The sequence below is a fragment of the Mugil cephalus genome, chromosome 3, assembly GCF_022458985.1.
Source record: "Mugil cephalus isolate CIBA_MC_2020 chromosome 3, CIBA_Mcephalus_1.1, whole genome shotgun sequence".
In the NCBI taxonomy this organism is placed as follows: domain Eukaryota; kingdom Metazoa; phylum Chordata; class Actinopteri; order Mugiliformes; family Mugilidae; genus Mugil; species Mugil cephalus.
Window position 1 is genome coordinate 8634932 of NC_061772.1, and position 143858 is coordinate 8778789.

Consider the following 143858-nt stretch of genomic DNA (forward strand, 5'->3'; position numbering starts at 1 on the left):
AACAAGAGTCCACCAGGACTCGTCACTGGGCCATTATGTTTCTGACATTTTACAGCTGTCCAGACAAACAGACATGAAGCTGCCCACGTTTAATATTTTGCGGTCTTATGTGCACATAGATGCTTTGAGCTCAGTCTTTCTGTGACAAACAGTGAACAAAGGCAGAGTTGACCCTCAATTCACTTCCTCACATGCTCACTGCTCCTGTACACGTTTTGCTCAGATTTTATTTTGAAATCTAGATGATTATCTAGCAGGAGAGACTCCAGTTTAAGGACTCATCACATGTCAGGTAGGTGTACTCCAGCATCTGAATGACAGAGAGAACATTCCAGATGGTATCTGTTTTCCTTCTGCAACATATTGACTATCACAACTCATTATACAACAGTGTGCGCTGAGATCTTCCTGCTTGATAATATTAGATGAAGTTGTATTATTTTTACGCTCCTGCTAAAATTTAGTTGTACAGAACTACAGATACAACCAACCTGCACTAACGTACAGCACAGTGCAGATAGACTTTATTTAGTGTCCAGCTTATCAGTGTCCAGTAGCTTATAATAATAAATAATAATAATAATAATAAGAAGAAGAAGAAATGTTACATTTATTATTTATAATAAATAATTATTCATAAATTGAAATAAAAATTATTAGTTATATTTTCCTTGAAAATGTAATAAAGCACTTTTCCTTGACAAGACTGACAAGAGAAACATGACTAAAATATTGAATAAGTATTATTGTTTAGAGCGTTGTCACCACTAAGGTAGTCCAAATCGTCATTACAAATGAATGCTGCAATAATCATGGATGAACAGCACCCCCCCCCCTGTCAGACTTGACCCCTCCACTGACTCTTTTAAATCAAGGCTCAAAACTTACTTTTTTACCATATTTTTTAAGCCTTCTTGATTCTTGTTTTATTGCTGGATTTGTTGTTGATTGCTGTTTTTGTTTTTTCGCTTAATTGTTGTACAGCACTTTGGTCAATCTCGGTTGTTTTTAAATGTGCTTTATAATTATATTGATTGACTGATTGATTTATTGAGTGGTTGATTGATTATGTAATGCATAGTGTTTATTGTTCACCTCAGTTGATGCAGAAATGATACAATGTTCTTAAATATTTCAACATTTGGGTGGTTGAACAACAGGCAGCCATAGAGGATGGAGGTTCCAGATATTATCTGCTGACGGTATTCAAAAAATGTCCCTGTCACATGTCGTGTTGCGCCTTTTCTTGGCTGCCTCGAGATCTGAGACGATCCTGCTGCAGATATTAAGGGCTCCTGTCAATCTGCAGGTGAGACGCAGATCAAATCACTGCAGCTATTCAAACAAACAAGGCTTTTTAGTTTTCTTCCTTTTCTCTGTTCAGGCATTGTCTTAGTGCTGTAAGTGAGACGCTCCTAGCTGGTCACATATAGACTGACTGGTAAAAAGCAAATGACTCACGTTCATTCAGTCATGATCATGAACAAAACTGACATCACCATCTTTATATTTTGTTTCATTATCTGCACAGTTTGATAACTTTTGTCTCAATTTCACAAAAACAGGATTTTTTTTTTTGTATCATTTTTCAAAATTTCAAAACACGAAAGTGCTGATTCAGGTGCCTGGCTCCACACACATTATCACATTGGACAACATTAGGCCACTTCTTTGTGGTACCAAATAAATCAGTTACGTTCAGCGATCATACAGAGTTGGATCTTGCAGACCATATTTGACCTGAGAATGTTTCCTTGATCTTTACTGGTTGGCTGGGTGAAAGCCACATGCCTCAGTGAAAGGGATGCAATTTAATATGTGTGCTGAAGTCACTATATATAGTTTCTCGCCATACAAAGGGTTAAATGACTGAAAGGAAGTTTTTATTGGAACCATTATGCACTTCATCATCCCACTCAATGACAACCCAATTTTCTCATGTGTAATCCTTGACAGTTGCATGAAAGACATGGCTATTAAATGAAGTAGATCTTCAAAGCACAGCTTATGCAAGTATTGTTTTTCCTGGATACCTTGTCTTGGGTAAAGAAAAGAAAGCATCAATCATGCTGGTTGCAGTTTGATTCGATCCACCTGAAGCAGCCAGGGGGAGTGTTACTAACCGTTGAGGAATTTTCTCTGGAATTCAGCAGGTACATAAAGTAACACAACCAGATGCCACGGAGATATGAGCCCGTGAGGCAGTCAGATGCTTCTTGGTGACAGAGGGCTACAGTAGACTTGTGAATGTGATGTGACACTCTGATAAGTCTCGGCAGCAGTGCAGAGGAGACACATCTTTGCCTCTCACATGGTCCATCATGTGACTTCAGGTTCATGCAGAGTGTTTGGAGGTGTAACACAAAGTCATGTGACCAAATCACGAACGCAGGTGACTCCGATGTACATGTCTGAGGACGCACATGGCAGCACTATCCTTACATCTCATCTCGTCCTCTACTACAGCTTATCCTCACTAGGGTCAGAGGGTTTGCTGGGGCCTATCCCAGCTGTCGTTGTGCGAGCGCCGAGGTACACCCTGGACAGGTCGCACATAGACAGAGACAGAAACAACCATTCACACTCACACTCACACCTAGGGTCAATTTAAAATCACCAGTTAACCTAAGGAGCATGCCTTGGAGTACCCCGGAGAAAACCCACACAGACACAGGGAGAAATGTAAAGTCGTCATGGCCTCCTCCAGTTATCCACTACTACCTAGATGAACAATTCACCAACCTGCCCAATATTCCTGTTATACTCACATAATATAATAATAATGAATTAAGGATACAACTCACGGTGGTGTGGTCCACAAACTTCACAACCATGTTTGTGGGGTGGATGGCAGAGCAATCATGAGTGAAAAGGGTGAGGAGGGCAAGCAGACCATCATCACCTATGTGTTATATTACTAGACCCTACATGGTTCCATCAGCTTGATGTATGTATCTATGACAGAGGTTTGTTTATTTTGTTTCTCCTGCTCTTCTTTTCTCTCTATCTTCTCTGTTTCTACCCAGCTGGCCTTCAGCAGATGGGTCACTCCATATGAGCTGGGTTCTGCTCAAGGTTTCTTCCTGTTAAAAGCGAGTTTTTCCTTGCCACCGTCGCCCTCAGGCTGCTCTGGAGGTTGCAGGCTGGTTTTTGTGAACCGTCTTGTGAACCCAGGAAGGCAAAAGGCCCGAGTGCACCAGACTTTCTCTCTGGGGGCATCAGTGCTAACCATATACACATACATGTGTGTGTGTGTGTGTGTGTGTGTGTGTGTGTGTGTGTGTATATATATATATATATATATATATATATATATACACACCTTGTGCTGTTTATCAGGTTTTTTTTTTTTTTTTTTTAGTTGTTCCTTAACTGTTTTTGCGTGTCTGTATCAGGCTGCACCCTGCTGGGGGTGGCTGCTGCCATCAAGGAGTGTCACTGCTATGAGGTGGAGGTGTCTGGTCTAGTTCTAGGTGGGTGTGACTAACATCAACATAAATGCCAGGTCCAAAAGTGTCCCAGCAAAACATTGTATTGTTGCAAGATGGTCAGTGATACTTCTTCTATCAGTGGTTATACTGTTGTGGCTGATGGCTGACAGTGTAGATATTTGTTTTGTTTTTTTTTTGGTAAATGTCTATTTAACTCTAAAACTAAAAAGTATGACAATACAAGTAACATTTTGCAAACATCACATAGATTAATGTGGTGGTCACAGCTTTGACCAAATATTTCCTGACGAAGCTACATGTTTTCACAATGTGGAGAAAATCACAAAGAACCTCACGATGTCCTTAAAACGCTCCTGTCCTGTCCTTCATACAGTGTGTTTCTCTCTGGGAACTCTGGCGTTTCCTTTGGAATATGAGAGACAGTTCTGTGGGTTGGAACATGTAACGTCTGCAGAGTCTGTGTTTTTTTTGCGTTTCCATCGTTGAGGCTGAATTAATCCCGTCTGAGGTCACTGACATCAGGCAGGTCTTTGTTTGTTTGATCAGGATTTTTTAGATCACACACATGGTTTTACACGTTTGCCAAGTATTATATTTGGAGTCTGTTTCATTGGACAGAAGTGAGTGATTTAACCCCAGCACTAATGCCACCACAATCCATTTCCCCCCCTATTGTGTGACTCAGAGGTGTGCCACTAGGAAATTTAAGAAGCGACAGCTCAGAGAACAGCGATTGTGGCTCTGGTACATGTTTTTGAAAGCAGCCGAACAGCATTGTAATGCATGTAACAGGAAGAGAGTCTCCTGCTGATGGTCTTTGTGGGTATAGAAAAAGTGAACAAAGCAGAAATAAAATGTTGCACTGTTAATGTATTCTTATCTTTTAAATATGTGAAATATACAAAATAATAAATCGTACAAACAGTGTGACATGTTTTAATGTAATAGAGGACAGTGTCGGATTTCACTGACATTCAGGCGGATTTGGGATACAGGCGGACAATCAGACTGTCACGCTGTGGAGATGTTTTGTTTTCATTCTTTATCGTCATAGTAGGATGCAATTGTAGATCTTATTTTAAAACAGGTTACACTGACTGACAAGCACGAGCCTATTTTGGGGAAGTGTTCCTTATGTAACTCCGCGTGGAGCATTTTTCTTGCTAAAATGACACACCTACTCGAGCATAAAAAGGCTTCATTGTATTATTTTACTGGTTTTATCTTTTGATACGCTATACACTAGAAAAACAAAGTGTTCTGTTATATTCTTTTTTATTTTTATTCAATTGCAGAATATTCATTCAGATAATTCACTCTGCTTCAAGGAGATGTTATTAAGTTCTTGACCGGGTTAACGCTCAGGGAGGAGTGGATGTCTGTGTATGCATTCAGCTGATTTGCTCACTTTGTGCATATTTTTATGGTTATTTTCTTGTTAACTCTTCAGCCTTTGTTTATATAAACCGATCAGGCGCAACCTTTAAAACCACTGACAGAACACATAAATGCCATTGAGCGTCTTGTGGCAATAAAATGTTCTGCTGGGAAATCCTTGGACCTGGTATTCATGTGGATCTTACTTAGACATGTACCACCCACCTAGACCAGATCAGACACCCCCACTCCACAGCAATGACACTCCTTGATGGCAGCAGACATCCCCAGCAGGATGCAGTCTGACACAGACACACACACACCAGAACAGTTTAGGAACAACTAACAAAAACATGACAAAACAGCCCAAGGTGTTCACGGGATCCCAGACTGATCAAGTATGTGAGGGACGATCCACAGAGGCTCCTCCCCTCAACCCGTAAGACCTCCACTAACAACATCCTGTTACCAGACACTACAGGACACCCTCAGGCGGCCCAAGTCCATTCTCTGATGAGTCACAACTGTTTGGGAGGCACAAGAGTGACCTATACAATACTAGGTCATAATGTTATACCTGATCATGTCGCGTTATACTTTGCTGCTGTACTAAAAATCACTTTGCTGTACAACCTGCAATGTCATTAAAGTTGTTGTTCAGAGCACACTGCAATGTACAAATGTGACGAGGACATTCATGGTAAACAGAGGTAAAGTGATTATATCTCATTCACTTAAAGACAGGAATAGATTTGAACTACATCTAACCCGATACTCCTGATTTAATCATTCATACGTTGATATTTTGACTTTACTCAGTCTGCTGCATGTACTATATATGTTTTGGCCTGAATATGTATTAACTCACTTATTGTTATTGAGATGATAAAACATAAAATCTATGAGCGTGTTTGCGATTTATTTTAGTTTATTCTGCACCAGTTGTCTGTTTTAAAATCTGCACATTGTAATTGTAGCAGCATATCAGGAGACAGCGCTTGGGTTTTTGTCAATATGTATTTAGCAGAGCGTGCACAAACATGGTTTCTCCTCAGCCTACTTTTTGACTCGACACTTGACAGGAAAACATTGCGTCTCAGTAAGTAAACATACCGCCTCATATATTGGCACTGCATTTGTTGGATAACTCCAAACAGATATTTACTAACCATACATGAAGATACAGTCACCAATGAGAAACCTCCGTTCCTAAAGTATTAAATTAAGATGAATTGTTTGTCGGATTGGTTAATAACAGAACTAGGCGAAAGAAAGAAGAAGGGTTCAACTTTTTTTTTTTTTTTTTTTTTAAGGTGGAGAACCGCCGGCTCTTTATGTATGAATGTTATGTAACCTCGTGACAGTGAATGGATCACAAGATCACAAGACACTCAGGTGACAACTAAAAGTTACAGAACGTGTTCAACCAGTGCGGTTTTAATTACAAAACTACTTCAGTGAAATGAGTGACAGGTTCCACGCCTTCCCCTCTGCCCAAATTTGTCAACCTAGAAAATAAGATGAGTCCACACTAGGTCTCACTGACTGTGAGTAACAGTTTATTTCACACTAGAGGATTACAGTTTTTTCTTTTTGCCACTTCTGCTGGGCTCTAGCCCTGAAGAGACACTTCAAACTGCCAGCAGCATTTGTACTGATGTTATGTGCCTGCTCGTATATTTAGAGAAACTATCAATAAGTGAGCTCTGACTTATGATACACAAGCTGTGCAACTTTTTTATTTATTTTTATTTTTTTTGAAAGTTCAGCAACTCCACTCTGAGAATTTCATGTTTTCATTCTTTGGGGGATTAATGGTAAATTGGATTGGAGGCATGTAATCTTGCAGCAGGTGAAAATACTTTATCATAGAAACATGAAAAGGATTATCCATGCTAATGTCCCTAATCCGTATAAAATATGGCTTAAGGACAGAAAATGTAAATAAATCCAGAACAATTACAATAATCCACCGGTGCAACTCTGACACTGAGCCAAGCGTATTCAGACAGCCGTGTTCTCTTGGAGCGTTGAGTTCTATGTCACCTCTTCATGACATTATACACCCACACTGCCATCATTGCGGAGACATAACAGTGTCACTCAACAATGTTGCTTGCCTGGTCTCAAAGAGAACTCGGCACTTGAACCTCTGATTTCATTGGTTTTTGTTCTCAGTTTAAGGTCATGAAGGTAACATTTTTTTGTTTTTTGTTTGTTTTTGTTTTTTTTTTGTTTTGCATAATAAAACAGGACAACTGATCTTTGTACTTGTTAAAAATTCTCCAGTACTGCTGTGGATGCACTGTCAGGGAAATGGTTAAACTAGGATGCAAGTGTGACAACTTTAAAGTTGTTCATCTTCTGTCTGAGGTTCACAGAGGCCTCACATTACATTATTATTTTATCTATTGCTGAGATCAAACAAAACACTTTATAATACAGCCTGTGGATTTATTTTGCTGTAGGAATGTACTAAAGTTAACAGCTGGCACATGTACGGAGACCAGGCCATCTCTGTTATTATAACGCATCCAGACACCATATTTGGAAGATTGTGTCCAGTGAAGAGGCCCCCTGGTATTTCTAGAGCCGAAACAGTCTCAAAATTTGCTGCATTTCATTTCTGTTGCATCAGATGTAGCAGAGTCACCACAAGAAGCTCAAGAACACTAGTCTCTATTGTCAAAGCGCTGTCGTTTACTCTTTAATTTATAGCTTTGATTAGGAGGAAGTGCGAGCTTTGCTGGAGTTCTCCAAATCTCGCTCATGCCTGGTGATGAGGAAAAGCAGACTAGCTCAGACACAGCTCAGAAATTTCCCCTCGAGTGTCTGGTTGTTCCTTTTTGAACTTACAAGCGTTAGGCTTTGTTGGACTAATTTAGGAAGGCTCAGGTGAGGATTTAAAAACATCGCCTCAGGTTTAAGGCCTTAATAGAGTAGAAGAAAAAAAAAGATCATGGCAACCACAACAAAATAAGTGAGTTTGCATAGCTTTTAATAGGCTGTGAATGAAACTCTGAGAACACTCGGCAGGAGTACAGCACTGGAGAAAAAAACTCAAGTGTGGAAAATGAAGTGTTGACAACATAAGTGTTGTAAGGAGCACAGAAGTACTGCCATTAACTGGCTTATTCATCCCCACAACTAAAGAAGTCTAAAAATTAATATTTACTGTTCATATATTAAATGCTATTTTTTTTATTTGCCTTTTCAATATGATTTCAGATGGAACAAACAGCTTATCAACAACTCCAAGCCCACCTTCTCCTCAACATATGTGCATGCACAGCTCCTTGCATTATGTAATTCTGCTGTATATAGTACTGAGCTCAGACCGAAGTTTCCTAAAAGACGGCCTGTTTCTGGGCTCGTACTGCCAGCAGCTGTTCATAATTTTGGAGATTTCCACAGGGCAGCCATGTGGGGCAGGCATGCGGTATCCTGAAACAGAAAATTCAGCACACGTTTAGCTCCAAATGCAAACAGCATCACGCACGTGGATGGTGGTGGAACACAAACACTGTGAAGCGTTTACCTTTCTCCACCTCGTCTCGTGTCTGCTGGTTGGTCATGCTCGTGTAGGGCGTCATTCCCAAGGAGAAAGTCTCCCACAGCAAGACACCAAAGCTCCAGACGTCACTCTCTGTAGTATACCGACCTGGAAACAACAGCAGAGGGCAGCATTGGCAAAGTCAGGGATTCAGTTCTTTGTCTGTTTTTAATTGAATACTGGCTGAGCAAAACAGGAGAGGTGTTTTTCCTGCAGGGCAAAGGCAGCGGAGTTCTACCATAGTTCAGAGCTTCGGGAGCCGTCCATTTGACAGGAATCTGTCTGAGGCCACCTTCTGCAGAGTAGACACCATCGTCCTGCTGACGGGACATCCCAAAGTCACTGATCTTCACCACATTGTGTGCCGCAACCAGACAGTTTCTGGCTGCAAGGTCCCTTAGAAACGACAAGAAAGATGAAAGAAAGGTTTTAAGCGACATGATAAGAGGCTGATGAAAAAATGGATGTAAATGCGACATAAAAGCATGCCCTGCATGAGAAAAAATAACAGTGAGAGTACAGAAGGCACCAAAGGGAGTGAAGGAACACGCGTTCTTGTCATGTCTCTGGTGTTGCGTGTGAGAGCAATTTGACATGCAGCGTTACAGGCTGAGCAGCTAGCAGCAGTCTGCTCTGATCTGTCCCCGCTGGGCAAATCATACAGTTCCCCTGCAATGAGCCGGATGTCACAACCTCACCCCTCTCCTCTAGAGCTTCCAACAGCCATCACTCATGCTCCTTACAAAGCTCCCCATTTGCAGAGCCCCACAAAACACTCCACACATCCTCCATGCGGTTTGATTCGGGTTGCATTTTCATCTTCTTAGCGCTATATTTTTTGCAGCCTGCTCTCTACAAAATCCCACATTTGATCTTTATAACAAGCTCCTGCTCATAGATCCGTGATCCTTTGAGGTTGTGTTTGTGTGAGTTGGAATTTTAGTCAAAAAGATCTCAACACGCCAATTTCACCATTCTAGCTTTGGTCCCCGTTTTCAGCTGATTTAAAAATCCTATTACATGGCATAAAAGAGTTTATGAAGCTCTGAACGCTTCAGCTCCATCTCAAATATGATTATTTCTCGCAAACTGACAGCTGCCGGAGGTCATCAAGTCCTACAGCGTTCAGTCTACCGACAGTATGTACAAAAAATATACATAAAGATATGGACTAATACTGTGGAATTACTAGTCGATTAATATTTGAAAAGGAACTTTTTTTCATTCTCATTTCAGTTCAGCAGTCTGTTTAAACATTTACAACTTTGGTTATTTTATTGATTTTACTGTCTACTCCGATTTGTTGTATTTTACTTTTATAAATGTGCTACATGATATATGCCACTATTGATTCGATCGCTGCAGAAGTTGAGGAAAATGTGTTGTGCAGGAAGAGTGTGTTTCAAGCATTTAAAGAGAAAACGTTTCATCCTTATTTTTGAGTTTATTGCATTACCATATGGGAGAGTGCTGCTTTCTGGGGGCGCCTAGTGAAGTGAATGACTTCTACTTTGCATAATATACTGTAGAGGGTGGTAAATTCATTGGGGAAATAATAGTGTATGCAATATGAGCACGGAGGTAATTCAGTTTCACTCGAATCATGACTTGTCTAACACACTGTTCTGCTGTTTAAATTCCAAATTGTCTCGAGAATAGTTACACACAATATACAAACTGATCGACTGACCAACCTGTGGATACACTTCTTGCTCTCCAGGTACTCCATGCCAGATGCAACATTTTCTGTCATTTTGATCAATGTCTTAGGTTTCAGACTGTGACCCTCATGGCGCAAGAAGGAGAGAAAATCACCACCTTGAAATGTGTAGACACACACACACACACACACACACACACACACACACACACACACACATGCATATGTATATGGAGAGAAAGTGATGATGGCGGAACAAGTGTTATTGCCACAATAAATCTCCGGTGCTGTTGAGTACGCCAGCATAAAACAGGGTCATATTTACCTTGAACGAGCTCCATGACGATGTAGATGGGCTGTTTCTGTGTGCACACTCCGATCAGCTTCACAATGTTGGGATGGTCGTACTGCTTCAGGATCCTGGACAGCAGAGGAGAGGCGGATATACTGTATGTATACATATGTGTGTGTGTGTGTGTGTGTGTGTGTGTGTGTGTACTTGTACAGCTATCTATCCGAGGACCAGTGCAACATTTTGGCCTGTCCTCACTTTTTTGGCTGTTTTGAAGGTTATAACTCAGTTTTAGGGTAAAGGTTACAATTAGGTCAGGGTTAGGGTTAGGCATTTAGTTGAGATGGTTAGGGTTAGGGTAAGGGGCTAGGGAATGCATTATGCCAATGAGTGTCCTCACAAAGATGGCCATACAAAAATGTATGTGTGTGTGTGTGTGTGTGTGTGTGTACTTGTACTTGTAATTGTGTGTACTAACCTGGCTTCCATCAGGAACTTACTCTTGTGCTCCGGGGCCAGATTCTCTTTACATGATTTCACAGCTACAGGGGTGTTATCGGAGCGTAAACGGCCGTTGTACACCTCTCCAAAGTTACCCTGTGTGGTACCACCAACGTAATGTCAATATGAGAATATGATGACAATTTTTCAAAGTCTTGCTTACAACTAAACAGACTACATACACGAACCAGACATGACATCATAAACACCTCTCTAATATTGTATAGGTCTCCCTTATGCATCCAGAACAGTTGTGACTCATCAGAGAATGGACATGGGCCTCCTAAGGGAGTGGTGGTGTCAGGTAACAGTGTGTTGTTAGTGGGGGCCTTTGGGTCCTATGTGTTGAGTGGACGGGCCTCTGTGGATCATCCCTCAGACACTTGATCAGTTTGGGATCTATTAAATTTAGAGGCCAGGTCAACACAGTGTGCTGTTGTTTTTGAGTTGTTCCTAAACGGTTTTTGTGTGTCTGTGTCAGGCTGCATCCTGCTGGGGATGCCTGCTGCCATCAAGGAGTGTCTTTAGTATGAGGTGATGGTGCCTCGTTTGGTCTAGGTGGGTGCTACATGTCTAAGTAACATCAACATGAATGCCAGGTCCAAAAGTTTCCCAGCAGAACATTGAACTGTCACTAGATGGTCAGTATGACTTACTTCTCCTCTCAGTGGTCATAATGTTACACCTGACATATGATGCAAAATATAGCATTTTCACACCTGATTAGTTATTTCCTCAATTAGCAGAAACATACAGGGACAAGTGTGATAAACAAATAATAATGAAGTAATGATAATTATCAGTTAAACTCAAGGGTTCACATCATTTCAGTCCAATTTTTTTCAAAAAAATATTCACAAGGACATTTAAAAGATAACTGGCTGCTGTAGATGTCGCCTTTAAAGAAATGTACACCAAGTTACGGACAGTAACTCCAGAAACAATTTCCTGAGTTAAATTTATGTTAGTATGAAATTTCTGCAGCCTGCTTTCCATTTTCCTCCTCCTCCGCATCATCATCTCATCATCATCAACATCATTACACCATGTTGTGATGCTCCATAGTGGAAGATTTTAGCTAAAATGATTGATATCCACTTTGCTAAGCACTTAGCGTCAGCTTAGAGGCCAGAATAAACTTTTCTGAATAACTGAAACTTTTATACCTCATCATTTTCCTTTTATCTTTCTCTTGAAGATGTGACAGATGTAAATCTATTTAAACTGACAAGAAGGTCTCCAGAGTGTTGCTCGTGTTTCTAAGTAGAACAGTCTTTCCCCTTGAGAAAAACACCCAAATAAATTTTATGCAAACATGAGGCAGACAAATAAAATGGACACGCTTGCTAACTCTGTTAATGGTTGTCACAGAAAGCAGTGAAATAAAAACATTTAAGTTCTTTTACATACACTTTTTCTGTTCTGCTATCAAGTTTACCCACCCGTCCAATGAGATGTCCCAAGATAATATCGTCGTGTTCCAGGACCCATTTGTCCTAATGAGGATAAAAAGGAAGCATGAGATACGGACAGGGTAGGTTGAAATTGCAACACTATGCGCAGTCTTGTCTTTATTAAGCTGTTAGGGCCAGTTTTTCATGGAATATTAATGTTGTGGAGACATCTCAATTTTGTGTGCTCTTTTTGCAGGGTAACACAATCTTTTCAACGTTCAAGGTTTCTTTATTTGTCTTGGACGAGAGGGCAGTGCTGCAGTGCAATACAAAAAAAGAACAATACAATAAAAAGATATAAATACTAAAAGACTCATGGGCTGAAACCTGTTAAACCTTGGTTTAAGAGTAAAAGTTAAGGCTTAGATTCGTAGTTGAGGTGGTTAAGGTTAGGGTATGGGGCTAGAGAATGCACTATAGTGGTGTGGAAAAAGTGTTGCCTCCTTCCTGATTTCTTCCTCTTTTTTTTGCATGTCCGTCACACCTAAATGTTTCAGATTATCAAACAAATTTTATTTAAATACAAGACAAAGATAAGTTTTTAAATAAAGGTTGTTATTATCAAGGGAAAACAAAATCCAAACCTACATGGCCCAGTGTGAAAAAGGGTTACGCTCCTGTTAAACATAACTTATCACACTTGAGTTCAGTTTCTCCAGCCACACCCGGGCCTGATAACTGACACAGTTGTTCTCAATCAAGAAACCACCTAAACAGGACCTACCTGACAAAGTGACTTAGACCAAAATATCCTCAAAATCTAGAGATTGGGCTGAGATCTAAGGAACTTCAGGAACAAATGAAAAAGAAAGTATTTGAGATTTATCAGTCTGGAAAAGGTTATAAAGCCGTTACTAAAGCTTTGGGACTCCAGTGAACCACATTGTTGAAAACATGAAACAGTGGTGAACCTTCCCAGGAGTGGATGGCTGACCAAAATTACCCCAAGAGTGCAGTGACGACTCATCCAAAAGGTCACAAAAGACCCCACAACAATATCCAAAGAACTGCAGGCCTCACGTGCCTCAGTTACGGCCAGAGTTCATGACTCCACCATCAGAAAGAGACTGGGCTAAAATGGCTGCATGACAGAGTTCAAGACCGAAACCACTGATGAGCAAAAAGAACATAAAGGCTGGTCTCAGTTTAGCCAGAAAATATCTTGATGATGCCAAAGACTTTTGGGAAAATACTCTGTGGACTGATGAGACAAAACTTGAACTTTTTGGAAGGTGTGTGTCCTATTATATCTGGCATAAAGGTAACACCGCATTTCAAAAACAACATCATACCAAAATCTGGTGGTGGTAGTGTGATGGTCTGGGGCCTGTTTTGCTGCTTCAGGACCTGGAAGACTTGCTGTGACTTGCATAAATTGACGATGTATACCGCTGTCTACCAAAAAATCCTAAAGGAGAATGTCCGTCCATCTGTTTGTGACCTCAAGCTGAAGAGAACTTGGGTTCTGCAGCAGGACAATGATGATACAGAGGTGGACTAGCTGGTGTGTTTTGGACACACCAGCTAGTCCACCTCTGAATGGATGAAGAAAACAAAATGAATACTTTGGAGTGGCCTAGTCACTCCAAAGTCTAGTCATGCTGGGAAAACCGTGCAATGTGGCTGAATTACAACAATTCTGTATAGATGAGTGGGCCTAAATTCCTTCACAGTGCTGGAAAAGAGTCAGTGCAAGTTATCACGAATGCTTGATTGCAGTTGATGCTGTTAAGGGTGGCCCAACCAGTTATTAGGCTTAGGGAGCAAACATTTTTTCACACAAGACCATGTAGGTTTGGATTCTGTTTTCGCTTCAATAAAACTTTTCATTTAAAAACTGCGTTTTGTGTTAACTTGTGTTATCTTTGACTAATATTTAAATTTGGATGATCTGAAACACTTAGGTGTGACAAACATGCAAATCAGGCAGCAACACTTTGTCACACGGCTGTATGTTAATGAATGTCGTGTGTGTGTGCATGCTTGTGTGTGTGTTTGTGTGTGTCTCAGTTTTACCTTCAGTATTGGTTTCTTCAGCACAATGTCAGCCCTCTTGGTGACATGTTGTCGCGAGGACATCAGATGATGGATCAGCTGTGGGATACTGGGGAAGGCTTCTCCATCCAGACGGTACAGATTCTACTGACACACATGGAAAAGCATTGACAGAGGTGAAATGATATGCAAACACAGAGGAAGAAGGAAAACTTCATGTCATGGAGGGGGTTCTACTACTCAATGTACAGAAATAACGTGAGAGAAGAATAGAGCCACATATTATTTTACTGTTTATGGAAACTGAGAAGTTGACTTGCATATGCATTCTAAAAAAACACACGTTCATAAGGAAGTGAATGATGTAAGAATGTGAAACATCTTTCATATTGCTCTGATCTGTGAAGTAGATTTACTTACATCAGTGTTCTGAATGAGGAAATGCTTGCACGATCTATCCCACTGCACGGACAGCACATAGCCCTGTTTCTCTTGACTCTTCCTAACCAAGAAGTCTCCGTCATTCTTCAGCAGCTGCTGGACCTCCAGTCTGGGAATGGCTCCATGGTACCATTCTTGCTGGCCCAGAGGACGATCCACCTCCTGCACCGGCGTGAGGGCTGAAGGCACCTGGAGGCAGGAAGACAGAAAAGCAGCCTCTTTAAAGCTGACATGAATAATGAAAAAATACGAAGCAATAGAGGACGGATTTGCAGGTGAATCTGCCAAGATTATGTGGATACACTTCAAAGAACTTTAAAGTCCAACCACACCTCTTTTCATGCCTCCAGAGAAGCACGGGGGTGGGAGTTAGAGAAGGAGAAGTAGCTCACACGAAAATAGCAAATGATTCTCACTTCAAGTTGTGCTTGGGATTATATTTTTGAGCATGTGCACAGTATGTCTCTGACTGAATAAACACTGAAAGAATGACTGTCTTTTCCTGTTGAGGTTTAATGTGAAGCTAGATCATGGTTCCCACCCTGTGTTCTACTCTATGTCGGCAATGATTAAGCAATTTAATGCAATCTGGCCGCCTGAGAAGTAAACTCAGTTTTAGGTCAGGCAGAATTTTGAAAGTAGCAACTTGACCGACAAAGGCTGACCTCAATAAGTCCCAAGGTGCCATCAGGAGAATGAGACTACAAAGAAAGATCATGTGCCCGAGTGAGCTCAGCCGTGCAGAGCATATACTTTGAAAGTTCTCCAAAACATGATTTATTGTTTGTTGTGTGGTTTGAGGTTTGAGTATCCCAAAACAGGCGCTGCAGTTCAAGTTAAGAACATGAAGGCACAAGAGCGAGGTAGGAAGGAGAAAGCGCCCTTCGTTTTAAAATAGAAAATGGGGTATAATACATTTTAGTATATCCACTGGCTCTCAGTCATTGTTTGGCATGTAATGTTGCTTGTAACCTACCTCAGGTTTGGATTTAAACAAGATGCTTATGATCCCATCCACGAGGTGTTTGCCTGGAGTTTGACCTTGGTCCTGAAGGAAAATGATCCACAGCTCATCATATTGGTCAGTACAAGCAGGAAGCAAAATACAACAGAATCAGTGAAAATGACAAGATATGAACTATCATACAGTACAGAAAGAAGTAAGTATAAACATTTTAAGCAAGCAAGTTGCGCAAAATGATAACTGCTAAGTCCAGAAAAGTAATGAAATGATGAAACGAGTGATTGATCACTGGGACATTGCCAATTAAGAGGTAAACCATTAATATCCCATCAGCCTGGGTTTGAGTTCAAATCTTATTAAATACAGGTAAATATTCGACACATGTTCAAAAGCAGCATTTACAAATACTATTATAGCTATATTTGGCTTATATATTGGCTTATTTATGGTTTGATATTTATCATAAATGTCTCAAGTTCCCACAGGAATAGTTTCAATGCTGAGCAAAGGAGTAAACATGTCTAAATCACAAAATAAAAAAGACTGAGAGTCTGCTCAAGTGCTACCAGCTCCATTCAGATCCATGCTGCTAGCATGTTACAGCCAGTAATGCTGTATGAGCATGAGTTTAATTACAAGATTAATCAGATTTGGATATAAAGATCCAAATCTATTTTATCTATCCATTTCTCTGTGAATTTATACCAAATATAATGACTTGTTTTCAGAGTTTTACATGTGAGACATACCCTATTTTTTACTGCCTGCTGACTGAGAGAATGAATAAATTAGACCTGGAAAGGAAGAAAGGAAGGAAAGCCCGGGGCAGGGAGAACGCACAGTGTTGGATGAAATTGAAACCGTGTCTGTGTCCAGTTTCAGTGCTGAGGGAGGTTCTCTGGAGCCCAGCTTGTCCAGTTTCTCCTTCAACAGAAGCCTCTGAACCTCCAGCTTTGCTCTCAAGCCCTGTGACAGAGCGACCTGCTGCCGACACTCCTCCATCGCATGTCTCTTGCTGAACTGGTAGACCCTGGACAAAGCAGAGAGCAGCAGGGACAATAAATTAGGTGTCTTTTAGTGTAATGCAAAAGGTGCACAAGCCAATAAAACAACACGAGTGACACAAACAAACAGCACAAAAGCACACAAGCATCAATAAAATGCCTGTTTGGGCAGGTGCTTACCATTGATTAATGCGGTCAATGATATGGCTACTCTAGTGACAGCTTAGTCAGCTTTTGTCAGGAACAGTGCGCAAGAAAGACCCATAAACCCCAAATAACCCCAAAGGGCCCTGCAGGAGAGGCTAAACAGAACTTCAAAAAAATTAGCTGAGCATATTGATCGTTGAGGTCTGTGTGTACAGTGAACAAGGTTCAGAAGAAAGAGCATGGCTGGAGTAACCTGTTAGGTGTCATCGACCACTCCAACCTCCCTGTGTGCATGGCGTACACTGTGCCTCTCTGAGTCAGTTACTCTGTGGGAATTTGATTACAGCTGTTACAAATAATCAATTGACCAGAAACTGTGGTATTGATTTCATGATGCGCTGAGCATTGATCCTCTTCACTAATCTTTCTCACTATCCAGGCGTTCATAGCTTTCATTAACCCTGCTCCCCCTCCTCTCTATGAGTGACTGTGGTCTATCTAGATGGGCCCCCTCATAAGACCTCTGCTAAAGTTTTTTTTCTGTTAAAAGTGTACTTGTTCTTGATGTTGTTGCTCTGTGTGTGTGCTTGGTCCGGGAGCTTCAGGTTCTGCTTCCGCGAAACGTCTTGGGACAATAAAATAGTGTTTTATTTTATTTCACAAGCGAGAACGTCAAACCACTTTCTAATTTCAGTTTCTTATTTCAGAGTATTTGCTGAGATCGGGTCCGTTGAGATTACTCAAAACAAAATGATCCATGTAAGAATTCTTCATTTTGAAAATACCTTAAAGTATTGAAGGGGAGCAACCACACAAGGACTCAGGTACACAGACCTCAGGTGAGGTGAGGTCAAGTTCCTGCAGCTTTTCATGGTTCATTTACAAAATGTTTCTTCAAAGTACAGACTAAAGGGCAACGTAACCTCTACTCACTCCACTGACACCACCATATGTGCTCCCCCAGCTGCTCTAAAAAAACAAAAAAACTACTTCTTGCAAATAAACTCATCGTTTCCACTCGTCCTTCAGCAGCTTTTTAATGACTCACTCATTCCCACGGGGCTGTGAACCTCTAACACCTTCAGACAGCCTCATCAACCAAGACAGATGACAGGATTGAACACCATAACTCTGACCATATTGCTTTATTGTAATTTATAAGGAACCTACTCTCCCTCGAGACCACACTGATTATTAGTTGTTGCACAGCCAACAGCACGCTGAACTTAGCCGAAGGGAAGGACTACCTGCAAAGGCAACCTTCAACAATTTGCATTCACAGCTACCACAGGCTTTTACTTTGACTCCCCCTCACTATAACAGAATCACTGGTGTTTACGATTGACTCACCTCTGGCCCTTTTTAACACCTTCCTGCTCTTCCTCCAGCTCCAGCTCCAGCTGTTCAACTGAAGCCTGCTGAGAGCCCAGAGTTCGAGCCAGGTTCAGCAGCTCCTCCTCTATTGCAGTGAGTCTGCGGAGACAAGACTGAGAAATAATGTGCGTAGAGGAAGCAATTGATACAAGACATGGGGAAATGGGGCAAATATGAAGTAAACAGGGCAGTTTGACATGGAGGAAGTAGTTGAGATAGGGAAAATGAGCATTTGTCAGCTGAACGAGGTTGTGCTGTTTGTTCTCACTTGTGCTGAATTGTCTCAAGTGTGAGGTCGTTCAGTTCAATCTCCCTGGGAGTTAGCTGCTCATAGTCCTCCAGCAGGCTACAGTCAAAGTCTGCACAAGCGGGAATCTCCCCAACTGACCTATAATCACAAACACACAGGCCACAGTATCACTGATCTGCGGGCGGAGGTTTCGTGATTGCCACGTTGCTGAGGGGAAACATATACTTCTGTGTACCTGTTCTGCTGGATGAAGCTCTCATACTCTGTGTCAGGATTAATGGATGCCACGGCAGACGACATCTCTCTGTGTAACCGCACCACTTCATTTTGGAGGAGAGTAGAGATGTCAAAATACTCCTGCAGGATCTCCTTTCTGGGTCAGACACATAACAACAGTTGACTTCAAACTGCATATACACTGCATTACTAATTATCTCCAAAGTCTAATATGCAGACATCCCCACACTGGTTAGTTGTAGGTTTCCTTGCGGTCTATCACTGATGTAATTAACTTTCTGTCAGATTTCTGTTTCTTTCTTTTTTGTTTAGGTCGTAATGAAGGATGTATTTTACAAACTCTGTCTTCAAACAAGCCCTAAAATCTAAAGTTCACTACTTTGATTCTTGTGCTTTTTTTTTTTTTTATTAGAGTTCTAGTATTCGGGGATGAATAAAGTAATCTATCTATCTATCTATCTATCTATCTATCTATCTATCTATCTATCTATCTATCTATCTATCTATCTATCTATCTATCTATCTATCTATCTATCTATCTATCTATCTATCTATCTATCTATCTATCTATCTATCTATCTATTGTTGTCTGGCACTGACACCGTATCTGTTGGCTTATAGGTGATGATTAAAAACTAAAGGTAAAATTGCCAAAGGCGGATGGATTAACATTGATATTTGTGTGAGAACAAATACAAATCAGGTGTCAGCACGTACACATATTTCCTTCCCCTTATATAAGCTTCCTCATACACACTGTGTAGTATGTGTTTGCTCAGTCTTACAGTATGAGCACCATCTCCTGCTGCAGAGTCTGCAGTGCGCTGAGCAGGGCAGGCTGGATCTGACTGTAGTGGTGCTGATGGTAAGCTTGAGCAGCTCGCACAGAGAGGACGTATTCATTATGGATCTCGTGGAGTTTCAGTGCAGCCTTTATGTAACGCTCCTTGGCCTTGTCTCGCTCTTTGTCTGCATACACGCATGCGTGTGGGAAAGAATCAGCTCATTAGGTAATGTTGAAAAATACACATTACGAAGGACGAAACAACAACGTTACTGCTATCAGTGTGAAAGTGATTCTGTTCCGAGAAGCAATACCAGGAATCCCCACCTTTGTTGGTCTCCTGGTACTTCCTCTTGGCCTGGGCTGCATCTTTAACTGCCTGCTTGTAGCTGGTTTTCAACTTCTCCAGCTCTGTTTGGGTCACCTGAGGCAATACGAATAACAATAACATTATTATATTAATAAATGTTTAATGGCCGTCACGTGTACTAAAACTAAACTGTGGCGTGTGTAAGCAATTCGAATTGAAAGCCAGGCTAAAAATGTAGCTTTCAAGTTTGCATTAAAGCTATCGGCAGTTTCAGCTGTTCTCAGATCTTCATTCCTTTTATGGTCTTCCAACGGAGCATAAAAAACTAAAAGGTTCCTCACTAAAAGCTTTTGTTCTGCACTTTGCAACGGCTAAAAGAAGCAAGCAACATAAAGGTCCTGACTCATAGATTGTCTGGCAAGAGCTAGAACAAGGCCTTTAAGTAAGTACTTTAAGGACAATTAAAGAAAGCAGTGTAAGGGCTTCAAAGTATGCATAATGTTTTCTCTTCTTTTGGTTGTATTTAGCGAAAAAGGCAGCAGAGTTCTGAATTAATTTTAACACAAACCTTTGTGGAAATTACGCGACTATCGCAGTGGTTTGAACATGGACTCCGTTACTCAGAGAAGGACATACAGCTTTAACAATAAAAATACTAATAATACCAATTATGACAACAATAGTATTAAAGATTATATTATAATTATAAACGATACCAAAAAGGATCTTGCTAGCTGACTTGCTAGCTGACTCTTTACCGCCAGCTCCTTCCTCTGCCTCAGGTTGAGCTGAGAACTTTTGTAACATCCTTGTACTTGTCAAGAGCATGTCCTGTGTCACACAATCTCATGGAGTTGAATGTCATCAGGGTAGCCACGAAAAGTCGTGCCATGGATAGAATAAAAAGTAGTGGCCCCAAACTTGATACTTGGAGAACACCATAGGTTTGGTTGTTACAAAAACGATTAGAGGACAGCAAAAGTAATATAACGTAATACCTGAGTTAACTTTAGTATTAACATTTGGTAATCAGCTATATAGAAGCCTCATTCAGATCTGCGAGTTTGGAAAAACAACATTGAAGGATTTTAATGACAACTAGATTTATCCTAGAAGCTACTACTCCGTTACTTTTATCACGGATCAAAAATTGAAAAGAGACAACCTCTTGCTTGTGTTAAATACAAAACAGCACACACACACCAATGGAGAGAAGATCACGTAAAGAAAGGTGCGATCAAAGGAGGTTCTCGTGCGGTTCAAAGTTGCTACAGTGAGTGTGAATGCGATACAGCACAGGAAGTGGACAACAATCCTGTCACTGCAGAGGAACATGAAACATGAGAGAAGGCCAAGAGGAAATGATCTGACCTTTATTATGCTGCTGGTGGCTTCATTCCACACGGTACGATACGATCTCTAACACTGTAGTTGTTAGAACCATTTCATGAGGTCTGTCTATAACCACATAGTCACGCATACAAACTATCTGGTCTCCAGCTGCACAGCAAAGTCAATTCAGAAAAAAACTAACTTCTTGACAGACGCTCTAACTGCAAATCAATATGAATAGGTGAAAAGCACATAATTTTCCTGATTTAATTGGGGAATAAAAGCTGAGCGGAGCAGGCGCCAGTTTCGAGAGGGCATCAAAATGCATTTGCATGCACTGTTTCCAGTCTACCAAACCTCATTTCATTTGACTGCCATCTATTTATGAAGCCGCCTCCACAGTAAGATGACATGCTTAAGAACAATCGAGAAATACCTCTTCAAGAGACTATTTTTGTCTGTATAAATAAATATCTACAGCTATGATCACGTTTATGTTCTCCTTTAAGAGTCATTTAAGTTGTTTGCATCCACTTGCAGCCCAAAGAATATAACGGTAGCAGGTTTTGCTATAAACAAGGACTATAGTGCAACCCAAGTCTTTGCTTCTTAATGTTTTGAACGTCAGAGAAAGGCTGCAGAACTAATCTGTTACAATTTTTTTCAACAAATTCATGCTACATACACACAAAATGAAATAAAATCTCTTCTCATGAGTCAATACACAACACGATACATATTTAGTCAGGTCTCTGTGTCCTTTTCCTTTAGATGACCTTTTCATTCACGTATATTGTGTGTTGCACTGACTTATGGAACAGGGATGTGTGTAAACATTTTTAGAAGTAGATGGTGATGCCACAGTCAGAAGTGTGACTGTACAAAGGGAGTAAGACAGACAAACTGAACCGTTAGTATCAAAGCAAGTCTCCAGGAAATGAATGTAAGTCAGTGTGGTGTGGGCTTGCGTTAGATACACACCTTGTTGAGCTCCTGCCTCAGCAGGTTCCACTGCTCTGAATAGGTTTTGCGGAGCTGCTGTTTGTCTCTGATGAGCAGCGTCAGTTTACTGATGGGACCGTCCAGCAGATCCTCCGAGTGCTTTTTCATCACCTGACTGAGAGACTCTGTTTGTGAGACCAGCACTCCCCATGACTGACAGACAGAGGCAGAGGTCAGGAAGACGGGTCATGCAAACAACAGAAAATGAATGAATGGAGATCACAAGAGAGCACACACACACGGCCGAGCCTGGAAAACCTAGATTTTCTGTTTCTTAGCTTGAAGCATCTCTAAAGTAACTTATCATCCCCCAGTTTAGCTCATTATTGTCATTACCCCTTTTCAAACGTAGAGTAACTATGAAAAAAAAAAAAAAGAAGAGAGATTTAGGTCAGTTACTCATATGATGAAAAGCCTTTTGTGGTGTGTGGTGTTAAGAGCTGTAAATGTTTCATGATATCCCAGCAGAGCTAGATTCAGAAGATAAATTCTGATTTAGGAAGTATTTGCATCCAGTCTGCATCCATTTGTCAAATATCACGTTTCACAGTTTCCCTATTTTTAGGGGAAATGATGACAACGGCATTAAATAAGTCCTTTGTGTGGAAAATACTGATGTTCATAATTCACTTGTCTTGCTTTGAAGCTAACATTTAAATGAACTCAAAGAAATAAATGCACTGTGCAGTGGCTCTCCTCCACCGTGGGTGTCTGTTTGATGATTCAGCTGCAGTGTTCTGTCCTCACCTTGTTGAGCTGACTGATGTAGTCCAGCCCTGCGCTGGGCTGAGGTCTCTCCAGCTTCTCCACCATTGCAGTCATGTGGTGCAGCTGCACTGAAAACTCGCGATCACTCTTAGCTCGCTGACCCATCCACTTCTTCATTACCTCCATGAGGTGAAGCTCTGAGTCCAGCAGACGCATGACTGCTGCATGCGCCTGTGGACACCTCAGGTCCTCCTCGAAACCCATCTCTGGATAATTACTCCCTTGCTGCCAGTGATCTTCTGCCAGCAGTATGTCCCGTAGCAGGCGTGTGTCCTCATAAGTGGGAGAGAGACGGAGTGTCGAGTGCAGAGCAGCTGCTAATGACCAAGAGTATTTATTTCACTGTGGCCATAGAGAGGTTTCACTTCCCTGTGAGCAAAAAACTGTACAGAGGCTTGTGCGAGGCTACACTTCCTCATGCCTGTTTGAGTGTGGTTGCGATTTTGCTTTCAATTTACAAGCACCTTCTGTGAAATAATCACTCTATATAACCTATATCCAAGTCTCAGAGCCAAAATACGCCACGGTTGCATATGCATAAACAAAATGCCATGAGTGGCCTGAGAGGACGACTGAGCTCAAGACGTGTCTTATCTGCACGTTTATCTGTCTGCGCTTTATGAGCACTGTGCTTTTTTAGATACTCATAGTTTATTTTTGTATTTCCTTTTCATACTTAACAGATCACGTCATTAGCAAGTATCTACTTCGAAGCATTTATTTAACCTCTGTTGAAACTAAAACCAACGTTGTTTTATACAGAAAACATGTGAATTTAAAATAGCTTTGAATCACATAATTTTGATCTATTACATTGTAAAACTGTACTTTGTAAATTTTTAACCCACAAAAAGAAAAGGATCTTAAGAAGAGCAGAGCTGTAGGGATCTGTATCTGATCTGATGATGTTTTCGGAAACAGAGTCAAACTACGGTAAGATCATCGTTAAAGACAGATGAGTGGAAACACGTGTAAAGAACGTGATACTGGAGCATGTCCACAAGCCACCAAGTCATATAAACTCCTCTCCACAATAAAGACCCTGAAAAGTTGAAGAAAGAAAAAGTTTAAACTGGTCGCACAATATTTTTTGATGATCAGTGGAGACAGGGACACAACTAACAACAAAAAAAAGGTTCTCTATACTTTTCCCTTTGTCATCCATGCTCCCCTTGAAGAGGTTCTATACCTGCAAGTGTGAAAAACACTTAACGTGTGCACACATACACACATGCACACACAACTTAAACACAGAATTCACACATAAAGGAGAAAGGAAACACACACACAGAAGGTGAAAACAGCACAGGAAGGACGCACACAAGAAGGACAGAGAGAAAAACAAGCGATTGAGACACAAAATGTAGAGCCAAAACTACAGGAATGAGGCTCTGATAGCCAGTGGGGAAAGACAGATCTCCCAGGATGGTCCAGCAAAGAGAAAGGGAAAACAGAGGACAGAGAGGATAAAATGTGAAAGCCCACAGCTTGAATGTGCCTGTGCTTGAGAAACAGCAAACAAAATGGGTTGGGGAGGCTGGCACTGGCAGGATGCTATAGGCTTTACAATAAGTACTAGGTTTAATAGATTAACCGAGACAGAGGACGACAAGTTCAAGACCCGAAGTAATCAAAGAATAAGTGACCCGCTGAAAGTTAAAGGAAACAGGACTATTATGTTTGGATTCAAAGGTAACATCTTGTTAACTCTGGGAACATCGGTGTGTCCTGACACAGATCTCTGCACATAGACAACAATACGGCCGATTAGTCTAGTCTGACCTCAAAGGACCTAACTGTGCATGAAACAGCATGTAAGTGAGTGCGTCATGTTGAGAGAGTACAGGGTTTACATCAGCTGCCAGCGACGACGCTTTAGATGTTGAATTCACACTTGTAAATAGCACAATTACGTTGTGCATTACACTCGTGTGCTCGACACAGGTTAACAGCTCATGTGTGTATTGTCACTGTGTGGCAACAAAATGATCTGATGATCAGTGATCTGATAAAACTTTGTGCAGGGCCTAGTGGGGGTGAAAACCTTTTTTTCTCTAGCTGACTGCATCACACCCACAGTGCAACTACAGTTGCATAAAATACAGAGGTCTGAGGTCCTTCTCTCCTTCCTGTAAACATGCTGTGAGGGTCTACCGAGAGCGGCTGACCAGAAAGCAGAGGAAATGTCAGCTTTTGCATTTAGGTAAAACCACACACAATGGTTGATAGTTATGAATCAAATATTCACTGAAAGGGAATATTGGCAGTTAAACCTTATTGGACTTGATGATAATGTGCGATGATAATCATCGGATTTCATTTTCTAGTATTTTAAAATCTTTTTTTTTTTTCAGTCTGATCTGGTCAATCACACAGTACGGACATTTCCATCACAGCAGCTGTGGACAATGAACATGCAACATATGTGGAAATGCACAATTTGATGCTGATGATATGTGTGAAGCCACAATATAGACCTCTGTAGACTCGAAGAGTCTAGAAGAAGAAGAAAAAGAAGAAAATGTCTTCTTTAGTGGTATTAACTAATATATTTTGTACGTTGTTTCCTTTTTATTATCATCCATTGACTTTAAAAGTTCAGAATTATGTTTAAAGCTTAAACCAAGAAGAAAAATAACACTGCCACTGAAAAATAAAACATTAAATATTATTTATTCATTGGTTATCTATGATAGCTAATCCACACTGACACTCGGCAAGAGCACAACCCCCGAAGTCTCTCACAGGGCCAACACAGGAAGTTAAACAGCTATACACACGCAGCCACATTAAGGCCACAGAAGTGCTAACCACTTCAGCGTGGTGCTGGCCCTTAATTTTTGCTTTTTCAGTATAAATTAAAAACAACATTTGCAATATGCATACAGAGCTGGCAGCATTTATGTCGTTTTAGATTTCATTAGCTAACTGTGTAATGTGACTATTTTATAAAAACTGGCGCTTTTAAATGTACAATTAAGTCTGACTTAATAATTTCTGCTCTAAATGCGGAAATGAATGAGAAGTTAATGGAGTGAAAGTAAACCCCTCTATTGTGTAGAGGAAATAAACAGGAAATTAGACACTCAAGTTTAAACTACTTTCCACAAGTTGACCACCCAGGTTATTTCATGATTTCAAATGAAGACCATGTTGATTTTGTCAGTGTGGACTAAAAGGGACACGGACAGACACAGACCTCTAACATGACTGAAATAAACCCGCTTCTAGTTGGAGTCACGTTTCTACAATATGAGACATTTCCTCTCTAAACTTCCCAAATGGTTTTAGTATTAAAAATCGCTCGAGGGTATAATCAAATTACCATGTTTTAAAAAAGAAAACCAAAAATAAAAATGTATTTGTCAGACTTAAGGTTTTTCTTCTTTTCTCTTCCAATTACCGATGTAATAATATTCTGCTTCGACAGAACCAGGACTTTTACATTTGCTGAGGACAGTAATGCTTTCACTTGAATCATATCATTAATGCAGAACCTTTACTTACTTTACATCAACCACCACCAGTATCAAGTCTTATTTGTCACAATGCACAGAAGGAATGAAAACACATTCAAATTTGCATAGATCTTTATTTTTAGTAGAATCTATAATTGACATCAATTAAATAAAAAGGAGAAAATAAGAGCAAAAAAAAAAAAATCTTTAAATTACAAGAAAATTACACTGCACCATTCATATAGTACAAAAATAGGCCTTATTTTAGAGTTATGTCCCATGTAAGATAATCATTCTTGTACATTAATCATAGGTCACAAATCTGTAAGGTACTGTGTGCAGCCACAGGTCAGGAACCCCATGAAGAGGCGGGAGGAGGTCAACAGAGTCGGCTGAGGCTGCTTCACAAACCGCCCCTCCGTCACAAAGTGTTTCATTTCTACTTCAACAAGCATGTGTGCACACACGGACGCACGCAGATCGGATTCAGCCCTTAAGTTAATGGCGATGGGATACATTCTACCTCCTCCCTCCGCAGCTGCTAAACATACAGGGTGTCGCTGCAGATCTTCTAAAAGGCAGAGATGTCAGAAAAAACACTTTGAACACAAGTGAAGGGGTCGATGGACTGTGACAACCTGAAAGCAACACGTCTTAACCCTACACAGACAGCATTGACATGATTGTCTTTGGTTATGCCAAAGATATTGCTCCTAGTCACTCCATTCAACTTCATATTGACCAATTCCGACTACGTCCTAAAGCAGGAGTGGAGCGACATCGAGCTCCACGTGAAATAAATCAGCGATATAAAAGACAAGCCTCCACTGTGCCCATGAGCGAGTCTTTATTTTATAATCAGGAGACAGTTCTCAACATTTGTTTCCTACATGAAAAAGCTTCGCACTTCCACTGCCACTAAAAGTGGTCGCCTTATAATTATGAGTTGCTTTCTGGCACAATTAGAGAACCTCTTCTTTCTTAGTGTGTAGCTTTGATTACATTCTTGCAGTGAAAGGAATGAGCTGGCTGCTAATGGTCTTCAGCGGCTCCTGTGCTTCGGAAACACGAGGTGCTTAATGCTGCCTGCATTCGTGATTTTCTTAAAAGTTGCACGCTTGAATGCACATCAGTTCTGAGTTCATCAGTTCAAAATGTTCCGAGATTTCAAGCTGTAGTGGATACGACATCAAGCTAAGACAATGAGAGCATTCTGTGTGTGTGTGTGTGTGTGTGTGTGTGTGTGTGTGTGTGTGTGTGTGTAGCGGCGGGGCAACAGAAATCTTTCCGAACACGACAAAACGCTGCATTTTAAGACAAACTTCTGGAAGCAATATGAATGTTTTCTAAAGGAAAATGCACAGTGCACAATGGTGACAAGACCGAGAATCAATTAGTCAACAGTAATTGCAAGAAATTGGTCAAAGTCCCACATTGTAGCTCTTCAAACAAAGCAAACTCTAGAGTTTAGGAAAGTAGTTTATGGAAGCAGTTCTGTTGCTGAATTAGCTCATTATCTGCTGTTTACACAGCAAGCCGGGAACTCAATAAGATTTTGTGGCTCAAGTGTGAGGCTGGAGATATTACATTTTTGAATTAACGCCCTTCTTAGTTGGGGACTAATCAAAGCCTAAATGGCTTCAAGCGCTAATGTACACCACACAAAGCCCTGCAGCACACACTCATCACATTAGCTTTGTTCCTTTTGAGGGGCATTTTATCCCAATCCTCGTTCTCGGGTTGGTTTCCAATCCAGAAAGTGCCGCAGTATGCCAAATGTGCTACACCTGCACCAACCATCTGAGATGAATTAGGCTTCCTGGCTCTGTGTGGTGCGTGTGAGAGCATACACACAAATCTCCCCGCATCCATTCGACAAGGATTTTTGGTAGGTACTGGTGTGAAATTACTTATTCTTTCAGTTTTACTTTTTTATAATATGCTTATCTGGACGAGCAGTTTGTTTCTCTTCTGCAAAGGCAATGGTCAAATTAATAATTTAAATCCATTTGTTGGTGTGCTCCTGCACCATCCTGCATTCGAAACAAGGAAACTGTTTGATTGTCAGCAACAGAACAAAAGAAAAAAAGGTCCTAATTCAGGAGGAGACGCCTGGGAGGAGACGAAGAAAACAAACAGCCATAACAATTGTAGGTGGATTCAACACGTAAATGCCGGCCAAGAGGATCTGTGAACAAATCTTTCTATTTCAGTCACAGGTTTTAAAGCCCGAGTGTGACAGCACATGATTTCTGGTTCTAAAGACAAATAAATTTAAGTAGAGATCCAGGGAAGAGAATTTACGCAGCAGCTTTACAGTTTCAGAATTGAAATTTCTTGTTTCTCTTATAAAACATAAATTTGACAAACATGCCTATTCTCCTAAATCTTTCCCCAAGAAGAGTTTTCATATCCAACCTACATATAATTCGACCTCTATAATCATTTAACAGCTCCTCTAACGGTGTATGAAACCTCGCTGAATGATGTGAGAGGTAGATAAAAAGATGCAGCTGCAGTTTTCTAAGCATGTCATCACCATGACAACCTCTCTCAGCAAGCTCCACTGTTTTTGTACTGGAAATGAAAAAAAAATAATAAAAAAAATGATTTGGACGTAGTAGGAAAAGAGATCAGTGGAATCAAAATGGCTACGCTGGATTAAATAATGAGACGCATATTTCAGATGATAACCAGCCTGGGAGCAAAATCACTTTAAAACAATCTGCCCGAAAGGTACTATTAAAAACTCTCAGAATAAATAGTTTGCTGCGGTATCATTCAGAATATAATTAATTGGCAAGTACGCTGAAGAGACAATTTGAAATTCTGATTAGATGAAGACTGAGAGGGTAAGAGCAGAGACGCTGATGAGATGTGGAGTCACAGAGCAGGACTTTTAAACAATATTCAAGATTTGAAGATTTGAGGGAGCAGAGATGAAGGAAGGAAAGGAAACCTTCACATCAGAGGGCACGGAGACAGTTCTCAACCTGCGCACACATACACACACACACACGGACATGGTCTTACTCTCTGTTATTAAGATATGAGGCGTGTGTCTGTAGTGCTGACGTGCTCTGACAAAAGGAAAGCCTCGAGTCATTGTTACTGCGAATCAATCAGGTGCCTCGGCTGCTTTGAGAATCTCTTGTGCTCAACATTCACACATTGTTCTGGGTCCCATCAGCACCTCGGCTGCTTCTCTCTCAGCCCCAGGATGTGGGCACTTTGGGTGCAGAAATTAAACATCCCTGGAAGGACTGCGCCTACGGGTTGATCAGGAGCATGTGATTTTGGATCTGTTTTTGATGCCCTTCCATTTGATGGCTGGCAGATCGTGAGCACAGCAGAATTTATACTAATCAAAACCAGACTAGGTTCAGTTGAGCCTGAATCCCAAAAGACTGGTGGGAGCTTTGCTAGTTGAGTGAAACAGTTTGTTTATCCAGAACGTGGAGAGATCTTTCCACACTGTGAGAACAAAAGAATGACTAAACCGCATCAAAGAAGGGTTTTGTTTCAAGCAAATACTACCAATACTCGGGGCAAAAAGAAAGACAGCAGAGATGTTTCTCTGACTGGTGACGTGTATTTATAGACCATTAACGTCTACCGTTATTATAGTTATTACGCTTCTGAGTTGTGCATTTCTCAAATATGAGAGTTGTTAAGAGATCAGATTTTAGACTTTGATGTCACTAAACAAATGTTTCCAAATCAGATTTCATGTCTCATAATGTAATTTGTTTTGTTGTAACTTGTTAGTGGATGTGATGTTTGAAAGGACCCACTTTTGATTCTCTATAAAGGGCACTACAATGTTCAATGCTCATCAGATTTGCATGCTCACATTCACACAGACACATTCATTCAGACATGAGCACACACACAAACACACACACACACACTTCAACAATCTCGTCTGGCTACTGCACTGAGACTAATGGAAAGAAAAAAAAAGAGGAGGAAAGCAAATAATAATCATTTGTTTACTGTAACAAAAAGGAGCCGGAGGGGAAAATGGACTCTGCACAGACAGACACTGTTAGTGATTGAGGCCAAAAGGAGGGAGAGAGCCAGTTTAATAGAAATGCACCCAAGTGTGAACAGAGCAAAGCTCGGGCCATCCCGTGCTTTGAGACACAGCAGCTTCTCATCAAGTCTCCCACAGCAGAGTGGAAGATCAGACCCCACAACAGGACTCGGGCGAGAATCCGAGAAGATAGGAAAAGGAGGAAAATGAATGAGAAGTTAAGGTCTGTGAGGGGACAGTATCCACAGCCCTGAATGGTGAGACAAACATGGGGGAGAGGATTTTAAAAGCAGGGGACGAGGAAGGATGTTGGGGAGGCATTAAAGAGCACTTTGTGTTTTGATAAAGACAGTCCTCTCATTCTGGACGTCAAAATCTTCGTTTTCGGAGTCTGTATTTACCCCTTCATCCCCCCACACTGTCGGGATGCCACGGTACGACACCACCCTGCTTCCCCCAAGGCTGAAGCTGCCCGCAAAGCCACCACCAGCCTCCAGAGAGGGCAGCTTGATGAGCGCGCCTGAGCGCAGCTGCAGCATCAGGAAGATGCCAGCGAACGTGGCGATGATGCCGATGCAGCTGAGCACGGCGATGGTAATGGGCAGCCTGGAGCTGAGCTGTTGCTGCGGAGATTTCAGGTTCCCATGGTCCACCATGAAGCCGCTGGGGGACTCACGCATGTACTGGTTGAGGTGCAAGCATGTGCCGGAGATGGGGTCGAGGGAGCTGTGAGGTGGGCAGGACAGGCAGGACTGAGAGCTGAGGCTGCTGCAGGTCAGGCAGGGCGGTGGGCAGGGCAGGCAGGCCGGGACGGAAGCTGGTGGGATAGAGTTTCCCACTGTGTAATTGAGAGGCTGGGAGCCTACTGAGAAGCCTGCAGGACATTCTTTCACACAGCTCTCCTGAAAGAGGTAGTAGCCGGAATTGCACTCTGGAACACAAAGAAACAGAAATAAGCAGCTTTTACCTCCTCATATGAGTCAGACAGCCCCAAAAACAGAGAACTGGGATTCCTGCCCAGACATACAAGGCTCAGAGAGCACATTTAACATACTGTGGCTGACATGTCGGCATTGTGGAAAATGGTTTAAGGGAAATTTTGCATCATATTTTCACTTTTGTTTTTTAGCTTCCTCTGCCCACTGAAGAAAATGATGACGAAAAGCTTTGCAATTTATATGCTGAGTGCAGCATCTTTAAACCAACAGACACATTTCCATATGCAGCAGGTCCAGATGCAGACCATTGCCTGCAATGACAATTAACACACTGTGGATGCTGGAGGTAACGGAGCTGAAAACAGGAGAGCCACCAGAAGGAGAAAAATCTAATTTACTGCTGCATCTCCTCAACTTTTTCAAAAACAGACAAAACTACAGCCCCAAGTCAGAGAGCCTTGTGTATTATATTATATATTATACTGTGTATATTATATTACATCTGATATGATAATCAAACTACGTTCAGTTCATCCCAGTCTGTCAGTGCGTGAGTACTTCTGACAGCCTGTAGGGGTCAGACTGTCACTGTTTCAGATAGGTAGGTGGACTTCACACTGGCTGGTGCTTAGTGGTATCTTAAGACCTTGCTTATAGCACTATCTGGATTAGGCAGAAGGCAGCAGTAAGAACACCATTACATTTAAATGGGAGGATAAAAAAAAAGAGACCTGGGGTAAAGTTTAGCTTTATTGTCAGAACTTAGATCTTAATTTGAAGTTGATAGTGACACCAAAGTCACATAATGACATGAGGTTTGAAAGACAATTACATGACGTCTGTGAGGGCTCTCAGTCACCCAGGCCATGGTAATCCACAAGGTGTTGAATAAAGGCAACTGGACTAGTGGAATTGATTTTGCCTATTTAAACCTCAACTTCAGACTAGTCCCTCAGAAGTGAAGAAGCTACTTGGATGAGTGATGAAACATCTTCAAGAAATTCTACTAGTCTTGTTGCCTTAATTCAACACCTTTTGGATAACTACATGACGTCAAAAATAATCTACACAAAACTCCATGCAGCTGTGCACATGGTATTTTATGTCATTGTGTTCACACAAACCATTACTTCACGTGTCACATCTTATCATGACACTGCACCAGCCCCACCCCTTCACGGCCGAGACCGTAACGTCCTGTGGAGACAAGAAATACTAGTCTTACCGATGCATATCTGCCTCAGGTCTAAGGTCTTGCAGCTGCCGTTGCCAGGCTGAGGCTTGTCAGAGGAGCTGGAAGTTGCTGAGCTGGTGCCATACAGCACGAGGACAAACTGTGTCAGAGTGCCTGGGTGGAAAGATGGAGATAAAAACCTTAAATTAACTGTGATAAAAGTAGGTCTGTCAAAAGCAGCAGGGCTCCGGCGCTCCCTAGGGTAGGCTTTATAAATGGATCTTCTTCTCATTGTAGACTCTTGGATTTCCTGCACAAACTGATGGAAAATGACTCCTTGATATAGGTTGCAAATTTAAAGGCATGGTCTCACACTGCGTCTAACAAGAGTTATAAAAGTGTGGGGCATAGAGGGAGGTCTCCCTTTAGTAAATCACTCCTTAGGAGGGAGGTACGAGACATTGATCTAGATCCGTGTTCGGGAGGTTTGGTGGCTGAATATCATTTTGTGGGCGACCTGCTATGTCCAGATAAAAATGTTTATTGGTGGATGATCCGTGGGAGAACATAAAAGGGTGAAGTAATAAGAAACCCGTGTGCTGCAGAGCTATACAGACCGGACTCTTATAAAGGGAGCAAAGACACTTTGGATACAGCAGACACTTGATCTCTAATCTCCTGGCATGGTTAAGATGAACTGTAGCCTCAACGGATTAAAACATGTGTTAAATAACATCTAAGTCTGGTCATTTAATTCCTTCCTGGTAACCTGGTGGGACAAAACAGGGCCATATTTGTTTGTTGTTGTGGAGTGACATATTAAATTGTTAAGGTTAAAGTCTGCTGGCCAGATGCAAATGAACATGTTCCTGTGACTCCTAGAAACTGTGATAGACATTCTTCCAAATCAGAAAAATAAGGACAGATAAACTCATATTGAATAAGACAAACATGAACAGCACTGATGTCTCGATATAAGCACACAAACTCCTCATCAAATATGTGAGTACTTTGTTCCACACGTTCCACATCTATCTGAGATTAAAGCTTCTTTACCATAGTCACTGGCACCAGCCACGTTCTCGATCTCCAGTGTCCATATCCCAGTGGGGTTCTCATCCCAGGAGTGTGTGGTCATAAAAGCCCAGTCATTAAAACCCTCTGATGAGTAATCATGAGGCCTGCAGTGAAACAAACAGCAGACGTGTGAGACTGTTTGTGTTTGCAAATTGAAATTGTCTTTGTGTTTGTGTAGTGGTCACTCTTGTACCTGGGGTGGAGCAGTGTGGAGCGTGTGCCGGCAGGACTAATGAGGTGGATGGCCAGGTTGCCCCTCCGGTTGTAGGACAGGGACAGGCGAGCCTGGACGTGCTCTAATGAGGACACGTGACTGTCGGTCCCGATGCAGGCATCCACACTCTTGTTAATCAATAAGTGGCTTCCAATGTTCCTGTGAAAAATGAAGCAAGATGCTGAATGAAGCATAAAGAAGACACACTAAATCACAGATGGACATTAGCTGTTGGTTGCGTTGAAGCTGGGATTATCTACTTCCGAGAGCTGGATAGGCTATATTGCAGAGAAGCGACTTTTTGCCTCAGGGCACTTTGTTCTTGAACAGGATTAGTGTCTCACAACCTGTAGCACCGCTGTCCTTGGTGGAAGTAAAGCACCTCTTTTTACTCCAGCGCAAATCTTCTTAGGAGATTACGCGCCTCCACAACCATTCTAAGGAGGTGGAAGGAACTGGGGTTTTTACATTATGAACATTACGATGTGCTGCGAACATTAAAGTGTTGGACAGCTTCAGCCTACACAGAGCCTCCGGGATCAGTCGGCTTCACATTCTTCATGAAGCATTAAATGATTGTATGACCTTTGAAGCAGCCTCCCACGGGATAACTCATCAAAAAGGTTAAGTTCACCTGTCAGAGGCCCGTGAGTCACACAGTGACTAGCCACCTGATTATTATGATGCAAATTTTCAGGCAAATGGCATGTCACAACATGTGCTTGTTTGCAATATGCGTGTTATGCCGTTTCTAGGTGGAGTCACGCGAAAGAAAAGAAAGAAAAGAAATTTATAGAGATCGCGGCTGAAGTTGATTTATCCTGTTGACTACTGTGGGACAGGCGTCTTTGATTTAAGGTCTGGAAGACGTAGCATTTATAGAAGTATCGCAAATATCACAAAATATGGGAATTTGTCTTTAAAGTCACGCAGAAAGACATAGGGAGGGAGGTGATGCATACCTATGAGCAGCCATCTGTTATTAAATCGCTGTGGAAAATGTGCAAGGGCATCACATAACGACACCACAGCTCACCGTTTTCATGAAGAGCTGACATCAAGCAAAGTAAACATTCATACACAATCATGTACCTGCCACATTAATGCCACTGCTGCATTTCTTCAGGCTCCCCTAATCTGAATTACTGTCAAATCACATCCTCCTTCTCTCATTATAAACCTTTAAATTCATTTTTAAATGTATACGTGATCTGTTAACCTGAAGCCTACATAACTTGGTAAACAGGAGTATTTGATTTTGGGAAATGGGCAGGTGCTTTCATAAAATTGTACCTGGCAGGCGATTGGATAAACCTATTATCAATTCAACCAATCAATACACAAGGTGTGGTCTGAAAGGTAGACTGACATATGCAGTCATGCCTCTGAATCTTAAAATAGGTTGATCCTCAATTTCATGTGGTAAAATCAATAAAAATCAATCAGTCGAGACTAATCAATAAATAAACAAAGATGGCGCGGTTCATTAATATTATTTTTGTTATTATTTTTCATTAACTTGATTGGGACATTTTGCCCACATATGATGAAATCTGGGCGGATGACAAGTTTTTTTGTAACTAAAAATTTCTCCTTTTCATCATTTTTCATTATATTCCTGTAACACCTGGGGATTATGGTAGCATCTGTGGTGCAATACCCTGTGGTGTCTTGTGGGTTATTGCCCAACAACTGCCCTTTGTTGCCTCAAACATAAACTCTAATTCTAAGATGTGCACACATTTGTGAGAAATATCACTACGCTGCCGTATGCGATTTAATTTGTCGATCACATGATATGGCAGAAGTTCTGCCTTTTACTGAATCAATACTCCGTCTCCAATAACTTTTAAATAAAAAAAAGTCTCTCACACGTATTCCTAATGTATATCCAGTGTTATGTGAAGCACAATCTGTACAGCACCTTTTCTATTTCAAGCAGTTCCATCTTTAGTAAAATCCAGATTTTATTCACATTTTAAATTGCTCTTACTTCTCGGCAAGACTTACGTTTATCTTTACTGTATCTTTACAAAGTACTTGTATGTGTGAGCATATGTGGCAATGTAAATACGACTATTACGACCACTAAACCTCCCAGGTGTACTTGATTAATCTGATCATATTGGCAACATTTCTTGCCCAAATGCGTGAATTTGTAAGTAGGAATCTATGCTATGCTGCTTTTATAGCTCAATAGAGCATTCTCATAGACAGACATAGCATTTCTCATATCACCCAGTCAATTAACATGTATTTTTATTTTTCAGATATTGTGTTAAGAGTGAAGATGTATATTGCTCTTAATGCAACTTGTTGTAGATGAAAAATCAAAAGAATCTACTTTCACTCTGCCAGCTGTCAGTGTAGATAGGAAGCTAGTCATCTTTGTGGTGAAAATGTGCCCATGACAAGATCACATACTTGTCTTTGTGTAAAGTCACTTGATGATGATGTTATTCTTAGAAGTGTTGTTTTCACACCTAATACACATCAGAGTTTTTCTGATAGGTTGAATCTCTGGCTATAAATATATATATATACATCATCTATGTGTAAATATAAAAATACCAGATCACAGTATACAGTAGCAAATACCATACACATATCATTACATCATTACATGCTGGAGACTATTTATTCGACAACCACGTATGTGTAAAGCTTGTTAAAACAAACAAAAACTACACTGGTAACCAGCCAAACCTTAAGAGAAGCCTTTTGGCAGTACCTATGAACACTGAGAGGGTCTTTACACTATGTGGAAGCTTCCAGCTCTTTCCATCCTGTTCATTGATACACCATTTGGCAGCCCTTGTGGTACTAATCGAGACGTTTGCTTTATCCTATTTGAGAACAATGATGAGCGCACACAGATACATACATGCCTGTCGCATTCAGAATTCATACAAATGACAAGAAACCTTGCTGAGACCAATCTGAAACAAAGCGTGTACGCGGGAGCTTTCCTGCTCCATTTAACAAATGTAAACACAATTTTAGTCCCATTAATAACATTTAAAACACAGGACTGCAAACGGCTGTTGCCTGCAAATGCATCATGCTTTTCATACCAATGAAACAGTAATTTGTCATTTCACTGCTACGCCAGTAAATGCCCACATGTAAGTGTGGTTATAATAATTCACTGTGATTGCGTGTGAAGCACTTTCTAATTATTATTCTATCATTGGCCGTGCAGTACTGGTAGGCATGTATGTACCAGGAATGTACTGGGTAATATAATAGCTGAAATTCTTAATAGAAAATGTCCTTTTTAAGGTAATGACAGTGCACCTCATGATGAGAAAGACCCTGAACCGCTACCAGCTCACTAATTGCAAGTCACTTTTAATAAGTAAGCCAGCTAAACACCTAAAATGGAAATTGAATAACCTGCCTTGACGGCTGTTCACAGACGCACAAACCATCTGCTCTGAGCATCTCATAACTGCGGTAAAAGAGAGAGAAATCTCAAATCCTGCGAGAGAAGTGACAGGGAGTGCATAATGAAGAGGAGCCGTCAGGCTGGGTTTAGACTGTGACACCAAGAAGAGAAGGAATAAAACAGCTGAGGAGAAGGATCTTGGTACTGTGAAAGAAACGCCTGAACTGGCAAATTATTATTACTTTTTAAATTATTCTTTTTTGCCGAAAGAACACAACCTGTCTTCAGTCACCAATACAGGTCAAGCTCCCAAAATACTGGAACTTACATGTCCTTGTAGGTGAACAGTTTCCTCAAGAGACGACTTTGCCGCTTCCAAATGGTGTTTACCGTGTTAACAACAAGAGCCTATGTGAAAGACGCCCCCTTGTGGTTTTCACGAGCTCACAACTGAAAATTTTTTGATAAGGTCCATGTTCACGAGTGGCGACTTGTTTGTTGTGACGGAAGTGGTCAGCAAGTAAATATGTTGCTATTTAGTTCCAGTGATGTTGTTTTTTTAAAGATCTTTTTAGTTGTAGTTTTCTAATGCTTCTGAGTAAGATATTGATATTACTGCCGGCCTCACCATTTTTTTTATACCTTAATATTGCTTACATTGAGTGAACTGGCCCTTAGCTTGCTAATATTTAAACTGCCAACAGCAGCTTCTCACGACTTACTGTCAATGTTACCGTTTGAATGTAAACTGTTTAGTGCTTGAATCCCTTTGTTGTAACCACAAGTTCACAGGTAATTCATAAAAGAATATTTGTTCCAATTAGTTTGAACTATTTAGTTTGTTCAAAACTAATTAATGTCTGTAATATGTACACATGTGATCACTGTGTTGAAATGAATTCAGGGAGCTGCTGTACGTGTGCATTACTAACCTGGGCTCGGTGACCATGGTGATCACACACATTTGCTGTGGCCCCACACTGGTCCACGTCTTTGCCAGCGATACAATCGCACTGGCGTCAAGAAGACCGTATCCATATGAATGGCTTACTGCAGAAACCAAGAGAGAAAAGAAGAAACGCACACATAAATGTTACCCTGCTCAGAGCTTCGTCCTCACTCTCCTAGCTCACACACACACACACACGCACACACACACAAGTTACACAGTGTGTATCTTATCCAACCTCTGTGTCCACCTCTTGTGCCTTGCATTTCTAATGAGTTTGGTTTATTACATGCATAATTTATTAATGAGCCTCAAAGGCATCTGTAAACTGCAGAGGGAGGAAGAGGACTAGAAAGGAGCTGCCGTACCTTTGCGGCCAACCCCGTTGGTCCTCCAGTCATTGGTGAGCAGGTGGGCAGGGTGAGAAGTTCGCACAACCAGATGTTGCATGTCCCTCCAGGTCAGGTTTTTACTGGAAGATGTGCAAATGCAGGCGCACACAGAAACACACACAAGCACATGAAGTGAGAGGGAGCAACAGACAGACACACGCAAACAAACAAACAGGGGGGCACACAGGGTAAGACAGTGGTCAAAAAGTGAAGCTGAGGCACTGAAACAGTTCAAACAGGCACCTTTGAAAATACATTTTGCAGTCTTAACCTGCAGGTGGACAGCTGATTAAACACAACACACAATGAGGTGGCAGTCACAATCGTTTCTCCTTTTTTTTCTCTGGCAAAATGTCATGTCAAGAAACAAAAGTGTTTCTTTGAATAGAACAGACGCAAAAGGGTTTATGTGAGGTCGGAGCTCGGTCTGCTTCTCTATCGAGATTAACTACACACAGGCAATAAATTCATAGGCAGTTTATTTAGACTTAATTCAATCATTTGCTCATCAATTCCAGTCTTGACTACAGTCTTTTCTGCTCACCTCACTCAGTTGTCTCACAAGACTAATTACTCATTTTCAGGACTGTTCCTACGTTCATGTTTGTCCCTCCATTAGTGCTGCGTGACTAGGTAAGAATGATTAGCGCTCACATTCAAATTGAGCTGTTTGTAAATGCACAGCTGAAATCTGTGGCAGAGGAGTAATTCATAAAATGGGATTGTCAGGCAGAATTAATGAGTAAACACGCAGCACCAGCAGTTAGAGCTCGATTTAGTGTAAGATTGTTAAATTTTTAAAAACCTGGCTTTGAAAAGTGTGTGCAAACATTTTAAAATATTTATAACGTAGAATGTGATACTGAAGCTTCCAACAACATGCAAGAAGCAGCAGGATAATAATTCAAACTACTTTAGGATAAATACTGCACAAGTCATGTTTTTAAAATGTTTCATTTCCATAGGATTAAATTATGTTGAGCAAAACAAAATAAGGGAAATAAGTATATGGGGGAAGCTTGGAAAGGAGGCTGTACAGCTGCCGAAAGCCGAAAGACTGAAAAAAAAGAAAAACAAAATGGTGATAAGAGCTTACTTGGCCTCAAGGGCAAGAGCGATGATCCCAGCAGCCAGCGGAGCGGAGGCAGAGGTGCCTGTGTGAGAGTCTGTGCATTTTGATTTAAGGTCTGTAGTCACCTAGAAGAGAAAGATGAACAAAGAAGACTTAACCCCAACCATATTATTCCATTGTTATATCATGCTTACATCATTAGAAAAATCAGACGCTTTCACAGGGCGATTTGTCCTTGGTGAAATTTCTACTTTTAAATTTCTACCATAACTGTACCTGCATGTTGACAACAAAAAAATAAATTCAAAACATATTTTACAATATTGTATCCTGTCAACCTAGAATTTGCCTCCATTCCTTAAATGAGCAAAAACTTTTTATCCTCCGTCGTCATATATATGCGTTTGCCAGAGGCGACAACCGCCTAATGGGCAAAAAGTCATCAGCTGGAAAATCGTTCAGTTTATGAACTTTTTTCTTTTGTGCAAGATTCTTAGCAGATCCCTCCAGCAAATACCTCCTCAGCGACCCACAGCACAGCTCTGTGCTTGTGCTGGGCAGCTCCCAGGTGTGTGTATGTACAGCTGCATGAATACAGAGCAAAATGTGTCAGAACCAGAGTATCTGCGCTCAGCAAAATCCAGTTCTTGTGGGATAAAGGTTACAAAGCACCGCCTTGCTCCAAGTCACCCAATCCTAAAGGGCAGATCAACCTGTGTCACTGGATAAGACTGATGCAAAGGCAGTCAACAACGTGCTCAATGTGCTGACCAATGCAGAGCATGTAGACGGACAGAATGAGAAATCCACGAGAGAATGACCTCAGTGGTCATTACGCATTCAGGTGTTTGACATTTTTCTACTTGAAAATTAAAGAGAAGGACAATATAAAGTTTGATTAAAAAAACAAACACCCAAAACAGACATTAAGATATTCACTCTGGCATAACCACAGAGGGTCCCCACTCCCCTCTGTCTCTTTCTCTACTACATCTCTTCATTCCAGAGTCCATGAATGACAGCACCATTAAATGGGTACATCACTGAACCATTAAGGGACCAGCCAACATTTCATGGATATGTCAGAGGCTGTCTGTCCAATTGGTTTGGCTGAGGCTGCATTCAATGGGCAGAAAGTGTGTCAGATGTTGTGTTTGTGGCAAGTGTTTAAGCATTATGATTTTAGTGGCCAGAGACTAGATGAATGGAGAAAAAAAGTGAAGAAAAGGAGCAATGAATGAATAAGTCACGCTGTGATTCTTAAAACAGATATATAAAAAAACTCAAGATCACAAAGCTCACAAAGATTTTTGGAGTTTTAGACATTGAAGGTATCTTATTGGTTGGTTATTAAACACTGCGGTGCTATAGAAAAAAGCCTGATCTTTTGGTCGCACATTTACACTGCTACAAGTATACAGACAGTGGGTCATCCTAACTGTACTTTAGAAAGAAGAAACAAACTTCAGTGTGGTCAGTGTGACAGTCAGCAGCTATGAGAGAGACAGAAGAAGCAGCAATAACTCACGATCTGTTTCTCATTGAGATTTCCCGAGCTGTAGGTGCTGGCCAGGGTGGAGGAGCAGGCCTCGCTGTACCAGGGGACATTTCCGTTCTGTGTGGAGCTGCTGATGGACAGGGTGTAGATACTGTTGGTGTAGCCATCGCAGTTACAGCTGTCCTTCTCTCTTCCTCCATTCCCAGAAGCCCACACAAAGATTGAGCCCAAACCGCCACGGCCCTGGAGAACGCACAGTACATTAAAAAACAACAAAAACAACAACGACGACAACAACAACACACATCCCATCATGCATTTATGCCTCAGTCCACCAGTACCCAGAAAAGAACAGACTCTCATTCAATATTTAATAGGAATCCCAATTATAAGAGACCAAATTCATTTCAGGGCTCATTTCAAAATGGGTCCATTAAAACCCAGCATACATCACACAGGCCGGGGTGGTCACTCAGTAAATTACAAAGAGCTAAATATCGCATGACAGCGGCGCAATTCAGAAAGGAACTATATGACAACAGCACATTGTAATAAATTATCCAACCTCTCAGCCTTAGAAGTGCAATCATTTTCATCTAAAGGCTGCTTTATTGTACTGAGTGGCACTGTCTCTCCATGTATTGATCAATTCCAGCTATGAACCACCCACGTCACCATCTGACAGCGCTGTCACTGTGGCAATTATCTTCGTAGTCAGCGTCAGAGGTTCCAATCAACTTTATGGCACATGCCTTGAATCCCACCGCTCTGTAACAAGAGTCGGGGTTAGCGAGATGGATGCGTTTATTCATGGAGAACAGATGTGAGAGTCTGGGGTGTGATCTCTATCCTTATTAATCCGTTGACTTGTTCATTTAACACATCTGACACAGTCCCATGGAGACACGTGCATGAAAACAAGAGCTGCTATTTACAACGGGACTGATGATACAACAGTGTGCTCCCCTTTTCATTAATATTCATTGCCTTTTTGTAAGATGCTGACAGACTTGTTTTGAAAACTCCAAAAATTACGCTCTATCTGCATATGCATACAGATAAGCATGTGTTTGGAAAATTTAGATTAGAAATGCTTGTCAAGTAATTTAAAGCTCCAGCAACTGTTTAATTGGAACTCTTACAAACAAACTTGATTTTCCTTCTTAAAGAAACCGCCCGCTGGCTAAGGAGGAGCTGGCAGTAAAATTAGTTCTCTTCAAATAATATTTAATATCGAAGAATACTAAAAACTTTCCATCGGTGCTATTTCTATGCATGTCCCAAACTGTCCCTCCCTGGTGGCTTTTAGAGGACATTCCTTTCCATTCATAATTGTCAGTGTCAAAAAACGCTTTGTTCTTCTCGCTTGTGTCCTCTCATGCTTGAACAGTTCAATTACTGACTGCTGAAAGGAAGCAACAAATAGGCAGTAAATAATTTCAGGCTCACACAGACCCCCCCCTCCTCACACACAAACACACACACACACACACACACACACACACACACACACACACACACACACACACACACACACACACACACACACACACACCTCTGTAACTCCACGCAGAAAGGCTTCTTTGGCGAGTTTGGCAGGTCCATCGACGGTCTTGCCGTCATCTTCCGGACCCCAGCTGGCGCTGTAGACGTCGATGTGTTGGGGGTTCAGACTGAGGGACTGGGCCTCCACCATGTCAGTCACCTCACCGTCCAGCATACGCACACCTGCAGCCATGATACCAAATGTAAATGAACACATGCACACATACAGACACACAGGACAAATGACAAAAAAGAAATATTTTCTTAGTACTTACGCACTGAAGGTAATTTGTGAGTTAACCTTTATAGGTGGTAAAAGGAATTTATTTTATTGTTTTATTATCTTTGATAAGGAGTGACTCCGTCTGCAGAGTCATGTGGTGGTTAAGTTTGTGGTTCATGGACAATGTTGATGTATATTAGCACATTTTACACTGAATATATGACCACGTACTTTAGATATTGACCTTTCAGTGAGTAGTGCCTCCCTAATGCTTGACTTTTCAAACACTGCAGTGTGACGGTACCTTTTCCCCACCGTTCAGTGGTAAATGCCAGAATCACAGCAGCCACTTTTGAATTATTGAAGAAGAACACCACTAGTACACTTTTAACATTTAAAAAAAACCCAAAACATTTCTATATCTCAGCCTATGGTTACATTAGCTGTTGTTTGTTTAACACATCTGAATGTCCAACAAAACTGTGAGCATTTGACTTGCACTGTGGTAAGGGATTTATTTATTTATTTTTTTTAAAAAAGGACTGGATCTGCAGCAACATTATTGATCCATTTTTTAAATGTATGAGTCCTATACTGTGAGAGTACATCGCTAAACTTGAATATTTGCCCTCAAAAAAGTACACTGAAGGATGAAGTGCTGCAGGTGACGACAACCTTGCGGAACGTTGTCTGCAGCTCAGTGTCATGGTGCTGTAGCTCCGGATATTCACCTGACAATATGTGGAACAAAGAAGTGCTACTGTGGCATCTTTTTTTGCATACTTACACATTTGTCTGCAATGCTGTACAACGCTAGTGTGTATTTGTGAAGCTCCTGCAGTGGTGCAGGGCATGATATTTGCTTTCTGTGCATCCACCGTGCATGTTATTAAGTCTCCCTCTATGTACATAAAATAGTATCTCTATTGAATATATGCAGTGTTTCAACTGGTTTCGAAAAAAAAGAAAAGAAGAAATGGAATGAGTTCAATTGCATTGTGGGCGAACTAACTCCTCAAGTGTGAAACAGACTTCTGAAACTGGGCATCATTAGTCTTCCTCTATGTTACTAGTGTAGTGGCCACAGGTTAAATTGGTGTAAACTGGATCAGATTTGCTGTCGTTTTAGGAGACGTGACCAACTCAGCCAGGCTTCAACTAAAGCTCATCTATGAGGTAAATTAAAAGTGATAGCTGATCGGCACCGTTCCAGAGGTAAACCATAAACATAGACATAATAATGAATGCTAGGTATACACAGAGTGAGATGCTTGTCACAACCAATTATTGCTGCCTCGAGTTCAGAAGCTTTTCTTGCAACAGAACTCTTTCTCTCTTGCAGCAACGCTCCTCCACAGAGAGGTCGTGGAAAAATCAAAGCCCCTTTAAAAAACAAACTAATTTCCCTCTTTGATGCATTGCAGGTCAGGTTCCTCCATGCTTCTCTATATAGGCTAGAGTAACTTTGCACTCACTCTTTGAAGTTCTCCAAAAGCATCGCACAGGCTCTGAGCTGTGCATGTTTCCATGGCAGCCTCCAGGTCTGTTAGAGGAGACTCAACTATCTCCAGCGCCAACATTATTATCCCAAAAACCAGACCGATACTACGAACTTGAATCTAGTTGTTTGTTTGAATGTTATCGGTTTCCACAATCAACTGCCTATGTGCGAGCCAATAACATTTTAGGTATTGTTCTTTGTTTCCTTCAAACCGTGCCAGATTTCTGACAAGATTTTTGGTAGTTGGAGCTGCTGACTTTCAAGTTTCAAAGCTGTGAAGCAAAAACTGCAAAATGTTCTTTTAATGGTACTTTAGCTGGAACTGAGTCCAACACGAGGATTAGTTTTATCCCGGACAAATGTATGAACACTTCAAGATCAAAGCCAGGAAATCTGTATTCTGAACTACTATTAGGATACTTCACAGGACAGTCGACTGGCTGAGTAATGAGCTACAGTTCTGCAGGTGGCATGGGGGCAGGTGATCCTGTGCAGGAAGTCACAACAGCTCCTACACCACTCTGTCTGCACTTTGCCTTTGTAGTCCATACTAACTGGCAGGCAGATTTCTGTAAGATCTGCCTGGTTTCTTTAAAATGCCTGTTTGGGCTCCTGCCTTGTGTTTCAGATGTTTTATAAAACACCATTTGTCAGGCTTCAAGCGGTTTAGAAGTACTGCAGGACTCGCACAGTCTGGTTTCTTTCATGTTTCTGTGCAGTGTACGCATCACTTCTCTGCGCCTCGCACCAGGAAAGCTTAATTTTCCAACCTGATACCTACAATAAAAACCTTATGCTTTTAAGGTTATAATTAAAAGATTAGTGGCACTAGAATTTTAGACCAAAGAAAGGAGAAGAAACATCCTTAAGAGCAGATATTTCTCACAGCCGCAACATGCCTCCTGCTCTAACTGCACCACATTTAGACAACTTGTTATGTTCGAGAAGCTGGATGCGCTGTAGTATATTCACACTTGCCAGCCAGAATAATTGACTTCAGGTTTTTTGACACTGTCTGATATAGTTCAAACTTTATCACACCTGAGAGTAGGCAGGAGGCTGTTAAAAGTAGCAGAGGTAATGAGATAGAGCATGCTCAGGAATAAATGAGCAGTTAAAAAGGCCTACACATCATTATGCTACATCCTGCTACACATCCTCCACAGTCGAACGAGGAATAAGCAATTACCATTACAAATCCTGTGCACTTTTACTGGCAATGTCGCCATTAACGACCAGTAACTTTCTTATGAACAGCCCATTTAATGTGGGAGAGAATTCAATAAAACAAAATGAAATAATCAAATTGTTTACAAAGGAAATGCTATATAAATCAACTTTGTTGAGATTTTAACATTAGAGAGCTACTTAAGAATCTATTGCAAAATTCGGCATAGAAACTATAAAAACTGTTCCCTTCATGTAAGTAGGAGCTCAACAACCCATCGGGGTGCAAATGCCTTTTCAGAACAAACAAATTAATATTTCATGGTATTTTAGCACACTCACGGCTTTTGTATCGTCTCATAAATGAGCAGATTCTGCAGTGTGATTACGTCTCTGACATAAAGCAAATGTTTTTAATCTTAACAGTTTATTCTTTAAATTATAATTCTTATAACTGTGCTGTTTATTTTGGTTCCTGACACCCACTGTTGGTGGTTTAATCTGATGATGCCAAAGTAACAAGGAAGCAGAAGGTAAATGCAGATACTCAGAAATTACGCAAGCTCTAACTTGAATAAATCTATCAGTACGTACCTGACTACTTGAGTAATTGTTTTATAGCTACCCACCACTTACTCATATATGTATAAATCATATGTTTATCTGATTTCCAAAATAAAAATGTGGCGGGAAAATGCAACCAGGGAAGGTGAGAAGTAGGAAATCCAGAAAACCTAGAAGTAAACCGAACGGGACAATAACTTGTTCTTCATTGACTGGAGTCACTTTCCAAATAAAAATGGGGGAAGATGTAACATGGCAACACTCTCCATGCACATAACAGTAGAGACAGGCATTGGGTGATGAAATTTCATTGGCTGCAGTGACACAATTTAAGTACGAGCACAAGTACAAGCGTGCTTCAAACACAGAGGACGTGTTCAAGTCCTGGTTGCGTCAATGGAAAAGTGCGAGGGCAGACATCACAGCAGGGTGTTGACTAGACCCTATCAAATATATAATATGACTATTCGACTTCAGACTGTCTGTTTGTAGCAGCAGCAGTTAAACTTTAGGGAGCATTTCATTTCTTCTGACTTAAAACACATAACCAGAGTCTGCAAACATAATGAGTTTTGGGTAGTAGGTACTTCTACGAACTGAATTTAAGAAATCATTTACTGATGTTGAGCTGCTGCTGACACAGTGAAAGAGGTGTCAAGTACACCACATTTTTGTGGGTGCTTTGGGCTGGAGAGACGCTGATAACTGTCAGTCAACAGGTAGAATGTTTGAACTTACAGCAGCCAACATATACATGAGCTGAGAACGTCAAACTTTACAGTATGTTAATGCAGAGTCAATAAAAGCACTGTGCCATTTCAGAAACTAAATGTCAGTACTGCTACTCCTTACAAAACCAATACACTTATAGCGCACCGGCAACCCACATAACTGCTGCAGTGATGTTCAAAAAGATTCAGTGGCATGCTGTGCCTGGGAAATGGACTGAAAATAACACAGGCCCTGAAGAATAAGTATTTCACATATTCTACCTGTGAAAAACGAAAATACCTGAGATGAAACTAAGGTTTGCCACTGTGAGATGAAATCAATCATCTGCACCGTACCTCCAATCTTTGCATCGTAGGCCACACCGACTCCACAGATCCCATTGTTGGCTACCGCTGCCACTTCTCCTGCACATCGTGTTCCATGCCTGAAGAGGAAGGAGAGTCAGAACGTCAGAGGAAGACTATGTATCCTTCTAAGTATCGTTCACCTAATAACATTTTACCGTATGTAGAGCCTGGGGTAGTGTATATATCGAACAAAGGTTGCGCTCGTAATAATGTCCTCAATCCTGCAGTGTGGTTGAGCTGAGGACTGGGAGAAAATAAACTTGTGCAGACAGGTTCTTGGCTCTGATGACTTAGAATGAATCTGAATTCCCATTATAAAAAAAAAATGAATGACTGGAGACCACAATGGATTATCTATGGCCTTCTAGATAACGTACTCTCTGCACACATGGGAGGAAATTGTGAATTAGTTTTGCCATTTTCACAATACATCTTCCATTAAGCCCGAGCCTCTGTAGTAAGATATAGCTCGAGGCACTGTACTGTAGAGGTCCAAAAGTCACCACTGAGGGTTGATGATCACATTGTGGTCAGGTGGATTCTCCAAGCCTGCCAGATGGATAAGTACACCTCATGACCTCCAAACTGTGGTGCAATCCCTGCTGAGTTGCAGCCATTTCTAGATAGGGACTCTGGATCCTGCGCAACACTGTGCTACATCATTAAACAACAGAGAGAGTGGAGCTTCACTACAGAGGCTTTCAACAAGGCACTCTGTTAACCAGCAAAACCACAAACCAAATAATTGAAACGTCACATCAGCAGTGAAAATCGTCCACTGACAAAATGGACCAAATTGAGGTCAGGTTTGAGGCAATTTAGACTGATTTATGGCCGGCTAAAAATGTCATTCTACGTATTATTAAAGGAAATTAAATGAATTCTTCATCCCGTGGATCGTGTTACTTGAAGAGCATTTTAAACTCTTCATGAAAAGAGAAGTCAGAGGTCACAGGAAGCACAGTCATTCCAATCTATTGCTACCAATTCAAATCATTCTTAAGACCTGTGAATTCATTAAAGGCGTGCGGATAATGACAGTGGGTGATAGTATTTTAATTCATTTGAGTCCCCAGAGTTCCCTTTAGAGACCGAGATGAGCTGAGAGGGTGAAGGTTAATGTGAGGACCGACACCACGCTCATAATGTGTCGCTGGACATCGGTGAGATGGAGACAGATGCTAGGCTATATAACATGCTGAGAAGAGACCGACTGCAGGATAATAAAACCATCTTTATAAGCACAAAAGTAAACACGAAGAAATGTCATCTGGATGATTTTCCACAGAACGTTATCTCTAAATTCCTGGAAGAGCTAGCCTGTTGACTTTGGAGCCTTGGGTTCTACAGCATCCGTGTTTGTGATGTAAGTGGTGATAAGGAGCAGCTCAGGTGTCTACGATCGGATGCCAGGCATGCACAGGCCCATCCATGTTCAGCTATACCTTTGTTTTTTTTTTCCCAAACCTCTTGCGACACATTCACTCGAGTTACTTACAGAGTCAACGGATTCATGGGATACAAATGCTGTGACAGAAGTGCCGCACTTGGCTTCAGAACATGATTACACAAGACCCAGTTCTATTGAATTACTTGCATAATCAGGTATTTGGGAGTCATTTTCCTGTAAGTGATACAACGGACACGGGAAAACAACATTTGACTGCTCCCACTCACAGCTGAGGTCGGTAAGAATGTCAGGGAGAATGCATCTGTGGGTCAAATACTTGGCCTGTGAAAGCGGTTTGCTCTCTTGTATTTATTCAACATGACTTACGGGGTCTCTAATAATGCTCCAAGCACAACAGCTCTGTGTGAATCCAATCAACCATGTTTGGTCCATAACATTATTTTCAAGGTCTTTCAAAAACACTGCATTGGTTTAAATAATTCAAATAAAACATAGTCTAGCACATTAAATAAATGTTAAAGGTTTTAATATTTTGTAGCCCAAATCCCATTAGAAACAATGACTCTGTGCGTCCATCTGTCAAAAGGATGACCAGTCATAAGGACGGGCCTCAAGCAGATACAAGTCCTCCGACTGCAAGAGCAAGATGCAGCAGTATGAATGAATACTGGTTCGCTGATTGTCTTCATCATTGTCATTTTAAGGTCCTGACACCACTGAAATCACATGGCACCACACTTGGATTGAACCTTAGGCTCAGGGTTTAGAAAGGAGGCTAGTGTGCAAGAGATCATCACATGAAGTGCTCCAGTGAAACTACGAGACAAACTCACTATGAGACATTGTCTGCAGGAACAAAGAGGTGTCTGTCACGATAAGTGCAGCAGTACTCAGTTGTTAACACGTCAGATTATTTATCTCTGTCCCAGATTCCCTGACACACTGACAAACTCACTCAACTACTAATTAAAAACTGTTTTAATTATCAAGTGCACAAAATATAAATATCTATTTTCATGCTATAAAACTAAAAATGCTTGCGCTCTAAAATATTTTAACTTGTTATTGTGTTTCTAATGCTACAGTAAATGCTTACACTGAAATAAAACAGTGACATTGTTTGTAACTGTCGGTAATTATTTAAAACTGTTTTACTTAGAGACTCATGTCTAGACATGCAGAGCTTCAGTACAAACAAAGACCCACCAGTCAAATTTAGATGCAGACAGACAAAAACAGTCTCAGTGACGCAACAGTCCACTGATCGAGACCACTTTACCAACATTACGCAAACCTTCTGACTGATGGGACACACCTACATTGCTCACAGCTTCAGCTTTCATCTGAAATAATGACAGCAGTTACTGTATTCCACATGTGCTTTTAATGTAAAGCACTTTCAAACCTTCACGTATTATTCAGCAAAATCTTAACTGAAGACTGACTTAATTCTTGGAAATATATATATATATATTAAAAAAAAACATCAAAACACTTTTGTTATCTGACACAATAACTCGGCCTCTTGCATCATACATAATGATGATAATAGAAGATTATGATGAACGAAGTGCAATTTCAATAAAGACTTGTTTCCATTACAGCGAGTACAACCCCATGGCAGGCTGCAGGCACGGAAACTAACTCAGGTTACAGCAACTACTTTTGGCAGCCGGCCAGAACCCAACAACATGATCGGTATTCATTCCTCCAGCTGAAAGGACCAACATCAGTGTAGAAGACATAAACAGGCTCTCTCGCTGAAGACTTGCTAAAGAGATGTGCTATTGTTGTAAGGATGTGTCCAAACTGTGTCTGTGAAATAAGAGCAAAGTCGTAAGGAAAGCTATTCACTGCAGAACTTTAAGGAAATGAATGTGACCAGTAATACTTAATTCGGTTCCTATGGTGTACGGTACGTACAAATTAGTCACTTATAACTTTAAATAAGACTAAAGGGAAAAGAAATATGAAATACAAAATTCTTGCACAATTATTAAATTATAAGCATCAGAACTCCATTAACACATTCAGACTGAAATAAGTACTTGTCCAACATTGCATTGATTCCTTCTTATTTTTAGGTTTCAGTCATTAGAACCAGAATTCTTCATTGATTTGTTTATTTATTTTATTATCCTGCATTAGCTTAATTACATTGTGCGGAAAAAGACACCTTGAAGTTGTTGAGGCTGTGGATAGTGACATTTGCTGTTCATTAGTCTCTGGGCTGTGCTGAACCTGAAGGTAAATCTGAACAATTGTTTTGCTCGACTCGTTCTCAAGTCTGTTAATGGTTCTGCCAGTTTACTAATGAGCTGGCTTACAGGACAAAGGGTCTGTGATGTGTATAGTGCACAGAGAAAAGGTGAATGTGGAGTAAATACCCAGAGAGAGATTAATGCATGGTTGGGTAGTATTAATCAGCTTGCTGCTATAAGTACTGTTAAATATGTCCTTTCATTCATTGCTTTGTGCTGAGTATTTCTGAATTCCCATATGTAATCATTTGGCACTGTTCTGCATGTTTATTGCACGTGATGAATACAGTGATTGGGGCTGTCGTGGTTCAGATTACAAGAGGGGAACTTACACTAAATTAGGAAGAAATGAACAGTATTTCAGCAATAGACTCTGTGCTCGTTTAGTTGGGTTTAATCCAGAAAATGCCCATTTGGAAACCACCCTGATCAGAGTCAGAGAAAACCCTGGCAGGAGTAACATCTAGCTCACATGCTCTTTTAGATAAACATAGCGAATGTGAATGGGCGAATGGTCTTCACTGCTGCCCCGTATGCTGGAGAAGAAAGACAGCTTTATGGAGGTGAACAGAGTTGGGCTTTCTGCAGGGAACAGACACTTACAGTCTCACTCAAACCTTACGCAGTTTCGTGCCCGCCCACAGGTTATTTACACATGAATCTGCACAAACTACACTGTAAAGCAATGGAAACAGACAAACATTCCCACACTCTCAAGCGCACAGACGTACAGATATGCCGCCTCCAATCGGTCCAGTCGCAAGAAAGTCACGGAGAGCTGGGTGGCAACAGATAAGGGCCGAGGTGAGCGAGGGTTGGAAAAAGTGCAGCCAAAAAGGAGGAAACATCAATAGTGAGTGTCTTAGCTGGGATCTGGGCCACTATGAGCTGCTAGAAGCGCTTAAGCGTGCCTTGGCATAGATTGTGGATATGCTTAGCTGCACTAGAGGGATGTTCTCCCACAGAAATTGTCCAGAAATTCCACGTTTTAGTGATTTGTTGATGGTGGTAAATACATTTCCTGGCACTGGCAGAGAATCTCGAAACCCCCCAGCTTGACTCAATTAGAAAGCAGCGGCACACTGTTTGCGCTGTTTCCATGTTTATCAAAACTTTTGGTTCTGTGCCACAAACCCATAAATTCTATTTTTAGTATGACAACAATTACAGCTTCTACAATGAGCCTCCATCCCCTCTACAACAAAGCCTTTAAGGCGCTGATGCAGCATTAGCATAGTTACACTGTGTTTAGGCCTTTCTGTTGCTCTTACTGTATCTCTCTGGCTGCCATACTGATAGTACCCACTCTAGACTGCTGTCTCTGCTGGGGATGTTTGATTTTCATCAATGCCTAACTATAATCATCTCTGTCCATCACCCGCAATCATGGTGAGTCTCAATTTAAAACAAAAAAAACAAAACAAAACCCAGAAACAGCTGATTACAGCAAACAAATTCAGAATGGAGGCAGGCAGCAAGAATGACCGAAGACAAGCAGGGGCCCTCCCGGGCCAAGAGATTTGCCGTTTCATTAATGCAGATGAACTTAATTCAATTAATTCCCTGCAAGACATCCCTGTGGTGGTAAACAGCTCCTAATACCATCTGAGGAAGCCACTGCAATAAAGCAGTTTTCTTCACGCGCTACATATGAGCATTTAAACTATTTACTCAGGCTATAGAGATGTCCTGGTGGCACCCGTGTGGCTTATTAGGCCAAAAAAAAAAAAAATCCAAAAACTGTGATAGAGGCATAATTCAAATTAGGAGCTAATGGCCCATTTTGTGAAGTAAACATGCCAGACAATTCAGAAGTCTTCCAGACTAAACAAACTCAAATAAGCTTTTATTGGATTTGTTCTTATAATTGGTGCTGTTAGACAACAGTGAATGTGAACGGTCATAATCCTATTTGCATGTTGGTTATCAGCTATTAAACAGCAAGGCAGACAAATTAATTTACCAGCGCAAGTTTATCCTGACATGTCACCGACACAGCCAGCATTTACAGAGACGTGAGTGGGACGGCCAAAAGACAAAGAGTGGAATTAAACAGTTGTCTGCGTAGACTTGTACCTGTTGTCATTAAGCTGTGTGTATCGCGGCTGAGGATCTGAGTCACCATCATTCACATCATAGCTGGCATTTGGGTCCTTTAAAGAGACAGACAAATTGTTAGTCAGGTTTCTCTCAATTTGGAGATTCAGATCAGTTTATAATTACTACCCATTATTCAGGCAATAATAAGAAGAAAGAGGTCTACACAGAAATAGCTATTAAAAATCCATCCAGACACCTTTTATTTCAAAACCTGCTCCCTTCGTTCTGTTCAGTCATGAGGGAGTTATACTCACGTAGTTCTGCATCAGGTCGGGATGGTTCTTCTCTATTCCGTCATCCAAGATGGACACCACCACGCCTTTGCCCGTGTAGCCCAACTGCCACGCAGCTTTGGCATTCAAGTCGCGGTGGTTGCTGTTGTACTGCGGATGAAGAAATCAAATGAATTAGATGGAATTTAATTATCTGAGAGACATCTGCGTGCTGACAAGAACGAGCCTGTGGGTAGATCTGGAAGGGCTTAGTTTTAAAAGAATGAAGACGTTTAGACAAAGTCTTAGGTTTTGACTGATGCATCCACTTCTATTGAATTTCATTCATTCTTCCACAGAGATATATTTCCCAATAAGCGGCAGACAGTATTGCAAGCACCAGTGCCTCGTTTATATTTATTTAATTTATTATTGATACCAAGCAAAGTAAAGGTGAATATGATGTCACACAGTAATCATTCTGTGCGCTTTTTGATAGGCTCTTGACATTCAGTTTGACCTTTGGTCAATACCCATGTCTGGTTTTCAACTACTTCAAAGCTCTTCTCTTCAAAGTGCACCGTTAAAACATAATGTGTCTGATGTACCACTCGCTGCATTTTCCTCTAATATTTCAGGCTCTACTGAGTGTAGTTTATCAGACAGGATTAGTTCTGTTCCTCAACCTTGTAACGTCATTGACACTTAAAACATCAAAAAGAAAATCAATTAAAGCTGAAAGTTGTGATCTGCAATGCTGATTCACACTGAAAAGGGCCTTTTGCATCTGACACACTGTGTGCATAATAAATCTAAGACGCATGTTCAAGGTTTCATTTTGCATATTGCTCATCAAGGAAGTCCCTTTCCCTAAAGTCATCTTTCCTTCAGAACCCTAAAGTATTGCGCATATGCAGAGGTAGAGAGCTCTGCTATGAGACTTAACCATGTTATTAATTATTATTAATCGAGAAAATTGAAGATTCTTTGTAAGAGGCAGCAGATGCTGACCATTAGCATCTGTCCATCAAGGACACCCTGCTACCAGACCCACCCACAGGCTCCTCTGACCACGCACGTTCACTTTTAACGACGCTCAGACCTATTTAGTGTGAGCGACAGATTACAGCAACCTGACCACCTTTGTTATATATTTGCTTTTCTAATAATAAATAACTATAACCATTTATTTCATTCTGGTATTATGTGACTTGTCAAAAATAAATAGTCCCACCTTAAAAGACTCTAAGCCAAATGCAAACAAATACGAAAATGAGTGTGACATTTACTATGAACACAACTCATGAAAATTAGAAATTGTAGTCCTAACATATATATGTATATATATTTTTTACGTGTTACTCAGTGTTAAACAAGTTATGTGAACATGGCAGAACACAACCAGGAACAGTGATACAACCCAGCAGCAGTCATTTGCTTGTCAAAGTGGCACTTATAACTCCAACACACAGACGAACACAGTCTATCAAAGCACAGCCATTTTGAACAACCATCGATGCAAGTCTGCTTTGCATCACCATGAATCTCCCTCTGCCTGAAGCAACCTCAGAGTAATTGAAGGAAGACCGGAGCTGAACAGAAAAATCTCAGGAGTTGTCACTGCGGCTTTTAGCGGGGCCGATGTATCAGTGACATTCCTCCAGTCACACGTGAAGATCAATCAGCTAAAAACAAGAGTACTTCAAGATGAATCACCCCTGCCTTTCTCTGCTTTCTCTCTTTGTTGCCGTGCTGTTTATAGATTGAAGGAAACCATCAATTTCTAAAAGCCATTCAAAATTCAAAGGCGTTCTGTGAATACAGGCATGCTATTGTTTGTAAAACAGAATCCTTCACGCAAAGTGACCCAGACATGTGCTGCTTTTCCTGCAAACAAGACAGGCGACAGACATTCCACACAAAGATGGTATGCTGAATTCATACAGCTTGTCTTTTTACCCAGAGGACATCACAGCCCCAAATTTAATTATCTGTATTGACTGCGGGCAGATAAAAAGCTCTACCCGGCTGCAGCGATGAATTATGCCCCGCACACACACACACACACACACACACAGCCTTCGGTTCAGTGAAGTTTCTGTTCAGCGCCGCTCATACTTACCAGGTACCACTGGTCTTTGAACTTGGGATCTAAAGGCTCTACATAGACATCCCTCTTTTTTCTCCGCTTCGACACTTGTTGTTCTGCCCAAGACACCTGAATAAACACAGACATGTAAAGAGTTTAGTGATGCAAACAAAAACGATGAGGTCATGCTCTGAAAAGGAAAATACTTAAGCCGCAAACATTAATCCTCGCACAACTCAACAAAGCAGTACAAGTAATGATTATGCGCTGGCCACGAGTGTCACCATGTCAAATGAATTAATACAGATCCCAATTCTCAGCGGGATGACAGCAGACAGGGTGAGATTAGAGGCACAGGGGCATCGTGGACTCCTCGCTAATGAGACTTGCTGATGAATTCCAGAGCTGCCTGAAACTAATTAAAATCTCTGGCTGGTGTAAAACAGAATGCACCAGGACTTATTATGCTTATGGGTACACCTCAACATATATGTAGGCTGATAGCATCAAAACAGAGGTACAATTTTAGCACAAGAACACAACAGCAGCACCGTCTGCAGCAGACTTTCATAATGTGGGAGCTCCTGCAGAAAATGTTGACAGAAGCAGACTGCTCACAGGGAAAATAAACCTGCCTCGTACTGCCTCTGCAGAGTTGTGTTCACCATATAGCAAAACGCTTGACGAGAACAAAAAAAAAAAAAAAAAGAAAGATGTTGGAGATGGAAGACAGAGAACTGCCTGCTGCAAGGACGGAGCACCTGATGTGAAGGACAACTAAATCAAAGTGCAGCTCTCCCTCTCTCTCTCTGCCTCCACCGATCACTAGAGACACAAGAGGAAAGGAGGAACAAAGCAGTGAAGGTCATACTAAGCGCCGAACTGAAGCAATGCCAATCCTACACCACCAAAAATGTCATAATTGAATAGTTCAAAGAGTGGTTTGTGTGTGAGCCCAATCACGCTAAGTGGAGGAGATGCTTCTACCTGAATTCATCCGATTCCTACAGGGAGGATCAGGTCAGCCCCGTGAGGTGACACAGGCAGGTTACGCAATGACTGTTGACTGTTTATTAAGGAGTCATACAATTAAGAGGCCTCATACATTAAAGAAGCCACTGGCAAAAATAGCTGAATGTCACCTAACGATTTCTGCTAAGTTTCATACAACTGGCTACCAACTTTCACTATGTACTTGGACGAGAAGAAATAACTGACAACCTGTCTGCACTTGTAACCTGGAGATCATCGTAGACATCAACAAACATTGTGAATCTGACAGTCTCCTTAGTGTACAAGCTCAAAAAACAAAACAAAACAAAGAAAAGAACCCTGAAAGAATATGTCTAAAGTAACAGAAACTGGAACAATAAACTTTTTCTTTGTGCCGATGTTGTCAGCCTCTCGACATTTTGTTTTGGGAAAAGAAATCTTATCTACCACACACAGGAAAAATACATGTGATCTCCTGCCTTTTCATTTTATTCTAGTAAAGTCCATTTCATATCTCGAGTTTCTGAAACATTACTGCTGTCTAATTATTGAGAAAGGGTATGGGACAGAAAAAATGGTTTAGACACAGAAAGACAGCAATAATTTCATATTATACTCTTTAGAGAAAAGCTCAGTTCAGAGAGAAATGGTCTTTACAGTCAGAGGAACCAAGACCTTTTCTCATCAGACGATGTATGTGATTTCCCCAGTTTCATTTCCCCCACTTGTTTTTCAGTCACACCTAAAATCTTGGTTTCGCACTTACGTTGGGTTGGTCTTTGTTGCGTGACCTTTTTATGATGATTCTGTTCAACCCTGTCAAGATTCTTAAGAAAAAGGATGCAACGTTTGTCAGCTGGTGCGACAAAAAAAGGCCCCAGATTCTTTACTGCACCCATGTCTCTAATGGAGCTACCACTGCATCAGATCCCATTATCACTGCAGGGTGCGCTGCAACTCTGCAACTGCAAGTCCCTCAGTGCCATTGCACCCACATGCATAATGATTACATGTAAATATGTTATGAGATTGTTTATGGCTTTACTGACAATGTGACACCATCCATTCCTACATGACCTGTAGACTGTAAGGAAGGCTGTACCGATAGCAATATTTATTATTCACTAAGGTGTCACTGTAAACAATCATATAAAATATTCAATGAGTCACTACTTTTAACTTTCGCATTAAGGACACTGGGTTAGACTTTAACACACTCCTCAAACTAAGTAGAGGGGTGACTTGTCAATCATGGCTCCTTCAGAGCAAATATGCAGATCACCTTCAGTACAGTAGCTACAATTTCTATTCAACTACAGGCATCTCACTGACAACAGTTATTTTCTAATTTTCACCGCCTGTCATCTTAATGTCACACAGAGTTCTTGGAACAGTCCATCAAGACCCAGCAAACGTGGGATTTTCCACTAATTCATGTATTCAAAAGGTCTGTATTTAGTCCTAAGGAAACTATGGTACAAATGAGTGGCCTAGGTACGGTCAAACTATACATGTTTGATGCATGCCAATGATTTGACCCTTTTCAAATACATCAACATCTTTTCCATGACCACAGGATGTGGATTTCCACCTGGTTTAAGAAATGAGAAGTTACTCACTGCATCCGTTGGGATTAAATAGCTTGTTGACAGCTGAAAGATAATCGCTCATGCAGTAATTATCCAACAGGAGGCTCGTACCTATCTGCTTAGTTAAATTCTGGTGGAGACTTTTTTTTTTGATGGGGGACCAGGCAGTGTTTGTTCCTGATGGCACCTTACAGTGTTTACAAAGTATTTAATATATGCCAGAGCCAAAACTCAAAGTAAAGAGGAGGAAGAAACAGTGGACGCTATATCTTTCAGCGCATGTTGAGTATATTTCCTACTTTTGGCAGTTCATTCTTTTCCAATTTCTATTTTGCAATTTTCATGTCAAGAGTCTTTTGAAATGATTTAATAGTCTGTGACAGAACAAAAAGTATCGCAGAAGTTGAAGAACAGCATTCTCATCTTGAACAGACTTTGAAAATGAAAAACCGTGTCTATCTTACGTGCCCAGACCGATCCAAAGCAGAACTAATGCACACAACAGAACACAAACAGACTGCTTTGGCTCATGTTTAGGTGGAGAGTTGTATATGTCCAACAAATCAAATCCCCACCCTACCTGCCTAGCGCTCCCACTGCTTTGTCCTTCTTCATTACACAAACATTACATCCTCCCTCCAAAGCCAAATGGAAGCCTCAAATATAGCATCATTACCACAAAGGACTATGGTACCAGCTGGAATACAGATCAGTAATAATGTCATTTATCTCTGTGGTAAAGCTTGTTTTAATGTTACTGCAGCTGTAACTCTGGCCATAGTGATAGAAACAGGCTTAATAAAAGGTTTAGCCACAGTCAGACAGCTGCCCAGTGCAATACTGTGTCTGCCTATACTATTCAATGAACCAAACAAAGACACCAAAGCTAAGTAAACTGGCTACAACAACAAACAAAAGAAACAAGAGAATGAAGCAGTGAACAGTAGAAGGCATGGAGGTAGGAGATAGAACCGAGCTTTAAATCTTCAATAGACCCATTAACGGGACTCTGTCGTCACTCTATGAGATCTGGCAGAGGTCCAGGTGCCTTTGTCAGTAATTAGACTCTCTTCAAAGAGAGTTTACCGAGTCTTTTGTTTGGGCTTCATCTCTGCTTAAAACCTGCAGACACTCTCTGCAAGGTTTAAAATTCCTCCATTATGCTTATGGGTACACCTTAACATTCCATTTCAGAAATATAGCATGGCTGACACTAATGTGATTTAAATTAGCATTAATCTGCTTGCTTAAAAGCTTTGACAGGGATGTTAATTGCAGCAGTTGCAGCAATGTATTGATGTTAATATGGGGGAGAGAGAGAGAGAGAGAGCTGAGGGGATTGGTAAAACTCATAAGTTGGTACGGAGTGTGCAAAGCTCTTTTGATTAAATAAACAAGTGAATAAAACAAATTATGGTAAATTGGTGACAGGCTGACCTGACCCTTCCTTTAGAGATCTGAAACTGTAGCGCTCCATTTTCTCTGAGGTGCTGTGGGAAAAAAAGAATTCAACAACAGGAAATGGAGCAGCAGTGTTAAAGGAAATCCCAAAGAGGGATGTTTGTGCCATACATGACACAAAATCACCTCCCGCAGACGTTTTTCTAGAACCCAGCACGCACCTGTGCTGTGCAGATGCACAGATACCTCGAGCAGGTTTAATCAGCTGTTTTAAGGCATCTGGTCAGTTTGGATGGTTCTGTAGATGTTCTTGCATAGATTTATATGGATGTATATCTAGATGGTTGTTAACTTCCCTTGATTTGACTTCTACAATTTATATTTGACTCCAGTTTTGTTCATCTCAGGTACATTTATTTCAGACTGTCATTAGTTATCAAATGGACTAAAAAGACTACCCTACTTTTTGCTTTTATGTTTTTTTATATTAACAAAAGTATCTTTTTTTATATTCTTTATGAAAGAAGCTTCTATAATAAATACTTAGACAGATACTTTCTCTGCTGCTCACTGTCTTGTATCCACACATCATGAATGTTAATTTACCTCTTTCCTTTGTCCTTCCCAGTAGGGATAGGACACGGACTCATTTTCACACTAACCTCAAACATTCTCTTGAAACAGCCGGAAAATAGAGAATTGGGAATTTTCAAATTAGATCAGTCAAGGAGGAAGAATTAGGTCTATGGAGTATCTGGGGAGCATCCACAGAGAAGAACCAGCTCACATTAAAGCACTCGGGTAAAAGTAAAAGATCTTCGTGGACGTTGTGGCTCAGCTGAAACAGCCGTTAAAAAAAGAAAAGTGACAAAAATGAGGACTAATGGTTTGATCCTTCGTCCTGTTGCTGTCAGCGTATGTACCCTTTTTTGTTTTTCCAAATGCTGAATAAGTAAAAGGACTGAGGTTGTTCCTCTCAGCTACGCTGATGGTGACACCATAAACACCAGTGACAAACAACACAACAAATCCTGCGGCAATCCCCACACCTCACACACGCAACCTGCTGAAACATCAACAAAGACGTGTAGCCGCTAAAGTAAACCTCTTACCTTGGGGTCTTTTAGTAGACGCACATGTGTCCCTCTGTGATCCGACAGCGATCTCTTCGCCACGGTGCGATGCCGGAAGTGATAATAATCACCAAATACCTATAAAGACAAAGAGATATAATCAGTTCTCAAATTACAAGTGATTCATTTTCATTCGAATGTGTAGGTGATTATTTTAAGAATAATTTCAATGACTGTCACTTTCCCACTGTAACATGGCTCTTCTTTACTCTTTACCCTTAATTGGTAAAGTGAACTAAGTAATAATCTTTGCTGGATTTTTTTCCCCTCAGATTTTTTTCGGGCCAGAGACTCAACAAAGAGCCTCACTGTATTTTAAAAGTCTGTCTCTTTTCCATGGAGGCCAAGGTTGTTCATCGTAGCCTTACAGTCTGGAGCTGCAACTACCTAAATCATTGAGATGTCATTATCCAGGTAGCAATTTAACGATTAGTCTCGGACTTAATGAGTTAACAGCAAACTGTTGTACTTCTCTCTGCATTTGCCAGGCCTAGTAAGGCTAACTGGCTGCTTCTAATCAGTAAAACAAGATGTTTACTTGGCTGTACCTAATTCCATATTTAGTTCGCCAAGCTTAGCTTACCCCCGCAACAACCCCATCCTGCTCATGGTACCACCATCTCGACTCACACATTACCCTGTGGGAAATCTTACACATGGCCCATAATCCACTGTGCTCAATCAGATAACACAGTATAATTGAGGTTATTAATACTGAGCAGTGACACACTTAACTTTACTTTGTTGTCTGAACAAATGAAAAACACCTTTCCACAGAGCAGTTCCATATGGAAGACATCTTGACAGTAAGAAGGATAATATAAAAAATCTGACAGAGAATCCCATTTAATAATTCATTAATAACTGAAATTGTTTATCCATGAAGAGATTAAATATTCCTTTTGTCAAGCTTTCAACTCAGTGTCAGGGAGTTTATCAGTTCTTTCCTTATCTTTGGGGTGTTCAAATAGACATGGATCAAACCTGACAATGAATATTTCTTTTAATTTGGAGCCTGGCAGCCAACTAGTCACACCTGTTTGGATGCAGTCTGTAACAAAAGCTCCATATGGTCTGAATTGCCAATTAATGGTGCCACTAAAGAGAAAATGAGTGAATGCTGTGAGGGTCATAATCAAACTACTAATGAACAAAGGTTTAGGATGTCTGGAGAGTACATAATCATGAGCATATTCTGTATGAAGACTTGGTACAAATAAATGTAGAAACATTCACAAAGTTTTGTCATCAGACAGGGACATTTTGTGTAGAGTGTGGACGTCAAGCTAAGGTTCTGCAGCGTGGACTGCAACATTCCTTTACTTAAAGGAGGCGCAACTCCGTCCCCCTACCTCCTCTGCTCCCATTTAATCACAGTAACCAGGCCGATCACAGCCAGCCCCACACAAAAAGCCCCAAAACACAAAGTCAGTGGACAATAGGGAGGCAATAACCAAGAGGGAAGACACACTTTACAGTGATATTCGGCTCAAAGGTGGAACTGCCAGGACGACAAGCCTGTGTGTGTGTGTTAAAGAACAAGGACCAAGAAAAAGGCTGCATATAAAAGAGGATAAAAAAAAATCAACATCCAAAGGCATTAGCTGTGCCGACCTTCTGTTTTTCTGAATAAGAGCAGAATAAAAGCAGGTAACAGGTCCATTGTGTTAGCCCAGATAAGAGCCCGGGAGGCTGGACACTGATCAAAGACTTGGGCGGAGAGTGGCAGAGTCCATTAAACACCCTTAAATAACACCAACACCAGTGAAAAGATACACTTAAAACAGTTTGCACGGCCGGCCAATTAATCCATTTGCTTATGGATAGCTTATCTTAGTTCAAAACGGTTAAAACAAAAACTGCCAAGTGAATTACTAGGTCATGGTGTGGATCTGACAATAATATCCCATAGACACACATGCCAGGTAGGTGTATAGTGACAAAGGTATTGGTGATGGATTTATTTAATAGTTTACTTTTCCATCTCTTGTGTGAACTGTTCATTAAACTACACGGTGCTGCAAAACTGCAAGAGTCCGCATTGTGGGATGCATAAAAAGATTTTTTATTTTGTCTTGTTTTCTGAGAAATTTGATGTTGAAAGTCGGTGCATAAAACGGGAAGCCATTTACTAGGAGCAAAAGAGACTAATGAGGCAAAAGGTGACAGTTTCATATTTATATTTACTCTTATCTTAATTTTGAATTAAGATAAGATCTAAGACAAAAAAAACCCTTGCATATATATATATAGATGCACACAAATGCCCCTACATGGACAAGGTTCACCTCCCCTTAAAAACAGCTCAACTGTTACAAACGTATGCGCGCACACACACAGTCAGCTCACTCAACACAATAAAGCCCATTGCAGGCCCGCTAAATGTCTTCCCTGCAGCACAATCATCATCTGGCAATCAGCAACAACACTTAAGAGCTTATGTTTTCGACAATGTAATCTCAAGACCACATTGTTTCTGTGGGGTTTAACTGCTTTCCACTGGGGGAAAAATGCCATTTACAACAAAGACATTTAAATGGAAAAATGATGTGGAAACAGACAGATCAGGTCGTGTGAGTGACCATTAGCGATGCGATAAAGCGGAGCGGACTGTTCACAGGCTCGGTGCTCTCCGAGTGGTCCGTAACAGGAGCGAGGCATTAATCCATCACCCTCATTAAAATGCACGGTAACAGGCATTGGAAAATGACTGTCTGCCGGTTTGTTTGCATGTTTGCTCCATCTCCGCCTGCCAAATTTACCTTGTGGGAAAGCACTTATCAGGAGTTGTCTCATCTCCAGCGACCATTGACACAGTTATGTTTTACAAAGAGCCGAACAACGTCTGGAGACAAATTGGGGAAGAGGCTTGGGGCTGCGATAAAGAGATAGGAAACGGTTTTCCATATGGAGTCGTAAACATGAAGCCTGTGGGTTTTGGAAATTCAATGTGAGGAGGCCATCACCGCAATTTAGCTACGGCCATGACACGTTTCCACTCAGTTTTGACTCCGTCTGATTTAAGGCCAGGGCATTATCATATTTCACTTGTAAATCAGCGAGTTGAGATAAATTGAAAAAATGAGACTTACACAGGATAAAGCCTCCTAAAATAGCTCAGGAACTTGTTTATATAATGAGGCTGGAATCTAATTACTCATCGCGGTGAGCGGTTCGGACAGGGGCACAGACCGCCACAGTGGCAGCTGGACGTAACAAGCGCTTTCTTTTAAAACATGGCAGAGCCACCCGGGTTGCACACCTGGAAGCGGCTTTGAACAGCTGGTCTGCCTTTCTGCTAAACTGCACTTGGTCCTCACATGCTCTCTCCTTATTGTTACCGCCTTAATTGTTTGTCTTACACCAATCGTTTTGTTGTACTCATTAACCTTTACTTTTATTTGGCACCTGTGATATGTATGTACCGGAGAAGCTTAACTTGTTTTAGCTTCTCAGTAACCATTTTGACTTTGATTTAAGCAAGCGCAGTATGACTTGTATGACAATTGTTGGGTTGCAGAGATGAGGGTACTTAAGGGAGAAGTGTTGACTGGTGTGCGGAGAAGGCATCGAACTCCAGTTGGAACAAACATTAGTTTCATGAAGCCGTATAAGGGAAAATCTAGGTACCTTATTTATCAACATGTCGCAACGCTCAACAAGATACCGACCCGTTCCTCCAGCGTGTTTAGAGAGTAAATACAGATTCTTGGCACAGTCTACTGCATTTCTCAATTATTCTGACAAAGTTAGATAAGTACATCTAATGGTGTTGACAAAAACAAGGGTATTAAACAAAATGGTGAAATATGGGACATCTGAGTAGGATGGACAGGAACAACGAGGCAGTAACAACTAGTAACTGCTCCAAAGCTAAACATTGTGTTAAGAATTTGTCCAGAGAGCCTCAGTTCAAGCCCTGAAGATGTGGACGACATGCAGCGTTCTACGGTCGATCGTGGGTTAAAGTGCAGAACAGCCACGGCCTGCTCCTTTGGGGATTGTTAACCTTGTGGGGTCTCTCCGGTCACTGGAAAAGTACTCGACTGATGCTGTTGTTTGTTACTGAGGCCTTGGGCTACACGTTTGATGAAACCAAACACTGCATATGCTTTTGTATCAAATGTTATACATTAAAAATGTACACAAGAACTCAGAAAACCTATTTGCCAGGCACATTTAAGAACAGGAGAGCTGATGTTCTTTTAAAGAACAACGGTGGCCGTCTAAAATCTCGGCACTTTATGAAGGTTCTTGTTAATAAAATACCAAAGAAACCAGGAAGAAAGCAGATGTGAAAGCAGATTCTTCAGTTCAGGCAATGGAAAGCGCAAACTTGATCATTCAGGCCATGCAGTAGAAAATAGGTCAACCCAAAGGAAGCAGTACTGAGATGTGTGAGGTATATTGTGGGATTCACACATTTACACAGCTGCTACACTGTGAGTCATATCTGATATAAGTAGGTTTCTTGCCATTTGTCGACTTGCAAAATTTCAAAAAAAAAAAAAAAAAACCTGTGGAAAACCTGTTGAAAACACTGACACAGCTTTAATGTGGTCGGACGTCCTACATTGATGCAAGATTGGCAAACCCCGTGACGTTTTTACTACTTATTAACTTGTGAGTACACATTAATTGTCCACGTTGTACCATACTAACACAAATACTGAAAGCAGTGTTCAAATTAAAGACCGCTTACATTTATCATTGCTTACATTTACGAGAAGTTTGACATCTCGATGTAAGAATAATAAAATAAACAAAATAATAAAGTGATTGATTGATTGCTTCCCTGCTTGCTCATAAACACATACAAATAATTTACTGTATGCTTCTTCCCTTGAGTCTCTGCATTAGTAAATGAAGGACAAAGCAACTAATCGCTACAGCACACCTCATCTTGTCTTTATGGAGAGGATGTAAAACTTTACAGCGTCATGGCAGAACTGCTGCGGGACTGTTAGCTCGCGGGTCGATGGAGCTCTTCTCACATGACTACATTTTCGCAGCGTCTTTAAAGAGCTACAAGGGTACAGAGAAGAACAAGACAACACCGACACACCACAGCTGCCCCGAGTTTGAACAGAGTATCGTAATCCACTATAGAAAAGTCGATGCATTTGAGAGGCAGACATGCAACCACTCCGTTCAGCTGAGTTGTGTTACATGAAACAAGTTAGATATTTTCACTTTATTGCTGACGCCGAGCTTTGAATAACATGTGTTTTTCCTGTGCTTGGCAAGAACAAAAAATGGATTGTCATGATGGTCTGTGCTCCAACGCCCCCGCCAGCCCACAAACATTTACTGTGTGGGTTGTGAACTTCAGTCTCAGGATGGACCTCAAAGAATTATTTCATCTTGAGCAGCCCTACAACCAGCAGGTGCTGCACGAAGCGTTTTCTGAGTCACGCAATCCACAAATTATTTTGATCTGATTGTTTTTAAGAACAGCAGTCATAAATCAACTGAATACAGATGCTGTTAGAAAGAAAATCTGTCGTCACCCTGCCCAACTGCAAGGTGGAGAATCAAACTCTAGTGTCATCATTTGCCAGGTGTTTACAAAGATGAATTAAGACAGGTGGCTGGTAATTAAAATCAAAATAATTACACAAAACCAAGCCTGGGAAATCAGCTGCAGTTTTCATTTACTAGTTTTACCAGTAACAGTGCAAGTGGAGACACAGTCAGGAATGTTTGTACAGCAGCCAGCATTTCTCTTTGTATATTACTGTTTTCATTCTGATTACAGGGGTGGTACTGTGGAATTTATAATTACTCTTCTATTAATATTTCACGTTCATCAATATTTAAAACTTGTTAATTTATTTTTCTATAAACACCTCTAAGGCTGCTGCAGTAATACCACTGCACGGATCCAGAAAAATTGTCCCTCAGCACAAAATCGTTCAGGGATAACATGCTCAGTGACAAATAACCAACTCAAGTGGTCTTTTAGAGAAAGCAGACGCAATGAAGCTTTCAACTGTAAATAACTGAGCAAAGTTATTAAAAAGAAGTAAAATATTTAAAATGCCTGCTGACTTGTTCTCCAATGAATACAAAGAGCCTTAGTCCTATTTATGTAATGACTCCACTTGCTCTCACCTACTTTACAAAAGCCTTTACAGTCAGTGGGGAGCAGCAGAGATTTTTTACCTCTGACGATTTGTTCCGAATGAAAATTGAATTCCTAAGGCGTGGACCTTCAGGACCTTAATATGTGTGAAATCAGGAGGAACTGGTCGAACAGTCTGCTGTGTGATCAGTGTCACAGAACTCTGACATGATGAATCTCTAATCACACTGGTGCATTCTGTCTGACAGCAGGAAGCAAACAACTTTTCATGATCAGTCTGCTGGAAATCAAAGGTCGCCCATTACAGTCGTATTAACATTTGAGAGATAATTCCTCCACACATGTCGTCGACTTTCATGCAGATGCCTTGATGAGCTCATCCTCATTAGTGGACTGCATCCATCGCTGGTTACACAATGTGTGTGTGTGTGCGTGCGCGCGCGTGTGTGTGCGTGCGCGCGCGTGTGTGTGTCGGTGCGTGCGTTTGTGTGTGTGTGTTGGTGGGTGTCTGGAAGGGGGAGACGGCTAAACTGAGATGGAGGAAATTGGCAAGGGAGGAAGCAGGTTTTTATCACGAGGGAGGCAGTTCTATCTCTGGGAAAGTAGACAGTATGATTGCTGCTGACACTGTGAGGGAATAGTAAATCTAATCATTGCTTTGAATCTGTATTAAACAGCACATTAAACTGAGCTGCATATAGTTTAAAAGGAAAAGAAAATATGCCCTTTAAACTGGATACTAGGACGACATTTAGCACTTCTTTTTTTTTTTTTTTTTAACTCCAACAATGTGTCTTAATGGGGCTTTAGAACTATCAAATAAACACAGCTCACATTTTGCTCAACAAAACTACTATTTGCTTAAGTAATGCAATAAACACCCCGGACCGTCTGGGAAGTTGTCCATGGAAACAGCTTGGAAAAGAGCAGGCAATTTCTAAAAGATACTTGCCAGGTGATGGCATGATCCATCTGTCTATCACCGTCTACCAAGAGTGAACCCGACCAATTAGTTCAACAATCCGTAGGACGCAGGGGGAGACGGTTGACGAGGAGGCAGAGTCCGGGGATCTTTGGAAGCTGGAGAGCATTTCTTAAGACTATTGTTGCAGTTGCAATTGTTGTAGTTTTTTAGGAATACAATAGTAAACATAATGAACATGAATTATTTGAAATGTTGGGAAACTCGTTTGCTTCCTTGGAGAAAAGAGTGAACTGATACATGAGTTCTTGATTTTAGTGGTGGGTTATACCAATGAGGCAAACTACTTTGTGCATGTTCTTGTAATTTTTGAAGAAACTGTATAAAAACATGTTTTAAGAGGTGGATAATGATGAAGATTGAAATGAAAAAAGCAACTAGAAAGTACAATAACTCATCTCATATTTATGGCAGATGCCAGATCAAAAAGTTTGTTTTACTCAAAGTAGGATGAGATGAAGTAAAATAGGACAGTGATGAGGACAACGGGATTTACCATGAACTGAATTCAACCGAGGCAGATTCTCAGTCCCAAGGGCCCCCCTACCAGGAGTGCTGGGAGAAACACCATTGCATAAGTAGACATGAAAGCATGCAGCATAAAATCCTTTGTTGGACTGAATTAATGTGCGCCGGTGAATAAGAATGAGTAGCGATATCAATACTGCGGTGAGTCACGGAATACGAGGAAAGCAGGAAAGCCGCAGATTAGAAAGCTGAATTAAATGATTAGGCAGGAATTTCATCCCGGATTCTTTTGTTTTTCATTTTAAGAACTGATCACTGACAAGCATTCAAGCTTGGTAAAAGAGATTGTTCTGGTTGGTTTAGGACGGATATACACAGAGGCAATGTCCTTGACGAGGAGTTTTTGACGGCTGGATCCAAAGCTTCTTCTTTAGAGTTAACCGTGTGTCAAACCTGGAAAAGACTGGGCTGTAAATGTTTGCATACACCCTCATTAATAACGCGCTGCATTTTTCCCTGTTCTCGCTCTCTCACGCACATAGAATATGAAGGCGGTGCAAAAGGTGATTGCCAGTGAGACAAGAGTTAATAAGATTTAACTGTGCCATCTAATTCCATCTCACCTTTCTGCTATTGGAGCAAAGATAGAACCATGCTGTTAGACAGAAATACCAAGCAGGATCTTCCAATCCTACTGAGGGATCACTGGGCCCTTTTGTGGGAACTGCACTCTCTTAATTTCTAAAAGTATTTCCATCACTGTGCCCTCCCTCCACAGAGGACCGGCCACTTTTGTCTCTGCACCCATCACTGGTAGCAAACCCCTCTGCACTTACGTTTAATGGACTGTCATGAGGGTCTCCCAAAGGTGCACAGCAGTCACTATTTGAGAGTGACTTTGAGGAAAGTCCGAAGAGGACGTCATTTGACGTATCTTACTGGGCTAAAGTCACATTGGACTTTGCACATGTCAGAAGCACTGCATTTGAAGCAACCGCTTTGCTCATTATCGCTGGTATTATTGTTCTAGCGAATCCCACAAAATCACAGACGTGAAATTGAGCCACCACCTCGATCCACTGCTGCCATGGCCCGAGGCTATACACAATACTTCGTGTGATAAAATGCCTCATTGTATTTCTCCCCTGTGCACTGAAGTGGGGTGAAAGACAGACAGATCCCAAAACAAGATCCAGCACAGACGGAAGAGGGAAAGCCCTCCAAGATTGTTTGTTGTTGCCGTTTCCATGGAGATTTGTATGCTTTAGTTTTGACAATGTGGTATCATGTAACAGACCGGAAAAGGATGAAACACTCTTTGGTTTTGTCCAAAAAAAAAAATATACATTACAGATTGTTTTTCAGGGCTGGCGACAATAAAATGGGCGAATTGTGTAAGAGATAATACATAGGAATCCAAAACAGATTTTATTATGGCCTGTGCTCTTTTACAGTGCCACAGGCCTTTTCAAAACATGACACCAACCAGACATAACTGATGAACATTTGGTATGGCACCATCCCGATTGTGGAAAAATTGTTGAGCATATCATTCTGGCTGATTCACCGACTGTCTCATCAGTCATCATCTGTCCATTTACTGTCTTGCTTGGGGAAACACTACAAGCTGGGACTTTCTGCTTCTGTAATTTCACTGCAAAAACGCAAGCTTAGACAAAACCCCTTCGTTGCTTCCTCCACTGGCTGAACTTGATCCAGTAGCGCGTATTTGTACGTGCTTTCTACTACAAACATTCAATTTCACAGATAACCATGCCGCAATAGACACAATATTGATGATCCCAATAATGGATCCTGTGACAGCTCTCACATAAAAAATCTACAACAAGCTGCCATAAAAAAAAAATAAAAAATAATAATCATTGTGAAATGGATCCATTTCCCTAAAACATTAAACCGGCTCACTGTGACTGAAGAAAGTCTATAAAATGTGACCGGCACAGTGAGACGCATCATCAGCAATGCACATTTTATATCACGGGCAGACTTATTTTCCAGCTATCTGGTGGAGATAACATTTTATAGCCCTACGCTGATTTCAGAGTTTCCCATAAATGAACTGCATCACAACTGTGAACAGTACCAGGAAACAGCCACGGACCATTTCTGAAAAGGCTTTCGATATTTATCTGTTGAGAGAAACCAAAGCACATCCTGTTAGCAAAGGATCATTTCCTTGAATATCTCTGTTATCTTTCAAGTGCAAAGCATGTTGCACCCAGGCTGCATCTGATAGGAAATTTGTAGGATCTCTTTCAAAGTTAAAGGAAGATTAATAAGCTATGAAACTGACTTTGCACATCAAAAACAATAAAATTCTCACATCTGGACAGGTAAGTTTTATGGCACAGTTTCACTTATAATTTCATACCTTCAATGTCCTTAAATGCTCAACTTGCAAGACTTTCAAAAAGTTGAAGTGTTGAGGTGCTTTTTATTATGCTAACTTACGAGTCACTTATTAGCCCATGACATGGAAAGCAAGGAAGACTCCCTACGCACAAGAATTATTTTTATCAAATGTCACAAATCTTGAACCTCCACATGTGGCGTGTGACAACTTACTTGTCAGTATTCTTAACAGCGACATAACAGAACATAGCCGCACGCACTGTCACTGTGTGGGTAATGTATGTGACCTTTTAGAGTATATGAATTAGTAGGATGAATTTACTGTGTTGGGTCAACCCACAAAGCCGTTTATTTTAAAACACGGCTTCAGTTCTTTCATCTTTGCGTCTCTTCCTCGCATCACTCTTTGCCGGGCGGAGAAACATGCACTACAGTTAGTTTATCTGGTTCCTGTTTTGTTTATTCTTCTGCACACATGCTTGCTGGGGCTGCGATTTGCCAATCGATTTGCGCAATTGTGCCAATCAGCAGGTCGCAGTGACATGCTAACAAACTCTGCTGACAAATACAAGCAATGAACAAGTCTGCCAGTAAGTAAACATTGATGAAAACTCCAGAGGGTTTAAGTGTTTATGAAAAATCTAAAGGAGTGCATAACAAAAACTCCACAGGGAACCTTCAAATTATAATCTGCAGCGTGGACGACGTACTGAAACAGATGTTGGACAGTATGGTGCTCTTATTTACAATAAGGCTGAATGAAAATGATGTCAAAAGCAATTACGTGGAAGTGAAATTAATTGCAAGCAGTAAGAATGTCAGAGTGATTGGGCCGTCATGAATCATGATCATGATTCATGCCTTATCATTCTTTATTCATATGAAAGTACATCAACACTGAAGTCATTAGCAAACTGTGACCAGCTGCAGTCACCGCCGCTGCAACGCTTTGTAGCTCCTGATCTGAAATTGATGTGTTCATTTATGCGGGTGAATGTCGATCAACAAAATTATTCATCATTTCCATTCCCCAGGCAGCATGAACAAATAAGCCCTTCCAACCAAATAATTCAGCAATCGGGCGAAGATATGTTGAACGCCGTTACTACACGGAATTATTCATAGTAGACAGCAGCACAGTGCAAAACAGCCTGGGCCTCATCTACATTATGAGAATGAAAAGCAGTCACTGCCTTGTCAAGGAACATTAACCTCATATGACATGGCTGCCTTTATTTCAGCTCCCTGTCAAATAAGCTGCACTTGGCCTGGCATGAAAATAATATCAATCAGACACTTGTTCCAGAGATCGCTGAGTGCATAGACATTAGGTAGTGTATCGCCTCGCATATTATATGTGATCTTGGCACAAAAAAACATCACAAACAAGCCAACATCAATACAGATTAAGGAAAACAACTTGAGCGGAGAGAGCAGCGCGAGGAAGATGAATTACCAAAAGCAATCGTGAGCCTATCTAGCTCACTCACTTAACTAACTTCAATGTGAGACCACATGCCCACATGTTTACCTCTGAAAGGAGTAATTTGCTAAAGAGTTTTTGTTGTATTTGAGGCTTGTATTTCACAGCAACAATCTCCGGAGCCAGTGTTTTTGGAAGAATGAATTTCTCATGGAAGTGAGACGATATAGGTTGTTGTGTGTGGTGTCCAGATTTTCTCACTTGCATTGCTAGGTGGTGTAGAGCGAATTAATATACAGTGTCTTACTAGTGAATTGTTTACACAGTTTTGTATAGCATGTTGTCACAGTGAGACTTTGCTGCAACTGGCAAGGAAAGTTCTGGCAACCGTAGCCATCCCCTGAGTTTGTGTTCTTCTCGTCAGCCATCGCAGCTTGGGTGTCAGAGATGATGTCAAACTAAACTCAGAGGACAAAAGAACTTACTGTGATGATACAATGAGGAAGGACTCGAATGTGTTAGGCACAAGTCTAAATACGAGACTGGTAAAATGGCCATTATCTTACCCGGGTCCTCATGGACCAAGGATGAGCTCCATGTCAGTGCACAGTGCACAGACTGTCTTTATCTCCACCTCCTCCTCCTCAACTGCAGTCAGAGCAGGCGAGAATAAAAACAACGGAGCCACACATAACACAATGGCTGGACACTGGGAGCGACCTCAGAGCCACATCAATTCATACAGTGGATACTTTACTTTTCCCAGAGGGACTTTTGACTGTCACGGCACTGAAACAACGCAGAGACACAGACATGAAACGCAGATCGAGATCAAACGCTCAACCATACAATTATATCACATTCACAGTTTTCTGCCACATTCCACCACTCTACTGCACACAAGTGAAACAGAACAGATACTCTGTGTGGTTAAGGCTGCTTTACAGCTAGGTGTTAAGGGGTTACAGTGTAATAAATCCTTCACACACGCACAGTCTAACTTGTAGGCCACGTCACAGTTGACACAATGTCTCCTCAAACATGTAACTGACAAGCAGCAAATTGGACGCAGAGATAACGAATGAAGCCTGCGAGAACTGTCAGTTTGAAACACCTGTGTTTTTGTGTTGTTTTTTTTTTGTTGGCAGACAATGTTGTGAAGTGAAGACAACTTCAAACTTGAAAAAAGGCTCAATTATCTTACAGTATACAAAGGGATATAAATACAGTCCTTACACAACAGCTGTCTCGCATAGCGTCAACATGCAAGGAGAAAGTGGAGCGGGGCCAGATGTAGCTGAAAATCATTACACGTCACAACGTAAATCAAAGAACTCAACTCTGGCTGTTTTGGACTGTTGCAACGATAATATCACGCATCTGTCCAACCATGCTGATAAGAGTATTAAAAATGTTAAATATCCCTTCAAAGCACATTCAAAACACATTTTAAAAAATCTGCAATTAATCAAGGTTGAATGTTCTAATCTATTGGCAGCCTTAATAAAAACATAATGTAATAACACGGGATCACAGTGTTGTCTGGGGTATTAACGTTTCAGTTTGTGATGAAGCTGGCAGAGAGCAGTGTAAAGTTTTTGAGTTTATTTGATAACCAGATTTGTAATGGAACATGAAACCATCCCACACATCTGGTGTGAAACTAATAACTAGATGCGTTCCATCAGTTTCAATAGCCATAACAGACATAAACGTATCAAGCTCAGGCTTGGTAACACCATGCCACGAGGTGTGAAATGATGACTACAGTGACACCTACAGGAACGTATCAACAATTAAACTTAATAGGAAATGGAAATACGATGCTTGCAATAACTGTCATCAGAACCTCAGCTGACTATTCAAAATATATCACATCAATTACTTAAACCTACTAGATATCAACACATTTCCTCCTAATGAGCTTTGTTTTTTGATCAGCATCTGTGTGTGTCCTGTTGTGGAATTTCCAGCTCTCACAACATTCAAAAACATGCATCATTCCTTTTTGTCTTAAAAAGTCCAGGCCACATGGAGGCTCTGCGCACACTGATTCTGTTCAGGCGACTGCCACAACTGCTAGATTCAGCTTTCTGGTTGGCCAAACCACACGGCAGCATGGTGGCTGGGACAATGTCAGGAAGCCCAACCACAACCATTTCCTTTAGTCTAACAACGCTGCCAGCCTGATCTGCGCTTCAGCATGTTATTTAACTGATTACATTGCTCCATTTTGCTCTTAACTCACATTCGGTTCACTTTTCCTGAGCATAGACTGACACTGACAAATAATATATATATATATACATTTTAATTACTATATGTACACATATATATGTTGTTTCTTCAGAATTAAATTACTTTAGTGGATTTCAGAAAGTCATTGTGTTTTTCTCTATTCAAAACACGACGTATGTTTCCTGTTAGAAGAAAAAGTTGCAGTGTAAGACGTTACTGTGAGCTGGGACAACGAGAAAATGGAGAACAGTCCCAAAATACACTAACAAACCAACCTGGTGCCAAATAAGGATAATAAAAGGTTCCAGGCTGTGTTGTGTGCGTGAGTGTGTGTTGGAGGGGGGTTACGATACAGCTAGTATTATAGGTCTGGAAAGCAGTGGGAGGCTGACAGTTTTCTGCGGACTAAACACTGAGCACACTTGTTGGGAAAGCTCCCTCAGAGCTAAGCTCAGCACAGGATTCAGTTATTTCCAACACGCCATAATTGCAGTTCTCTTTGTGTATTGGAAAGAGTAAGGGAAGGCAGCACTGGAGGCTCAGGGGAAACCTGGGACCTGGAGTAACTCCACATAGACTGAGCGGAACGAGTGCTGAAGTAGTCTGGACCACTGCCCTGGGAATGAGAGCAAGTCACTGAGGCTCACCAACTATAGCCACCACAGCATCCTGTCCAGAACATTGGTAACATTCCCTGAGCTGAAGCAGCCTTCAGAGAAACACAGCCAAACAGATGGACACTTCTCACAAAACAACATCTTCAATGTTTTCCATGCAATTGGTTTCCTGTATATTGCGGTGGATATGGCAGCAGCCTGGATATTTTGGGGTTGTGACAGCCCCGATCACTTCTGAGCCCGTTCTATCATCAGCTCCAGCAGTAGACTGTAGCACCCGCGCATGTATACAATTATATTTATATTTACATCTTGGCAGATGGGTGTGAGGCATGCTGTAGTTAAAATGAAGAGCAACAAAGACAGCTTTTCCAAACAATGGTCACATTTTTTTTTTTCCAAATGATGGAAATGCAATGGAAAAGGAGGTCTGACTTAAACAAACATCCACCTTCAACAGGAATTCATCCCACAATTTAGGGAAATCACACACAAAGCTGGACATGTACAGGAAATAAGACCGACTTCACCGACTGTATAACTGTATGGTGTTATCATTATTAAAATTTCTCTTCTCTGAATGAATTCTGAAAAAAATGTATGATGTATGATGGTTAGCAATCCCTGGTTTAAAAGTCTTGATTAGTAACTATACTTGCATGAGTGGCAAAATATCTTCTAGGAACCCAACAAATGCTTGACTTTTCAGCTTTATTTTTGTGACATGCCATACCCTGGATGACTGGGATCCTTCATTTCTGCATTATTGTAATTTAATTTTAATGTCTTTGTGTTTGGAGTTGTGAAGACACCGTCTGAACAGATTAACGACACAAAAATGACAATGGTGATGCAGCCCTCAAGACATGGCATATGGTTATGTAAATGAATATTGAAAGAATATCCTAATGTACAAAATATTAAGCCTGGGATTTATTTCACTGCCAAGCAAGATACAGAAACTGCACAGTGTTTTTTTTCCAGCAACCAAGAATCAGGTACGTATATAAATGTATTATTCCCAATCCAAGAACATGGTGGCAGAAAACAGTTTTAAAAAAAGCCATATACAGCTTCCAATTTAGTCAGCATGGCTTCAGTCAGCAAAAACCATCATATACAATAAAGAAGATGAGCATAGCATTCAATAGCAGGCATCCAGGGATTCAATTTCACCACCATCTGATGAGTGGGGGGAGGACGAAGGCTGTAACTCACTGATGCATAGCTTACATCAGCAATAAAATATTCATGAACACGCACTCCAACAACTGATACAGTACACAGATGTGATCAAGTCCACTACCTTTACAACATAATAAATGGCCCAGAAAGAAATTCTGTGTTTTAGAGCTCCTGTCACTCGACTGTGGAGCTCAAACTCGCCAACTTCAAGGCGTTCCGTGGAAACTGAAGAACACAGATCTGATGAACCTGTCACATCAAGAAAACAGATGATATAACATGCTGGAGCAGTTCTTTTTCAAAGGATATCGGTAAAAAAAAAGTAAATCCCACCACTAGTGTATTTAGGAACTGTAACTGCCAAGTTGGCAGGATACCAGAATATTACTGGAAATGCTCAAAAACAAATAAGCGCCTACTCAGAGTGTGGCGCTGCGAGGAGGGAACAGCCTTCTGTATGATTGGAAGCTTTGAAAAAAATATTTGAAGGTGCGACAAAAAGACAGAGAAGAGCCTGTTTGTGCCAAACAGTGTTTTGACAAGATTTCTTCCAAGACACACCAAGCATGTGAATGAAAGCTGTTTTGATCTCCAGAGGTCAATCAGGCTAAAGCTGAAAAGACTGAGAAGAGAAACGAGACACTATATGGATTCTAATTTAGTAACATTGCAAAGACACAACTGCACTGGCAGATTATTTATAACTTGATCCCCATTGTGACACAGCAACACAAAATCCTCTCTAAAAGAAACCTGTTTCTCCACCCCTGCCAGACCCTGTGAAGCCACACCGACGCTATTAAGGAGAACGACACCCGATCTGAAATCTAAAACCAGCAACTGTGCTAAACTGCAGCACGATCACCCAGCTCAAGACTGTAACAACTTCGCGAGACTCCTGTTGCAAAGATAAAGCCATCAACAAAGCTCCACCCAAACGCTGCATTCCTCCCACACTGCTGCCTCCATTAGGCTAGTTACAGGCTCCTAAATGTTCACCTCTTTGTTTTCGTTGTAAATGGCTTATTAGATGCGAGCCTTTTAACCTTTTCAAATTCCACCGCAAACATCTGGCCCGCCCACTGGATCAGCCCGTGTGTGCGTGTACACAACGTGGGGAGGAAGGCCGGGTCGCGCAGGCCTGGTTAGAGAGGAGCGCTCTGTCCTTGTTATGTGCTCCGTGACATGACATACAAGCCAAAACCAACTACTTCCACAGACAGATCAGTTACCTCCAACACAGTGCTGAACAATGTAGCTCACTCCAGCTGCCAGCATCAATTTAACGTTACCCATTCAGCCACTGAACTGAGGGAAAAAGGGAATATCTGTTAGTGCTTCATAATGATAAACTATAAGGGTCTAATGCATTTTATTGGTTTTAATCTCTATAAATCCTGCATTAACTCACCCAGCATGAAAGCTGGTTTTTCCAGTGACAAACAACTTGTTCACACCTGGAAGACGCCCAGTACGACTGCAGCCTTATCTCATGGCCACCGGAGCAGATGGGTAAGTGAATTGTTTAACGGCTTTATAAACTGGCTTCCTTCCTAAAAGTGATGTGTTCATCTCCCCACCCAGATTTATTGTCAGGGATCCTGCTTCTCAGAGTGCAGGTTTTCAGGATACTCCGCGTAATTCTTACCGAGGTACTGTTCAACACACAACTTCTGGCTTTTCACATCCTTCCTAGCTTTCATTCTACCATTTGTAAATTGTTAAACAAAGGAAACACGAGTGGAAAGTGGTGAGAGGGCTGTCACAAACGAACTGTTGCATTGTTGTAGTCACTTCACATGCACGCGGAGATCCAGAAGACAAGGATGTCGCTTTGACTAGTTCTTTAAGTCGAATTATTGTTCGAGCTTAACAATAAAAAGTTGAGTTTTTATATTAGTTTATAACATATTTCACACTTGATAAACTTAAACCTGCAAATCATTTATTTGAAGAAACATGAGGTCATGGATTAAAGCCTAGACTGCCCGTACAGTCATCTTATTTTTTAAATATTTTATGGCTGTACCTGATGATTATTTACACAGTTACTCTGTGTTATTCTCCCATTTAGCCAATAATCATGTAGTCTATAAAATGCTGTTTTTGTTCTGTCAGAAAAATCAAAAACCTAAAAACTGTAACTAGTCTTCACCAGTGGAGCACATATGCCCTGAAGGTGGAAGCATGCGAGTGCCACAGTAGAAATGAGGGAAGGAATATTAATATAACAAAGTAGTTCTTTCCATTCCAGTACTGGCATTCCGCAAATACCTCTTCTCTCGGTGAGAGTGTGTGTGTGTGTGTGTGCATGTGCATGTACGTACATGTAAGAGTGCTCATATTTAAGAGCCAGAGTGGTCCATGTATTTTCATGTCCCCTCAGCACATCTGGCTCTTGTTACAGCCTCTGTGACCTGTGTGTGGTTCTGCTCCATCCCAGCCCCCATCACTGCTCTGTGGGAGAGCGGAGTAATGACTGAGTGCTGCTGGGCCTTAGCCGGCGCAGTTCCCAGGACCCCTGGCAATATGGGTGGTTCACTTCTTTGCTCTAGGCTGGGGTTGGCCTCCTGTTGACCAGTCAGTTTGCTACATCCCCTCCCCAATCTATGTCTTCAGAATTACTTTTAAAGGAGAAAAAGCGAAGACAGTGGCTCCGGACGTCATTTCAGGCATCCCCAGGATATGTCTCCACCTACGCTGATGCATGTGTTGTTCCTGTTTTTCTCAGAAAGCTATCAGCAGTTCAACCACAATGAAAAGGCAGACCAGGGGAACTGAGGCAATGAATATCACATCATTTGCATCGGCACAATCAAAATCCATCAAACACTATGACAAAACGGGCTGTTATGAGCAAACTAAGAGTTACCTCAGCTGCAGAGCTCAAGTGGAAGACAGAAAGGCGAGCGGAGGGTTTCTACATGTGTGACTATGTAGTGACATGCCATCCCATATGGTTTTTTGTACTTAGTGGGACCAACATTTGTTTTTCCAACATGACAGTGACCTCAAACACACCTCCAGGGCATGTAGGGGCTATTTGACCAATAAGGAGAGTGGTGGAGTGCTGCATCAGGTGATCTGGCCCCCACAATCACGTGACCTAAACCCAACTGAGATCAATTGGGATGAGTTTGACAGCAGAGCGAAGGGAAAGCAGTCAGCAAGTGCTGAACTCCTTCAAGATTATTGGAAAACCATTTCAGGTCACTACCTTATAGAGCTGATTAAGAGAATGCAAAGAGTTTGCATGAGGAAGTATAAATGACAGCAGTGGCAAGCTTCCTCCTCGCACATGACTTGACCAACTTTTACCTTTGCACATTCTAGCACAACAACTTCAGTACATGCAAAACACTGGATCAAATGAACTGAACATTTCTCTGGCTGCCTAACTTGTTTTGCAGCTGTAAGAGGAGTGTAGGCGTTATTCTACTTTGCTTCACCTCCACGAAGCAGCTACTGACGGATGATGACAACAGACTAAAACTTCTGGTCCTGATTTTGTTTTCTCTTTGTTGTTAAAAAGTACTCGGCTACAGAGTACTCCCTCACCTTAAAAACTGATTAATGTTGCATAATTTATTTTATCCCCTTCAAACAAGCACTGACAGATTAAACTATGAACAGCTTCACATATCAAGATGTGAGATGCCCTACTCATAAACCTGTTTACATGCTGGTGCTACCACTGTAATATAATGTCAGCTAATGTACCGTAAATACTTATGTGGGTGGTTCTGGCATTTCTGGAATGAAATGTCATCTGTTTATGTACTTTACCTTTTTTCTCCATAGATTTATTCTATGAACTCAATATCTGTGTTTTAAGATATGAGAACACAATATGTTGGTTTGCTGACAAACTTTAGAGCAAGATTAATTACCACAACCCCTTTTCCCCCCCAGACTTTATTCTTACTGACATTTTCCTATTGTAAAATGTGAACTAACATAAAGCTGTACACCAATCAGGCATAACATTATGACAACAGACAGGAGAAGTAAATAAGATTGAGCATCTTATGACAAGGCAATGTGCTGCTGGGAAATGTTTGGACCTGGCATTTGAAACATGAAAAACAGCACCATGTGTTGGCCTGGCCTTCAAATTCTCTGGAACCCAAACTGATCCAGAATCTGTGGGATGCACTGGAACGAGCCTGATCCACAGAGGCCCCTGCTCTCAACACATAGGACACCCTCAGAAGGCCCATATCCACTCTCTGATGGGTCACAACTGTTGTGGAAGCACATGGGAGATCCACATAATGTTAGGAGGTTCGTCATGTTATGCCTGATCGGTGTATATTTTAGTCCATTAATAAAATGACTGCCATAAACTGCATCAATAAACATGGTGTAGTGTTGGTAATGGATTAATATTTAAGTTCAGGTATATTGGCTCAAAATCCCCATTCTGAACACAGAAGCTTACAGCAGAGCAAACAGGAAAAGTCAATCTCTACAGTTCATTAACTTTCAAAGAAGAGCAGTGGCAGTGAGATGAAGTGAGATCTGGGTCTTCTTTGTGAGACCAAGGCATGGAATAAAGGGAGGCTCTCTCACTGACAGCAACACAAGGACCAAAGGCAGTGGGACCAAAGGCACTACAGCGATGCACCACTCCTCTGCTGATCAACCATCCCAAGATGAGAAGCCAACCGTTCCTCTGTGGATACAAAGCCCACCCTCTTAATGGGTGCGCACCAAACCAGGACCCAAATCTAACAGTTTTGACAGTGGACTCTGTTTGCTGCGTTCATTACTCAACTTCAAAGCAGCACCGTCTCCGAGGAACATGCTATGCTGAATGTACAATGCTGCACTCCATTAGAGCCATCAGCTCTCATTGGCTAAAGTAGGCCAGAGCCACAGTGGTGTGTTAAAGATTAATGAAGATACGGGACGGGTAAACCAGCTTACAAAACATGCTCAAGTTTAATAAAATATTTAGAGGTGGAAATCTTTATAGCTGGTGTGTTTGAACCACATTTGACTCAAGTATCCCAGAAAGGCCCTTGGGGTATAGTAACATATCACGAATGAATAGAAACAGTGATACTGTTTCAATAGCCGGTATCCATCCAAGCTTGTGTTAAACATAGACTGTATATCCCATGACCAACAAGAGGGAACGAAAGGGCAAAAGCTGAAAAAAAGTATTAATATTCTATTAGGCTCACTCCCTCTGCTCATCTGTCCATAGAGGAAGTCTTTTACATATAGTGCTGAACAGGCATTCATCACCTTGATAATGATTTAGTGATATTTTAAATTATCCGTCCACAGTATCTTCCCAATATAGTAAATGGGTTGCGCTTGCGTATTCGTGGGTTCTTCACGTAAACATTAGGCGACTCTAAAAACAGCTAACAGAGCATAAAAAAAATGCAAATATTAGCTGAAAGCGTCTTAATGTTAATTCATGCCTGAAAGGTTCTCTCCATTTGTCATGTGGGTACATTTACTGACAGGGCTACATTTGTGTTTAACCAACCTTATTATTCATCCAGGTGCAGCTGCTAGAAAAATAAACAGTGTCACAGTTTTTGTGACATTTCAAAAGTTCATTTCACACTTAACGAATATGAACCACATGCTAGCATCGACTTGGGGAGCTACAGTTTGGTGATGAAGCAAACATTTGTGGATTAAATTCTGATGGGGCTTTGCAAAGGTGTTGATGAGCTTAGTTGGCAGCAAGATGAACGGTGTTTGGCAGCAGAAAAAGAAAGAGGAACCACCTGTGTGGGACTGTACAAATCATTCGGAGTAGCAGCCTTCAACACTCCGCAGGCAGCGTTCTCTCCAATTTTACTCTCTCTGGGCCAATCATGTCCTGTTGGAAGATTTTCCAGTGGAAGCCTTCGACCACCTCCTATTTCCATTAACTGCTTCAAGTCTCCAGAGTCTAATTATGGATTCCATAAGTTACCTTCAGGCTTCTCATTTCTGGCATTTTTCCATTCAGATTAGTTGCACCTAACAAAGAAGTTTCAATAGGTCAAAAATAATTTTGCCCTTATCAGGCAGCACAGAAGCAACAGCCTGGCAGAGCCTCTAAATTGAAGTGTCGCAGAATACACAGTCATACACATCAAAGAATTCTGACAGGGAGAGAGGTCGATCTTCAACAATTACCAGCCACTTAATAACACGGTACAGACAAAACAGGATTAGGGTGTTTTTAAGTGTATACCATGCTTCATTCCATACTTTGAAAGAAGCTGCAAACATTTCGGGAAAAATGTTAAACCATGTGAAACAAATGAATAGCTAAAAATGAATGGTCCATTTAAGTCAACAAAGCCTGCTTCAAACCCCAAACACTACACACCCTCCACATTATTAGAGTGAACAAATTCCTTAAAAAAAAAACCTGTCCAGTCCTGACAACATAGATTAAATGAGTAAACATTTAGAAATGGCTCATGTCTGGGTAGTGTGACTTCTGTTATTATGCTACTGCAAACTGAGCAACAGTTGGCTGAGAAAAATAAAAGAGCAAAGGATGGAGACAGAAGGATGACTTGTAAATGACTGGAAGTGCACCATTTTATTTTACTGTACATGGATTACTGACTTGAGGTTACTATCTGGTGACTTCCCTTAGCATGGTTACATTTCAGCCTTTGGTTTTAGCTTGGTTTCTTCCAAACCATTTTTTTGTAGCAGGCTGTACACATCTTCAGATGTTGTTAGAACATGGAAGTCTGTGAGGATTGACTTGGTTTCAGAACTAGCCACAAGTGGTTATTCAAGGAACTACACACACATTGGATTCATTTTCCTTGGTGTTTGCTGATTAGTGAGTTCACAGTATGTTTGGATATTTTTGCTTTCTTTGAGTCAAAAAAAATCAGTTACATAAACTTCATTTCATTTCAGGCAAACTTCCAATACTATTAAAAAAAAGGTCAAACATGCTAGACCCTGGATAATAAAAAAGGGAGGGAGGAGTTACATTATGGAAAAGTTGAGTTGTGTGAAGACTAGATACTGTCTGGTTTGAATATTAAAAGCATCCATACAAAAATGCTAATGCTTCTATATTTGACTCTGAGCTAAATTTGGATGGCACTGTGTAATAAAGTGTGAGGTACAACAAAGGCTTCTACAAAACTGAAATGATCACATTACTGAGAGGATTCCGTCTCAAAATTTCTTACACATAAACATGGTCTGAAAAAGAGGATCTGCACACTTGGACCAATGCAAGGATCTTTAATACACCAAGGCTCTTTCGAGAGCCTATATTAGCGTAACAATCAGCATATGAGTTCAAAGAGCAGTCTTATGTGATTCATCAAGGCAATCAGTAACACCTGTGCTGCACTACTCCTGCTCAGATGGGAGATGTAGTTCAAAAGCAGAGTGCGTACACGGTCTAAAAGCATAAGAGCCAGATAAAAATTATGTCATTATTCAGTTATTTGATAAAAGATACTGTCAACGTTAGGCCCCGTGGGGAAGCAGTTTTAATTTAAATTGTAATTTTAAAATGTTCAGGAAAGCCAAAGTGGAGGGAAGCGATTAGAAGTTCAGTCATATCTTTCGAACTAAGAAAACAGTGGGCTAGATTAAAGAGAAGTTCTTGCAAGAATTGCTCTCATGTAAGCTACTGGGCCATAAGTTCCTGATAGGAGAGTATCATCTCATGCTCCTTTTTACTCCTTCTTTAATCTTCTGCTGAAAGGAATATTAATAATCTTCATAAAAAGGGTCTAAGCGTTCAGAAAGGAGGAGGAAATCCGCACATTAGATAACAGATACGGGGCCAGATTGCACCACGGAGTGAACTGTGGATACCACTGAGGGTACAGTATGCTTATGCCAAACAAAATTTTCCCTTACATCTAAAGCCATGGAGAAAACCAGCAAGCTAGTGAAAGATGGTAGTTGGTCTTTAAATAGATCAACTGTATGAACACGGGCGTCTTTTTCTTTTTTTTTTCCAAATATCATCAATTGAAGCCAGTGTTCACAAAAAGGGAAGTGAGAGGTTTCTGAGAAATGCTACACTTTCACTTTGAAGTGAGTGTGAGTAGGAATAGATGAGAAATTTATGCATCACCTTTTTTTTCGCTCTCTCCCTTTCAGGGAAGCTTCTAAAGAAAATAAGAGATTTTTTTCTCAAGTGCATTCTTGAAAGAGTGTCTTGTATTTTGTTAATGGACACCAGTACCTTGTTTCATCAGTAGAAGGAAGCAGGAAACAAAAAAGGTTTCTGGGAAATGTTGCTTCTGACACCTATTACACAATACTGCCACATGGCACAAGGTTATGCCAGGTAAACTTGACTACATAGTGTTGAAATCTCGTCCAGCTTCACAATGTTGTAGAAAATGAATAACACTGCATTGCAAATATCTAGTTAAATAATGAGACTTTAGCTCAAATATATCTACAGTGGCAGTAGTTGTACAGCAGGTGAGCTGATCAGTTGAAAAAGGGTACGTTTGTTGACCGGTGACCACAGTTTATACATTTTTAAAAGACGCCTTTAATCTTGTGGCATTTGACGCTTTCCACACATCACACTGTAATGATTCTCAACATGTATTCACTTGAGTCCACCCCTGTTATCAAATCATATTTTACCTCTAACAGCAATCTGTCTAATCCCTTTGCATACTTTATTTAAATACCAGCGTAAGGGAAGCATAATGGAACCAGACATAGCCTCGGTTCCACTCGAAAAGCTGCAAGTCTGATGATGTGGGCAAATACAGGTCTTTAAAATGTAAAATAACAACAGGGAGAGGCAAGTTGGCAGTTGATACCCGCTTACCGTAGTTTGAGTCAGCCCTTTCTTAATTTTATTAGTTTAACTTAGGTTTAATTATTCTGCTTGTTCTAAATTGTCCCTATAATATAGAAGCGCTGTCAAAGAGAGAGGGGTAATCCATTTGCACAGCACTTGGTCACAGCAACCTTTTTACTATTACAACAGATAGTCCAGTTCATATATTTATTATTAATCAATAATCCTTAATGGTGTCAACTGTTCACAATGAGAGTGAGAGAAGAAAAAGGGGAGAAGCTGTATGGCAGCTAAGTTAAGGGGGTGTGCAAAGAGGAAGCATAACTCAGTTCTGACACTTGGTGCATTTAGTGCAGCAGTATACTATAGTACTATTATGGTGTCTTCAGGTTTCAGCACCGTCCAACAACCAACCTCAGTGTCACACTGGCTTAGATTAGTAGTGACAGAAAATGGACTTCAAGTGACTTTTGGACTCGACACAGACCAGCGTTAAAGGGCTAGCGCCAAAAGAGAAAGAGGAATACATCAGATGTTAGAAAAACACGAATACACGCACAAGAATACAAACTCACATTCCCTACCATGCACACCACTCCAAATGGCTGATTAGATACTGATTAATATCAATTTAAAATGTTGATTTGAGCAAAATGTTCCTGAGGGCTGATTATAGCCACAGGCAGAATGAATCTAAAGACAACAGGTGGCCTTCACAGTTCAGCGTCACCCAGTGGACGACTGCTCGCAGATCTGTTGATGTGGCAGTTGCTGTAGATTATTGGAGACATAACGGGTCACAGTCAACCAGACAAAAATGTCAGGACACTCCGATGGCTGGACGCTTACGTCATGCAAGTTTCTCCCCTCCCCTGTCCCTTTTTCCTTTCCTCGCATGTCCTGTACTGTTAACCGCGCTGCCTAAATAAAGGCATTTCCACATTTTTGGACATTTCCTTAACAAATATAAGCAAACAAAGACCCTTTGGTCTGCTGGCCACCAATCAGAGGGCTCCAAACCTTTCTCAGGACCCTATGTTACTGTTGCGAGGAATAATAATAATAATAATAATAATAATAATAATAATAATAATAATAATAGCCAAAAGACAATCAACACTGGCAGAAATTGATAAAAATGGCAGTTTTAATCATTGGTTATTTCTTAGGCTGTACCCTTACTTGTGAAGAATCACAATTGCAAATTTAAACACTAGGTTGTCATCAGTTTTCTATGGCAATGGACCACTGCAGGCTTGTTTATCTGGTCGGTCATAAGCAGACCAATCAATCTCAGGGGTCAATTAAGAAAATCATTTTCAATAATGAAAGCAATCATCAGCCGCAGCTATACAGCAGCTATATATTTTGAATCAGACAACGGCACATGAACAGTATTAAAGCTGCAGTTTAAAACCTTTAAGGAGGAGGGAATTACAAAACGAGTGTGTGTCCTGCACGATCTTCATGTAGCATATGTTCTTAGTCATTGTGTTTATTAAAATGTGTCTAACAAACAGCCGCTTTAACGGCAACGAGGCCCATGTGTCATGACGGAGCGTTATAATTATTGTTGTGTTTAGGGTGGTGGGAGTATGGATGCCATAGTGTGAGTAGAATAAGTGAAGGCAAAATAAAAACCTCACCTGAGCTATAAAACCTGCCCAGCTGCTGTCTTTGATCCTCCCCTTCTGCTCTCCTGTCTAATTCCAACACCTGCACACACCAGCAGAGTTGCACATAGCGCTACGTACACACAGCCCCGCAGCTCAGACACGCCATGCCTGACCACACAAAGCCAAAAAAGAAACTCTCATTTCCATTCAGCTGTAGGCAAAGGGGCTTAACAGATTTGTTTGCTCTCATCTCCAAAGTAATAGCTTCATTTTAATCAATGAACAGCGACGTTACGCCGTCAGGCAGCGCGGAGCATGGAAGCATATTTATTCCAGTCATCACTTGTGGTTATGGTTCACCTTTCAAAGTTAATGAATAGAGAGAAATCATCAATAACATGTCAAGGACTCAACAGACGTGGCTGTTTCATGTCATTTACTCTTAAGGCTCGCATTCGTGACATCTCTTCTCATACAGAAAAGCTCCTGGAGCCGGTGTCTAAAGCAGACGGTTTCACTAGCATTGTGACGTGTGAGTATTTAACCTGTCGTTTACTTCTTGGTCATCACTTTTCCAAAGCCCAAGGCGGTGTCTTACAATGTCCCGCCTTCTCCAACCAATAGTTCAATGTGCAAAGATTGTTGTACCACATTACATTCATATCCTCGAATCAAGCAGAAAGAAGTTCATCTTGATTATTTATTTGAGCTGACGGTCTCAATTAAATTTTCATTTGGACACCACCAGAGCTTCAGAACGTGGTTTCTTCTTTAGTAATGAACATTTATCGGTCTCATGAATTTCTGCTGCTTGATACTTCTTCCTTTATCTGGTGCCAGCGGCCCACCACACGCGCGCTAGCTCACAGGTAATGGTGGGACTCCTTGGCAACACAAGATGGCCGCCGTAGCTATTTCCGCAAAACACATACTGGGTCATGGATGCCTTTTTTAGCAGTGTGGTGGATTATAACTGGGTTATATTAAGACACCTTTTCTTAAGGTCCAAAAAAGTATGCCAGGACAGGGATCCAACTTAGGAAGCAAGTTTTTTTTTTTCTAAGAAGGGTAACTGCTTCGAGTAAAACCTGGAACATCTGTTTTTACTTCAGTTCATGTTTCAGACGAGCCAGAGCTCAGGGCTTTACTCACCATCTACCCACCTAACTTTAAGTTTGCTTCATTAGGCAATCCCCTCCCGCTCTGACTTTTTTCCCTTCATCTTAAATGATCAATCTGTCCAGACACAACAGTCTAGTTACCTCCCTCCAAATATTACAAAATGTTTTCAAAGCAGTTGCTGAGGCAGGCCAAACCACACAGCTCCTCCTCTCATGGGCGCAGTTCTGTAAGTACACGGGTGTAATTGCTTTGTCTGGGTTGTCCATGGCCAATACATAGTTAAAGGATTTAAGTGCGTAGGATTACTCATTAGTCTCCATGCTGTGATTCAGAGCACAAATAACATTCCTGGTCAGGACCAGTAAGAACATATGGTGCGGAGAATCAGACTGTTCCCTGGAAAAACAGTGAGCTATGAACTGGAACATCTGAATGGAGAAATGCTAGATCCCCATCTATCAGGATTTGTGCTTAATTATTAAAAAACTAAATATTTATATACAGGCATATTTTGCACAAACCACACCCAACGCTGCGTCAGTGAATGTCTAAAGTTGTATTGAGAAATTGGAAAATTACAGCTCTACTGTTTTAATGCATTTTTCCAAAAAACATTTATGGTGGGAAGAACCAAGATACTAAAATGAATCCAACCCAGAACGATTAGCTCAACTGGAATCAAATTTACTTTTGTGTCTGGTTACAGCCTGACGTTCCTGTCCTACAACGATCATCCAAAACTACCTAAAACAACTGTACTTTAGTTCTGCTAAAAACTATATATATTGTTTTTCTTTTCCAAGGGAGTACGTGATAATGTGAAAGGATAATATGGTGAATTGGTTTCAAGGGAAGTCACACAGGAAGTGAATAACGAGGAAAACACCGCTGAAACAGGAAATAATTATGTGCAATTCTTCACTTCTTCTGAATATACCATGTCTGGAAATTATGAGAAACGTCCTGCAAGAGGGAGTGTCTAAAAGTATTTTAATCTGTTTAGTACAATTCAAAAAGTATTTTTATTATTCTTGCTTAATTTCTTAAATTTGCAATTAAGGCTTATTTATGCTTGAATGTCTGAATATATGCAGAAACACTCATACCCAAACATATTGGTCTGGGACCACGATTTGTAATGCGTCTGGATTTATTTATTTATTTTCAAAGTGCATTCATATGCAAGAGTAAATGTAGAGACACAGTTTTAATATATCTAACCACAAGTTAGATAAGTTTTGTTCACTATCTTCTGCTTTTTGACTGTTGGGTTTTTCTGGTCTCTTTATGTTTGAATAATCTTCAGATCTGTTCTACCATCTCTACCGGTTCTGCAACATGCATCTTTAACATACGGAAAATTACCACGGAAAAGTCACAGACACAACTCTCCAAAATTATACATCTGAGCACTGGCACAGTAATGTTTAAGGGTGTTTGAATGTTTAACTATAGCTATAGAATTTAAATCCTGGTTTTCCCTTCATGTTTTCTAGCAGAATAATCACAGAAATCAATAACACAGCTTAAAAATAGGAGGATTTTGTCTCTGGACGGAAGAGACACTTATGGACATCTGAGCCAACTGAGGTCAAATAAAATTAATGTTATAATGATAATCGAAAATAATCAATGAGTAACTTAAATTTTATGGAATACAGCAACGACAGGACAGATATTAGACTCGCAGGAAGAGCGACAAGCCCTGCATTTATATGTTCCAGGAAACAGATGAGTATTTGCATAGTCAAAATGTGGTTGTTTATTGTCCACATGGCCCTTGCATCACGGCCGGACCTCTGTTTAAACACACTACTACAGAACTACTGAAGAGCCAAAAATGCAAATAATTACTCACATGTCCGTAGTTGATGAAGCCGTGTTTACTGGCAACTCGGTCAGCTTCCTCCTGACCTCCAGGGATGTGGACAGCCCAAGTGTTGGTGTAGACCTTCTGACCCAGAGCTGGTCCCAGGCCAGAAACCAGCAAAACCAACAGAGGCCCAAGCAGCACCTCCAGCAGCCGGAGCCTGCGGCCCATGGAGGGAGACGGAGGGCCGGAAGCCATGGGTTCTCCTAGTGCAGCACAGTCACTGAGCACGGCGCCTCTCCAACAGGCCGGGGCTGCTCACAGCACATGCAGGTGCACGGAGAGACAAAAAAGGGGGACAGTGACAGCTCACCTGGAAGAAAACGAAGGATGAGAACATATTAAAGCAAGCCCAAGTTCAGAAGTCTTTAATATCCTACATTTGTGTTAATTCATGGGAAGCCAAAACCCACAAGGCCAAACAAAAGAGCAATTGGTTCCTCTTTTTGCTGGAATAAAGGACAGAAACAGGAACTAATAAATAAATGTGGAATTTTACAGATTCTCAGAATCTGAAGTTAAAACGCATGTGAAATATGAATCTGTTTGTCCCATGAGCAACGGGGAAATAAAAACCCACACCAGCTAAGCAGGCATCTGTAAATGCTGCAGGAATCAGCAAGAAGTACGTCAAAGCCTGACCTAACGCTGTGGTCAGACACACAGCAGCAAATGTTGGGACGATATAGTAGCTGGAGCCTACAGAAGAAGAAGAATGCTTAGGTACGTGTTTGCAGCAGAGGTGGAGGAGTGGTTGGAAAGCTGGACTACGCCCCTGAAAGCTGAGGGATCACAGCAGTCACTTTTGAGGCTGAACGCCTCAGGCAGCCAGCGAACGGCTGCGGCCAAGGACACAACGTGCTGGAGAAAAATGTTTGACAATATCAAGATTTGTGTGTTTGTGTTTCTTGTTGGTGAGTTGACTAATAGGTTATCAGCCAGCAATAAAAAAAACTCTGAAACACAATCTTATGACTGAGTGTAAGTAATTTATATCAAGTGGGGGGATGCCAGGAAGAGCACAGATACAGGTCAGAGCTTGTGGTGTAATTGTTTACTGATACAATTTTGCCTTTAAGCTGTTGCTTCGAGCCACGGGGGTCAAGAGCAGTGGCTGCACTGTGTCAGGGCCATTATCCGGAGAGATAACTCTATTGTAATCCAAAGTTGACCAGAACACACTGAATACAGTGCTCCTGTTTTACATTTGCTACTGCATGCCGTCACTTTGGCTCCTCTGATTCAAGTCGACAGTGGCACCGGAATCAGGCTACATTTCTGTAAGTGGTACGACTTTCTACAACCAGTCTGCGCTAGCCATTTACCTCACACCGACACACTTCATATGAACAAACAAGGTCCTCAAGAATTCCCTGGTCGTTGGTGTCGATGCATTTAACGGTGGTGGGGAAATTTTGCCGTGCACTCAAATAGTAATTTTCATGACACTGTTAGCAAGAAACCCCAGCGATCCAATTTTTTCCACAACTCAAATCACAAAAAAATAGGCAAAGGCAGCGATTATTTTTTATTGTTACCACTGTTTATTGCTACCATATGTGTTATTCCAATATATGGTCAAAGTGAATAAAAAATATAAATTCAAAAAATGATTTTGTTATAACACACTCACTTGCCAGTTCAGTTCATTAGATACAATTGTAAAAAGAAAGGTATTCTAATACCTTGTAACCGTCCTGCACTAAATCTTAGCTTCATGAACTTTATGGCATTCAGAATTTACTTAAAATAATAAAGAGGTTTATAGTGATAACGATGTATGTTTCTATTACTTTGACAACACCATTTTAGTTTTAGTTTCAGGCTAAACTAAATGACAGAAATTATTTAGTGTTTAATTCAATCCAGTTTAACAACAAACCACCTTTATGACGGAAACTGAACATTAGTCATGAAACTAAGATTTGTTGTACCTAATGAACTGACAAGTAAATATATTATATATATATACATATATATATATATATATATATCCAAACTGTATCAGAACTGATGGGTAAATTACCTTTAACATCCTTCGTTTCTATCTGAAATTCTCTAACATACTCGTTAGTTCTGCAGAGATAATTATCACAATGGGACCAGATTCATTTACTTCACCCTCCATACAAGACTAATAAACAAAACTTCATTTCGCTTTGCTTATCGTTGTATTCTCATCAACAGCTGATATTCAATTGTATTCATAGTGGACCGTGAGGACACTTTCCGGGGACCTGATTCCCAAACACCCAAAGTCCCAAACAGTCATTTATCCTACATATGTTATGTCAAATACACACTTGGTTTGTTTTGGTTGGTTTAATTTTGTATATATCTACATACGAGGGAGTAGCTACGATTGGGGGGAAATTAAAAAATAGGAAAAGAAAAATTTAAATGTTTTCAATTGCACGTCACCATTAATTTTGATTCCTAATTGGAAGAACGTTGTTTGCTCCCATCTGGTCTGTTACTAAAATTTTAATGAGGACGCTTAACAATATTCTATTGCGTAATGTGTACAGTCACAACAACCTATCCTGGTGGGAACCTTCTTCATTGCCACAGACCCAACACAGATAAGAGGTTTACAATTTTTGGCCTCTCTCCTGCATCAATGGTGTTTGTCCACATTTGTTCCATCATCACATTTTATTACTTACTCTGCTATAAAGATCATCACGTTTACTCTGGTAATCTTTGAACCCCTTCTTACCTGCGACATATCAATGAAAACGAGCCGAGGACTGATCATGAACGTACTTCAAGCTGCAAAGCCCTGTGCGGCAGAATATCTAAATGCTTCAGAGAGGCTGGGTTCTGTGTTTTGCATGGCTGCAGGTTACTGCATCATTAGCAACCAGACAGGTCAGCCTGGCTGAGAGCTGGCACGACAAGCTGCTAATCCAGGTCAGGCGTTTCAACCGTAAATGTTCATTTCATAAACACCTTCACGACGGAGACAGCTACATGAAAACCAAACCAAACCAAGCAAAATGAATCGGGTTTCAGAAACGCCTTCAAAAGTAGACGCGTCTGCAATGCTTCCCCGCTCAGTTAAGATGAATTTAAAATCCCATTAAATTAAGAGCAAGAATCCACATCCAACATTCATTAATGTTTACTTTGCTCAATCAGCTTCTGAAAAAATAAATTAGCTTCTTGTCCAGATTTTCTATCACTGTGAAAGGTTCAAACATGACAGCTCAACCCCAGTTACCTAAACCAGTATTTGCCAGAGTATTTATCAGGACCAATGTAATCAAAATGTTAAAGAATTAAAATATGTTAACAAGACAGCACTAGAGGAAAATCTGCTGGAAGAACTCACTCAACTTTGTCCTGTGTCCTGTGATGAGTATGTGAATGCTCCCAACGCACTGTTTGACTTCGAGGCACACGTTGGCTTTAAGTACAGACTCCTGTGACCTCATCTGGCTGCTCAACCACTCACTTTCTTTAACGTCAGCTTGGAAACCACACCATCTTGGAAACCACACCACGGCACAACAAGCGCCATAACAACTTTACTGGCCGCGAGGCACAAAGGTGAAGCCGACCGTCGCGCTGCGAGTGGTCTTTATCATTACTACACTAAATGATACCATATGTCTGGCTGTGATAACAGAGAGTGTTACTGCAACATATTATAATTAGCCAAGTATCATTAAACCCAAAGGATAATACTGGTCTCATTACCAAACTCATCAGGACGATTTAAAAAGAAAACTGTTTACACCTCATCAGTTTATTGTTTACATTTTAATGAGACAAAAATGAACTTGCGTGCATTTGACCCTCAGCACACACTCCAAATGTTCTGCTCTCACATGGCGACACACACGAAATCAATATCTCCGTACTCAAACACGGTAGATACCAAGCTGCGTGTGTAGCTGAGCGATGATAACGCTGATAAGTCAATTCATGAATATTCAATAAGCGTCACTCAAACATTAGATTAGTGTTCACTGCTAAATATTGGAACATATTAGTGAATATAATCAAACACCAACTCAGGTCCTCATATCAAAAATATTCGGGAGTTATTTATCATGATAGGAAATTTTCCAAGCCATTTCCCCTTGGTCCCGTCTTGTTATGACATCCAACTGAAGTCCAACTGCCTCCATCTTTGTTTTGGAAACTTCCTCCCTCATCCTTTCTAACCTCACTATCAACCTTGGTTTTAATCTTTTATCTCTGTGTAGAGGTATATACATGAAAAAATGGGGTCCACTGCTTCATTATACTGCTTTCACTCTACAACAACTACACTGAAGTGTTGCTCAGTGTTGCCCGTTGACGTTGTTTGTGTCGTATGGAGGTTAACGGGTGCAACAACCACACATCAGCGGGTGACTCGTTAGTTCCTACAGTGTTTAAACAATCAGAATCTTATCTGTCACGGACACAACCTCTATAGCAGAAGTTCACATTAATGTCTTTAACAACTTTGATAGTCACAAACCACCAACCCGTTCAAAATACTCAAATGTCAGATACAGATACAGACATAAATGCAATTTAATACAAACAGTGGAATATTTTTGTTTGTGTATTTTTTTCCAACTGCATGACGCACAGCTTTCACAGCACGCAAGACAACAGGGACTCAAGGCCTTTAAAGATGAGTGTCTTTTTTTCCCAGTCAAATACTCCAAGATAAAGTCTTCGAACGTATTCAAATGTACATTTGTAAAAACAGCATTGGGAGAAAAAAATATCATGACTAATCCAGTGAACAAGCATTGTGGAAATCTTGACGGCAAAATAGCGGATAAAAAAAAGCATTCACTCAAGATGTCAAAAGAAAAAGAAGAAAATGTTTGTTAAAACTCTTAGACCATAGTTTGGCATCGAGAATAAAGCCTTCTACTAACACGACTTTTAATTTTCAATAGGTGTGTGTCCTTGAGTTTTTGGATGTTTTAAAAGTACATAATAGCCAAAAAAAAAAAGTCAAAGCCACTGCAGGGTTAAAGTGCAAAGACACAAACCGCCACAAAGTACTGTCTCTTTTACTACCATTTTCCAAGTAAGCTGTATTTTTTTTTTGTTTTTTTAAATTGGAGATGTCTGTTGTATAAACATGTTTGAGGCTTGAATTGATGAGTGGTTCTCAGGATGCCTAATTAGGGAGCCTGCAAACAAAAACCTGTCTTCTGTTTTTCCCTGGAACATTTGTTTTGCTCGGGTGCTGTCATCTAACTACTTCTCCAGACTTCCTGCAGTGGTGGCAGCTTCCATGCGTCATGCGAACACTTCCATAATGTTTTCTAGCACAAGGCCAAACCTCTCTCGGTTCAGCCCTCCAGAGATAAGAGCAGGTATGTAGATGATCCCATTAAGCCGCTTGTATGGCGGCTCAATGCAAAGACTGCACGTTACGATACTGTCCAGGCAAACAGCCACATCCAGGTCATTCAGTTTTTATGTGGCTCAGTCTCATTTGGTGCATGGCTTCAAAATCTTGTTATAGTGTTTATCCATCGTCCTCAGCAGTTCAGTACCACCGCACGCAAACAGGTCAGTTCCCACAATATTCTCAATGCAGCAACCTACTATGACATCTGATATCTGGTTTTTAGTTACATCTGAACTGAAAATAGTGCACAAACATCTTTACAAAGTTGGCCCACATTGTGTTTTAACCAATAGAGTGCAGGATTTAAAATGTAGGCCACAGAGAGGCAAATAACTTTGCATTTAAGCAGTACATTGAAAGAACCCGTCCAGCAACATCAATGAATATCTGAATTACTTCACATGGCAAAGTTCACTTAAAGGACTCTGCCATAGCCTCCTGTAATCACTGCTGTTGTGTTAAACGTGAAACAAATGTTTCCTCTAAGCAGTAACAACAAGAAGTACTGGAGGAAGCAGATTAGCTGCAGATCAGGCAGGAGGACAACTTCTCTCTCCCCGTCTCTCTCACTCCCGTGAAACTAAAATGTTTATGAGCTAAAGTTGCAGGGTTTTAAAAAAGGATCAGCTGACACCAGTGCTGCCGTCGGTCGGTTGACTCACCACACGTTTAGTCCGTGACAACAGCACGTAGTCCTAATGTGCTGGGAAGCGGCGGCTGGAGTTGATCCGATGGTGACTCCTCCGCTTGACAAATATGTCTGAAACTGTACGGTACGCGCCGTGGTAAACGCAAACAGGACCGACCTGCTCAGCCTCACAGGTGCCTCCCCCTTTTTCTCTCTCATCCACCCCTGGCTATTATCCCCGAGCCTCTCTCTTCGCTCACGTTTTACAACTCCGACCGAGCAGCGCTCAATCGGATCACCACATTTTTTTTTCCTCCGCTCCGCAGGAACAACCGCGGAGACCGGACGCGGCGTAGTCGACGTCAGCTCGGCGTGTGTGTGTGTGCTTGTGTGTGTGTGTGTGTGTGTGTAAGACCCCCCTACCCCCCTCTTCAAGAGGAGACACCGACTGTCAGCAACCGGGATCAATAACACCACAAGCCGTGGTGTCCGGTCTTGTGTCGGGGTCCCGGTGGTTCCGGAGACAAGGGGCTCGGCAAACTCAGTAGCCACGCAACCAAAACAAGTAAAAATACAAGCGAGAGCAGACCATAAACTTACCGACGGCTCAACTTACCAGCTTCCGTTTACATCATGCTCGACGCGGACTGTTGTTGCCTCACACCGCGGCGTTAAAACCGACGACGACACGGCGAAACGACTGAAAAATTGACAACAGAGAATTGCTGGTTATAAATAGTCATGATACCCCTCCGGTGTACCGCTGAGTGGTCCGTACAAGCCCCAGGAAATACGTCACGGCCGTGGATAAAGAGGCGACGCTAGAGCAACACCTACTGACCGAGCAGCGGCGCTGCGACACCCCCACCTGCTGGCCACGGGCGGCGTGGCAGCTTCCAGCTGACCCGGGCTGTGGCTGGCAGCGGCCGGAACAGCTATTGATCCCCGGTTGGGGAAATTTATTGTCGTGGAAAACACTAATACATGTCCTGGTGCATGTCAATAAGTGTCATCCTAATTGAGAAAATTGCTGTTATAAATGCCCTGCTTTCTAAGCCTGTTTGGAGGATGAAGCGAATAAATCGATAAACAAAATAATGCATCTTCTAGGCACTAAGTGACCTCCACACATTGCTCTGTTCCACTGCACCGTGTGTTCGCACCCTGTCATCAAGTGCCTTTAGATGGAAGCTTCAGCATTTGCCCAAACCAACCAGAAAGCCTATTAGTTTAATGGACTAGCCAGTCCCAGGTTTTCAGAGAGTTTGTGATCATTTGATTAAACTCCGTTTTAATTAGAAATACCATAATGTGGGCAGCCTGCGCAGCCAGGCTTGAACAAAAACCTCCCTGGTCTCCATCCATATGGGGACCTGTGTTGCATCTCATTAATCCACCTGTCATCTCTCTATTGGATCTATCAAGGAAAGGAACATGCTGAAAATAATAGATTGCATAATATCTACCAAAATGATGAAAGAGAGATAAAAACTTGTGCTAAGACTAGTTTGGCACACAACCAGCTGTATGAGATTAGACCACACACACACCCACACGCCTGTCTTAGTTTAAATCATTGGATTAATCTAGGTCTTTAAATATGCAGTCACATAATTAGATAAAAAATAAAAAAAATAAAAATATATAAAAGAAATGAAAAAAAAAAAAAAAACTTGACAGGGTAAGTGGGGTCAACGTCTCATTGGCACAGCATTGGCACAGTAAATAACCCTGCATCTTTGCTTCAGCATTTTCCTTTAATTTACTGTGGCAACCCGCGACTGCAGGTCCTTAGATCTCATTTAAGAGTCTTAAAACCTTAAAACCTGCCCAATGACGGGGCTGTATTCAAATTCTCCTTCATCCTTTTTTTTTGATGTTTTGATGTTTGAACACATGTAGTCATTTTAAGTTACAACTTCCCTTAGTATTTCGGTGACAGATATTTGTTGTTTTCCTCTTTGAAGTAGGGTCCACCGGATGGATTAGTGAATTCTTAAACAGCTGGCCCTATAAGATAACTCATTCTGGCATTAATCATCCCTTCATGTTTGTGTCAGTTTGTATTTTGTAAAACATCCCTGAATTACAAAAGACACAACTGTATTTTTGGTGCTTAGGAATGGTTGATAGGAAAGGTGCGAATGGCACAATAAATCGGTTCCTTAATTTAGGAGTCATATTCATGAATTGGAGAGGACAGGTCCTTGAAATGATCGCTCCCGTCTTTGTTTTTTAGACATTTCCTGTTTTATTTTGAAATATGTCTTCACCTCCTCCTTATGGTTGCAGTCCCTAATTGTGAGCCCCTCCGTGTAGTACGTACCATTGGTCCACTTGTATTTAGCCTCTGTGTTCCCACTTTGCCAGTTCGTCTTTATGGTTCATGTCAGAAACGTACCAGCCCGTTCCAAATGTACTTGGTGCTTTTAATCTGTTCCTTGGGAATATTTGGATTTTGCTTTTTCAAGAAAAGACTTTCAATCCACCCCTTACGTTTTGTGTGCCATCTAGTTCCTTGGTACACTTGCAGAATCTCTGAAATGAAATCAACCCACTAGAGATGAATGTGGAGTTCACGAGGCGCCATAGCCAGACTACTGTGCCGACAGAAGCTAAAATGGGAGATTTTACCAGTCTGTTGTAGATTCTTTCTGCCATTTGTGTGATGGACTTCAGTGTGTAAAAGTGCAATAAAATATCATCTCAGGTTTGTTTGCTTAGTCAACATCCTGTAAATTCTGGAAAGCCTGTTTAACTGTCAAATGAGCGTTAATCAGCGCAGCTACACAGACTGATTTACACTCTTCCAGGCTGGTAACTCACATAAAGGTGAAACATGTGAAGGAGAGCGCGAAAGGAAATTAAAGGATCATCACAAAAAATGAACAGAACAGTTCAAAATATTTATTTGAAGTACAAATCTGATGATACCAAGGAGGAGGTCAAAGGAGCTATTAAATGTGGCTCCAGCATTTTAAATTAGTTGCCACAACAAGAGGCTCAGAGCCAGCGAGCATAAAGTGAAGCTGTCTCTGTTCAGGGCAGCTGGAGCCGAGTTTCTCCCTGTGGAAGCAGAATAAAATGTCATTTATTACGGCCATGCAAATCATATTCACCACTACGAGCATCGTGAAAAGTGAAAGACGTGATGCGAGGAAGGTTGTTAGAAGGAGGTTTTTCCTAAGGTAGCACCTCTCAGCTCCAGCAGGATGTCTCCTTCATATCGAGCTAGTCCGACGGCATGTCTCTGTTCAGTGTCCAGCTCTGCCCACTGCTCCTCAGTGACAGCCCACGCCTGCTCCGCACTCAGCCATGACAACTGAACTGCACTAAACACCACCTGTCAGGCACACAACCCGCACAAAAAAATGTGTGTTTTATTGCCAGGAATGCAAATGTAAGGTGGCAGTGTGTTTCTTTTGGCTTTACGCTCCCTTTTCACTTCCAGACCAATCCAGTTTCATTTAGAGTTCAGTGAGTAGTGAAAATGGCCTCATTCTGTTACATTTTGCGTAGTATGGCCTGAAAATGACTATTCTAGTTTTTTGCTCTATTGAATATCATAAAGCACTGGTGTTGCTAAAACCACTAACAATGAATCTGCTTTCAGTCATTATCACTTTTATAATTTACACCTGAACCGATTTATTGAACAATTTACCCAAAATTCACCATTTGTGCCACAAAGAGTATCCACAAGAGCTAAACAGTGCAGTCTGAATACACAATGATACAATGACAGAGGAAACTCACTGCCATCTTTTTTGGGGACATCAGGGAGATAGCTTTGGGAGTGATTCCCTCTATTTGGTCTTGCAGCAGAGCTGACAGCGCCATGTCCGGCAGACCCGCTGGACAAGGAGACAAACACTGCAGTCAGATAATTAATGTGTCTCATTTCAAATCACAGGAAGAGTTTAGAGAAACTTTCCTGCCTCGCGCTGAAGCCCGCGCCCTCAGGAATACATTTAATTGTACCTATCCATCCAAGAGCTGTCATTTCGTTCTACCACTGTACTCACTCTTTGAAGAAAAAAATAAAAAAAATAAAACAATGAAATGAAAAAAAGTTCATCACCAAAAAGTTGACACCTCCAGGGATGTTATGCTCCACTGTACCTGCCAATATTCCAATTTCTGTGAAAATCTCTGGTCCCCAGGCACTAACTGGACCAAAGGCCGCCGGTCTCGACAAACAGATTGTCAGCGCCTCCATCTGCTGTTCGGTGCAGGCCAGGGACGACTCCCGCAGGAACACGACGGCCATACTGCAGTTTGAGGGAGGAGATCAGGACGTTACCCCCCCGGGGATTTGCACAGTGTTTTCATGAGGTTTGTGTTGCTTCTGTTAGTTAGCATCTGTTTGCATGTTTGCCTCATATCTATTCATTTCTTTCTCATTCTGGACAGCTACAGGACACGGTATAATTTCTATCCATACATTCATAAATGACTCTGGATCAATCAATCCCTCTAAGTGGATGTCATTTGCCTGCGTTTGACATATGCCTGTAATTGCGCCCTTGGATTTATTGGATTATTTGGCAGTTTGTTTGGAGAAGTGTGAGTGGTCGTGAATCAATCGTCTCACTGACCTGAGGTTGTAAGGGCTCAGTCTTTTCATCTCTGAGGGATACAGACCACAGATCAGGTGGCCAAACGTTGCCAGATCGACGGCCGTTAACTGCTCCACTTTCAGTCTGCGTTTCCGCATCACGCTCAGAATCACAGCTCTCATCTGAAAAGTCAAACCCATTAAAACAGATTTATGGAAATAGCGTTTTTCATTTAAGGATTTATCTTTTTTTTCCCCCCTGAGAAATGAAAGAATGAAGTTCACCTTTTTTGGGCTCCAGTCTGTCATCGTGCCCAGATGTGCCAACACACCCAGATCAGTGAGGTCGGCGTCCTGCAGCTCCCTCTCTCCCATCGCAGTCACCACCGAGCCCAGTGCCAGCACCTGATCTGCCCTCATCTCTCTCACCGGACTGAAGGACTGTGTTGAAGGAAGAATCATATCATGGCTCAAGCACAGATTATATGGAAAATTATTCCAGACAGGACACAGTATCCTGGTTTTTGGTCTTTTTTTTCCCCTTTTGTCTTGAAACTCACCCCCTACAGATATTCTCAGATATTACTTGTCCGATTTCAATCACATTTTTACGTCACATTTCTAACTAGGATTGTTTTTTTTAAAAGATTTTAAGACATGCCTGATGAGGAACATCTCTTAGCCGAGACAGAAATGCTACACTACAAGCCAGGCAGTGCAGAACTCGGAACATATTGTTCCTGACTGATCCAAATAGTCTCTACATAATTCATGGCAGAGAACAAGTTGTATTTCTACGAGTGTGGAAGGGAATAACATGTTCAGATGTCTTGAGGGCAAAAAAAATAAATAAATAAACAAACAAAATAAATAAATAAATCATGAGCTGAGACACTGTGGTGTTTTGCAGACGGACTTTTACTGACCTGCCTCAGTTTCAGCCACAGTGCTCGCCGCTGTTCGGAGCTCAGTGAAAAGTCCTGGCCAAAAACTTCTACACACTGTTTCAGCTCCTCCTGGGACATGCGGCTGAGCTGAATGGGTGTCCACGCTGCAGGAAACGTCCCTCTAATGTCTGCACAACTTGGGACTGGCACTGCTCAGAAACACAGGTGGAATCAGTGAAATGACACAACCAATCGAAATATCCAGAAAGAACTGATGCAAGTCCCGTTTGCATTAAAGCAATATCTGCTGGATAACAGAACTATTTTTCTCCTAAAATGCATTAGATGCTTAAAGAATATTTACTGAACCTTTTGCCCTCCTGCTGCGGGCTTTGACAATCCCTCGAAGGAGACTCTGAATCCGTCGACTCTGGCGATGCTGGTCCACACACTGAGTACTGCAGACGGCTCCAACCACACTGTCCTCCCAGCGCCTTTGAGCCACCAGGACCTGCTCCACCAAGTCTTTACTCAGCACTTTCTGTACAACATAAACACAGATTATATCATGCTGGTCATGATGTGTCTTAGAAAACCAGTAAAATGAATTATTCGGATGGATAGATAGTTTGCCGTGCTTACCAGTGGAATGGAGTTAATTTGCTTTGTTGACAGAACAAACACCAGTCGGCCCAAGTGTTCAACATCCCCAACTTGCCATGTGGATGGCTCACTGGCAGACAAACACACATATGTAATCCATTTCCTACTGCAACCTCAGTTCTGGGAATTTCTTATCAGGCATGCATATTAGACGACTCACAATCTGTGATGTGGGAGATGTTTTGCTCTCAACACTTCTTAATTCATAGGTCAGTATAAGTTGTTTACGAAAATTCATCTTTGCTAACACTCTGGTTGTAGGTATTGCAATAAGTCATGCGGTCCACCTCTTTGTTCTAGACAGAAATATCTTAACTGTCAGATGAACTACCATGAGATTGTACACATTCATGATTGTCATAGGATAATTCCCAGTCATCCTGTTGCTCAGTGCACACATGACTGTTTAATGGATTGACATGAAAAATATTCCATTCATGTCCTCTTTGGGAAGAACTATTTCTAACTTTTCATTTTTAGGTTGAAATTTTAATTTGTTCAGAACTTGTTTTTATAATGAAATACCTGCAGAACTAGTTACATTTCCAGCATTAGACAAACATCAGGCCTCTGACATTTCATTTTGTGTTTGCAAATTAGCCAATAGTTGTTTTCAGAAACCAAAATTGAAATTTTAATATTGTATCAGAATGTTTTTATATAATACTCAAACTATATTAATTTAATATAGACAAATACTTGACATATTCATTTTGTTTAATTAGCCATATATTTTTAGAAACAAAATATAAATGTATAATATATATATATATATATATATATTATACAAATATACTAGCATTTAGCTGAAAGCAGTACTGTTGCAAATTACAGACAAACAGAAAAGCTTCAGGTTCTTTTGGGAAATCAGTTCATTCAGTTTAAATCACTATCTGGGATTTAAAAGCCTTGATCCAATTTCATTATCAACATTTATTATCAAAAATAAGCTATTACAGACTGAAACATCATATAAATTAGTTTTTAATTTTGGTAAGTCGTATCTTTGGCTGTTGTAGTTTGTATGCATGTATGTCAGATTTTTAAATATTGTTGGACATTAATCTCATATTTAAGATAAATAAAACGCAGCTCGTCTGAGACCAGGATCTTTTTTTCTTATTATTATTATTTTTGCAGATGTGCTGCTTTACCCGAGCAGGTCTTTTTGAGTGAGCAAGTTGCCAATATCTCTCAGAGCCTCTTTAGGAAGGCAGAAATTTTTCATCTCCTCCAGCCGCAGAGCCAGCGCTCCTCTGTCCACCAGAGCCAGACTGTCTCGGTCCAAGAAAGGCAGTAAAGGCCCAAGCGCATCCAGAATTACGCCATCAATCTGCTCCTCAGCCAGAGAGGAGCCCTGTTGAGAACCACGTGCAGTACAGAGAGTGGGTTTGAGAAACACAATTTCACACTGATACGATTTCACTCGTGCGAAAACCTGTTGAGAGGGTGAAAGGGGTTATGTTCTTTTCCTCCACTTGTTTCCCTCTATATCTGGTTACTCGGGAATCCTGGATTAGCATGTACTTTGTTCTTTCTGCCCCATTAAGTGTTAAAACGAATCAAATCATGACTCACCATCCCTGACGCAAACCCCTGATTAACCAGAAATAGCATCTCTGAGTTCCAGTTAGCTCTCAATTGTCATGGCTGGCTGTTTATCATTTTAATTACCCTGAAGTTAACGTAGGAGCTCTATTTCAACTTAATGATGTCCATAAATTACAGAAGCAGCTGCTTTCGGATCGCACTTTTCCGCTCAAAACATACTGTAGCATGTGTATAAATGCAGTATTCTTAGAATTCCTTTTAGTGTTTTACCAGCTCAGTGACAGCCTTCTCAGCTAAATTTGTCTGTTTATAATGAGGCAGTGTGAGGAAATCTGCAAAATGAGCCTGAATGTGGTTGAGAATGGTTCTGAAGGATGCATTAGAGAGATCCTCTATCATCGTCACTCTGAAAAAGAACAGAGAAGAGGTGTAAACGTAGCAATCATTGGATAAACCGTGAAATATTTTGAATAGAATAGAATAGAATGCGATTTTTATGTGGTGATATTTACGGTAAAGTTGCAGCAAACCCAGAACTTAAAGAACTGATGTTGAGTCCAGGTTGTCTCCTTAATTCCTCCACCATACACTTTCGCTGGTGACACAGTCAAAACATATGGGAGATGGTTAGGTTTAAACCTAAATTTTCACTTACAATAGAATTGAATAGACCCCTTCGTGGTTTGTAAACAATGTGATGTATTTGAGGGGCAGGGCTTAACTGGAAGCATAAGATCTAAAAAACTATGGCTTGAAAACAGCAGTTAGCATATTTTAAGAGGAATGGCAGGAATGGATGAAGAAAACGCTTTTTTTTTTTACCGAATATACTAATACACTCACTCCCCAAGACCGTGAGTGTTATTTTAAAAAGTTGACTCTGACTCATGGGATGACATTCACCAACCCCTACAGTCTTACTTGCTGGATGGACGATTTGACCAAAATCAGGCACAAACGGGACTAAGTCTGGTCTGTATTTATCAAGTGAAGCCTCTCCCACAAAGATATTACAAGAAGGAAGCGGAACCACTGTGGAGGTTAACGTACTAAATGCAACTTCTGCTTGGACACTCCTGAAACACAGAATTAACGTTGCTCGCGGTTAGCATTAACATTAACGTGTAACAAGAATCCCCCAAATAATGATTATCTCACTCCAGTCCTTTCTTTTCATCACCAAAGCCAAACCAAAGTTGTCTACACCTGGCAGTGGCTGGTGTGTGATAAAACTTCAAGCTAGTGTTTTTGATTTTACGGATTTAGCAGCCAAAAATACAGCAAGATGACATTTTCATGGTTGAAAGTCACAGTGTTAGCATCAAGCTTCCGTCTGTTTGCCTCCAGCTAACATCATGACGACTTCACAGTGACATTGGCCATGAAGGGGTCTATAGAATAGAATAGAATAGAATAGAATAGAATAGAATAGAATAGAATAGAAAATACTTTTTTCATGTATTAGGGGGAAATTCCACTTGTTATGGAAATAATTTTTGGCTAAGATGAAGAGTTCCTCACCAGAGCGGGCCTTGTGGCTCCAGGCAGCTCACTAACAAACTGAAGCAACTCTTCAAAATCTGTATCATTTGTCCAAAGCCTCAAAACATCACAACTCATTCCACCAGCGATACGATGTAGAGCGCTGAGAGTTAAACAGAGACATTATTTAGGCTGTTTATTCAGGGAGTACCTGACCTGAAAATTAAAGCATTAGTTTGTATTTTACTTCAGTTTTCAGGCAAAATGATTTATTGATTAAAAGCATGCGCATGAATGTACAATAGGTCCAACCTCACCTTACTGACTTGCTGGTAATGTTTTCAACTTCACAAATCTTACTGAACAAAAACTGCGTCTGTACAGAAAGGAAAAGCTTCAGTAAGGATTTTGAATGTCATTTACCTTAGAATTAAAACTCAAATAATATATTTTAAGGGACCAACCATACAAGTATAATTTCCATATTTCTCCTATCAAGTTGATTTTTATACTGGCATCATGCATTTTTAAGATCATTTTTTAGTAGTACATTTCTGCTGCTCATGGTGGGAAATAGAGCACTGCACACATGCATTTCACAGACACAGACCAAACCATTGTAAACAAACTGAATGTATTGTTCTATTTTGTAAATGTGGTTAAAAAAAAAGACATTTGTTGCAATGATATTTTAGCATGTTCTCTACAACTGAGCAAGAAAAACTACAGTTTATACTACTGTTCAGACAGTGTCCTGGATTAAAAGAGTACCCATATACTGTAGTGTAACATGATCTTTTCATGATGATATTAAATCAGTGCATTAATCGAACAAAATCAGCTTTATTTGCCATCTATATATGAAGACAAATACAAGGAAGATCTTTATTGGATTTTAACCAAGTGAGTGGGAGCCGTGGCCAGCCATGCAGGGTGTCCGGGGAGGGTTTTAGGGGTTTTGCTTAGTACCTCAGCCAAAGACATAGAGGGAACTGAAACTCGCATAACGCAGTCAAAGCTATTTGTTGTTTTCACCACTGGGTCACAGCCAAATATACATTAGATATGCTCTTGATGTCTTGTACCCTGTGTACTGTTTGTCTAATTTATATTGAACACTGAAACTACTTACAAACAATAGAATATTTAGGGCTTAAAATTCAGTGTCACAGTCCAGAAGACAGAAAGTGTAAAGGGCACTCTTTATGAATTTGACTTTGGTCTTGTTAGAGTGAAAACAGGTGGTGAGAGCAGGCTAATACAGTCCCGGGCTGTGACAAAAATCCCTTTAAGGAAGCCATTATTAATTTATGCTACACTCCTCCACACCATTGTACTACATCCAAACTAATTAGCTTGATGGCAGCTGATGTGAATTGAGTATTAATATCCTGAAAGGCTCATCTGAAGCATAGCCAATGAGCCGAAGATTAATAGGAGCGAAAACCTAAGCCGGTAACAGTTTCTTATTTAGTAAAACTACCTTTTGTTGTTGCATCAATGAAAAGTTTTACGGAACAGAAAACCAGATCAAAGTAAATGTGTACCTGCTGTGGCGACCAGTGAATGTCTCTGTACATGCTGATGCCTCTCACAATGGTTTCTCCATCCATGGCCTGTATCAGCTTCCTCAGAGGGACAAATGGTAAAAGACAGTTTACCTGCTGAGTGATGTTCCTCAAGTCTCTACGTAGAGCCTGTTGATATGTAATCAAAACACTTTCAGACTCAGAAAGAGTTAAAAGCTTCTTAAGAAACAAAAAGTGGTGATTTGTGGAGCTGCTTAGATATTACTGTATTTTTGTTACGTATAGGTTATTTTATTATTTCTTATTATTATTAGCAGCAACAGTAATGTTAAGACTTATGAGCCGCCAAACACAATATCCAATATGTCATCTACACGTGACACAACACAAGAGCCAATGAAACTACAAGAAATAAGATCAGAAAAGTGAGAAGTGATACACTTAAGAAACAATGCACCGTCACCTCCTGCATTGCATTGTATAGCATGGCTCTGTGGCCAGGTTCAAGCTCAGTTAGCAGCACTCTCCAGCACTGGCAGTAGGCCGCTTCACTGATCTCAGTCCACTGGAGGTCTGCAAACACAGCGGGGGAGAGGCCAGAGAGTAACGGCTTCAGCCTGCACAGTTCTTCCATGGTGAGCTGGCAGGAAAAGAGAAACATGAGCGTGAGAGTGCACTGGCTGGACTTAAGCAAAAATATTTTTAACTTGTTTACTTACGTTGGTGTCCTTTGAAATCTTGGATAGTAGCTGAAATGCCTGAGGAGAGTTTGAAAAAAAAAATAACCGTACGAGAGCATACATTTGAAGACACTCCACAAAGGCCACATGTTTCATCAATGCAGATCCTCCGCTTTATTTAGAAATATTTCAGCCAATGTTAGTTTTCTTTCTTGTGAAGAGGGGGATTGCATAACAGCTCCATGTAGCATCTTAGAGAAAGTGAGTAATAGGAAAACACTGCTGACCTGTGCTGGAGGGTACCTAGGTAAACCTGGCTGTGACAGGACTTCCAGGAGTTGCTGTGTGGGGACAGACAGCAGGAAGGAGGCTCCTAACTGGGGCAGGAGACCACTGAGAGCAGACAGCTCAGGAGAAGCCATGCTGCTGACATTCATGGTCTGAACTGCTGGTATCAACCAAGACGACAACTGCCCATGAAGTTAAACAGAGAGTTAGTGAAACTGTAATTCAGGATGATAGTGCTTTTTTCTGTGTCCCTTACCCTGCCGCCAGCACTGATGAATCCTTTGGACATGCACTGGGACAGATGCTGCCAGAGAGCCGATGACACAGCTGGGTCATGGAGATATGGATCCAGGTCTGCTGGATCCAGGTAGCATGTGAGGACTCCTAATCTGCAAACACATTATTTTTCACCTTTGTGATTATTCCATAAAATAATAGCTTTTCATACATCGTTTCCATAGAAAGAGCGTAATATATGAATTAATGTGAATATTTTAGAGCAAATATACACAATGATACACATGTGTAGTATAAGGAGGGATTATATGTGCCTGTCATACCTGGTATAGTGCCATAAAGCAATATCTAAACACAACTCTGGTCTGTTACTCTTAACCAATATGTATAGGCTATGAATATATCCTTGAAAGTTTCTGTTCAGTCCTGCAACTAGACTTTCTCTGCATAAACAAGTGCAAAACACTCAAGAAAAGAAAACAACTCGGTAAATATCTTATAAGCAATGAAACGATTCAACATTTTCACTATATCTCAAGGATGTACTCTGTGCAGTCTGCTGAGTAACAACCTGATGACCTTTAATCATCATGAAGTGCTGTAAAGTGACCTCTGACGGTCCAGACAGTCCGTACTTCTCAGGGATTTCACACTGTGACAAAAATGGATAACCGTAAATTCTCTAGGTCTCACCTCAGAACGTCATCGCTGGTCAGATTTTTCTTCTTATTGAAGAGCGTCCGAAGCACATGGCGCCCCCTTATACCATCCAGACTGCTGTTTCCTAGCAACTCCACCAAAGGAGCGAGCTAACGGAGACAGAAGATTTAAGGTTGAAACGAGCTAAAACAAAAGTCACTAGTGACAAACTAAAGCTGCAGTGTAACAGAAGGTGCCATGGTAAGGCTGGAGTTTGATGGCCTGATTTTAACTGACTTCAAGTTTGTGCTGTGAACATCATTTTATGTTATTATTGTGCAGAGGCATATGTTCCATCCTCTCATTTATTTAGTCTTTCCTCTCAATTTAAACCACATCTGAGATCTGTGACAGAGATGAAGCAGTTATGGGAAGAGCTGTAAATCAGTGTAAATCAAACCTGTTGCGATGTCAGCTGCTGAAAATGACTGATTGGGAGGTAAGGCAGAAGAGGGAGGATGGAACTGAGAAAGTACGGTGGCCATGTGGGGACATCACCCACCACACTTGACTGCAGGAGTCTTTTTACAAAGGCCTTTTTCTGGGGCGATTTCATCCCAGAGCTGTGGTCACGAATGGCTGTCAACCTGCAGAGGAGCAGTGCAGAAACCGTTAGCATCAGAGGAGAGAGGAATTTTGCATTAAACATGATCATTTGTTGGGTACGTGACTCACACACTGTCATTGACAATCAGGGAAGCTGGGAAGCTCATTATGTCAGAGACAGACATGAAGGGAATGAACTGAGAAAGGTCTACAAACAGCTCTGGGGTCACTCGGGGGAACTTATGGATGAAAGCAGCTGTCATTGTTTCCATGGCCTGCAACTCTTTTTGAGAGGCCTGCCAGAGAAAACAAAACAACAGGACATGAATGGATGTGTGTTCTACTTGGCCCTCTTTAACTATGCATGGGCCGTGACATGCATACAAAAAAATTTGATACAACACAATGCCGTATAGTAAACACCAATCAGAAATACATCACAGAAAGCACAACACAATCCCCCGATCCCTTTGTGATATATTACCCTGTCAGAAGCTTCATTAAAAAGAGTGTCACAAATATAAAGCAAATGCGGTGTTTTGAAAGAAGCTGATGAACAAACCTGGCTGGTTTCAACCTGAAGCTGGTCCCAACTTTGATGCATATGAGAGATAAATCTCTTCACTGCATCTTTTTCAGCAGACATCACAAGAGTACGAATGCTGTCTCTTGGCATCTGGAGGTACTCCTGGTGAGATAAAGTGAATCACTTTAATCTAATGTTCAGCGAGCGAATCTGTTGTGAAATGTTAAACGTGAGCATGGCTGCACAGGCCATTACCTGCAGCAGAACCCTGAGAGCAGATGAGTTGTCATCCTGCTGGATGAGGTCCCACAGGACAGGCTGGTGTATCAGCAGAAACAAATTATTCACTCATTGTGTGTGCAAGAGAGAGACATATTGCATGTGCGTACCACTTTACTACTGTATCTTACACTAAAGCAGCTCAGCAAGTCTTCCTTTAGAGTTGTATTCTCCTCTCTGCGCAGGAAGACTCCCACAGTGTGAAGGACACTGGTGGAGGCCTCTGGCTGCAATGAGGCCCAGGATGTGTTGTCAAGGAGACTGGAGAGAAGGATGGCCTGACCCAGGCCTTGTCTCGCCTCTCTTTCTCCTTCATCCAAGCCTGAAGAGAGACCCACCATGAAGTCCAAGACTCGCAACACATACCCCAGCGCCACTAAAAACCATTCACGGTCTCCTCCCTCAACCTCACACACACTCAGCTTATGCAGGACATCCACCAGCAGAGGAGCTGGGTCCACACACAACTGGGATGTGTCAAACTCATATGGTGCTGGGAGCATGTCAAAAAACCTCTGCAGGAAGCATTTCCTACTTTCCTGCTCTGCCTGCAGATCAGCACAGACATCCTCTAACAGCGGCTTCAGTTTTAACAGCTGGTGGTAGAGTGTGGCATTTAGACAAATGTACTCTCTCAGTCCATGTGTGTGTCCACAGAGCTCCAGGAGGGTGGAGTTGGTGAAATGATGCACAGTCCAATTCCTGTAGTGACAAGTGTCACCATGGGAGTAGTTTTGTATCTTGGAGCAGTATGCTGCAGCCCAGCTGCCCTCTTGCAAAGGCTGTTGTGAGTCAGGGGAGTCTCTGCCACACAGAGCTGACATCAAGACTGAGTTGTTGGGCAGAAAGCAGTCTCTGAAAGCCTGGGCACTGAGTGACCTGCTACCTAACTGAGTCAGACACTCGTCATTCAGTCCTGGACTCTCGATCGACTCGACTGAAAGCTGCACACAGAGGTCATCTATATTTGTGTGGTTGAAAAAATTATAGTCTTTTGTCAATGCCGCCTGCAAATTATAAGAGAGAAAACAGTAACCATGTGTTCAATGGGAATTGTGTTCAACAAACAAATAGCAATGTATAGAATTCTTTTAAATACAGCATTTAGCGTCTTCAGTGTTGCTAGCTATACCAGCGTCATAGAAAGCACTCAAATGACCGTCCAAAAAGGAATCTATTACCTGATGTGCTCTCTGCAACCAGAAAGAGGAGTTGGCACACACAGTGTTGTTGAATTCATGAGCAAAGAACTCACTACAGACGTGAACCCAAAGGTAGTCCTCCTCAGCAGCAGACAGGTACCACGCTGCATCAGAGCATGTAGCATGTAGGTCGAGCCCCATCTGAGCCATTTCGGGATTAACTGACCCATTCTCCCCTTCAAACAGTTTGCAATACAGGAAAACAGTGAAGTTGGATACGCCAGTCAAGCCTGGAATGGACTCATTACACGCTGCCTCCAGGATTTCTGTAGAGGTGATGTACTCCATCTCTTTTGGTTGGTTGTTGCTCTCTGCTATAAAGCCTGTTTGTAAGCGGGTCAACTGGGAATTGTGAGATGCTGTAGAAAGTTCAAGCAGGCGTTTTTGTTTAGAGATTCTTTGTGAAGAGGGGGCTGTTTTTGGAGATGACCGGAGTGGTGTCTGTTTTGATCTTAGCTCGTCTCCTTCAGTTGAGGGGCAGGACAGGAATGGCAGTGAGTTTGGGAGGCCCTGGGAGCTAACGCCCAAAGCTTGAGTGTTCCACATCACATTATGTCTTATTCCCCTATGAAATGACAACAGTGGTTGAAATGTGAATCTGTAAATCCAGTTAATTAGAGCTGAATATGTAAATGCTGTAATATAGTCCTAAAATGTCTTACCATAAGATCAGCTGTCTCAGGTCGCCTTCAAAAAGATCATTGAAAAGCAAATATTATTCAGAAATCAAAATGAATGAGTGATGGAAAAAAGCACATGATGGGTCCTGCACTATACAACTATGGCTGATGTAACAGTGTAGCTCAGTTAACAATGCCCAAGATATAATGTTACTGACATCAATGAGAGGATAAAGAGATTAGCTGGACTAACAACAGATGCTTTCACTGGCCAGGGTGATTAGAAAGATTTTAAAGCAGAGTCTTCCACTGTCACGTTCTCTCCTGGATCCTCCGGGTGAAACAGAGGCCACATTTATGAGATTTTCTGTTTTTCAAATATGATCCAAACCAAATTCTTAGTACATCCCATATCATTCTCTGAAGCAAACATGCACTCACACAGGCATCTGTCATGTGAACTATAATTGGTGGTGGCTCTTTACTCATTATTTCATCGGTTTATAATCAGATTGTCCGTATTCCTGCTGACTGATGCTTTTTTTTTTTCTTGGAGATGACTTTTAAATGACCTTTCTGTCTAATGATAAAAAGTTTATGTTTCTAATGATTGTTCAGACAACATAGGGACCAGTCTTTTCTTTATACTCACCGACTGAGCACCGGCCCTGAGTGTTGGGCTGTGGAACGTCCACCAGGCTGCTCACATCATCAAGCAGCGCCGTGGTAACTCGTGACACTTTCTCCCTCAAGTTACCATAGACTGAACTCCCCACTCTGTGCAGAAGACCCCTCCTCAGCCCATCCAAACTCTGGACAAGAGCTAAATTTTTCTGTGGCAAATGGCCTCCTCGCTCTCCTCCACTTGACCGCGTTAAAGCCTGGAGCAGTAAACTTTGCATGGAGTCTTGCTCAGCCTCCGTGGCCGTCATATCCTCCATGGATGCATTGCCAGACAACCCATCCTGCCACCTGGCCTCAGGGGGCAAGCTAAAGGGTTTTAAACGTCCGAATGTGCTCGAGCTCTTACTGTGCTCAGATGCTTCCCCTGCAGGGTGTAAACTGACCACAGGCTTCCAGTTGTGTGTTTCTAAGAACTGCAGCAGCTGCTGAAGCCAGCTAACGCTGAAGGCGCAGTCATTACGACCCTTGAGAGCACAGATAAACCCTTGCAGGCCTGCGCTGGCCTGTCCATACGTTCCACTGACCAGAGCCTGAAGCGTAGCTTCCAGCACGGCGCTCACTGTCCTCCAGTTCTGAGATAAGAAAGTCAACATGGGCTTGTGGGGCTGACGCTCTGACAGACTGATAAGACTCTGCAGAAGCCCCAAGAACCAGTCCCAGTGCGGGCTGCCCCTCAGGGACAAAAACCAGTCCTGTACTCTGATACTGGGCCGAGGCGGCACCCGGCCGTTCCACTGGTTCAGTGCAACATTCCCTTCAGACTGGAGGAAGAAATGCAGCACTTTCTCCCACAGCTGCTCCTCATCTGGCTCTGCCGGGACATCCTCCAGCTCGGCACCCATCTCTTGGAGGTACAAAGAGATGTTGTAGAGGAAACCAGACAGACGGTGTCTGTCAATTGGCTTTTTTAATGACGGCAGGCTCTTGCTGGGAAGTAGACCGAGAGTTTTTAAGCTCCCCATGATATTCCTCACCCAAGTGGGCACAGACTGGTCATTGTTTGTTTCTGGAGGTGCTCTCTGTTCATTTAAAGGGATTCCTTTACTCCATTTCGAAAGGATCTCCTTCAAAATAGCGTTCCTCTGGTCCTCTTTACCACCTCCTAAATGAGTGCCATTAGAAACATCTTGAATCAGCATTGTGTGATAAATAAGCCATGACAAACGTACGAGTGGTGTGTTTTGGTGGAGCACTCACCTGTCTGCTCAGGGGTTGCTTGTCCTAGTAAAACAGCACAAACTATGATGCTTGTGAATTTAAGAGTGCCCATCCGTGACCCTTTCTCTGCCATCATCATTGTCGTCTCATGCCAGCGAGAAAAATTAATGTCACATCTTTCTCTCTGGTCCCTTTTTCCTGTTGATTTCACAATAACCTTAAAAGTGATGTGATGGACTCCAGGAGTAAAGTATCTTAGTGGAGAGGGAGCATTAAAACTTAATGACTGGCTACCACTTCACATTACCACTTTCTCTGGATGGTTACTAAAACACGTATCAGTAATGTAATTAAGTTTTACAACATAGAGAGACTGAACAATTAAAGGTGGATCCAAATGTGATGACCAAGAGAGTCCATGAAAACTCATGAATGTAAGGTTAAATATAAGATAATGGTTTTTAAAGTGATCATGTTTGCAGGAAGATATATCAACTAAACTTAAAACACTCCCAATGATGAAATAAGAAAGAAACTGTTTCAAGACTCACCACAGGTTACAATCCATTCGTGCCTTTAAATGTCCTCCGAAGTCTTCAGCATCTCCCTAAGCCTGGCGGTTTCGACACATTCTGCACTGACCTCTTTCTAAGTAGCCCTCTCCATTTCACCATCACTCTGACTTTCTCTACCTTTCACTCTCCTTCTGCTCCCCTCCCACCAGCGTCCTCTATCGCTCTGTTATTTTAACTGTCTGGAGCTCTTGCTTATTGTCTCGGGGCTTTAGGTTGGCTTCATATTTCATCCGTGTATATTTGTCGGTGTAAATGATAATTGGCAAGGTGGTGTGGTTAAACTTGGTTATACACATAAAAACACCATTCAGGTTTGCAGTACAATATTTTAGCTGTTCTCAGTTTAGTGTTTTGGACCCTGAGGCTGCAGGAAGGTCATAGCACTCAGCTAGGTGCTCAAACAAGGTGAAAATCTGGATCATGTTAATCACACCCAGGATGTCTATCTATGTCTCCCCCCCTGACTAATTCTCTATTGAGCAGGGACTCATCTTGTAACAGGGTGTAGTCTTACCAACTGAGCCGTACCAGCAGGACTGAGCGGGCTGTCACTGTTTGGACACATTTATCCCTCGGTCAGGTAGACATACAATTGAGCCCTGTGCAAGGGCACAGCAGCAGGCTCCCTGGAGTCAGACCACTGTCTGCAGGCCCTGAAATCCTAGAGGGCTGAGTGAAAGGACCACCTCCTGCCTCCACCTCTTTTAGCTGTATGATACTGTGGCCTGCACGGGGACAATAACTTCCTCCTGTATTATTGATGCTGCGGGGAACAGCGATCACTCAGTGCGGCAGGGCTCGATTCACCACGGGAATAGTCAATGAGAAACTGGATCCGCCCCATACGTTCCTCCCCTCTCTGCTGGAAACTCACTTATGACGGTGGGGAAATCAGCTGGTGAAACTAGCTGTTGAGATTGGAACACTTGGTTAGAGTCCAACTTTGAGCCTCATTAACCAAGCTGGGTGTGTTTCAGCAGTAAACAACACATTTGTGTGAGTCATTTTGTTTTGTGGTCTTCTCTTTTGATATTATTCGTGTCAGATAATGTTTAAAATGTAGGGTCAACGGAGGCATGAAATTGAAAAGTTCTCATATCTACAAAACGCATTACTGGCTGTACAAATGGCTTATATAGAGTGGAGCAGCATCGCTGCAATAGTAAAGGTTTTAGCTAAACAACAGTACAGTGCACTATTAAAACATGAATACATTAAATGCTAGTTAAGAGTTCGGGGATTATACATGACTTTCCCAGCAGTAATGCTCCAGCCTTAGTGTAGCCAACCGAAGCTTTGTGGATGAGGCTGCTGCGGGGAGTTTCATTTTAAAAGCATGATGAGGCAGAGTTAGAGGAAAAAACCTTGCAAAGCTGCACAGCTTGGAGTTGGTTGCTTAAGTGAACATTAATAAGGAAAATACATATTTAAATTGAATAATCCACTGAGCTTTTCATTGAATAGCCGCTAGTGTTCGTTACGGCTTGCATTTAAATTTCAGTCTTTGTTAGTTATACTTAAGGCACAGTGACACCTGGCGCTTGTAATTCAAAACAAAACCCTGACAAATCCACAGACAGAATAAAATCCAATCAGTTGTGGGGATTTTAAAACTAGAAATCCAAACCTAAATAAAAAAAACATGGGTCTAGGGTAACACAAAAACAAATAATCCACAGTTATACATCACTCCTGCTATGATCTGGAGTTCTTGAATTTAAGTTTAAGTTCCTGTATCTGCACATCTTCATAACACCTAAGTACGTATTTGGTCCAAATTAAATTAGTGTTTCATCTCATGCCTTAGAACTGGGAAGCAATCTGTGCAAACTGTAGTTGAATTTGCAGTGACTGCAGGAGGTGAGAGAACCATGGTGATAGGAGCAGAAACAGCTACAATGGTCCTGTAAAGCTCATCGTACAATTTAACAGGATTATCGGTGCTTGCCTTCCTAATTTTGGATGGAATTCAATGAGGTTTCAGTTAAGTTTCATTTAAATCACATATTTACACATATTTAATTGTAGATTTATTTAGTATACCCACATATTTAATTTTACATTTTATGAATCCATTAAAACAGTTTTAATCCCGTCTTCCTTAATGCCACTGCTTATGTGGTTAGAGCCCTCCACCTGTGGAGGGCAGTGTGAGTCAAGTACATGATGTTCATCTCAAACTCCAGTTGCCTCTTAATTACTAGACGTTGTAATTATGAGATATAATATTTCATAATATTTCATGTTCATATTCCTTTATCACTAAAAAAATCAACAGTTGAATCATTTGAAATGCAAGAACAATCTGACTGTAGTAAGATAAAATGCACAGAGGAAGATTTAATGTTCAAATCTTTGCAAAGCTTGTCATGGTTGGGCCAAAATCCAGATCCAGATTCAGATTTTTCCCAGAAAGACTGCTCCCGTCGGGATTTACAGAAAGCTCCACCACAGGAACACGAAGCGTCCTTTGCAGTGACTCAATGGTCAGCAGCAAATCCCTACGGGCCTGCAGGACACACATTTGTTTCACACAGAAATAGATGGACCAGCATTTGTACAATCACTTGACCAACTACACTTGAGCAGCTCTAGGAATTACAAACACCACTAACCTTGGAAATCAGATTCTTCTTGTACTGTAAATTCTTGATGGCAGCATTTCCTGAGTCAATGCTTTTCTACAAAAAAAAAAAAGCACATTCAATTCAACAATTCCATTGAGAGAACGAAGATAAGAAAGAAGGGATGTAATGTGTATCATTACCTCAGCTTTATTTGTGATCTCTCTGAGAGCAGTTTGGTCCATGTTGGAAGCTGAGAGCACTGAGCAGAGCTGAGCCTGCGTCTTCTCTGTGTTGTCTACAAGGGCTTGCAGCTTCCTTTCCAGTGGCAAGTTCTTCTGATCTGCTTTATCCTGCACCTCCTGAATATTCTCAGTGAACGTCTTGTGCAGTTCATCTCTTTCCACCTGAAGCTGGGCAACATGTGCACAGAAAAACATTCACAGGAACAAAAATACAGCTACACTAAGTACATGAATTAGAGACACACATAGATTAAAACAATGTTTGAACAACATGACAATGTGCATCTCAGTCGTTACCTTGCTGAATTTCTGCTCCAATATTTCATGATCCCTTTTGAGATTTTGCAGCTCCTTGTTTTTGACCTTTTCAATGGTATTCTGCCAAAATCAGAATAAAACAATTGCACTTGTCACATGCAGCGTATGCTACAAAAATAGACAACAATACATTATACCAGACAGCAACTTAACCTTTGTCTCCCAGAAGTATTTCATTTTCTTCTCAGTAGCAGCCTTTTCTTCCTTGATGTTTGAGATAAGTTCAGCAAGACCTTTGTTATCCTTCAAAACAGGGATCAGCTCCTTTTCCAAATTCCTCAGTTTCTGCTTTGTTTGACTGATTTCATTCTAGAAAATACAAACAACAGAAATGTATCTGGATCAAAGCTACTTCAACAGATTTGTCAACAGCTTTGAGTCACTTATCAAGGAAAATGTCAAACATTATCCAATTGAGTCTTTTCTATATTTTACGTCACCTTGAATAGGATATCAAAATGAATTTATAATCAAAATAAGCATTTCAGAAACATCACTTAAGGCTCTGGTAACCTTGTGCTTGCCATTTTCATTTATATAAATATTAAATATTGTATTCATTATTTTGTAAAAGAAAAACCAATGGAGACTCAAACGGTGCACACGTAAACAAAGAATATGAAATTGGTGTGTTGCTGAATGTGTGTACAATCATACCAAGAGTGAAGTGGTTTGGTGATAATCCTTCTGGGTGGGAGTAACAATTTCATTAGCATCGCTGAGGGCTTTGTTGTGGTCTTCTATAAGAGAGGCGATGTGGCTGTTCCAGCCTTGCTCTATCTCGCTGATCGCATTCCTCCTCATGTAGTCCAGCTCTTGTTGCACCAGCTGTATCTTTTCATCATTCTTGGCTCTAATTTCTACACAGACAGTGACACAAAACAAGGCCTCCGTTTTAGTTTCTGACAACTTGAGGTGTTCAAAGTGAGAGTTGTTTACCTGCGAGTTCCCTCTCCAAGTTGTTCCTTGTTGTTGTCATTTCTTCTTCATGTTTCTGTTGATTTAAGACAAAGCTGTCATTTCTAACATAGTAGCATTGATGCTGACTTCCTGAAATACCGCATATCAAAATAAAGAGTAACATTAAGATCAACACATGGTGTGTACTACAAACCGCTTCCATTTCCTTGACAAGATTTTCACTGTTCAGCTCCTGTGTGTCTTCCACAATGGTCCTCATTTTCTTAAGGAGCTCTGCCTCTAATTGTTTCTGCTCTTTCTGCGCTGCTTCAGTCGACACTAAGCCCTCTGCTTTCAGCTCAGAGATCGTGTTCTGGTGTTCACACAGGAGGTGCTTCATCTTCTGCTTATACACCTATTGGAAAAAAGATGTGCAATGTGAAATGAATTCTGCTGGTAACCCCTTAATCTCAGGGCTGTTTTTGACATTTTCAGCTGTACATCACGTGTTTAGTCAGTAATGTTGCACAACTGTAAAATCCCAAAACAAACAGGCATTTTTAACTATAACAAGTCTTCTTTTCTGCATCACAAGGTCAGAGTGATTTTAAAAATGCAAATTTGAGAGTAAATACCAGATTTATAACAATACGTCAGTCAATACGTAGGGACCTGAACTTGTTCTTGAAGCCCTGCCAGATGTGATGCAACAGAAATGAAACCCAGCACATGTTGCATCCATTTTAGTCATAGTAATACCTGGCTCTTCACTGAGCATGTCAAGTAATGTAGCCTTTTAAAATATGCCAGTAAATTGTGTTTTTAATGGCCGGGTCTCAGTAGAAGTAGCAATGGTTGTTAACTTTGGTGTCTGATTCCCACAACAAAATAAAGCTACAGGCTGCATGACAAAGAACTATACTTTGCCTTATCTTATAATGAAATATGTAACACGAGGTCACTGTGCACCTCAAACAGCAGATGAACACCTTAGAAACTGCCAGACTTATAGCCTTGTTTAAATCTGTCTGTGGATAACCTCTGCCGGCTTACAGCTGCGTGAGCGTTCATGTGGAAGCTCGTATTCATAAACACTTCCTTGGCCCTGTAGAAGGCCCCATCCATCATAAATCTGCCATTTTCTCAGTCCACATATAATGTACCTTTTGGCTGCCTTTAACCCAGGCAAATAAGAGCAAATTCTCTGTAAGGTGACTCAACTTAACATATACATTGTTTCTGTTCACATCACACCACAGTCAGGGCCCAACTGGACTGATAAGTAAATTCATTTGAACGCCCTTCAGTTGTCCACAATCACTGCAATGGACTTAACAATATCCACTGCTAAGAAAACCTTTTGCCACTAGAAACCTTTAGTGAAGTATGTCCTGTCAGATATTTTCTATGCAAAAGTGCCGGCTCGTATGGCTTTGACCATCTTGTGGCAATACAATGTTCTGCTGTTAAACTTTTGGACCTGGTATTTGTGTGGATGTTGCTTAGACATGAACCACCCACCTAGACCAAACCAGACACCCCCACCCCATAGTAATGACACTCTTTGATGGCAGCAGCCATCCCCAGCAGGATGCAGTCTGACACAGACGCACACACAAAAACAGTTTAGGAACAACTTAAATAACACGAAGAGCAGCACAAGGTGTTGACTTGGCCTCCAAAGTCCCTTAAACCCAAACTGATCAAGTATCTGTGGAGAGGCTCCTCCCCTAAACCCATAGGACTCAAAGCTCCCCACTAACAACGTTCTCTTCCCAATCACCAGGACACCCTCAGAAGACCCATGTCCATTCTCTGATGAGTCACAACTGGAGCCACAAAGGAAACCTAAACAACTAGGAAGATGGTCATAATGTTATGCCTGATCGGTGTATGCAGTGTGTGTGTTAACATCACCTTGATCTCCACTCGGTGACGCCGCTCATCCTCTTCAATGTCCTTATCCAGGTTTTTCTTTTCAGCCTTGAGCTCCTCTAGTTTTCTGTCCGTGATTTCCCAAAAGGTGTGGACCTTATCCCTCTCTAGCTGAAAGTAGTTTCTCTCTTCCCTCTCTCTATCCAACTCCTCTCGAAGGCGAACAATGTGCTCTTCCAGCTGTAGAATTATGTTGCAGAGAGGGCAAATCAGGGACAGACAATGTTCATGCCTAACATGCACTGTAAAAACAGATTTATCTTATCGCCCCTTCTTTGTTCCTACAGGGCCTGTATAGGACAACTTGAGGTGATGTACATTGCAATAGTGAAAAGAGATACTGCACAGATGCTTCTGTGACTCGGAAGGGGAGTCTTGATGACGTCTTCGGGGTTTTCTGGGCATGAGCAAAATTACAAAAGACTGTACTATGAAGTTTGACAGGCTTTTTGGCCCACAGGAAGGTTCTAATGAAAATGTCCCAATGGTAATATTTACTGTTTAGAGAGTATGACATACATTGGGCACTGAAGTGAGGACCTCCGTTGTTCTTAACCCTTTTAAACATCTCCCTCAGCTATTAAATTGCAGCAGTAACTTGCTGAAATGTTCCTTTAATGGAGCAGGGAATTAAATAGGGAATACTTCTTTTCTCCAGACGAAAAGTACTCAAACATCACTTAACACACTTTCAAGCACATATCACAGCTGAGCTCTGACCTGCTCCTTGGACATCTCTTCCTTGGTAAGGCCATCTATCAGCGTGGGCGTCCTCGCCTTTTCAGGCTTTTTACTTGCGCCTTTCTTTTTCGGTGGCTGAAAAAAAAAATCGACAGCGGTTAACACTACTTCAGAAAACACTCGTCTCAAAACCGTCAATGCAGCCAGCTAAAAGAAGGAGCAATGACTATATATCACACACCTGTTAAGCGTTAGCTACTAGGTAGCTAACAGCTAACGCTAATTATTTACTTTACACTGTGAACTCACGGGCATGTGATTAATTGATTTAAACAAAGCTTGGCTCACCATCGTACGTGCTGCGCGAACGACGAAAGACGGGAAATGTTTGGATAGTTTTATATATCAGAATATCAGTGGGCTGCCAAACTCAAGAGTCTACTGACTAGCCTACAGCAACCAAACAGCTGTTACCATAGCAACACAGGCACAGACCATGGTCGGCAGCGGCTATGAATCACACAATGGTTAATATTTTAAACATGTCAGTCCTCTTAACATCAGACTGACAGCATGCACATGTGAGAAAATGGCACTATGAAGACAAAATACAGCGGTGTGGAAAATGTTTTTGCCCCCTTCCTGAATTCTCTTATCTTTCTTTCTTCGTTTTGTTTGTCACGCCTAAATATTTGACGTCACAAAGGTCGGCTTGTTTAAGGTCAGTGTTCATGTCATCATCACCACCAACAGTAAAATCTGGTGGTGGTAGTGTGATGGTCTGAGACTGTTTTGCTGCTTCAGGACCTGGAAGACTTGCTGTGATAAATGCAACCATGAATTCCTGAAGGAGAATGTCTGAGCATCTGCTCCTCACCTCAACCTGAAGTGATGTTGGGTTCTACAGCAGGACAGTGATGCAAAACACACCAGCTAGTCCACAGCTGAATGAATGAAGAAACACTAAATGAAGACTTTGGAGTGGCCTAGTCAATGTCCTGACCTAAATCCTATTGAGATGCTGTGGCCTGACCTTGAAAAGGCAGTTCATGCTGGAAAATGTGGTTGAATTACAACAATTTTGCAAAAACGTGTGGGCCAAAGTTCCTCAACAGTGCTGGAAAAGACTCATTGCAAGTTATCACAAATGCCTGATTGCAGTTGGTGCTGTTAAGGCCCAACCAGTTATTAGGTTTAGGGGGCAAACACTTTTTCCACACAGGGCCATGCTGTTTTGGATTTTGTTTTCCCTGAAGAACCTTCATTAAAAACTATTTTGTGTTTACTTGTGCTATCTTTGACTAATATTTCAATTAGTTTGATGATCTGTAACATTTAAGTCTGCCAAACATGCAAAAAAATAAGAAATCAGAAAGAGAGCAAATTTTTTGTGCACACCACTGTATTTATAGTTATGACTATAGCTCAAGGTGCTGTATTTAACTGTCATATTGTGCAATGGTTTTTCTATTATTTTCTGAATGAAGAGGACACAAAACATGAAATCATGATTTTATTATACAATATAATCGCATATACATATATATATATAAAAAAAAATACATCAGGAACATATCCACTTTTCCAGGAATGCAGGACCTCATGGTCAAACATTGAGCAGGCGGAGGTCAAAGAGGCTGGAGAGGCCATTGTTCTCATCCAGATGTTTATGTTCAGATGGGGGTGGACCAAAAACTGGAGTAAAAACTGTAGAGCAGAGATACATGATATTAATACAAAAACTGAAAAAAAAAATGTCAGAAAATAAAGTGTGCTTACCTTCAGAGGCTAACAGCTGTGCGAGTATATCTTTGTTCAGCAGTTCTATAAAAATAACATTATTATATGAGTATACAGTCTAATGAAGCGACTATAAAAATGTAATCAAAATAAAAAATTCTGAGACAAAAGAAGGGTCCTACTTTTGGTGGGCTCTATTAGGTGCTGCAGTTCCTCTGAAATGTCTCGCACTGAAAAATTGATTTTTATAAACTCAGTGTTAAGTCACAAACATGGCACAAACACAAACCGTTGTATTAACAGATATTGTGGAGAAGACAAAGATGTGAATCAGGAAATGCATTTTAGACATTTTGTTTGGTTACAACTAGTCCAAAATTCTGCAGTAAGATGTTATGTTGCTCTCATATATGCCTGGATTTGATGTCATATATCAATGACCTACTACACCCTTATAACCTTCCATGGCCACCCAGACACTGACAAAAGCCAGATAGTAGTTACTGTACTCTGCGATATTGTTAGTGCTTTGTTTTAGCTTCATATGATGAGAGAGCCAGCTCATAGAATGAAGTGTTATTTTTTTCTTTCAGTGGCATATCAAGAAAAAATAAAAAATACTTACATTGGGATTCACCTGGTCTGTTGAGCTCCGCACTGATAAATGATGATGTAAGAGAAGGGTGCACGTCCTTTAATGAAGTCCTTTTAGATCTAATACTTTCTTTGGTATCAACAGAGGCTTGACACGGTCCAGTACTGCTTTCTTTCTCATGTGAAGTAGACATGGCAGACTTGGCACTTTGCAAAAATTCTTCAGGTGGTGGGACAGGAAGTACGACAGGAACAGAACTGACGGACTGCTTGTTAAGAAGTACAACATCTATGGGTCCTCTGGTGCTTTTCAGATGGATCTGGTATTTTGCCGGGCTGTTCAAGACCTAAATGGAGATAAATGCAAACACTAAAACCTCCAGCAGCAAAAAAAAAAAAAAAAAAAACTACAGTAGATTTCCAGTGATGCAGAACTTACAGCTTTGGGAATAGGAACATCGAGCTGTGTGCCTGAGGGTGCTTTTACTGCCAGGAGTGTGTTGCCTTAAAACAGGTGAGACAGTGGACAGTTATGGGACAATAATTTCATTTGGTACTGATGCAGTTAATGTTAATACATTAGTTTGAGTTTTCTTTGACTCGATACTGAATAAACTGTGACAAGGTGAGCTGTTGTGGTTGTGCTTTTGCTTGTCAATCTAGGTTTATGTGAAATGAACAAAATGGTTTGACTCTACAAAACACCCGATGATTTTTATCAGCAACCCCTAAGTCTAAACGTTTAAATTCTATTATAACACATTTTATCTTATATGGCTGGGACACATCTACTAAGCATACAATGGAAAAATAGCTCAAACTTGGGCATCATTGATAAGCTAACTTCTGGGAAACCAATTCCAAAAATGTTGAAATACTTTTTAAAAAATAGATATATATATCTTGAGGTCAGGAAGGAAGAAATTACATTTTTGGGTTCATGTTGATCAAAAACCACGCAAGAGCTGTGGAATGAAAATGGACCCCCACCCACAGCAGATAGCACTGGCTTTGGCTTGTTGCCCCTGTACTTGGATTTTCAACTGTATTCAATATATGCTGATGCAAAAATACATTCAAATGTATGAAAGGGCCTTATACATTACCACTGAAGCAGTTGCAGATGTCTTCATGATTCACATAGGTCAGAGTTGATTTCAGTTAAGGTTCAACTTGAAATAGTGCACTGCTTAGAACAGAGAGGAGTCAAACGTGGCTAAATGTCAGAGATGTTCCCTATACAGCAACTGCAGTACATGTGTCAGAAAACCACATTAAATATGTTCACAATCCTGTCCACTATCACACATTCAGATAAAGCAAGAGAAATTAAACATGTCCAGGAAATGCACATGTATGCACCCTATGCATATTTTTTATAAATAGAAGTACATATGAAAAAGGATATTTGCTGCAGTCTTCTGTTGTGTTCCTGATGCTCTGTTCAACCCATAGTTTCTGCTGGTCCAACGTAAATTCCACGTACTCCAAGTCCTGCAGTTCAGACTTTAACACTGCCAATCTGCTGGCTATCTCATGTGAATTTTTGGCAGGCGCTGGACCGCTTAATGAAAACAAAGTGCATGTATTATATTGTAAAACATGTCTTGCTTTTGACACACATGCTCACACACCACAGAAAGTTTAAACACTTACATCCACCTAACAATGCTCTTGGACATTTTCTTAATCAGACCAGCACCTTCCAACACATTGGTGATGTCGTAGATTCGCCTTTTCTGCCCAGCAGCCAAGATTTTGATGGCCTGACAGAATGAAAAAAAAAAGCAACAACATTTATGTAGCACAGATGCATTCATCTCGTTCTATGAGATTTTTTTTTTTTTTTTTGCTTTGCAAATGTCATTGTGCTCTATGACTGGTTTTACTCAGGTCACTTACTTTTCTGAGGTCCAGCTCACCAGATTCAGATTCTTGTAGCAACCTGACAAATCTTATAGTGAGCACATGAAGGCTTCTGAATCTCCTCTGGTTTGGGAGGCTTTGCTCTAACCTGCTGCCATCTCCTTCTGGACTGCATGGGCTACCTAGAAGATCCATGCTGCTGAACAGAAAAAGCAAACAAATAAACACTGCACTTTAAATGGGCTGCAGGAGCCCGTCTCACAGCCACAGACTTTTCTCCGGAAAAAAGTAGTTGACGTAGTTTGAGCTTACAGTGTAAAACACAAGATATCCAAAAAATTTAGCAAGACAACAATGGTATGTATATTTTAAGTCATTGTTCAAATATGCTAAGTTAAGCGTTCGCCAGAGGACATTTATTATGAAATGTTGTACCGGAAACACTTATTTTTTGTGTAGCTTTTTTCCTTCGTAAGTATCTTGTTTTGCCGTGAATCCTCACTATTTTGTCAACATTTCCTTATAGTTGTATGAGAAATCACTTCTACAAGCCAACAAAGAAAACTGCCTTCACGACCTCACAGGCCAGCGTGAAAATCCCAAACAATTCATTGTTTTTACCTCGCTCGTAGTTGGATCCAATTGGGTTCAGAAGTCTTGTAAGTATATTATGCTATCGTTAGCAGTACCGACGACGACTATCGACTGTACTATTTAAACCGAGATACAAGCTTTTAGTTGCATTGTAAAGTCGACGTTAGAGAAACTACACTAACTTCAGCAATTGCCCCCTCCTCACTGTTGTGGACTGGGGTGCCGCTTATACTTCCGGTATCCGCAAGTCATTACCTTCACAATAAAAGCCTGCCGTTCGAACGTCCACAACAATATTCTTCACTAAAGTAAAACATGTGTTATTATGTATCTTCTGAAATGCATAATAGACTCTGTAAAAATGTTGTTTGTTGTTTGCCTAAACATTAGGCAATGCACATGCAGTGACTGTTATTCGTTCAATTAACCCTGTGTAAAGTCCAGACTTCCTGTATTGCTAGGTTAGAGTTAAATGACTGAAACCAATGTTGTTATATCAGTTAATGTTCTTTTCGTGGTTCAGTAGTTTTGGGAAGACTGATGTATTACGTGCTCTTAATGATAAGGTGGTTTTAATCTTGTTACAGTAATTAATGATAGTAAATGGAATAATGTTATGCTAAAACGGAGGTAATAAAAAGCTATCGCCGTTGGCGGTTTTTGCATGTGGAGTATTTTAGCTACAGCCGCCCCAGTTTTAATGATCACCCCATGATCTGCTTGTGAACTTCTCTGCCGGAATCTGTTGTGGTCTACAACATATCCTTATATTCTTATCCTTTCAGTGAAGACGTAGCTGTGAAACAACTCCTGATTTTCTAAATCAAACATTAGCCCCATATGTCCCCCCAACAATGTGCAATGCAGTCAAATAAACCTAGCATTTTAGCAATGCAAGTAATTTAGACTGAAATATAACAAACAATATGAATTAAAATAATTATGTGTACATATGCATCAGATTTGAATATACAAACTCTTCTAAACTTGGAAAAGGACAGGTCGGTGCAACTGATCCAGGCGGCTGGACTTCAGTAGTGTATTTGACCTCTGGTGGGTAGCTACTAGATTCAGCTTGATTGTAATTTGGTGATACATAATCCCTGTTTAATCTCTTTTATTTGAATTGAAGGGGGGATAAGGCAAAACCTGAACTGAGCCTCGGTTTGATTGATCTAGTGAACTGGAATTGCGTTTGAGTCAATAGCTTTGGTTTATGAGCTTGTAGCTCCACCGTCTGGCCAGGTAGCGTAATTTAAAGTGTTGGAAAAAAAACCCTGCACCATTTATGTAAAATCAATTTTCCTTAATGAATGTCAGCTGTGAAAGCTTTTTCTTTGCTTCATAATTTATATATACTTCTATTCCATAATGGGTACAGATGTCCCCGCACACTATCCGAACCTGATGAGAGTTCAGAGGGAGAGGAGCAGACAATCTGAAGGGACAAGCCCTTACACAACATGTACCACCGTCAAATTGAAGAAGTGGCTCATATCAAGAAAACCTACCAATTGCTGGAAAATGCTGGACTGACAGACAGCACACAAGATCAGGCCCTAAGCACAAGAGCCATAGAGGCCAAGATCTACCTGAGTAGATCAGACCCAAAGTGCAGATTGTACTAGATAGTACAAAAATATTACGGGTGTAATATTTTTGTACTATCTAGTAATAATGTTGCTAGTGATGAACTTAAAAGCATTTTTTTGGTGGCTCTTGTTTTTTTTGTTTTTGTTGTTGTTTGAAAAATAAATACTTTCCTTAGATTCAAAAGTTTAGTAGTGTGTTGTTTACTTATTATGAAGGAATAAAATGATGAGGTTTCCCCATCAAATAACACTCAGTAATTTTTAATGAAAAAAGTGGAAACATGTTTTAGAAACCTATAACCAAAGTATTGTTGAGTTCTCTTGAACACAGAAAACGTGAAAATCAGAGCCTGTCGCACACTCCTACAATTACAAGGGCTCACATCCCATGGTGCTGATGTCTACCTCCTACATTAGATATTGTTTTATGATGATGATGTGTTGGGGGGAAAGTGATGGGGGTATCTTCAGGGTGAGCAAATTTGGTTGAATGCTGCTTGAACACACACGGTACCTACCCCTATCAGCAAATCTTTCTGAAATACAAGTGAAAGTACCGCATGTGATCGGTGGTGATGCAGTGTCCCCCCTCCAAAACAAGCTCTTGGATCCCTTTCTAGATATGTCACAATTAATGAATGAACAATGGAAAATATATTTTATTATAGTTTTGTGGGTTGTTGCCAAACCATGGAAAACATACTGTTTACCAAGCGTTGTGATTACAGCTACTTAGTTTTACAACTCTTCTCGTTTCATCAATACTCAACAAGCAGACCTACAGCTGCCATCGTTTCAGAGCCACGCAGGTGACTGATAACACGTTTGGCATCTTGGTGGCACGTGTAGAATCACTGACTGGCTTGTGAAAGCTTGTATTGTTCTTCACGATTACCAGGCCTACACTTACGAACCAAAGACAACTATCCCTCCCAGTTTAGCTGACAGATGTTACAGGCTTGGCTCAGTGGCTGGGACACAAACCTTTTGAAGCCTTTAAATCCACCACACCTCTCAAGGTGCAGTTCTAACAGTTAGTAATGACATCATGTCCTTTGCATGTCATTGCAGAGCAATGTAGCATGCCATAGTAAAGTTAACCAGTGAAATCTGCCATACAGTAAACAGACTAAAAAATTATGTGTAACTGCTTCAATAAATGTCTCCTGCACTAAATTCCCTCTTATGACTTTATTCACTTTATATTGAAACTGCACCAGAAAGGTAGTCATTCAATTGTATGATCACACTGAGACCATACTACTGTAGTTTGTTTTGCTGTTAAACTGGATTGAATAAAACAGTCTTACTAAAACATAGTTATCAGAATAGTTAGGGTGACCAGACGTTCTCTTTTTGAGACCTAAAAATGTATCAAACTCAAACTTTGAAACCATTTCAAACTTGTCTCTCTCAGCGGACAAGGAAACACCACTTAAGTACATCTGCTTAATGCTATTTCTGGGGAAAAATGATTACACTCTTTATTTTATTTTACCAGATAACATTTATTTATTTTTTTTTATTTAATTAATCTAACCTTATTTTATCTTTCTATTTATTCGTGGTTTTCAGTCAAAACAAAACGATTCGAAAATCTCGGCGATGTAAACGCAGATGGAAATGCGATAGCGGAAATACGCTCCCACCAAGCGAACGAGCCCAGCTGGGTTGACCTATGGGGTTGACCCTACAGTCAGTCAGTGGGTTGACCGCGTCGTCAAAGGGACACGGGGATATAAATTACGCGGAATTCTGTCAAAATATTTGAAATGCACAATCATACAGTCAATGTACACACGGCCTTGCAAAAAACAAGGCAGTTTAAAATAGATTTTACCGTTTTATATGTACGGTGGTCCGGGAGGTTTAAATACGGTTCGCGTTTTGTGGGAGTGGTCCTTTCAAGCCGCCGTAGCAGTGATAAACATTGACAAGCAGCTGTTCCTTCAGTATTATGTTTCAGAGCTACCACGTGTAAGACTTTACTGCATGTAGCGTAACAAAGCGTTGGAGAAGAAACCAACTCGTGTCACCAGTAGCCAAATGGAACCTGTCATAAAAATAAATCCCGGTAGGTTAAATGTTCGAGACGTTTGTTTCGTCGTTGGATGCGAATGTCGACTCGTCATTGTTACGATGTTGTGCCTGTTAGCATCAATGTAGCTTCATTTGTCCTGTCTTGACATTTGTCTCACAGTTTGTTCCGTTTACTTTGCAGGAGCGTCGAAATGGGACATTCGTCAAAAAGTTTGGGATTACATTGAGGAAAACAATCTGGCCAACTTTCCAAGGCCTGTTCATAACAGAATCCCCAATTTCAAGGCAAGTTAAAGGAGCTCTTTGAAAAAGTGGTGTTCAAGATCAACACTTGTGACTTAAATGAGTACGGTACATCTCAGCTGAAATATGTCACTCCTTTAAAGCCTACTATGTTGCAAAAAATTTAATAAGGCTTTGAACGTTGTTTTTCAGTCATTTGGGCATCAATTATCAGTCAAAAACTAGTCCACAACGTAACACGCTATGAAATTAGAATAACTCCTTTTATCTAGAGCCTTTCTAGTTAGACAAAGTCTGGTGATTCATATTTGTCTTCTATGCTATATAAATCATTTTCCAGGTCATTATTCTTTGTAGAATACAATAATTTTTCCTAATGTAAATGAATCCCGCAGTTGCAGTCTGCATTAACTTGACTGAGATGGCCACTTACAACCTTATTCAAGTTACCGTGTATGTTCCTTAAGTCACAGAAATAAATTCATATGTTGAATAAGTGTGCATATATTTTTTTATAGGTATGATCATTAATTAATCCAGGGCACAGATTTGCACAGCAGCTTTAGGCTGGTGTTCCTGAAGTCTGAATAATTAATGCATGTCCTGTCTGTACATGCGTTTCTTGTCATGTGTACTTATTGGCCAGGGTGCAATTCAAGCGTGCAACAGACTTGCAGAGCTGCAGGAGTTCAAGTCCAGCCAGACAGTCAAAGTAAACCCAGACAAACCCCAGCAGCAGGCACGCATTGTCACACTGGAAGTAAGTTGCCCTAATAATACTTATTATGACATGCCCTCCTTTCCTCTTTAGGGTGCTTTTGTGGCCTGTACCAAGGTGTCGGAGATGCAGGTATTCACCCAGACAGCTGAGGTGAAGGTGGATCCTGATAAACCTCTGGAGGGTGCTCGATTGGCAGTGCTACAGGTAGCGCTGTTCTGTGGAGCATATGCACCAAGCATCTCTAGCTGTATTATAGCAACTTCTGTCCTCTCCATTGCCTCGGGTGACCACAGCAGTTTGGCTTTAATGTGGTTATTAAAATGAAAAATTACAATGCCTCCACTAGTCTCCAGAACTCACAAAATAAGATACATCATGTGATTCACTTCATAAAGTGATATGTCAGGCATCGTGTTTTGCATTTTCTGAATCGACATAGTTGTTATTTTTGCCATCACTGATAGTACTTAATATTTAATAATACTTAATTCACTTCAGCATTAACCTTAAATAACTGTTGTCTTTCGGCAAAATTTTTACAGGCTCGGAAAACTTTATTGGTTCCAACTCCTCGTCTCCGCACTGGTCTCTTCAATAAGATTACTCCTCCCCAAGGGGCCAGCAAAGAACAGCTACGTGTATGCTCTTCTTCTCAGGTTCGAATCTGTACATTTTTACACATTTTCACAAACATTTTCTCCTACAATTTCATTCAGTAAACCCCAACAACTTTGATTAGTAACCTCTAGCACCTAAACTTTGTCAGGGTGTGAAGGACTTCAGTGTGCCTGTTTCCCTGGATGCAAAAGTGAAGGTAGACCTGGTGGTGGTTGGCTCTGTGGCGGTGTCAGAGAAAGGTGAGTGTCATCTGACAACGATGCACGACACTATTCGCTTTAATATAGGCCACTCAACTAAGATATAATAAGACAATCCTTTACCCATCCCATAGTGGGGACATTGGTAGCGTTTAAGGACTGCATAATACAAGGAAAAGCAAAACATTAAATTATTACAAAAATTAGAAATTAAATAAAAGAGTAGTTATGTGTGTGGTCTACTGGCAGCAGGCTTGGTTACAGCCTCACAGCAGCAGGAAGGAAGGACCTGTAGAAACACTCCTTCACACAGCAGGGGTGCAGCAGTCTGCTGCTGAAGGAGCTGCCCGGTGCTGTTATAGCACCATGAAGGGTTTTTCATCAGGGATGGCAGCTTTGCTTCCATACGGTCAAGAGTCAGCCCAGAACAGAGGGACCTAGTTTGAACATGATGCTGCATTTATTATAGCCACTTAATGGTATTTTACAGTTGGGGTGTATTAACCATGAGTTCAAGCCAAAGCTTTGATACGGACAGTAAATTATAAAATGGCGGTTGTAGCTGGTGTTGTTCCTAATTAGACATGATTTATTATTTATGAATGTAATGAGTATCATATTGTCCAGGAGCCGTGACTCTGTAAAAACAATTAACGCGCTGAACCAACTCTAACCAAACCATACACCATAAGGGTTGCATATTACAACATTCAGAATGGGTGAAATTTGCTTAATCAGATCAGTTTTGCTCAGTTTCTGCTTTCTTCACTTACAAGTCGTTTTGATCCTCTTTTTAAAAATGTGTATCAGTGTGAGAGAAGTGATGCAGTGTCGTGGTGAGTGCGTAGCTTTCTGCGCTGGTATTGAAATAGTCTCTTCTTTGCACTATGTTTCCGAACGTAGCACAAATATTATTGTATTTCGATTCATATTAAGTGAATCTGCTTTTTGGAGAATATGTCTCCCTTAAGATTAGATATGTCACCTATTGAAAAATTCATATTAAAATTCTCTCATGGTATCTGTCTCCTCCTGTAGGCTTTCGGATTGGAAAAGGAGAGGGCTTTGCTGATATGGAGTATGGCATGATGGCTTGTATGGGTGCTGTGAATGAGTCCACTGTGGTTGTTACTGTCGTCCATGACTGTCAGGTTAGTCTGCTTATTTGAAGTTTTCGAACAAACCAAATGTCTTATGGAACCTCAAAACCTACATCAATAATCAAATGCAGAGGCAGTAAACGGAAGACGCTTCAGAAGAGAGATTCTCTCACTTTGATGCGAGAAAAATGACATTTTAGAAGTTGTTAAGCATTTTTTTTCTGTCTTTATTCCTAAACTTAGATCAGTTGCTGTTTCTGCATTAACTGGAATATTTGTATTTTCAGATAGTGGACATTCCAGAGGAGCTAATGGGAACTCATGATCTGACTGTAGACTACATCCTCACCCCCACCACAGTTATTAAAACAAACTGCCAGTTACCTAAGCCGCACGGAATCATCTGGACTAAGGTACATTTAAATAACACTGTAAAATACATGTGTAAGTTGACAAGCAGAATTATCATAAAGAAATAATATTCCCTAAGATACATATAAAAGTAGTGTTAGTTAAAATAAACTGGAAAAGTCCATCTAAAGGAGGGAATAGGTAGACAGGTAGGTAGGTAGGTAGGTAGGTAGGTAGGTAGGTACATAGATAGGTCCATTAATGAAGACACTGTCTCACACACATCTTTGCTTTTCAATTGTTAAATAATCATCTTTCAAAAATATTAAACCTTTTTTGCACTTAAGAGTCTTTGTAAAGTATGGGAGTAATATCCACATGTGAACAAGGTGGACCTCAGCCATGGAGTACATACATTTATTTATTTATTTTTAAAGAGTGCAGGTAAATCTGATTTGTTCCTCAAATTATCACCAACCTATCACCAGACATCATCAACCTATTTGCTTGGGTTGCTGCGGTGTCTGCGTGGCTCTTTCCAAAGGGAGAAAGGGGGAAAAGCACACATTCCTGATTTGTTTCTCCTGATGGTGCACCATTTTTTGTAGAATTCTATTTTAATTACATATCCAACCACATCCAATAGCAGTTTGGAGCTGATTTACAATTTTTTTTTCCTTTAGTCTTTATATCAATCTGGAGTTTGTCTGAGTTTGCCAAAAACAGATTTGGATTATGTGTCTGAACAAGGCTTTTTGACTCCTTTGGGACAGTGTTGGCTGCTTGACAAGGAAAACACAATGAAAACTGAGGAAGCCTCCCCCTTTTATTTTTTTTAGTATTGTTCACTCACAGCTCACCCAATAGGCTGCTTAGTTATAATAAATAACAAAGCAACAAACGGGGCCAAATTTTTCTAACATTGTCAATAAAATGCCATAAATGTGTCAATTTTTTTTCTTATGAGCTGAAATAAATTATCTGTAAGAGCAGCCAGGTGTCTGCAAAAATCTTTTTTGCATTAAGAGGATTTTGATTGAGGTGTCTTTCAGTGATGTGACTTGAAATATACTTAGTTTTTCACATCAGTTTTTAATAATTTGTGATGATTCAGGTTAATCATCAGGAAGTATATTGAAACGACCCTCAGCTTCCTTAGGTTAGGCCTTAGCTGTGTTCATCAAGAAAATGTGGTCAGATGACCTCGTTCTAAATAAATGAATCATTTTACATTTAAAAAATATATGTTGTTAGAATTTGTCTGATGAAATATTTACATTTGCCATCTTCTAAAGCTAAGCTCAACATTTTTAACCTTTGTCTCCCCCTTCTGGCTGTGACAGTAATTACGCAAACAATGTGTGGAAAGTCCCAGGCTTGTGTTCAGAAATGGTTACAAAAATACTGAGAAATTTCCAGAGTGTCAAGGCCATACTATACAAATACCAACCTGTCCAAGAATACAAAGAAGACATCCACACATGCCTTCAGTCCCTTCTCTCTTTCAGATGTCCAGCTCAGAAAAAACACACTCATGTGGCATACGCTGACAATCATTTATATGTAGAAGTCTCGCTGTCCAGATTTAAATTTGCAAAACTGGTGGATGAACAACAATATGGACATAATGCACATTATATAATTCTAAAAGTCATGTAACAAAAATATGTTTAACATTGGACTAAAATTCACATTCACCATGTTAATCATTTAATTGTTCATAGTTCAACTTCAAGATTTATTGCATAAAAAATAGCAAAATTAAAAAAAAAAGTAGCAGTCCCCTTTCAAAGATAAATATTGTTACTGTCACAGTGGTATGACTTACTGGACTGACTGACTAGAACAGAACCATCAAAAATTATTAGTAATACCTGTGTGTTACCAGCAGTTAAATAATGTCTTGTGAAAATTCTTTTAAAAAAATGATCCTTCAGTTTATTTATTTATTTTAAAAGTATATGATAATTTCTGGCATTTTGAGATACATTAACGTTGTATAAAAGTAAAAGTGGAATAACTTAAACAAACGTGACTATGAAGACCATACAGTTTTGTTTCTTTTTGTCTGTATCCTTTTGCCTAGATCCGTACTTCTTATCTTGTCCTTTGAGCCACCTGTCCTGTACAATGTCTGATCTCATTACCTGTTTGTTGTCATGGGTTCAGATGTAAACGTAGAGAGCAGGCTTGTAGATAAATGCTCTGTTTGGGCACATGGCAAAACGTTTAGCCCTTCTCCCCATGTGATACTGCCGTCTAGTTGGCTTACAGTGAAACTACATCTCACTGGTGTTCAGAATCCATAATAGTTCTATGTGAACTATAATATATTGAAATTGTATATTTTCACAACATTACTCTTTTGTGATATTTGCTTTTTTAATGTGCAGTCATATAGGTTTAGTCCTTATAATTTGTATATTGGATGCATGTCCATTTTAACAGTAGTCTACCCATTCTTACTATTTAACATGTTGTTGAGATTGTTGTTCCTGGTCATCTCGTGGTTATATTTAAACCAGGGTCTGGCCCTTAACGTGCCTCTGATTTAATGACATTGGCAGAGAGCTATCGTGTTTTTCCTCCTGATAATTTTTTTCTTTAATTAGACATGATGGGGGGTATTATTCTTATTATGTGGTGAGTTTGTGTGTAACCTCTGGGTTCCTTAAGACACGCATGTAAGTAAACAGGACCCAGTGAACTCACAGACAGGAAGGCCGTGTCTGATCATCAAAGGCTCCTCTGCCCAGACACCTTGGCTCTGCAGGGGCAGGGGAACGGCGGGTCAAACAGGCCAGTGTAAAAACAATAGGCCCGTATATCCTTTACAGGACTGGTCAGCATCAAAGGCTGCCAAGGCACTTGAAGACCCAACAAATCAAGAAAGCAGTCTTTATTTTTAACTGCTTGGGAAGTGACATTGGATGTTGCTATAAAGATTGTTATTAAGCATGAACTGCGAGCAGGATGGAATAATAACAATTAATTGGCTCTGACAGGGGCGTGTGTGTGCTGTGTGTGTGTGTGTGTGTGTGTGTGTGTACCCCCTTTGTCATTCAGCCTTACTGAACATATCCATTTTTGTGTCTCCAGCTGGACACAGAGAAGTTGGAGAAGATCCCTATCCTGAAGAAGCTGCGTGCTCTGGAGGAACAGGCTGGAAAGGATGTGACACTGGGGGCTGCGCCTGCCCCAGCTGATCCTGATCTGCAAACCGGTCGACCAAAACGGCAAACCCGACAGAGGCCGAGGCAAGACACACAGCAGGACGCAGAGGGAGAGTCCAGACATGAGAAAAGAGTGGAGGCAAAACAGAGAGCCAGGCAGCAGCAGCCAGCTAGAGTGAGGAAGGAAAGCCGAGGAGAAGGTAGAGGACTTAACGAGGGAGAAATCAGCAAGACGTTTAAGGGGAGGGGTAGAGGGAGCATGAGAGAGCAAGGCCCAGAGGAAGGTGGACGTGAGGTGACATCTCAGCGTAAGCTCCCACTGAGTGTGACCACAGTTTACCTGGGGGGGATCCCGGCCGGGCTGCGCGTTAGTGAGCTGAAAACCGCCCTTAGAGAGAGGGAGGCTGCTCCACTGAGGCTCACCTGGCAGGGAGCTCAACACAGGGCCTTCCTGGACTACAGTGACCCTCAGGCTGCAGATCAGGCCCTGGAGGCTCTGCAGGGTCTCTGTCTCAACGGTCACGACCTGCAGGCTGAACTGGCCAAGAGCCAGCGGGGAGGCAAGAGGTCTGGACAGTCCAGCAGGAGACCAAGACCATCAGCGGCTCCGAAGGCTAAGGCCGAACCACTGGATACGAAGAGCGACACTGCTGATAAGACTGAGCAGTAAAAGCAATAGTAAATACATGCCACCAACTTTGAATACATAAGGTTTGAGTTTGTTTTATGACATGGATTCAATAGAGATAGAGGAGCACTTCAGTTACAGGAAACTGATAAAATTTACTTTACAACATGAGAAAATAATTTCATTTCATTTCATCACAGCATTGTAAAGCATTTTCCTACTAAGGTATTGTATATACCATTAGGTGAAACGTACACGTACTATATGTGCCTTGATTTATTCACACACCACGGCCTGGTCCGTGTGTCCCGATGGCCTTTATCTTTTCAAGGTGCTTTTTTTTGAAGGATTCTTATAACTGACTACAGTTGTTTTCTTTTTAAGCCATAGGCAGTATATAGTTGCGAGAGCCAATTTCGGCCTCTTGTTTTTATTTAATTTACAGAGGCCTTGGTTCAGAGAATTGAGTGGTTAGATTTTGTTTTAGAGGGCGCCACCATCTGGTGAGTAGCACAACTTGTACTGTCTCAAGAATTTACAGATCTCTCTTTTTATTTTCTTGGTCCAACATGTGAGTTTCTACATGACCACACAGATGTTCTGCCATTTCAAATATTTTTTGGAAGACGTTTTTAGAGCCACTCCTACAGGTTTTATCCACTCCTTTTATTTTTAAATCCCATTACCGAGATGTGTTATGACTGAGGCTATGTGGCCATTTAATATAAAATGTCATAAATCTAGGAAATAGTGTACAGGTTTCAGCCTAACTCACTGGCAATGTTCAAGCCATTTTGATTACAGACAACACAAATTTAATGAGTTTAAACAGGCGTAATTTAGTCGTGTTTACTTTAACTCGCACCATTCATCCTTGTACACAGCCAAGCACTTGCCTGTCCTCAAAAAACATCATTTTCTATCAGTATTTCATTGAAATGCGGTTTACGAACTTTTAAAGCTATTTTCTTGAAGTAGAATGGTTTGTACAGCCTTAAGCTAAACTCTGTTCCTGAGTATTTTTATTTGCGTTGGAAGAGTGATGTTACCTTTTTTGAGTACGATGTCAAGCTCACTATTAAGAGTTGTATCACGTTCATTAGTAACCATACTAAAGCATGTTACTGTACCTTTTCAGTCTTACTGTCTTTTTTTAAAAAAAAAAACAAACAAAAAAAAAAACATTTTGATTTGCAACATGACGGATCTTGACACTGTTTTTCGTTTTGCAGGATTAAACACATTGCTCTGATTGTAGATGAGACAGCGAAGCCCCTTCAAACCCTTGCTGTACTGAAGCAGAGGTACTTTTATGGTCAAAAGTTAAACATGATATTTCAGATCATTGGATGAAATTAGACAAAAAACAAAACAAAAAAAAAATAACGTAGTAATGTAATTCAACAGTTTAAGCTATTTTCTTTGAGCAGGTCTTCTCAGATTATTGCTCGCTAAGTAAATTACATTTAGGGAGGGGAACAGTTTCTGTCCGCATTAATTCTGGTTTTCAGACAGACAACAGTCACAAGAGGTATTTTAATCTTATTTAAATAAAAATATCCCCAGATACATGTACGACACTTATCTGCTCAGTAACCTGTATCGTGTACCTCTAATGCTTTGTTCACACCTTTCTGTGTTTCTTCAGCGAAGGTTGTGTCAGATAAGTGTCACTAAAGTCTTGGCTGTGTTGAGACACCAGCACACAGCATGTCTGTCTACACAGTGCAGGCTTCAGGCTTTTTATGGAGCTGTCATCCAGGCCTGGCCAGGGAACAGCTGTGGAGCTCCGTCTCTCTCTCCCTCAGCCTCGCCAGAGCTCTGAACCTCGGCAAATGTCATCAGTTTGTTAATGTGCTGTTCTACTGCTGTTGAGCCTGCTAACCCTCCACTCCATGGCATGCTCATTTTACTGGGTTCAGTCAGTGGTCACGCCGCGAGGCTGCAGAGCAAGTACATCTACGTATAAAGATCCACACACACACACATGTCGACAACGAGACTGAAAATAAAATTAAGAGACCTCTTAAATTACATTCCAGTTGCTGTATCTAAATTGCACGAGGTGTGCATCAGAGTAATCTGAGTGAACTATGTTGATGCCCAAAAAGTAGAATGTGCCCACCATGTTTTTTTTTTTTTTTTCTACGTGAGGAACACCTGTTGTTTTCATCACCACAGACTAATCTGAAACTAGAAGAATTTCCTGAAGGTTATCTTTCCTTTTTAATTTGTACAAATTCAAGGAGCCTGCGAAGACAAGTGTGTGGATGCGTATGATAAAAGAATAGAACCAACAAGTTGGAAAATAAGTCCCACTCTGAAATAATTTGTAGGATTTTGACGATGTGATAAGAAATTTAAGAATTCACATATGAACTGTTTGTGTGCATTTAGTGTCATTGTGCCTTTGCTGTACACAACGAGGACGCTATTTCTCTGATATTTAACATATAAGGAGAAGTTGCTCTTTTCGCTCTCGGTCTGTAATACACACTTCATTTTTAATTTTTTTATTTTTTATTTTTATTTCGAGTTCTAGTTCTTTTAATTATTATTAAGCCCATTCTTTGTAGAGATTTCCCTGGAATCCCTGGAGCTACTCATTACACGAGAGTACAGAAGTTCATTTAAATCAGCACCATTTATTGTATTTCCATCAGGCTATTACGCAGAAATATTATTTGGACAAAATGCTTTGGAGGAAAACAACTGTACAACTATTTCACAGCAACTGGACTGCTGCAGATTTTCAGCCCGTAACCAAACGCGGGTGAGATCTCTGCAACTGATTTGTTACGCCTCAATTGCTGCACACTCTCATTACATAGAAGGCATGTCACGATTTAACATTTTTACCTTTATATTTATTAAATCTAAAGCCACCGATCATTGTTTTGTGGAAAATATGATTTCTTCGGTTTACAACATCAAGCATTACCATTTCCTGCGAGGTGAAAATTGGTTAAATCGTTGAAAAGACTGGGGTTTCAGCCATGGCCTGTACTGCATTATAACAAGACACGTTATATTCCTGCAACATTTTTCTATAATAATATTACTGCACTGGGCCTTCTAAATGTAGATTCAGTGCGAATTGTGCTTTAAAGGTCGGTATCCACAAAATATGTAGGCAATAGTTCAAATCCACGTGGACGCATTGTTTTTGGTTGATTGTTAAATTATCATCGTGTACTTTTAAGGTAAGTCATAAATCCATCCTTCTTTAAATATCACTGATTTGCCATTTAAGATGATAATCATCATGACAGCCTTAGGACCTCCACAGTCCTTGCGCCCCGGCTCCTAAATTTGTAAAACGTTATATGGGTGTGTGATTAAATTCGAAATAGATTTTTGTGGACTCTCGCGTCTAAACAGTCCAACAGATATATTTTATTTTTTACAAAGGGTTTGTTGTAATATAATCTAACAAAAAAAAAAAAAAAAAGCAGCCCTTGCGCCCGCTCTAAATTTGTAAAATAATGGTGTGTGATTAAATTCGAATAGATTTTTTGACCTCACGCTAAACAGTCCAACAATATATTCTCATTTTTACAATTTGTTTAATATATAACAAAAAAAAAAAAAAAAGCAGCCTCTGACGGACTGCTAATTGTCCTACATAAACATGAAAACTATGGTCTAATATGCCCGACATAACAGTCTTAACAATATAGCCTCAGATTTCAATTATAAACAAAATATAAGCGTTTAAACTTTTGCAAAAACAAAAGCCTTGCCCAAACGCTGAAATTAAAATATAGGCCTACAGAATAAATAAAAAAAAGTTGCGCTTATAGGCTTTTCAAAAAAAAAGTGCCGTCATCGTTTTTACACATTTACAGTATATGGACATACAACATATATGTAATGTCCATAATTGTTCATTTCAACATTGGTATGCATGTCCAAAACAAACAAAAATAAAATAAAATAATAACAACTGTCTAATTTGTCAAAGGTAATTAAGAAAATTAAGGTAAAAACTTTAGACGGTGAAAATGGAAGTGTGCATTTTTACATCGGCCTATTTAAACAAGATGAATAAACATGAGCAAAAGTGTGAAGTGGTAGTCATCCGCTCTGCAGGACTAAAGTACCAAACAGCAACAGGGTTTCCTACGCCCACTCCCAACCCCGCTGGTCGATGATGATGGCATGAAGGAGTTTTTTTTTTATTATTATATATTATTATTATGTTTTGTAATTGGCCTGTCTCCGAGTCTTTGTTGCTGCGTAAAACGCTGCAGAGAAGTAGTCCCGTCTACTTGGAGCGGCGAGCTCTCTCCATGGCCTGCGCATGCCATTACGTCTCTCAGTGGTAATGTACTCATTTGTTCGCCTTTCAGGTGGCTCTGCTGCACGACTCAAGTCCGTGACGCCGTCCCCTGGTCTTCAGACTATCCGCGGAGGGCATCACATCACGCAGGGCTTGATGTCCTGGTAGGAGACCTGCTGGTGGTGGTAGTAGGAGCCGCTGCTCGGTGAGTGCATGGCCGAGGACGCCATGGCGTTGAACGAGAAGACGAACTCCTTTCGGTCACACATGCTGGGAGACTGGGAATGGTACCGAGGAATACCTGCAGCAAGGCGTTTAAAAAAACATGGATTAAAAACAGCATCTCTAATGTCACAAGTAACATGACTACTTTGATGGCTAGAATTAAAATATGTCCTCCTCGTTTCTAGGAAGATATAGAAGCTTTACTTAATTAAACAATACAAGTAATACGTACACAAGGTGTCACATTTTCTTGTTAAATTAAAAATATATTTTTTAAATTTATTTTCCAGATACAGGGCTTCACTATGCATGGGTAAATTCCTCATAGACCTCAAGTCCATTTAGCAAGCACGATTAAGATTGTCAAAAGGGGAGGCGGGCTTGCAGGGCTAATTGACAGTGGCCCTCTTGCACGCCAGTCCCCGAGGACTGGGAGCCTCAGGGCAAGGCAGGCTGGACCTAACCGCGCTTGTTTTTCTTGCCCAGAGATTGGCACCACTCTAAACTGTCCCGGCAGACTCTCCCTTCCCTCCCATATCTCTCTCTCTTTTTTTTTCTAAACCACTTCCAGGAGCCGAAACGCGTACAAGTTTGAAACTCTTGATTTGTGGATTTTTATTTGGAGTGCCGTATTATATTAAATTAGGAGCAAAAAGGTTGAAGGAACATAATTTCCGTGGGAGAAAATGATTTCTTGCGGTTGCATCATTTTTCCTAGGTGACCTTAATTTAAATCTTCCTGTTTTGTACGATACAGACGAGCTTAAATTTATTGACCCCAAAATAAATCCAGCGTAAATCACCGGAGGCCTATAATGCTGGTTCTTGCTGCTCCGTACTTCCATTAAATTTGTAGGCCACTAGATTTTGAAACATGTAGAAAATATTGTCTAAAACGTCTAATAATTAAATGTTCTAAATGTAAATTAAATGTTCTTGTGTCACTTCATCTTTAGTTCTACATACACTGATTATATTTACTTATTTATTTTATACATATAATCAACCACAGTTTTACTGGACATTTTCCATTCGTGAGATTGGGAATGAAACGGACATACCTTGTAAATCTGTGGTACTGTGCCCGTTCTGGTGCAGGTATGGCTGGTCTAATGAATGCGTGGGCAAACTTGGCTGCAGCGGGTTCGCTCCTGGATTGCAAGGAGACAGAGGCTGCTGCTTGATGTAGGATGCCCCGTTATTCAACGAGGCCGAGGGGGCAGGAGCCCACGCCGAGGCTGAGCTCGAGTAGACGGGGTGAGGCTCCATGACTCCCCCGCTAGTGAGCAGAGGGGAGGCGGAATTGTCGTGGTGGGGGTAATCACTCCCAGTGGATCCTGTACAACTTCCCATGTAGGAATGTCCATTGTTGGTCGACAAGTGTGACATGGAGTGTCCGGACAGACCCATCCCATCCATGTTACCTGCCAAGTGTCCATTCATCATCCCAATCCCACTGTCCAGAGACAAACTGTTGGGCGGACAGGATAGGCCCCCGCCGCTTCCCTGGAAGTTGTAAGACTCGGGGATGTGGTTGAATCCCAGGCCGTTCATCATGCTGTACATGGGCTTCAGCGCCTGGCACTTGCGCCGGAACCCCCTGGGTCTCCTTCTGAAGGAGCCTTCCTCGAACATAAACTCACTAGCCGGGTCGATAGTCCAGTAGTGGCCCTTCCCTGGTCGACCGAGGCCTTTGGGCAGCTTAATGAAGCACTCGTTCAGGGACAAGTTGTGACGCACCGAGTTCTTCCATCCCTGATACGAGCCTCTGAAAAACGGGAAGCGGCTCTGTAGGAACTGGTATATTTCACTGAGGGTCAGGCGCTTGGTCGGAGAGCTCTGGATAGCCATGACTATCAAAGCTATGTATGAGTACGGGGGTTTCTCTGGTCGTCGGATCCCTGCGTTGGTCTTTTTGGTTTTCGTAGTGGAGGAAGCGGTTTCCATCACCACCGTCTGTCCGTGCGGCTTCTCCTGAGCAGACATCGGGCTGCTCTGGGCAGGAGTCTGCGCTGGGGGCTGCTGGACCTCTGCCGTCATTTGGTAAATTTAGTCTACGGAATGGCAAACAAAAACGGTTGCTTTCCACCTGTCCGCCTACAAATACTACAAAATGAGATACTAATACGCTGTCATAAAGAAAGCAAGAGGGAAAAAAATTATTAAGTGGACACAAGCCAAAGTCGCGAGTATCTTCTTAACTCTGTTTTCTTGCGCTTGAATCAGTCCTGTAACCAGCTGAAGCCTTGTACACAGCGTCCGAAACGGGATAAGGAGCAGAACAGGAGCCGCTTTCCACTTCAGTTGGTGTGTTGCCCTGCGTCCGAGGAGCTCACTTTTTACTTATCTGTTTCCATCGACGCATTGGAAGCTGGATGTCTTGGTCATCCTAATGTTGGGACCCGCCCAGGTCCCTCCTACTCCAGTGGTGGGCTGTAAGCATGCACATCTGCCTGCGTTCACTTTTCTGCGAAATGTTTTTTCTTTCCTTTCCTTACATTGAAATAGGAATATATAACACATATAGCCTGTAATAATCTATACTCGAGTGCGAATGCATCCCATTGTGTAGTTCACTGAATGGGCAAAGACATAGCAATAGTAATAATAGTAATTACACTGGACCCAGGCTCCAGCTACAGATTGCCTTGTTTTCTATCGTGATTTTATTTAAACGTGATTCTTATGTTTAACACTGAATGTTTATTCATAAACAGTGTACATTCATAAGCCTACAGTGCAAAAAGTACCCCGAAAGTTTAGGCCACATTCTCGATACACCAGCACTGCAGTGGGCCGTGTATCCACTATCATTAAACTCACGAAATATATTCCAAAACATTATTAATATATGAAAAGCATTTACCAGAGAACGTGCCCCTCGTATCCGAAGCCACCCTCCTGATTTCTGTGAAAAGATAGACAGGAACATGGGCAGGATGTTTATACAGCAAAATGTAAACATTTTCCCTGGCCTTCTTTAAATAAAAAATCAAGCAAAAGCCCCGTTAGATCAGCTAATACTCAATCTGACGCGATATGCCAGTCTGTTCGCAGAGTCTTCTGTAGATGCTGGACGTTTTTACACATGAATATTGTTTGTGTAATGCAGTCATAATATTTACGCAGGGACGCGGGAGGAGTGAGGTGGAAAGTCTGCCGAACTGTGAGCACAGAAACTCGGACGGGGGACTTGAGATCGACTCCTCCAGCTCAGCTCAGCATCGAATGATCCTGGGACTGAAGTAAGGTGAATTTAACTCTTTCAGTCATACCATGACCAGCAGAATCTTTTACAATCCGAAACACGGTGTTTGTTTTATGTGACCTCATATATGATAATTGAGGAAAACGGAGTCCGGAGTTGTATAACGCTCCGAAGACTCGTCTTTGCTTTAATTGAAAATGTTGTCGTTAATCAGAAGATGCGGGACAGTTTATCCGTGTGTGTTTCCGACCTGCAAAGGCTTTATTTTCAGTCGTTTTACTGCCTTGTATACAGCTTTGAGCGAGAGCTACTGGAAAGCGATCAGTCCATAGCCTAAAACTGTTGACAGTAGGTTGCTTATTGTTCCCTAGAGATCTCCAAAGCTGCAGCCTGCATATCCATGAGTTCAGTTAAATGAGCCCGTGCTTCTCATCTTCTGCAGTATTATATTTTACATGGGATACTTATGGTTACTGAAGGCTTTGTAGGCTATAGAAAATGCTGTGGTAAATAAGGACCAGGGAAACCTGCATATTTTGGCGTCTGCTCAAATGTATAACATATTTTGGCGTCTTTTTGACTTTCTCTCTTGTGCGTAAATATCCTAGAATCATTTTGCGCAAAATAATTTACGCGTCTTCGCTTTGATGTGGCAGATTTAAATCAAAATCTAGTATAACTTAAACATCAAATGGGTTATTAATGTTCCAACTGATAAAATCACCCAATTGCCGTTTCCCCCGCTGCCACGGGGGAAGCGAGAAAAC

At 41.0% G+C, this 143858-nt stretch overlaps 7 protein-coding genes and 1 long non-coding RNA gene across 13 annotated transcripts in view; 2 read left to right on the forward strand and 6 right to left on the reverse strand.

The window, feature by feature from the left end:
- Positions 1–7806: 7806 nt before the first annotated feature.
- Positions 7807–23256, reverse strand: fes (FES proto-oncogene, tyrosine kinase). Its single transcript, XM_047579778.1, has 18 exons — positions 22877–23256; positions 22109–22282; positions 19813–19909; positions 19487–19670; positions 18700–18837; positions 18483–18602; positions 18191–18313; positions 16530–16719; positions 15702–15773; positions 14705–14914; positions 14306–14428; positions 12278–12331; positions 10813–10931; positions 10368–10462; positions 10077–10200; positions 8621–8778; positions 8368–8490; positions 7807–8273 (listed from the first exon to the last, which is right to left on the reverse strand). Exons 1-18 carry the CDS (start codon positions 23099–23101, stop codon positions 8131–8133), a joined length of 2472 nt encoding a protein of 823 aa, XP_047435734.1. The 5' UTR covers positions 23102–23256; the 3' UTR covers positions 7807–8130.
- A 3213-nt stretch (positions 23257–26469) lies between these two features.
- Positions 26470–95910, reverse strand: furina (furin (paired basic amino acid cleaving enzyme) a). 3 transcript variants are annotated; one of them, XM_047581362.1, is made up of 16 exons: positions 95726–95910; positions 89099–89423; positions 60341–60439; positions 55279–55374; positions 53199–53327; positions 52921–52997; positions 47161–47249; positions 42649–42821; positions 41124–41336; positions 39620–39720; positions 38500–38603; positions 38115–38232; positions 33774–33953; positions 33560–33684; positions 32555–32677; positions 26470–31322 (listed from the first exon to the last, which is right to left on the reverse strand). In XM_047581362.1, the coding sequence occupies exons 2-16, from the start codon at positions 89306–89308 to the stop codon at positions 30712–30714; spliced, it is 2448 nt and encodes an 815-aa protein (XP_047437318.1). In that variant the 5' UTR covers positions 89309–89423; positions 95726–95910; the 3' UTR covers positions 26470–30711. The 3 variants fall into 3 exon arrangements, with proteins under 3 accessions (XP_047437318.1, XP_047437319.1, XP_047437320.1); XM_047581363.1 differs by lacking the exon at positions 95726–95910 and adding an exon at positions 95144–95477; XM_047581364.1 differs by lacking the exon at positions 95726–95910 and adding an exon at positions 92445–92502.
- Positions 95911–97994: 2084 nt separating this feature from the next.
- Positions 97995–113351, reverse strand: LOC125005594 (stereocilin). Its single transcript, XM_047581049.1, has 30 exons — positions 113250–113351; positions 112738–112896; positions 111509–112642; positions 110899–110923; positions 110216–110801; positions 109166–110041; positions 109011–109073; positions 108792–108917; positions 108359–108525; positions 108084–108270; positions 107678–107793; positions 107004–107136; positions 106747–106929; positions 106499–106537; positions 106243–106419; positions 105798–105947; positions 104568–104626; positions 104290–104413; positions 103281–103363; positions 103039–103174; positions 102372–102574; positions 101197–101287; positions 100924–101095; positions 100594–100763; positions 99953–100108; positions 99708–99850; positions 99232–99380; positions 98866–98963; positions 98305–98452; positions 97995–98175 (listed from the first exon to the last, which is right to left on the reverse strand). The coding sequence occupies exons 2-30, from the start codon at positions 112835–112837 to the stop codon at positions 98087–98089; spliced, it is 5883 nt and encodes a 1960-aa protein (XP_047437005.1). The 5' UTR covers positions 112838–112896; positions 113250–113351; the 3' UTR covers positions 97995–98086.
- A 2143-nt stretch (positions 113352–115494) lies between these two features.
- Positions 115495–120505, reverse strand: gas8 (growth arrest-specific 8). The gene is made up of 11 exons (XM_047580896.1): positions 120265–120505; positions 119956–120051; positions 119218–119415; positions 117515–117715; positions 117340–117394; positions 117058–117260; positions 116554–116709; positions 116380–116460; positions 116041–116250; positions 115889–115954; positions 115495–115782 (listed from the first exon to the last, which is right to left on the reverse strand). The coding sequence occupies exons 1-11, from the start codon at positions 120265–120267 to the stop codon at positions 115621–115623; spliced, it is 1431 nt and encodes a 476-aa protein (XP_047436852.1). The 5' UTR covers positions 120268–120505; the 3' UTR covers positions 115495–115620.
- Positions 120506–121422: 917 nt separating this feature from the next.
- Positions 121423–124939, reverse strand: LOC125005545 (transcription factor E2F4-like). Of its 2 annotated transcripts, none has more exons than XM_047580968.1 (10): positions 124738–124939; positions 124153–124312; positions 123907–124016; positions 123659–123814; positions 123357–123400; positions 122690–122754; positions 122282–122597; positions 121839–121886; positions 121696–121740; positions 121423–121623 (listed from the first exon to the last, which is right to left on the reverse strand). In XM_047580968.1, exons 2-10 carry the CDS (start codon positions 124309–124311, stop codon positions 121523–121525), a joined length of 1044 nt encoding a protein of 347 aa, XP_047436924.1. In that variant the 5' UTR covers position 124312; positions 124738–124939; the 3' UTR covers positions 121423–121522. The 2 variants fall into 2 exon arrangements, with proteins under 2 accessions (XP_047436924.1, XP_047436922.1); XM_047580966.1 differs by having other exon boundaries at positions 124153–124315.
- A 3267-nt stretch (positions 124940–128206) lies between these two features.
- mthfsd (methenyltetrahydrofolate synthetase domain containing) lies at positions 128207–136505 on the forward strand. 3 transcript variants are annotated; one of them, XM_047581210.1, is made up of 9 exons: positions 128328–128376; positions 128524–128627; positions 129232–129345; positions 129397–129510; positions 129849–129962; positions 130073–130163; positions 131163–131275; positions 131512–131637; positions 134675–136505. In XM_047581210.1, exons 1-9 carry the CDS (start codon positions 128349–128351, stop codon positions 135416–135418), a joined length of 1548 nt encoding a protein of 515 aa, XP_047437166.1. In that variant the 5' UTR covers positions 128328–128348; the 3' UTR covers positions 135419–136505. The 3 variants fall into 3 exon arrangements, with proteins under 3 accessions (XP_047437165.1, XP_047437164.1, XP_047437166.1); XM_047581209.1 differs by lacking the exon at positions 129397–129510 and having other exon boundaries at positions 128207–128376; XM_047581208.1 differs by lacking the exon at positions 129232–129345 and having other exon boundaries at positions 128207–128376.
- Positions 136506–139334: 2829 nt separating this feature from the next.
- Positions 139335–142209, reverse strand: foxf1 (forkhead box F1). Its single transcript, XM_047581699.1, has 2 exons — positions 140945–142209; positions 139335–139959 (listed from the first exon to the last, which is right to left on the reverse strand). Exons 1-2 carry the CDS (start codon positions 141921–141923, stop codon positions 139796–139798), a joined length of 1143 nt encoding a protein of 380 aa, XP_047437655.1. The 5' UTR covers positions 141924–142209; the 3' UTR covers positions 139335–139795.
- A 256-nt stretch (positions 142210–142465) lies between these two features.
- The window catches only part of LOC125005982, a 12128-nt gene continuing 10735 nt past the window's right edge, over positions 142466–143858 (forward strand). Inside the window, exon 1 of the long non-coding RNA XR_007112513.1 lies at positions 142466–143133. This is a non-coding gene — a long non-coding RNA (uncharacterized LOC125005982). The remainder of the gene's footprint in view (positions 143134–143858) is intronic.

Bases quoted from the DNA above. Each gene is read 5' to 3' on its own strand.
- fes (XM_047579778.1), bottom strand. From the start codon at position 23,101: ATGGGTTTCGAGGAGGACCTGAGGTGTCCACAGGCGCATGCAGCAGTC. The intron at 14,429-14,704 runs GTAAGTAAATCT...GTGTGTCAGTAG, and splicing joins TCCTCATTCAGAACACTGAT to AATCTGTACCGTCTGGATGG. The intron at 8,274-8,367 runs GTAAACGCTTCA...TTTCTGTTTCAG, and splicing joins ACGAGACGAGGTGGAGAAAG to GATACCGCATGCCTGCCCCA.
- gas8 (XM_047580896.1), bottom strand. The intron at 117,261-117,339 runs GTAAACAACTCT...CTGTCTGTGTAG, and splicing joins CTTGGAGAGGGAACTCGCAG to AAATTAGAGCCAAGAATGAT. The intron at 115,955-116,040 runs GTAATGATACAC...TTTTTTTTGTAG, and splicing joins AGATCACAAATAAAGCTGAG to AAAAGCATTGACTCAGGAAA.
- LOC125005594 (XM_047581049.1), bottom strand. From the start codon at position 112,837: ATGATGATGGCAGAGAAAGGGTCACGGATGGGCACTCTTAAATTCACA. The intron at 107,137-107,677 runs GTGAGACCTAGA...ATGTGTTTGCAG, and splicing joins ACCAGCGATGACGTTCTGAG to ATTAGGAGTCCTCACATGCT. The intron at 104,627-105,797 runs GTACACATTTAC...CTTTCTGTACAG, and splicing joins TTCACTGGTCGCCACAGCAG to ACGCAGTTTTTGTTCAGTAA.
- LOC125005545 (XM_047580968.1), bottom strand. From the start codon at position 124,311: ATGGATCTTCTAGGTAGCCCATGCAGTCCAGAAGGAGATGGCAGCAGG. The intron at 122,755-123,356 runs GTAATGTATAAG...ACCTGTTTTAAG, and splicing joins CATCTGCAACTGCTTCAGTG to GCAACACACTCCTGGCAGTA. The intron at 121,887-122,281 runs GTAAGTATTTTT...TCAATTTTTCAG, and splicing joins CAGACCAGGTGAATCCCAAT to TGCGAGACATTTCAGAGGAA.
- foxf1 (XM_047581699.1), bottom strand. From the start codon at position 141,923: ATGACGGCAGAGGTCCAGCAGCCCCCAGCGCAGACTCCTGCCCAGAGC. The intron at 139,960-140,944 runs GTATGTCCGTTT...GCCTTGCTGCAG, and splicing joins CAGTACCACAGATTTACAAG to GTATTCCTCGGTACCATTCC.
- mthfsd (XM_047581210.1), top strand. From the start codon at position 128,349: ATGGAACCTGTCATAAAAATAAATCCCG. The intron at 130,164-131,162 runs GTGAGTGTCATC...CTCCTCCTGTAG, and splicing joins TGTGGCGGTGTCAGAGAAAG to GCTTTCGGATTGGAAAAGGA. The intron at 131,638-134,674 runs GTACATTTAAAT...TTGTGTCTCCAG, and splicing joins ACGGAATCATCTGGACTAAG to CTGGACACAGAGAAGTTGGA.
- furina (XM_047581362.1), bottom strand. From the start codon at position 89,308: ATGGCTTCCGGCCCTCCGTCTCCCTCCATGGGCCGCAGGCTCCGGCTG. The intron at 52,998-53,198 runs GTGAGTATAACT...GTCTCTTTAAAG, and splicing joins CCGACCTGATGCAGAACTAC to GACCCAAATGCCAGCTATGA. The intron at 38,604-39,619 runs GTAAGCTCTTAT...CACATCTTCCAG, and splicing joins GCTCTTGCCCTTGAGGCCAA to TAAAAACCTGACCTGGAGGG.